Below are 124,398 nucleotides of genomic sequence, written 5' to 3'. Positions count from 1 at the left end.
TTTCGCTCTCTTACATTATTTACCTTCTCAATGTCCATTAAATTTCGCCAATCTTGGATTATCAACTCCTGACTACTTAATCTTACCAATAAAACAAACCGCCTCGTCCAATTATATAGCTTAAACCTATATCAGTTCTTCCCATGCAAATTAACGCGTATAAACACAACTTGCGTATGACAAAAACATTATTCCTTCCCCAAGACAAAATTACCACCTTTCCTTTATTCTTAATAAAGAGTTTTATTTCAAACAATTCTTGAAATGTCGCTTATGGTTCTGCTTTATAGTGTCTGCATATTTGTTCATGTGTCTATTCTTAATACAATAGCCGAGACGTAAAATGGTCTTGTGGTCATGAACTCCGATGGTTGCGGTTTGAAAACTATCCTGCAAAATGCTTCATATTGTTATTGAAACGAAGCCAGATCATCGTCTTTGTAACACATGTTTCCTGTTCTCTTTCCTTTGTCGCACATGTAAATGTTGAACATGCCTATTGTATCCTGTCCAACGTCTCTGCTCCAAATAGTTTATCTCCGCTATACCTTCTACTTGTGAAACACATTTAACATCCATTGTCTTTGTATCCTTGTCCTTAAAGTCTGTTATATAGCATAAGTAATACCAGCTCATGTCATCATCTCTATCTATGCGCGATGCCACAAATATGTCTCGAACTCAATATGACTAAGATTCTGTCTCGGTAAATTTGATCTCTGAACCCTCGTCTACTTGTCCTGTCAACTGTTACAAATAAAGACATGTTTATTTATGTGTACTTCTGTAATTACGATCTTATACATTTTCATTTCTTCTTGAATAGATTTTTTTCGGCTTTCATTTATTTTTAAACATATAATAAAACTATTATATATATATATAATTTCTGCCATCCTTGTTCTCACCTAAATAACCTTTCTGTTCTGCTCTTGCCCTCGCCTCTGTTAGGTATCCTCTACACTAGCTGTGGACTTCACATAATTAACCCCTTTTTTTAAAATACTATATAGTTAGCCTTCGAAGTTCACTGATGAACAAAAGCACGTGATTTGAGGATTTTGAGATAATACACTAGTTCGGTCATGACGTCCATCACAAACTGTGTTTATTGTATCACGCTTCAGACAAAACCCCTTTTGATGAAGTTACTTTGATATACATAATCTCCAAATTCATGGCTTTCACAATAACTTCGGATGGGTGTGCCTTTCAGTGCATGTGTTATAACTTGATTTTGATTATGTTCATCTTTATGTCATAAAATGATACGTTTTCGGCTCGAGTTGATTTTACAAACCCTTACAGGTCTACACTAAATAAAATAAATTCATTTGATCTTTACTGCTTTCATGAAGTTACCTTTAAAAGCGATGTTTCGCAAACGTATTACAGTGGAGGTACTCTGGTCTCCAATTATTATTAGTATATATAAAAATATGAATAAAAGAAAGCCAATCCCAGAGAAACCAGATAAAATACATGTATATAATTGTTTTTTCTCAGACATAAATCATTTCAAAAATCACATATAATCGATAATATATTTAAGGGGTATGACAGAATGAATGTAATTAAGGTTATTCACATTCTTTATGACATGGCGCATGATTTTCAAATTCCAGAAACTGAAAGTCACATACAAATTGTCAGGAACGGACAGGCGGACAGGACAGACAGAAGAATACTTGCTTACAAGAACAAAGAAATAAAAGATAATTATTATTTTTATTATAAGAGAGAGAGAGAGAGAGAAAAAGAAGAAAAGAGGAGAGAGGGTTGTTAGATAATATATCTGATGAAGGGGAAGAAAGAAGAGGGAACGTTAGGCTATATTTATAGTAAAGGATTTTATAGATATTTAGCATAAAAATAAGCAATGACAAAGTTTAGTAAGTCATTACTTATTTATGACACATATTCGATGATTTATGGCTGACACGTAGATGACAAGGTGCTGACAAAGAATTACCAAAATTAATGCATCTACGTGACATGATCATGACAGATTGGCTGGGGGAGTTGTAGAATGGTTGACAGGAGGAATAGTAGTGGAGGCGTGATTGGGAGGGGGTGTTTCCACTCTTCTGCGTGAAGAAGGCGGTTGCGATTCTTGAGGAGGAGCAGGACCTTCATGTTCTGTAACAGGTACAGACAAAGATTCAGCTGGAGCTGTAGATGATCCTTGATTTACACCATTAGTATTGTCAACGAACTGTCTGGAATGAGATGAGTAAGTGACTGGTGGCAAAATTGTTGGATATTTTTTTAAAATATCTTCCAGCTTGCTATAAATAACATCTGTTTCAAAACCTGCTTCACCAGTTGATTGACGTCTAGCAAATTCCGCTTTGAAGTCTCTCACCATACGCTTCCACTTGGTTTTTTGTTCATCAGACGTGCGACTTCTCATATTCTGACGAAGAGCCTTTTCATTGTGCTCTAATGACATAGCAAGATACTTCTCTCCTTTCTCTTGGTCAGTTTTAGTTTTTTCAAGAGAACTCAAGTTCTTATCGTAAATTTCGATTAACAGCAACTATTCTGCTGTATTCCAACCTGGACCTCTTGCTCTCTCATTGTCAATAGGAGTACTAGACTCGGGGGCGTTGGGAGTGGAAGCACTTGAGCTTGAAGGTGCGTTGAAATCGATGGTGCCAAACATTGGTTATAAAGGTAATATTTAAATTATTTGCGAATTTTTATTATTAAGAATAAAGAAATGAACAAAAGAAAATGTTCAAAATCGCCATGGTCAAACTGTCAACTAGTGGGGTCATTTTAGTATGTTTTGATTGATGAAATTATTACATCAGAGGGGTTTGCAAATCCATTTTAAGAATTAATCCACCCTCTGAGGTTGGATTAATTATTTAAATGGTTAGTATGAATTTTGAACGGTGTTTGGCTGAGGAATATGAAATTTAAGGTTATAATTTCGTTATGGAGGGGGGTATCAAATTTTTACAAAAAGAGGGGGGTATCAAATTTTTTTGCTTGAGAACAGCCTATAATACACCAGAAGTGCCGGATATGGGTCACCTAACTGCCTTATATTTAGCAATAAGTTATGTTTCTTATGTAGCTGATTTACAAATCTTATTACATCGTTTTAGTGCTTGAGGGTAGACAATCAATTCGATCTGCGCAGGAAAAATCTTCAAGTAATAATTTAATACATAATATCATGATCTTGTCACGTAGATGCATTAATTTTGGTATTTCTTTGTCAGCACCTTATCATCTACGTGTCAGCCATCAATCATCAAATCTGTCCTAAATAAGTAATGAATTACTAAACTTTGTCATTGCTTATTTTTGTACTAAATAACTATACAATCCTTTGCTATAAATACAGCCTAAAGTTTCCTCTTCTTTTATCCCCTTCATCAGATAAATTCTCTGATAAGCCTCTCTTTTCTCTTCTTCTTTCTCTCCCTCTTTCTTTCTCTCTCTATTCTAATAAATAATGATTATCCTTTATTCTTGTAGGCAAATATTCTTCTGTTTGTCCTGTCCGCCTGTCCGCTCCTGACAGGTAAACACCAAATTGTTCAGATGTCGATTTGTTGCTACCTTGGTTGCCAAGATAAAATTCATGCCAATGAAGGTTGGAGCCAAAGTAGGCTGACGTTTACAGGATGAATGGTGAATTTTAACTTCAGTTGAAAATTGCAACTCTGGCTTAACCACACCAATTGGAATATCAATTTCCACGCCTGCGAATCCGAAAACTGTATCTGTTGGTAACACTGATAATTCCTTTCCCAATCGTTTGACCATATACCAATGGACTATTGATACTACAGCACCACCATTGATCAGAAACTTACAATTGCGTTGGTATTCTTCAATGACTAGCATTGATTGCAGACTAGTTCCATCCGGACCCAAACTGGTCGCATCCAAGTTGATCATATTCACCGCTGGTAGCTCATCGTTGTCAATCTTCATAGACTCAGCCATACCTTTGACCACCGATTACGTCCTATTAGTCGAGGTCTGACCATCTAGTATATTAAGGTATTTATATCACAGTTCAGGTGCGAAATATAACAGTTAAGGTAAAGCAACGGGTATTTGCGTATCCCGTAACTGCTTTTTGAGATCCAGGTGTTCCATATGTTTTGCATCGTCCAACATGATAGGGAACTCCCGCTCCAGGTTTCTCGCGATCGACGGTGGGATTTTGTCCCGCTGCTTTGTTTCAACATCAAGGTTTTTTGTATTCTGCCTTGGCCTTTCTTGTTTTCTGTAAGTTCTGTAACCTAATCTCTTTATACTCTTCTGGAGTCTTCTTCGAAGTACCAGTTGCATATACCTTGTGTTCCTCAACTTTGGCTCCGTGTTTGATAACGTGTATCGATGAACTATTTGGTTTAGGACTACTTTACTGGAATGTCCCTCTACTTCTAAGCCTCTAGGGGCTGTTCTTAAAGTCCTTCTGTTGTTGAATGGAATTGTTTGCTTGACCTTCACCACGGTTCTAATGATTACGATTGGGACAGTCAAAAGACGAGTGGTTTGCCTGTTCACAAGTATTAGACACCAAGTTACAATTCCTAGCGAAATGTCCTACACCATCACAATTGAAACTCCTTAATTTATTTCCACCTGTAACATGGTTATTAGTGGGACCTGAATAGGTGGACTGACCCATTTGAGTAGCGTTGTTCTTCTCCATCATGTCAACAAGATCCTTGACCACAGCTAGTTCATTTTCAATAATATCGAGCTTTCAAAACTTGGCTAGTACTAGTGGTTGAAAATCCGTCATATTCGACTTGCTGTTATTGCCTGTACCACTTGAAGGGTCTGTGCGACTCGAATTTCTTTCAATTCAGCGTAAAGTATTTACTTAAGTTCTACCCACGAGACTTTCGTCATATGATGAAACATTTAAAACCTTACGGTTATCGTACAGACAACTCTCTGCACAGCGCAGCAACTTCTCCAAACCATCCAGACCATCTATAGTCTTCTGAGCTTCTTTTCACAAAAATGCGAACTTCAGGTAATAAACCTTTCATGATATCTCTGACGTTTTGCGTTTCAGTACGATCAATAAAATCAGGTCTAGCACGTTGCATATGATAACGTTTTATCTCTATAAATGCCAAATGTGTCGCTTCATTAGATTGAGTACGTTCCACTTAGTGCTTGGTATGTAAGTCATACCATTCCTCCGTCTTGTAATGTTTTTGCACTTGTCCAAGATACAATCCTAGGTACCGTCATCATATAGTAGGCTTTCGAAGGTCTTCCTATCATTCATCAAATGATTTATCGTCCATCTTCCAGCAAGACCAGTCAGACATAAAAGAAAAGTGTCCTTCTTCCTCTCGCCAGTACGCCAGTTGTTCCCTGAAGTAACGATTCAAAAAAAAAGTAATAAAGTCCTGAATCGGGAACTTTAAAAAAATAAGTATGCTGCTTGTGAGGGCCCTTAAAATCGCACTACTGTTCCTTGTCCGAGTCGTCATTCGAGAGATGAGCAAGAAGCTCATTGAAGCGATCTCAATCTTTAGCATGAAATGACTTCATTTGAAAGTCTCGTTTTAAAACAAATACCAAATACCCAATCAAACAAAAAACACCTGTAGTAATTGATCCCAGTAAATTAAGCTTTTATAAAAAAAAATTTATTTTCTGCCGCGAAATAGAGATTTTTTTTCCTTCTTTTCTTCTTCCTTCTTTAATTCCTCTTCTTCTACAAAATAACAATAGTTAATCAATCAAACTTTTTCAAGAAGTTTAGAAATAAAAATAGCTTACCTTCCTTTTCGGCGGCGTCGAAGAGGTCCCTCAAACTCTGTCTCTCCCTGGCTTTTTCATAATGTGCCACGTAAGGCATGGCAATAGGTCGCGCAAGGGAAACAGAGATGAAGGAGGCCTCAACGACACCGACCGCAGGAACAGAAGAGACAGAAGAGACAGAAGACACGGAAGAGACAACAGGAGCAGAAGAGACCACAGGAACAGAAGAGACCACAGGAGCAAAAGAGACCACAGGAGCAGAAGCGACCACAGGAGCAGAAGAGACCAAAGAAGCAGAGGACACCACAGGAGCAGAAGAGACCACAGAGGCAGAAGAGACAGTCAAAGACACATTGTCCAAGGAAGGACAACGGGAAACTCGACGACGAGGAGATGATGGTGGGGAGGGAGGAGGTGTTTTTCGTTTGCTTCCAGTGTTTGAATTCTCACAAGGAGAAGGAAGACCGACAGAAGGAAAAACAACCACAGAAGAGGAGGCAGTACCAGCGCCAACAGAACGACAAACACCCACACGACGACCCCAAGAAACAGGACGAGGAACGGCAAGACGGCGCGGAACGGCAACAGGACGAGAGACAGCATCAAGAAGATGGACAGCAGTAGGTCCAGAAACAGCAACAGGTCCAGAAACAGCCACAGGTCCAACATCAACAGCCACTGGCTGGGCCGAAGCCACAGACAAAGCAGCCGGAACAGGAGAAGACTCAACAACAGTCGAAGAAGGGAAAGGCTCGACAAAGGGATTCAAGCTACCAGACACAAGGGGTGATGGCGTGCTACAATCCAACGATGAGACCCCGGAGCAAGAAACAAACGAGGACGACGTGGCAACAGCCGAACAACCAGCAACAGAAGGAGCAGGCAAATCCTCCGAACCAAGACAGGAAGCGTTCTCAGCAAGCCAAGACTGGCTAATGACTTCGCCCACAAAGGCAAAGAGAGGAACGGAAGGATGGTATTGCGGGAGGGGAGGAAAAGAAGGCACCACACCACCACCAACACAAGGCAAGCCACGAGCAAAGGCACAGTCCAGAAAATAACATTTGCTTTCGTCTTTTACGATTGTCGGAGGACGAGACGCAAAGGAAAATTCCAGGCGTGGAACCTCACGAACAGGAGACAAGACAGCGGGGGGAAAGCAAGCAGGAGCGGAAGCAGAAGCACCAACAGACGAACGGGGAGACGCAGCAGGCAAGGGCGAAACAGGCACTCGATCTCGCAAGGAGATGGGGTAAAAACCCCGACCAGTACAAAAGTACAATTCACCAATTGCCTCTGGCGGAGAAGGACGGTTGGGTCGGAGACCAGCTACCACGCGCCAAAGAAAGCCAAAAGACCAATCAATTTTTTTCCACGCGGAAAAAAAACCAAACTTGGCCAAAAACCAAGGGAGAGCCGAAAAGAAAAGGGCAAGATAAGCCAATTCACACATAAGGCTATTGAATGTCAACATTAGGATCAGTTATATATTGAACATGTTAATTGTGAAAATTATACTTACTCGTCGAAAAGAAGGTGTACTAGCATTTTTTTAAGACTGGTATAGGGAAGAAAAGAAAAAGAAAAGAAAACAACACGCCCTTGTCTTAAAAAAAAAAATTTCCTAAGCCACTAAAATTTGGACTTGTTATATTTTACTAGCCAAAAGAGTGTCACCTACGACATGAAAATTCTCATTCCGTCAATTAAATAAAACAAAAAGAGATGACCACCTATTAATCGCCATTGCTCGCAATCAACTGCTCCTCCGCAACGCTCAACATTATGGGGTGATGTTTTTACTATTACGTAGGAAAGCCAAATGATCTCATTATAACCAGAGAGACAATTAACACAGGCGCGGACTCGGTAGTGTAATTCTGCGATATGTTGCGGAAGGACGCAGCTTGGTGGATAAAATACACGACCACCGGAATATAATTTCTTTTATTTTTTTTTCCTTTCCTTTTTTTTTTTTTTTATTTTACAAGCATTGCCAAATGACACATTGCCAATTAACACAACAGATTGAATGAAATAGTGATCACTCCATTAGATGAATTGTTGACAAGAGTTTAATTACAATTAAACTTGTCTACGCACAACAGAGAAAGATACGACCAACTTACAAATCAGCTAAAGAACCAGCAGGAAAATGATTAACCTTGTCAGTATATTTAATGGACGGCCAAACAACCTTGAAAAAGTTAGCGGAATCGGAATACCGTACAAGACCAACCACTTGGAGAATGTCTGTAATGGAAATAACAGCGTACGTCTTGTATCTGTCACCCCTGGAATTCCGAGCAACTGTCACAACATTGTGATCGTCGAGTTGCTGCTGCTTCAATACTTCAACGACAGCCAAAAAAATGTTCTTCGTATTCTTGCTTGTGTGTAAAGCAGCAGTGAACCACACCGACAAAACAAATGGAAATAGATCTAATTCTTATGCTGTAAGTACCAATAAAGTTTGTCAATTGTCTCTTGCTTACCTGTGACCAGTACTTTTGGGAGCCTTAAACAGGACAATATTATTTGCTCTTGTCTTTAAGTTTTTCAAGGCTATGTCCATAATCGAAGAAAATACCAAGCCATCGTTCCAAGCAGGACTTGCAATCACAATGGATGACGAGGTCAATTGCTCGATTTCATTCTCAACCTTTTGATCATAACATGATATCAATGCATCAATCACCTTCGATCTCGGGACACCGAAGCATATATCTTCCGAATCCGATCCAAGCAATGACTGAGGTACAAACGAACACCAGACTTGAGCACCAGAGGAATGCGAACAGTAGGTGTCTGGACGATCCGTAGATTCTGGGAATCGAATAGACTGCAGACATCTAACCGCCATCTTGTTATAATTAGCCTGGTGACGAAGGACGTTCGAAGCATTTGCCCCTATAAGATGCGTGGACTTGATCACATTGGTGAGCTTCTTAATTGTCCGCTCCATTGGTCGGCAAGAGTAGCATTTTAATGGCCCCATCTGTTCAACCAAATACGGCAGATGTATCAAATAATGGTTATTTGCTGTGAACTCTCGCGCATTGATACGACTTGCAACAATCTCTCGATTCAAAAACGTATGCCAACTACTAAAACATCTAAATGTTTGCGTTAATGTCTAATTTTTAAAAGCTAGTCTCTGATTGTCATGTTACCCTTTCATTTTTGCAATGTCCCTACGAGAAAGAAGCCACTGCAAAGCAGTGGAACATTCCTCCACCAATTCCATCAACGCACATTTTGTTTTACTGTTCTGGACCAATGGAAGTACAATGGTCGGAACAATGTACAAGAGAAAGTCTAAATAATCGACAGTTCTTCCGATACCTACACCGCCATCTCAAGTTCCCTCAAAAGCTGATGGTATGTAAACCCTGCTCTGCTTCACCTTTTCGTCAATCTTTTTGATGATAGTGTCATCACGTGAGTTCTAACCAAAGGTATATTGTGCATCTTGAGTGATGAATTCACGGAACGTTTTGTTTTTCTTGGGATCCAAAAGAGTATACACCCAAGCACCAAGCCCTCTACCAATTAAATGCATCTCGTCACCAAGAAAAAAAGATGTACCAGTGAAGGTGGAAAGAGAGATAATAACAGGATCAACACCAAGCATATCGAATCGCTAATTCATACTGCGTTTAGTATCTTAAAAATATTGGTACACACTTTGAACAATTTACCGCATCGCCATTGACTAATTCGTCTTTGGTTCTCATGTCTCTTGCATCCAAGAAGTACATACCGTAAAGGCAACCTTCAGGATGTCTGCCAGCAATTTTGCAAATTCTGCAGCCATATTTGCTCATGTGTCCACGATGATTCATAAAGTCAGCAATTCCTGGAATATCACCAGTCATTCCGAGCAAGATTACTTTACTTTCGTGGACGATTTCATTGGTTTTTTCAACGACGAATCCTCTTGCACACAACGAATTAATTTCCTCGATGATTGGCGTCAAAAAACTCATCAAATACTTGGGCTTTTTTGGGCCAGGTAAAATAGCCAGTGGAATCATCATCGACTCCTTTGCTCTAACAACGAAAAGGTAAGTTCGATTAAGACAACATATACAAGTAAATTTAAGTTCTATACCATTTAGAAGCAGGAATGTTCATCACCATGCAATTGATTAACGTTTGAGAGTTTCCGGGTTTGGATTGGTTGGGAAACCCATCAACGTAAAGAACAAGGCAGATGTCTTTGCGTGTGAGCAAATTTTGACGAAGAAATTCTTTGTACACCGAACCGGAAAACATGTCAATGTAGACGCCATCTTCATCATACTCGCTGAATTGGCTTGCGTACTTGAAGTCTTCACGGATTTCGTCGTCGACCAGTAGTTCCGCAAGTGAAGCCCCGACAGAAGACATAGCCATGGTTTGAAAGGCTTTTGGAGGTGAAATGTCGCCCGCACGGATTGATTCCTCAGCTTCATTTTGGTTTTTGTATCGCCACCACAAGCAGGGTTGATACAATGTGATTGCTGCACGTTATCATCAAAAAGAAAACATCCTTCGCGACACACATCATACATTTTCACAGAATCAATGCTGCCTTTATCAAGTAATCTATGAATAGCCTCTGGAGAAGAAAGTAACCCGCCCAAGTCTAAATTGAAATTAGTATGAAAGGAAGTCTGTGAGTCAATATTTAATTTACCTGAGACAGCAACAGGATCAATGTAGGAAAGAAGGTTTCCATTGACATGCTTTACGACATCACGCTGGACCTGTCTTGAAACACCGTTATGGTCAAGAAGCTTGATTAAGCCTATGCGAAACTTTTGGATTATGTTCCAGTTGTAATCGTCGTCAAAGTGCTTGTATCTGATCGCATCTTCGACCATGAAAGGGTCATCGCGTGCTAGTTATTGTAGCAATACATTGTAAGTTAGAAATTTGTTACCATAATTTTTATTATTATTACCTGCAGCTTCTTCCATTACAGTATCATCGTCCGCATAATGCTCATCAAGATTTTGGACGGAAGTAAGCTCTTCTTCAGCATCATCTTGTGTATTGGTATTGATATTGTTCATTCCAATTCTTACTGCAAATAAATGGCATTTTACTCTTCGTTGATGCTCGACCATTCGAGCATGGTTTTCAAAAAGACTGTCGCAATAGCTGCAAGTAAAATTACGTGATGAAATCATGGAATTAAATCGAGGGAAGTGTTAAAGAAAGATGCCGTAATCTAATCCGAACATAAAGTATTTAACGCAGTTGCATTAACCACTAGATCCAATTTTGGATCCCAGACAGCTGTCATTACGTATTGCAACGAGTGCTAATATTTTTTATATAGTACCATGGATTATATCATGGATATGATGTAAAAACCATGACGTACACGAATATGGAGAATATATATATAGCGCGTTTTTTTCTGACAAAGCGGTTTTTATCAATCTACATCATAAAATAATTTGAAAATGCCCGCATATAACACAAATGACATGGTTCGTACCATCATCGAACTTCAAAAGCTAGTATTTTATTTGCAAACCGAAATCCGATCCAACCACTCCCAGGTAAGCGATCGTCTTGACGCCATGGAGGAACGGTTGATTGGAGGGAGCGTGACTCACTTGACACCGAGAAGAGGTAATCATAACATGGCATTGGTATACTTTGACATACAACTAACACGTTTTTATAACAGTCGATCAGATGACCGATCAATCGGCTGTCATAAGTATCGCTCGTTTTCCTGGAGGTAAAAAGCCTGACACTGGTATTGTAACCGAAAAGAGTAAACCTGGTAGTATTAGTGACAGAGAGGCGCTCTGGGAGTTCTTGTTGTGTGTTCGACCTGATTTATGTTATACACCTGAGCAAAGTCAAGAAGAAATTGAAATGAAGAACGTGGAATTGAAATCCTTGTATGGTGTATTGAGAGATTATGCTAAATTATGCATCACACAATTGAAGGCAGAGGTCCATTCAGACCCAGGTCTTAGTATAAAGACATGGAGTATGCATTCCCGTGAGCTCAAGATGAAGTATATCCTTGCTTTGGAAGCGCTGGCCAGAAGAGGTAAGATAGGATTGGATCAATGCTTGGATCACTGGGAGCTGAAAGACTGCTGGCTAGTGTTGCTCACAACACATTGGGAGATAAGGTACGTACATTATAAAAAAGGAAGTTCGGTTATTTGTTAAGCAACTAATGTAATTTTTGTTTTGCAGAGAGTGTCGAAAAAGAAGTCAAGCTCTTTGTCCGATGATAAAGAGATCATCCCTCCTGGTCTCGGACTAGAGCAACCAGAGAGTTTCTCTATACCCAATGAAGAGCAGTCTGGTAGAGAAAATGATGATGTGTCTTTGGAAAAAGATACTCCATTAGCCAGACGTGGTCGCAGAAGAAGGACTATCAATAATTAAAGAATCTTTTAGGCTAATTCGCATATTTAATAATTCCATATAAATTAAAAAACTTGCGGATGACATTTTTCTGCCTTTCTTTCCTGTTTGTAGCAGTTTGACCATACAAAAACTCGCTTGGAATTGCAGGCCATGTAAGATTACAGGTAAAAGAAGTAAAAAATCATGGTTTCCAAAACTTCTAATATTACTAGTGGCATCTTGATACAACTGGGACATATGTTGTGGGCCACCAATGAAGGAGCTTCGAAGAATACGTTTTCAACCATTAGAGCTCCTATCATTGACATCAGGTGCAACAGCATCTTTTATAACACGGCAAAGTTCGGTTCGAAGACTGGCCTGGTTATTTCTTATAACGCTTAAACGAAACTGGTCAATCTTAGCGTACATATCCACATTACACTGATAAAATAGTTTTCCATAAAGACGGAAATCATGCCCCTAGTTTCTAAACCGGAGACGGAAACTATAAAATTGCATTGTAGTGACTTTTAAACCGTTATCAGATACACATTCTTTATGCCATCCCGATTGATCTGTTGGGAATATCAAAGCGTAAGATATTGGATCGTATGTCTGGTGTAACTCGTTGATACTCTTACGTTGACCATGAGTTTGGGGCCTAATAATAATTTCTCTAACCTTAATCTAATCCCCTTCCGGTCTATTGTCACTGCCCAAAATTAATATCCCAACTTCAATCCAACTAGTTGGTGAATCATGTCTTCGTGCATCTGGGAATTCTTTTGCCTGGAATACCAGTGCCACATCTGCAACGTAATCTGAATTCTCAATTAAATATTGGCTCATCGTCTTAAAGTGTCTGACTATAGGATTGATATCATGCATTAGAATTTGTAAGTCTCCTAACGTGTTGATGTCGACATGGCTTGTAATACGGTCTCAATTTTCAATCCCATGTTAAGCATCAAAGACATAAATTTGAGCAAATGATGGTGCAACATTGTTGGATTGGAGCAACAATCCAATTTGGTCATAAATGCTGCTATGAATTCGAAAAGAATACGCCCCGCCGCGAGAGTTCCGAACAGATTCGTCCCAATTGATACCCATGGAAGTAAAGCCTAAGGCATTGTGGTTAGACCGCATGTGTTTTTTAAACTCCTTGTTTCTTTGATCATTTTCGCGTAATAAGTTGGATATAAGTCCAGGTGTAGAGTGAAATGGTGTCTCTTTTTATTATCCAATCCACTACAGAGTTGAAAACTGCCATTATGAAGACTGCTTTCTGACCTTTCTACGACGCACATGAATGCATTGCAGTTAGAACACATACTGGTCATCCTTCCCAAACAATGTCTACTGGGCAGTATTTGAGTTTGCTTTGCTTGATTTATAGTCTGGTGTGCACGATTACTATTCTAGCGGTACAAAAGGCTAGTTCTCCTTAAATGCCCAGGTTGTTGACATGTTGAACAGCGGACTATTCTTTCTTGGACTGGCTCATGAGTTGAAATGAACTCAGGTTCGTCTACCTCCATGTCCAATTTGGAATCAATCTTAGTTAAAATGCTTACAAAAAAATTTCTTTTTGCTGTACCACAAGAACTGAGGTTTGGTTATTTAGTGCATTGTCATGGTTATTCAATGATGTCACCTATAAAAACGTCAGTAATTTCAAATAAAAAAAAAAAAAAAAAAAAAAAAAAAAAAAGGAAGAGATGACTACATTCGTATTTAGGTTTACTGGATTTAAAGGAACATCTAGGTGGGATCCACGACTATGACCTTTTTGACTACAGGACGCATAATTTGCACTATTATTTGACAAGTTTTAGAAAAAAATAAAGGGACAACGTTGATACTATGAGCTGTATTCTTGGGCGGAAGGATTCACCCCGCACCCCCAATTTTTTTATCACTCCTTAAAAATTGCGCTGTTTAAAAAAAACAAGCCTACTGAAGATATTAGCGCTTTCAAGCTTAATACTATTAGCCGTATTCTTGGCCCGTCTATATGGGACGAAAATTTGAGGAAAATTGAGCCAAAATGGTTTTCAGGTGTGACTGGGTTTTTCTAGAGCTAGATAATAACTGGGGTATTTGTTGACTTAATTTTTCTCTCGAACTTTCTTTCAATTATAACAATTACTCATTCTGAATTCTTCTTCATTCTAGGGATCACTCCTACGCTTATTGATTAAGGTGCTGTTGCCATCGGGGAATGCGTAATCTGGTAAGACTTGTATGGGCTGAAGGATGCGCTGACGAACGGTTATACTTTGAAAACTCTCTCCAAGTCGACTTTGGTCCGTTGAGAATTAATAGACTGTAGTACTTAGTAATGCGAAGCTGGTTACAAGCACTTTAAGCAAATAATGCCTTTTTTGCCATCCTACAGTGCATCTATTTTACAATGAACAATTTTCGTTAAAACGGACATTTTCAGAACTTAAAAGTCGGATTTTTAGACTGGTGATTTTCATATTTTTTGACAGAGAAATCTAATTTATCGCGGGAAAATGTTTAACCGGGATATATCTGTTGGATTTTTATGAATTTTTGCACTGTAAAACACCTCCTGGACATCTTTGGGTCTCCCCACTGTAAATGGCCAATTTTGTTTTGCCATCTGTAAAAAATTTTGTGTGAAAAAAAAAATTCCGGCTCTATTAGTTTGTGGAGAACTCTCTAATAAAGAATGTAATAGAGCCGGATTTTGGATACCTGTTGAATTCATCGAGGAGATAGAGTTTTTATTTTTTTTTGAAAAATCGGAGCCAAAAATTGTTCATTGTAAAATAGATGCACTGTATGTATTAGCTACTTAATTTGCTGAATAGTTCAAACGCTCTCTTCAAGTAGATTTTAGGTCCGTTGAGAGTTTATAGGCTTTTTTTTTTTTCGGTAGTCCTATGTTTGCTATCAGTATTTTAAGCGACTAACGCGTTTCGGTTTTCTCCTCTATATTGATTGCTTCACCAGGTGCTCCCGCTTTTGTTAAGTACTCTGCATAATATATTAATCATTACAAACGAGTAACTTTTTGGTTCTAATTGTTAGGTACAAAATAAGATTGAAATCCTGAGAACGGCCTTATACCCTGTAAAAAAAACCAAAGCGATATATCTTGTATTCCCCAAAACGTCTTGTAGCGCTTGGAACAAACATTACATAGGTAAATACCTCCCTCTTTAAAAAACATATACAACATTGAACTAAATTATAAGTCAGTATCCCATATCAGCTTCAAAGGATCTTGTCAAAGGCATCGTTCACGTTAATTTTGGTGTGGCTTTTCGCTCTCTCAAATTATTGACCTTCTCAATGTCCATTAAATTTCGCCAATCTTGGATTATCAACTCCTGACTACTTAATCTTACCAATAAAACAAACCGCCTCGTCCAATTATGTAGCTTAACCTATATTAGTTCTTCCCATGCAAATTAACGCGTATAAACAGAACTTGCTTATGACAAAAACATTGTTTCTTCCCCAAAACAAAAATACCACCTTTCCTTTATTCTTAATAAAGAGTTTTACTTCAAACAATTCTTGAAATGTCGCTTATCGTTCTGCTTTATAGTGTCTGCATATTTGTTCATGTGTCCATTCTTAATACAATAGCCGAGACGTAAAATAGTCTTGTGGTCATGAACTCCGATGGTTGCGGTTTGAAAACTATCCTACAAAATGCTTCATATTGTTATTGAAACAAAGCCAGACCATCGTTTTTGTAACACATGTTTCCTGTTCTCTTTCTTTTGTCGCACATGTAAACGTTGAACATGACTATTGCATCTTGTCCAGCGTCTCTGCTCCAAATAGTTTATCTCCGTTCTACCTTCTACTTGTGAAACACATTTAACATCCATTGTCTTTGTATCCTTGTCCTTAAAGTCCGTTATATAACATAAGTAGTACCAGCTCATGTCATCATCTCTATCTATGCCCGATGCCACAAATACGTCTCGAACTCAATATGACTAAGATTCTTTCTCGGTAAATTTGATCTCTGAACCATCGTCTACTAGTCCTGTCAACTGTTACAAATAAAGGCATGTTTATTTATGTGTACTTCTGTAATTAAGATCTTATACATTTTCATTTCTTCTTGGATATATTTTTTTCGGCTTTCATTTATTTTTAAACATATAATAAAACCATTATATGTATATATAATTTTTGTTATCCTTGTTCTCACCTAAATAACCTTTCTGTTCTGCTCTTGCCCTCGCTTCTGTTAGGTATCCTCTACACTAGCTGTGAACTCCACATAATTAGCCCCCTTTTTTGAAAATACTCTATAGTTAGCCTTCGAAGTTTACTGACGAACAAAAGCACGTGATTTGAGGATTTTGAGATAATACACTAGTTCAGTCATGACGTCCATAACAAACTCTGTTTATTGTATCACGCTTCAGACAAAACCCCTTTTGATGAAGTTACTTTGATATACATAATCTCCAAATTCATGGCTTTCACAATAACTACGGATGGGTGTGTCTTTCCGTGCATGTGTTATAACTTGATTTTGAGTATGTTCATCTTTATGTCATAAAATGATGAGTTTTTGGCTCCAGTTGATTTTACAAACCCTTACAGGTCTACACTAAATAAAATAAATTCATTTTATCGTTACCAATGTCATGAAGATAACTTTAAAAGCGATGTTTTTGATCGGCAGCAGCAGGAGGAGCTTGCTCGGTAGCAGGAAAACGGCCAGCAGAAGAAACGTGTTCGGAAGATGATTGCAATTACAGAAGAAGGGGTAGGTACAGGTCGATAGGATGCCACAGGTACACGTACGCCAGCTTAATCTGTGCAGCAGACGGAGGGTTTACGCAGGGTTGGCCTCTTACCACAGGAGGGTGTGGGCGTTGGCCATTGATGAAGTCAGCACTTGAATAATTTTGGAAACTCTTATCTGTAAAATAAAATGGAGATGGTAAAAAGAAAGTAAAATCGATAAAAATAAAATGTTCTTATTGGAAAATAAATCGGATTTGGACATTAAACAATCTGATAGAAGGTTTTTGGGCATACAGATTTTACTTCTTCATTTGCACAATTCTGATTTTCTGCCGCTGAAGATATGCAATCGTTCATATTTATTATTAAAATTTTAACAGATTCTGTTTATAAAAAAATGTAACCTTTGACAAATAAAAATCGAATGTCCTTAATCGGAATCTTTGAAAAATAGTTTGCTGTGCTTGCGAGGGACCAAAGAATTGCAGTTCCAGTAGGGCAACGTGTTTGTCGTACTTATTGCAGTGATTTAATTTATTATTTTGATCTTAAAAATATTCAATTTAAGTAGTTGAAGAAAAGTAATTGGACTAAGCAATAAATGCTAAAGCAATTGTTGTATATACAAAAATAGCTGGATTTGCTTTGTGATGGCTCGTCATCAGACAATGAAACTTTGGACATCCCAAATAGTAAATCAAAAATGTAAAAAAAAAAAAAAAAAAAAAAAAAAAAAAAAAAAAAAAAAAATCAAATACGAAAATGGAGGTTCGCTATGTACAATTAAGCTTAAGCTTTGAAACCCGAATTTGTATGTGATTTTCAGTTTCTGGAATTTGAAAATCATGCGCCATGTCATAAAGAATGTGAATAACCTTAATTACATTCATTCTGTCATACCCCTTAAATATATTATCCATTATATGTGATTTTTGAAATAATTTATGTCTGAGAAAAACCAATTACATACATGTATTTTATCTGGTTTCTCTGGGATTGGCTCTCTTTTATTCATATTTTTATATATTGTTACTGGCTTGTTTAAGTGTAAAAGCGGTAACGTGAAATAAAGAAAAAAGAGTAGAGATTAGTGTTCGGAATGAAGATCGAAACTCTCGAGCGAGCTTCGATCGTGTTCCAGTCGAAGCTCGCTCAAATGCGTTTTTTTGCAGCTCGAGCTCGCTCGAAGTTTCTTAAGCTCGGCTCGATTGCAAATAAGATAGCTCGAACTCGCTCGTCCTTTTTATTACACAAAGTGCACGCCAAAGTGATGTTAATTGCAGAAAGTTAAGATAATAAAATTGTTATTTATTGAAATAGAAGTTGGAAAAAGAAAAAGAAAAACGTTTTTTAAAAAAACTCATTGTGGAAGTCCCACAATGTTTCGACACCGAAAGCGAGAACTAAAGGCAACCGTTGACTTTCGAATAAGTTACGCAGGTTTAAACCTGCAACAAAAGCTCCATAGTCCGAAAGGACTGCCGCTCTTGCCCGTTGTAGTTTCGACGGAGGGAACAGGTCGACCAACAACAAAGCAGTAAGACCTGCGTCTTCCACAATTGGAGCAAGAAAGGCTCCAAGTTTTAATGCCAGTCGAATGGATTCCAGCTCAGAGCGAGTTGGGTCGGGTGAGTGCAGCACTACATTTTTGTTTGATAAAGATAGATAAGTTAAGGTGATTTTGAAAACATCTTTAAACAACTTACAAGCAAGTTGGCGCACGGTTAGCACCCCATCATTCATCAGAAAAAGGATCAAAGCCAGCAGAAGGTTTCTAACCTGTGAGGCGGCCATGTTTCCTTGCACAAATATATACTCCCTTACTACTGTGTTTAACTTCAACTGCCCTCTAGCAACCCGAGCAAAGGGCAAGCGAATGGAATTCGTGGTGGTGGTGATTGCGTGAACAATTTCACCAGGAAAACGTCGAAAACGGTCACCAACTAGAGAGAGAGACAACATGAGATGCAGGTTACTTTTATCGAAAAACCATTACCATGGTGACAAACTTACCTTCATACTGACGGGCGAAAAAGTCAGGGTGGGGAGGGTTGGGCGGTGGTGATAGCAGAGCCACGTGGAAGGGGAGCAGAGGGGGGGGGGACAGGCAGAACCTCAGCCACAGGGGGAAAGCCACGAAAGGAGCTGCAGGATGAGGGGGAGACACCAAAAGTTTGTCCTCCTCATCGTCAACGACGTTCACTAAATCACCTCTCATGTTAGTATTGATACCAGATGTTTTATATGGATTTTTTTTTGCTGTTATTCCTACCAAATCGGACCGGCAGAGGTACTTGGCTCATGCGAACTCTGTACTGGTTATAGGTCAAACAAAGATAGCCTTCGTTCACCGGTAATGGCTCCAGGCCAGAAAAAAAAAGTCGTTATCAATTAACATTGTGGTAATTGTAGAAGGAGCATGATGGGCAAAATCTACAGCCATCCCCAAAAAATAAATTGTCAGTATTCCCCCATACTCACACATCCTTTTTGTCGATTCACACCCCCATCCCAACTAAACTTTTTTACCTTCACAAAACGAAGTGAAAAGATTGTATAGTTCATTTCTGCGTTCTTCGAAATGGTGTTCCATAGTTTGTTTGTGTCTGTGTGTATGTGTATGTGTGTGTGTGTGTTTTTGCCTAAATTGAGGTAAAGATAAAAAAACGAAAACGAAAAAACACATCGCTTATTATAGGATGACCCTCTTTGATTAACAAGCGTTTCGATCACCACTTTGATTAATCATCACTCTGATCAACAAGCGTTCCCATCACTACTTTGATTAACAAGCGTTCCCATCACCACTATAATTAACAAGCGTTTCAGGAACGTGGCTAGGATTATATAATAGCAATAATATCAGAAGATACCTACCAGTTATACAAAGACAAAAGGAGAACGGTTTACAAAGTATTTAATAATAAAAAGGGGGAGTATCTATATCTTTTCAGATAACATGGGTTTGCATTTAAGAATGTCTTGGCTTACTTAATTAGTCTTAGTGTTAGTTTCAGCTTACGTGGCCGAAACCCATGAGTCTGTGGAAATCGGTGTAGATTTATAAATAAAAACAAGAAAATTATCAAAATTGCAAAAATTAACTTAGGCTTTATTAAACAAATAAAAGGGGGTCTTTATATACACATTATTTCAGACATTGATCACAGATGTACTGATGACGGTCGTGGGTAGATTCATCCAGATAATACTCCAATGTAATGATCCCATATAGAAAGGCCATAATGAGATGTCCATAACAATAACAATAGCATTCATTCTTAAACTGTGAATGTCTTGTAGCACAATATTCAGGGGAAAATGTAGTTCTTAATTCAGATAGCTGTGGCACCTCAATGTGGCTGATGTAACCTTCATATGTTTTCATATCAATGTCATAATTTAAATGTATGTCTTATACTTGTATGAAGGATGATATGAGATCAAGCCTGTACATAAAGTAAATTATCAGTATTTAATATAACAGTATCAATAAGAATTATATTTAGGATTATTAAATGGAAGATTTAGTAGACAGAGTCATATATTAAGTATTATAAACACCAAATTCGGATAATTAAATCAAACTATTACTGCATCCATAATTATAATACATTTGGATTTTTGAACATGAAAGTTTAAATTAATTCTGCTACGTCATGTTATTATGGTTGCTGTAAAAAATTGGCTTAGTTGGGTATAGTGTGCAACACTGTTTTATTTTCTATGGTAAATGTGTTTGTTGGTTGTACAATTAAATAAAAGTCCAAAGCATTTTAATTGGAATTATTAGAGCATAAATAAAAAAAAATGGTAAAGGGAAGAAAAGATTAAAATCAAGGGAAAATGCCATCTGTAGTCTTTCAAGGACCTAAACTTTAAAGTGACTACTATCGACATTTTAGCCGAGCGAGCTTTGAGCGAGCATCGATCGAAGCTCGCTCGAACCCAAAAAAAGTGGCGCAAGCTCGAGTACAAAAACTCGGTTCGAGCTTCGTTCGAACTAGCGCAAGATCGGTGCAAGCTCGAAAAGTTCGAACACTAGTAGAGATTAAGATAAAAGTTCTTAAAACGTGAGCACCAGACTGTAAGTTGTCAACTAAGATAAAATAAAATATAAAGATATAAAAGGGAAATGCTACGACGAATCAGTTATCTGTGTCTTCGAAGGAGTATAGTAAAATACAACTGTTAAGACTATTCAGTGCTGATTTATAAGAAGGGCTTTCGTACAATTATAGTAGTTGTGGTGACCTAGCAAGGCTATAGCCATATTAGAGCTAACAAAGGTTTATCCATGCTGATACCATTTGTGATATAAGCTTAACAATAAATGTCATAGTAAGAACTATAAGGATATTACATCACAAGTCTAATTTAGTACGTCTGAGAAATACTTAAAATTTAGTTTAAAGCAAAGAGAGTTAAGAAGACTTAACATTTATTAGAACAAGACTAAATTAGTGACTATGTAATAATCGTATACATTTTTGGTTAATCAATGATAACTTCAAGATAGCACTAGAGATATGAACACAGCAGACAGTCTTTTATATAAATATTCGTACATTTCATTTATTAATAAAGGACAATCTTATAAACAGTCTCAAACTACTCCCATAGTCTTTTTATAATTTAAAACCTTACCTTAAAACACAACATTTTTTAGTTTGAATTCTACTATGTCTGCTCAACAATCTCCTATCCAATCTCCTGCTGCTCATGAACAACAAAACGATGTTCATCGTAATCAAGTCCCTACTGTTGCTCGTGACGAAGACACTGTGATGTCTGAAAATGATTCTGATCATTCCTCTTCTGCTCTCTCCGCTGCTGGTAGTTCGGATGGTCCCAGAATTAACATCAATACTGAGTACACTGCCGGTATGCTCCTCGAGTCTGCTCAAGAAGACTTTGAAAAAAAGAAAAATAGTTATTATATCTGTCTTGGTAACTATTTGGCTCTGTCCAAGGTGGATGCTCGTTCTGATGCAAGCAAGAATGCATCATTGCTGTCAAAGGAGGCCTTAGCTCTTTACAAGGATGCGGAAGAGACCTTGAAAAACCTTCGTGAAGAAAATTCGCCTTCTGTCCCGGTACAAGATGAACGAAGCCGTTTCGTGCCCAACAACCTTCCTTTCCTGCAGCTGAAGTCAGACTTGTATTTGGAAAAGCCCTCTCGTGAACTCTTCGATTCTGTGTATGATTTTTGCCAGGAGTTCGTAACTGTTTTGGAAGCCCACGCGTTGGTTTTGGATGACTCTTGGGAACGTCTCCTTCCTTCGTGCCTAACCAAGGAAACAAGAGTATGGTTCGATGACAACCTCAAGGGCAAGTCCATGAGTTGGAAATTAGCAGAAAGTCAACTCTTGGACTACTGTGACACTCCTTTTCGAAAGTTCGTTAACATGGGTCGTGTTTGGTCAATGAAGCAAGGACCAAAGGAGTCAGTTCGCGCGTTTGGAGCTAAATTTCAGAAATTTAGACGCCAAGCCTCTTTGGAAGATGGTATCCAATTGGTTCTCTGTTTTTGGTGGAATCTGCGTCCGGAAGTCCGACAAGCTTGTATGATCCCGCTCTCATCCAATTATGGAACCAAGATGCCATCGAAGGTCGAGGAAATCATTTCGTTGGTAAGTACCACGACTTTTGACACCTCTTCTTTGTTGAAGAACGACGCTGAGACCAGTCCTGTTTCCGAGTGGAAATCTTTCGCCGAAAGAAATGGTGCTTCTTCTTCTTCTGGTGCTGGTAAGGGTAAGAAAAGATCTTCCTCTTCTGGCGATGCTGGTAAGAGATCCAAGAAGACTTGGAATTTCAAAGCTGCATTGAAAGATAACATTTGCTTTTCGTGTAAGTCTCCTTGGGAGAAAGGACACTCCTGTCCCGAAAGGGAACGATATCTTGAGACCAGGGTATCACGAATGGCAACTCGTTCTGGTGGGTCACCAAGCTCTTCTTCTGGTTCTGTGGCTGGACCTTCTTCTTCTTCTTCTCGCTCGTTGGAGGACAATACTAGTGCTTTGTCTATGATGGCTCTTGATTAACCATCTCGTTGTTGGACTGTGGTGCCACGTTTAGTTCTGTGGATGTGAATTTTTGTACGAAGAATAGTATAGCTATTAGTTATGTAACACAAGTTAATAAAAAATTTGTAAACAAAGATAATGTGCATAAATATTTTATACGTTTAGCTGATAGTAACACTTACGTGAAAAGAATCGGTACTTGTGTAATGAATGTTTCTTGTAATGGTAAGACCATTCGACGTGAGTTCGAAGTGATGAACTTGACTAATAGTAACGAGTATGATTTCAGTATTGGTACTGATTATATGTTTTCTCTTGGAATTGGTATTTATGGTTTACCTTTAGTCTATGATGATAAAGATTCAACCGAAGAAAGACTTGAAGCTGATAGGCGCTTTAACAATAAGAGTGATCTTCTTGAATCCATTGAAAGAGAAAATGAGTTAAAGGAAAATAATCCCGCTGTTGGTCCCAAAGAGTTTGAGGAAGCTATGGATTATATTCAAAGATATGTTAAGAACAATCAAGCTATTCCTAAAGGATCGTTTTGTACCATACCTGAAAGTGTTGTTTGCTTGGATACTCCGGAAAATGCTACTGCCTTCAGAAGTCCTTATCCTATTCCTATTTCGATGCAAGGTGTCGTTGATGAACAGGTGAAAGAATGGATTGAGAATGGTATCATTGAAAGAGCTCCTGCAAACACGGAATGGAATACACCTTTGACTGTAGTCAAGAAGACAAATGGTAAAGGTGAAGTGACTGGTTATCGTGTATGCCATGATCCCAGATTAGTGAATACTCTATTGAAGTCAATTGATCGTATGCCTCTGCCTCTTATTGGTGAACTCTTTGAAGATTTGAAAGGTGCTAATATCTATTCAACTCTTGACTTGAAGTCTGCATTCAACTCTTTGCGTTTGAACCCAAAGGATGCACATAAGCTCAGTTTCACATGGCGTGGTGTACAGTATAAGCCTATCGGAACAGTATTTGGTATCAAGCATGTTAGTTCACAGTTTCAAAGAACTATGAGTATAGCTTTGGAAGGTTTACCTTTTGTAAGATTTTTTGTGGATGACATTGTTTGTGCTAGTAAGACGTTTGAGGAACATAAAGAACACTTGAAGCAAGTTATTGAGAGATTAACAAGGGTCAATTTGAAATTAAATCCTAAGAAATGCCATTTCTTTCAAAAGATTTATTTACTTGGTTTTCACATTTCTCCAAAAGGGATTACCATGGACCGTAGAAAGCTTGTTAATGTATTAGAATTTCCTCAACCTAAAACGGGTAAAGATATCCAAAGTTATTGTGGTTTGATCAACTACTTCAGAACGTTGATTCCAAATGTATCATCCATCATGTCGCCATTGGATTCATTAAGAAATGAAAAGTCTATTACACATTTATGGACCGCTAGACAGCAAACTGCATTTGATAACTTGAAAAAAGCACTTTTGAGTGATCTGGTTTTGTCGTATCCAGATATGAATTCTCGTTTTTGTATTAGTTGTGATGCATCTCTTAGTGGTATTGGAGCTGTATTATATCAAGTCATAGCTGGTAAGACCAAATATATTTCTTTTGTAGCTAAGAGCTTATCCAAGAGTGAAAGAAAATATTCCGCTACAAAAAGAGAATTACTAGCATTAGTATTTGCACTCAAGCGTTTTCATAAGTATGTCTATGGATCCACTTTTACCTTATATACGGATCATAAAGCTTTGACGTATCTGCACACCCAACGTGTCGCAAATCTGATGATGATTGCATGGATGGACACAATTTTGCAGTATGACTTTAAGATCGTTCATTTACCTGGTGTTGCTAATGTCTTGCCTGATGCGTTGTCGCGTTTGTCTGAGGAGACTGAACCATTGTTAAATGAACTGGGTGGGGATAATGAGGTTAAATCCATAATGAGAAATAGTGCTGTCACTAAAGAACCTCTGCCAGATATCCTGAGTGGTGAATACTTTACTCCTCCTACAGAGAATGAGAGAAATAAGTTGGTAGTCGAAGAACATTTGAAAGGTCATTTTGGTATAGAAGCAATAGTACATGCCTTAAAGAGAAAAGGTATCTATTGGACCAAGTTGAAGGAACAAGCAAATGAGCTTATTCAGTCATGTATTCAATGTCAGCGCCATAACATTACAAGAAAGGGGTACAACCCTTTAAGACCTGTCAGTGCCACACTTCCTGGGGATAGTTGGGGTATCGACTTAGCTGGTCCATTCACAATGTCAACTAAAGGTAATGAGTACTTGTTAGTAATGATCGACATTGCAAGTAAGTTTTATGTGTTACGTGCCATACCAGATAAAAGCATGGCCACGGTTGCGTTACAAGTGTTAGACATAATTGGTACATGGGGTCCAATGCGTAAGTTGCAAAGTGATGGAGGTCGTGAGTTCGTGAACTCTCTAATGAAGTGCATAAAAGAGAACGTTGGTTTTGAACACGCGTTAATTTCTCAGTATCACCCTAGAGCTAATGGTGCAAGTGAAAGAGCTGTACAGTCTGCAGTAAACACCATTAAGAAGCAAATAGTTGGTAACGTTGCTGACTGGGATTTAAAGGTGCCTTCTGCTCAATTGTTTTTGAATAGCAAGTATAACGCTAGAACTAAGAGTACTCCATTTTCGTTAATGTTTGGTAGGAATCCAAATGATTTTGTTGACTTTAGTCAAGAGAAGGATTATGAAACAGCTGAAAATACACGTAAAGAGTTACAGGAAAAGATAAAAGAATGACTGAGATAGTCTACCCTGCAGTGTATGATAACGTAAAACAAGTCACTGAAAAGCAAAAGCAAAAGTTTGATACAAGTCACAAAATGCTAGACCTGAAGCCTGGATCGACAGTGATGATTTTGATTACAGAGAAACAGAATAAATTAGATCCAAAGTATAAGGGATTTTATACTGTTGTTAGAAAAACTGCTGCTAATACGTATGTTCTTAAGAATGAAAAAGGTTTCTTAGAACCTAGAAATTATCCTCCTTCCTTACTAAAGAAAGTTTCTGATAAGATCTCAGAGCATCAAGATGAGTTTCTTGAAGTTGAAGCAATCATTGGTCATAAGAAAGATGACAATAACAAGTATTTGTATAGATGCAAATGGTTTGACTTTGATGAATCTTATGATTCTTGGGAACCAGAAGAAAACTTTACAGATCCAAAGTTTATCAAAGAATACTGGCAAAGAATTGGTGAAGTACCAGAAAGCATCAAAGAAATCAATAAGGCCAATAAAAGATTATTGAAGGATATAAATGTTGCGAACCAACCAAGTTCAGGTACAAAGAGAAAAAGAACGACAAGATCAGTTAGTCAAAACAAGAAGAAATATTGATTCTGAATAAGTAGTATTCATGAATCTAAGATTAGTATTTCTAAGGAGATAAGTAGTATCTATTTGTTTAAGTAAACAAAGACCAAGCTGATGTCAAATAAATAAAAAAAAAAAAAAAAAAAAAAAAAAAAAAAAAAAAAAAAAAAAAAAAAAAAAAAAGAAGTACTTGAACGGTATTAGTTAATACCTGGGTGGGGATAATGTGGTGACCTAGCAAGGCTATAGCCATATTAGAGCTAACAAAGGTTTATCCATGCTGATACCATTTGTGATATAAGCTTAACAATAAATGTCATAGTAAGAACTATAAGGATATTACATCACAAGTCTAATTTAGTACGTCTGAGAAATACTTAAAATTTAGTTTAAAGCAAAGAGAGTTAAGAAGACTTAACATTTATTAGAACAAGACTAAATTAGTGACTATGTAATAATCGTATACATTTTTGGTTAATCAATGATAACTTCAAGATAGCACTAGAGATATGAACACAGCAGACAGTCTTTTATATAAATATTCGTACATTTCATTTATTAATAAAAGACAATCTTATAAACAGTCTCAAACTACTCCCATAGTCTTTTTATAATTTAAAACCTTACCTTAAAACACAACAGTAGTTATATATATTTATAATGAAACCAGGCTTATGTGAATAAGACTAAATCAGATTATAGTAAAGAACAAACTAAAGATTTTATTAAATAATTTTATGGTCCTTTTATAAGAAAAGGACCAAAAAGCAGTCAAAAATATAGGGATCTGAAGTCTAAAGGACCAACAGAAGAAGAAAAAGGTGGTGTAACAACATCCCACCCTTTTTTTTTCTCTCCCTTTTGCTGTTTGTACCACAGTAGTAGTAGATAATCCCCCCATATACTTTTTATAATCACCTGGGACTTTATATTAAAAAAAAATTCTCTACTATTGAACAATGTGATGTTGACCCGAAATTGACAGCCTTTGATAGTGATGTGTTCATGGGAGATTATTTGCTCTTTTTTTTTTCTTGCAAGTTGTACCACAGTATTAGTAGATAATTCCCCATTTACTCTTTCTAATCACCTGGGATTCTGTATTAAAAAATTCTCTACTATTGAACAAGGTGAAATTGACAGCTTGTTGTGTATGGTCCCTAATCGATCTCTTTTTCTCTTTCAAAAATCTCAAGTTTAGTTAAAACCATCTTTTCATCATTTGTAGAACTCACAATCCCAATCAGTTATAGAAATCACACTCTCAAACATTTATAAAAGTTACACTCCCATTCCTTTATTATTTGCTTTAGTTTTTTTCTTCATCAAAATATCCACCCTATTCTTGGGATAATTAACTTTAGGCATAACTCTTCTCTGCTATTTTCAAGTTGTAAGCAATTTGACACTTCTATTTCCAACAAAAAGACATAGATTTCATCCGTTAACAACAAATACGTTCACAATTCTCTTTTCTCTGAGGGATTCCTTACCTACCTATAGTCTTAGTCTGTCTGACTTGTCATTAGCTACGTTACTGCAGTCGGGCCTAGCTTCAATTGTTATTCCAGCTTCCAACACTCCTGTTATTCTGGCCTCTGAGTCAATTATTTCTGTGGTTTTCCCTCACCACAGCGTCCGTATGTCTAAGATCTTGGTACGCGATTTTCTTCATCGTGGGTCCCAATACACATATTCTTCAACAACAATCTGATCGTGAAACTATATTCCCCTAAGCTAATTCGTAAATTTGGGGTCGCAATAGCCGATGCGTATATGCAACCTACTGGTAACTGTCGTCGTCTCCTGGGTCCCAATATATAGTCTACTGGGTCTATCTATTTTTGTCCTCTTCTTGAGTCCTAAATGTCCACATGTATTCACGCATTAGATCAACCAAAACAATTGGGAGCTATATTGCGTGATTCCTTGCTCCGTCCAAAGCCCGCGACCACCTTTTACGGACGTGCTAATTCAACCTGGTAGAATACTGGCTATACTCGTTTCGCTTGATTCAAATGAATTACAAAAACAAAAAAAATCTACTGTCGCCACTTCTTTATCATTCGTTTTCATTGTTGCTTGTATTTTACTTGGGATGTGGAGATCTAAATGGAGACAAGTTTTTGACAATCAACCTTTCACATTCACAACGGTGCTTCCATTCTGCAATCCAATCGTATGACAACTATACTTTCAAACGCTGGCCGTTTAAAAACAGTGTGCTTTCTTTCATAAAAAATACTTCTTTCGACTTGTTGTCCCAATGACTCTTTCACATTGCTCTTGGTCACTCGTAAAACAAAAGACACAAAAAAGCAAATAATCACCCCTCAGTAACAATAAATAAATTTTGAAAGACAGCGCTGTCTTTTGGGACAGCCAAAGTGCACGTAGTGGCAACATAAGATCTGTAATTTCGATGTTCTCTAGACCTGGGAACAAGGATATACAATCAAAAAACAATGTAAAAATTACGCATAAATGTTTATTAAACGATTTATACTTATTTTGACATCTGTCATCACTCATTCGCCTTTGAGCTCGTTTGATCTTAAGCTTATGCCGAAATACTAAACCAGAAGCTGAAGGTAAGCTGTAAAACACATATACTGGTTTAAACTATGTTGTTTGTACTAAATGTGTATATATTTTAAGCTGTTAATTTATATTGACCTCTTGATGTCTGTTAAGGATATCATGGATATAATAACAAAGTTATTTTTTTTTTTATTTTTTTTTTTACCTTTTACGTCTTTTTTTAACCTTTTATGCTTATCTCATTATAAATGTCTCGTATTGTGCATGGATTTTTGCCAGTATATTGATCATACCCACCTATGATGCTGTGTATCTTTGCGTAGGTACAATTTTTGATACCATGTATTAGCTAAAGCTTGCTGATAATCACACAATTTAAGCTGGGCAGTTGAAAATTAATAATCCTTAATAGTTTCTCTCATATAAGTGCTTCCAGTGGCATTTCTAGAACAAACATAATCCAGAGTGGCGAGCTACTTCTGGGTTTATTCACCATAAAGGTATTATAATCATGTGACAAAATTTACTCTTGAAACTGATTTTTCCGTCAACCACTGTCTAAGGCTCCCCATTCTCCTGAGATTGGCGTACAGCGTCTTCGGAAGCAGGTCCGCCCATCGAATCAGAATTGAGGTGCCTTCTTTTTTTTATTTTTTTTTCGTTTTTAAATTCCGCGCCTTTAAGATCGTACTGACATTCCCAAACTTCTGGTTCCAAATACGCGTACAATGTTGGAATTTCATCTCTTTTTGAAAGCTAATTTTTTTCGGCTATGTATGGATGAAAAGCAGTGATTTATTCATAAGGCATTACTTAGTCTCCTACACATATAGCAATTGATGTGATGAATTTTATAAAAAAAAAAAAAAAAAAAAAAAAAAAAAAACGAACATCGATGTTTGGTAATGTCAGGAACGAGGGAGGAACGAGACAGGCAGGACAGAACAGAGAATGAATAGCTTCTTGGAGCAGGTTATTTATTTAAGAATAAAAGGGAGAAAAGAAAAGAGAAGATGATTATGAAATATATCTGAGAAAGAAAACTGGGAGAAGTGAAATTAATCAGCTATATTTATAGAGAAAGATAAACAAGAAATTAAATAAAAGAATAAGTAATGACAAAAGTTAGTCCTAGCTTATGTGGATCATGACAAAGAATTTAAAGAGCTGACAGATCAATGATAAATATTGAGTCTGAAAGCTGGTTACTCATAAAGCATATTTGTGGCATAAGATCTAACAGGATCATGACAGGTAAATCAATGACAGCGTCAAGATTGGAAAAGAATACCAAGAAACTGCCCATAAACCAATATTGACACCATATATTATCTGGAGCCTGCTGATAATTACACAATTTAAGCTGGACAGTTGAAAAGTAATAATCCCTAATAGATTCTCATATAAGTGCTTCAAGTGGCAAATATACCAACAGATCATCGGGTGTTGCACAGGATTGAATCATGCATAAAAATAATAAGAGCTATCATATAATTATTACCAAGTAATATCCCCTCTTTTCGTCGCTGTCTGTTAGCTTTTGTATTTATCTTTTCGCAACATTTTGTAAAAGCTCATTAAAAAAACGATTTAGCTTTTTACATCTAAAAGCACTATATTATTTACTCGTTCATGGTATACTACTGGATTTGTATCTCCTTTAAGATCACTCTCAAAACACTTTTTTTTTCTTTTTCTTTCTTTTATAAACAATAGTCAGCTTATGCTGAATAATTGAAGTCTGGTACTCACTATCACATTTGTAAATTAATAACAACTGTCGCTTTTCTACATCTAAATCCGGACTAGCGCTATATCACTACCACAAAGAAAATTTAACGCAGGGAAAAACTGCATCCTTTCTAAGCCTATGGTTACAAGCTATAGCAACGAAGAAATATCCAAGCGGTGACATGAGTGTATCTTTAGTAGACATTGCTGAAAAATCTGGCTACAGACAAAAAAGGTCAATCGTTTTTTAAAGGGCATTGCCTATGGTTGACGGCTAGTCAGGCCAATGCTTCCTAAATCAGGTAGTGCAATTTGTACACATTTGGATCATACGAGAGTTTGATGATCTTTTGCTTTATCATTAGGAGTTGAATTTACATCACCGTCACCATGGTTTTAATGGATGCGGTTGATACGCTGAAGTTGACCTTCCCGGACGTAATTCTTCTCTTTCATCATTCAAGCCAAAGTATCCATCTCTTTTGTTTTATATGGCACCTGTTAATGCATTCATCCATCCATGCATGAAAAAAAAAAAAAAAAAAAAATAAAAAAAAAAAAAAAAATTGAACTGAGCTGGATGGATGGATGGATCGAACGCTCTACCATCTTTAAATGCTACCAACAAAAGCAGCTCTTTAAATATACATATTAAAAAAGCTCACTGCTTTTGGCACCGTCGCTACGGGAAAATATCATCACTGAATCCTTATAAATAATGTTACATCGCGCCCTTTTTTTCTCTCCCTTTGGCAGCTTGTACCACAGTAGTAGTAGATAAGGAGAGTTATCTATCGGTTTGGCAGTGCGACTCAGTCTCACGACACACGCTATTTTAAATCCCAGGTGAAATAATTTTTTTTTAAAAAATAAAAAAATCTTATTTGTTATTTTCAATAACAAAATGCACTTTATACTTCCTTTGGCATCTGTAAATTATACGCAATATTATTCTGTTAGATAAAAAAAGATTGAGTACATTCGGGTGATGTACAGTGCATCTATTTTACAATGAACAATTTTCGTTAAAACGGACATTTTCAGAACTTAAAAGTCGGATTTTTAGACTGATAATTTTCATATTTTTTGACAGAGAAATCTAATTTATTGCGGGAAAATGTTTAAACGGGATATATCCGTTGGATTTTTATGAATTTTTGCACTGTAAAACACCTCCCGGACATCTTTGGGTCTCCCCACTGTAAATGGCCAATTTTGTTTTGCCATCTGTAAAAAATCTTGTGTGAATAAAAAAAATTCCGGCTCTATTAGTTTGTGGAGAACTCTCTAATAAAGAATGTAATAGAGCCGGATTTTGGATACCTGTTGAATTCATCGAGGAGATAGAGTTTTTATTTTTTTTGAAAAATCGGAGCCAAAAATTGTTCATTGTAAAATAGATGCACTGTATTGCAGCCAATAATAACTTGGCTTGTTGTTAAACCAGATGGAGTTTTTCATGCAAAAAAGTACCTTTTCATTGATACTTAGTTGTATTCTTTAGGCTTAATTGTGTTGTTGTTTGTAGCTCTTTTTGTAGTTTACAATAGCAGTAACTTCTGGAAGTAAGCTGGTGAAAAACTATTTATCTTTTTTAATTTAAGAAATATATCCTTATTTCCCTGTATGTTGATTGATTTGTATCAATTGTCATCTTTAATACTGTATCGTCGAATATCTCTCTTTAATAGATTATAAAACTAGGCTGACTACCCTAAGTCTGGTGCTTAACATCACAATTGTTATACAATAATAATTGTGCCTTTTCTATATCTAAATCTGTATTATCTGGTGATATATCATCATGTTGCTGTACAATGCTTTAAGAGCGGGTGTAATCCAAGTTTTGTGAACTAGTGCACAGTGTAAAAGGTCTGAGCATTATAAATTTCTGTGGGTATTTTATTTATTCCTTTGCATCTTTTAATGGCGATAGAAAAGTTAACGTATTCTCGCTAAATTAACGCCACCCTTCCATGTAAGTGTTTGTTAGAAGTGACTGGATTACACTATAATATGGCATATTAAGTGTTGATTTACTTAGTTAGGTCTGTATCCGATGTAACTTAAAGGAGAAGATTGACAAAAAAACCTGATCGGGTATGAACCATATTAAAAACGACATTTTATTTTTGGATTTATTACACTAAAAATGTCAGGAGACTAGTCAGTTTATTGTAGACAAAAAATAAATAAAAGCAATCATTGTTTAAAATTTCGAAGAAAATAAGCATTAACTTTGCATCCATGCTTTCTGTCAAGCTAAACATAAATGTTTGTACTTGACAGTACGTTCTATAGGCGTGTATGATAAGGTCTCATGCAGGCTGAGGATTCGAGGTTACTAAATGTGTATTTGATTCTAGAGGAAACATCATTTGGATATGATATGAAGTTCAAATGAAATGCACGTTTATTGATTGTTTTTTTTTAGAAGTAGAAGGGTAAAATTGAGAAATAAGACGCTATTATTCCTCATCCAATTCGATAAACTCTATATCATGAGGTACACCTGTTTCATCGGTATTACCACTGACAAGTCGGCTTGATTCACCATTAGCAGCGACTGGTTGACCATCGACAAAGACTTTATTGATTTTTGAAGAGGAGGATTCCTTTTTGAGAACATAGGTTTCTAAGAAATCACGAATGGCATTGAAATAACCCGGTTGCATACAGGTATCATTATGCATACCATTAGGAAATGCGACCCAAGTTTTTTGACCTCGGGTTTCACTTAATTCGTTCAAGGTAACCATGTGGGAAGGTGGGACTAATTCGTCCTTTGCACCTGCCAAGAATAAAATGGGTATGTTGACAATATGTCGAATGCTTTTTTCACTTGGCCACTGCTGATGACATAAAAATGTGAAATGCTTCAAAAATGGCATCACACTTGGAATCAATTTCGGCTACATAGGGAAGGGTTGTACACAACATGCGTTAATATAAGCTTTCTTTTTGTTTGTTTGTTCTTTTACCAGACTTAAAAACGTATTTTCAACCATTAAACCAGAGAAGGAATCTTCATTACGAGAAACAAGATCGATGGCAACGGCACCACCAATAGACTGTCCATAAGCAACAAGTGGAGTGTCTTTTAAAATCTCGTGTTCTCTTACGAAATCTAGTAATGTCTGTGAATCGATTCTAAAACCCTTTTCGTTGGGCGAGCCCTCACTTTTACCGTAGCCTCTGTAAGACAACATGACCACATTACAGTTGAAACGGTCGTATAATACTTTAGCAATAGGCAAACGATGACCCTAAAGTGTTTAAATAAAAGTGTAAGTCATCTTATAATAGCCCCTTTGACATCTTTCTCCTATTGTCTCCTTTTACCATGTTTCCGGCATTAGCCTTTTTTAATAAAAAAATGTTAATAACCTCTCGGTAGACATGCAATAAAAAAAAAGATATCCCTTACATGAAAATAAAGAATGGTAGGTGATTTTTTAGCTACTTCCAAATCAGTCTGAAGTATAACATAACTCTTGATGTTGACTTTATCCTTGGTCATTAAATCTTTCTCGATATATTTCATGCCAAACTCTGTAGGTTTTGCTACCTTTGTAAAATAATCACTTAAGTTCCATGTTTGTTAAATTGCCAACAACAACAAAAAAAAAAATAGTACCTCTTGACGTGAACCTTCGGGAAAGGAAGCTGGGTAGATTAGTTTACATTGGTACATGTATAAGAGAACAACTCCTGTTAATCCAGTAATGCCTGTGAATGTCATTATATACTGTAGCCAATTTGGCACATTTTGTTTGATAAAGGATTCAGGCATCATTGGACAAAGAATAAAAAGAATCAAAAAAAGAGGGGCGAGTTGGACCCGAGAAACAGCAAAGAAGGGAGTACAGTTTTCTTCACTTTTTAAATTCAGACCCTATTTGACGAATCAAACAAGCATTCTGGGCACTTACCTTTTTGGATAAACAAAAAGCTATTTTGGACACAACCTCAGGCGAAGTAAGTCAACTCTAATCTCACCCATAGATCATGCCTTACTTATCCAGTGGTAATGGTTATTGTTATCATAGAAAAATCTACAGTGCATAGTATGGATTGGCATGCTATAGTTGTATGGGTGAAGGTCGTTTCAAGGTCTTAAAAAATCTAGGAGGACATCTGTGGATATTTATCATACTTTTGATATTTGGTATTATTGTTGCAATTGGAACTCCAAACATTACTGATTCTTACATATTTCTGGATAAAGCACATATATTTATTATAAAAGGGAATAAAGGAATTAAGAGAAACTACAAAAAATGGCGTTCAAGTCAAGATAATACTATCTTCTGGGATAGCTTTAGGCTGCGAAAGAAGATCCGGTGGAGGAATAGCGGGCGCCACCATAGGTGGTTGCATCCGTAATTGATGGCGCATAGAGTCAGGATACATTTGAATCTCTGGTCTTAATAAGATGAAATTTCTCGATACCCTGATGATAAACGAAACCCAATAAGCCTATCAACATAATTTAGTCGACCATGATTTTTCTTTTATAACAAAAAAAGCAACTTACGTAAACAATCAGCATGAGTACCATGCAGGCAAATGAAAATTCGGCTTCCACCCTAAATAACTTGGAGCAATTAAACATGGCGGAGGAAGACGATTGATTTAAAACGTCAGTGTTCTGAAATTGCAGATTTAAATGGTCTTTGGCTTGCGTATGACACCAGAATTCAAATTCGTCCTTTTGAATACAGAACAAGATAAAATTGGCAAGCATGTCCAATATCAGTATAGCTACACAACATGCTAGTAATTTAGCGTATTGTCGGTATCTATGCACAGATCGTTTAATCTGTGCCACATAATTCATTTTAGCTTTTGTACATAAACATTGAGAACTTTTTTTTTTGTTTACCAAATGAAGACTGTATCCGAAACAACAAACAACTACAAATATCAGGTTTAATACACCAAATACAATTATGGCAGACTTGTGAAGATGTGAATAAAATGCTATATTGAATGTTAAAAGTCTATAATAGATAATGTTATGATAATATACATACGACTTTTGCCCATGAATGAAAGGACAGCAAAGTAGACACTAATTCCCTTTATAAAAACAATTAGACGATTACTCCAGAGCAATTAAGGGTTCGATCATGTTTTTTTTACCTACAATCCAACTAGTTAAAACGAGTGGTACACCAATACCATACGGTATGCCCATACAACACGATACGACTCGACGATGTGGATGATTACTTTGATTGAACATGGGAATACCAGATTGTTGTCCAAATGGATTCATAGGTATTTATTATTTTATTTTTTTAGTAAAGAAAGAGAGAAAACGACTAACAAACAGAAAAAAAAAAGGTGTATTCCTGTTTCCTTATTTTTTTTAAAAACAATGGCCTAAATAAGGGGAGGGGTTGTGTGACTTTAATCAAGTGATACCATTTGAGTTTGTTTTTGGGTTGGATCCAGTTCAGCGTGATTGTTCAGTCGATCAATCTTGTCAAGTATTTCTTCTCCTAATCCCATTTTACGTTCTTCCAGATCTTGAGCCTATTTTTAACATCCATGTTAGAACACAATTACATGACCAGTCTTTTATATCCAAAAACTCACCTCCATATGCATCCAAGGCATACCCAAAGCATCATCTGCAGAAGCTCTTTCATTCGGATCGACTGTAAGCAGGGCTGACACTAATTCCTTGGCTAATCCTTAAAATATAAGTATACACAGATCTTTGCTAGAATAAAACCAGCATTACCTTCATCAGAAATCTTATCCCAATAAGGAGAAGGGAATTCAAACTTTCCCATCTTGATTTGAGCTTCCATCGAGGGTGGTGCGTATTCATCTGAAAAAGGGGCGAATCCACACAAACATACATACAACATAACGCCAATACTCCACATGTCACATTTTAGGGTATATGCCCTCACTCCTCTTGGGTCCAGTACTTCGGGCGCGACTATACATTTTAAATCAGCATACACGCATTTGTAAAATTCATAGGTTGTGTTTTTTTTTACCATAGTTGACGGTACCACATTGTGTGCCAAATAATTCTTGGTTTTGCTTCTTGGCTAGTCCAAAGTCAGAGACTTTGATATGCAAGTTGTCCTTATTGTAAATTAAGACTAAGCAAAGATGTTTGTTAGGGATATTTGTTAATACCATCCGTTTTTGTTTAGAATACCATTTTCGGGTTTTATATCACGATGTGCAACATCCAAACGATGTAAATACTAAACAAAAGATTCAGTTAGATCGTCACTTTATTCTTGTCAGTCATAAATCAAGACTTACTCTGATAGCGTTAAGTAATTGCCAAAAAACAAATCGTGCTTCGTTTTCCGTCAGCATATTCATGTCTTTAATACAGTTGAATAATTCTCCATCAGGAATACTATTTATAAAAAGTTAAAAAAAAGTCATTTTTGCTGGAATTAAAGATACTTTACTATTCTATAACCAAGAAAATTCGACGCTTTTCATTAAATACTTCCTTCATCTCAACTAAGAAAGGCTAGAAAGATAAAGAGAATGATTAAAACCATATCATTAAGCAGATATGATGATGATTGGAAATAAAAGAAAAAAGAGGCTTACATGTTTGGCCATTTGCATCATAATACTCATTTCTTGGACAATGGGTTTTAATAAGTTGGGCTTGGAATCGAAGTATGCTTTGGAAATGACCTTGATGGCCACAGACTGATTCGTACTTCTTGAATACGCATGATATACTACAGCAAAATTACCTTTGCCTAATTCTTTAGTAAATTGGTATTCATGCTCACAAGCCTAGGATGGGGGAGTTGGCGTTAGTAAATCACGTGTGCCAGTTTGAATGGTTCAATTTTTCTTTGTTTGTTTGTTTATTTACATTGGCTTCAAACGCAGGTGGGAATCGTACGGTGAAGACTAAAGGCAGATGTCAGTTATTTGATTTCGTGACAAAACTCCATGTGCACTTACAAGTAACGGGTTCTTGATTTCGTTTGTAAAGGCTGATCTTGTTTCCACCTTTAAGCATGATACGTTCTCCCACTTTCACAAACTGCTTGTCGATCCAGACGCCCGAATTACTAATGAGTCATATGTTATGACGCCATCGCACAATTTGACATATCTCTCCGTCTTACCTTAAGCATTCTAGGTAAATACGAATACCTTTGTTGACGCCGTTGGATCCCGTTTCCTAATAATGATATTAATATAAGAAAGAGAATTAAAATCTATCCACCTTTCATTACCATGTAAATCAAGCAATGCTCTCTGCTGACGCTTATATCTTCGACGCTAAAAAATAATAAATTAATTACTGTAGTATGCAAACAATTATCTGTATACTTTACACGACATCGCACTTCTCTTCATGACGGCCAATAACATAACCAGCTCGGCTCTCGTCAGAGTCCTTATTTTTGGACAAGTATTTACTTTGACCATGTTGATATGCACCTTGCAAATAAGCAAAGCAACCTGGATTTGATTCCCAGTCAGGTTCAGCGCCCATCTGTGGTATCAACTCTGCAAACGAACGTTTGTGACTTGACGTCAAGTCAGTGGCTGATTGAGAATAAGGTCTCTTCTGACCCAAATTGGTAGTAGGGGTGATACTATGTGAAGTACTAGAGGAATCCTCTTGAGATACGTGGGGTGTAAAGTAAAACGTTCTATTTTCGGAAGCCACTTCTGTTTTTTGTAAAGATACTTCTTTACGACAAGCTACATGATCGCGGCTGCTGATATTCGATACTGAACGGTTGACCGTTAAAGGCGTAGGTCGATTGTGAATAGTCATGGCAATGAGTTTCTTTTTTTTTTTTTTCTTTTTTTTTGGCAAGTATTGAAAAGAGAAATTAAAAAAGAAAAAAAAAGGAGGGGATGAGTGCGTAGTTGTACAGTCACACCAAGGCATTGTTTCACATATCGCTTGTTAAAGTGACAATGATAAATTCACACTGTGCTCTCAATCTACCGAATATTTGAGAACTCCGCATACTTGTGCTACAAACCTATCACCAAGTTTTTTTGATTCGAGCCTTACTTATGGTTTAGTAATAAGTTGATATATGGGTAGCTCTCATGTTATTTGGATTGTATCCGGAATTGAGACGGAACTTTCATGACAGCAACTTCATTATTTAGTAAGTGTCACAAACACATTTAACACAAAGATAACACACCTCAACCGATTTGTATCTTGACAACCTAATAATGCGTCTATTCTTATCAGCCGCAATTATTTCATGTGTAAATAAGAATTAGAGGTGCTACAACCAAACGTTTTGCAGTGATTTTACATTCGAATTTTTTGTTTTTTGTTTTAATTAAATATATGTTGATGTGCGCTGCCTCTGTCTTTGAGGCATACTCCATCATGCTTAACAAGGTTGGTTTGATATCATAAGAGAGGGAAACATTGCGTGGAACTTGACTATCCATAGATAGGAACGAGCAAAAGTACTGGAGCTGGTTATTTTTTTGCCTCCTTGTTGCATGACTGCAGATATGGAATATACAACCTAAAATGTGGCTGAAACCATTGGACTTAATTAAGCTGGACAAGAGTATTTATCGGCTACATCATAAGAAACGTTATGCGTTCAATTTTTATACGGTTGAATAATGAATGACCACCATTCCAAGTGAGCATACCTGATCTTTTCACGAACAGCGTTAGTGCACGTTTACAGCTCTTGTCTCAACGATAGACAGTCAAGTGTCTTAACGAGACAAAGTGATTGTGCATCAGTCATCTTATATGTATGTGACTTGACTAAAAACAGCACCTCTTTTGTCCTTTTCTTTTTTTTAAAAAAAAAATCAATTGGTTTGGTACTTTTAAGGGAGCAGATATTCCAGCATCAGGTTTGTGGGATTAGCAAAAATATGTTGACGCAAACAACCAGGAGAATGTACCGTCGATGGATTTATAAATAATTTTAGTGCTGAAATTACGAATCAACAATCGTTAGAATCAACGGCTGAAAGCAGCAGTAGCACCTCTTTAACCTCTTTTGAGTCTGAATATAATACAAAAATAGGACGATGATTACCGTACAGTCAGTAGGAGCCTTCAAAGAGTAATCCATAAAGAATTTGATTACAATATAATTTTACAAAGCATGGAGGCTTTAAAAAACGAATACACTTCAAGTATACATGGAATGTCTCAAGCAATAGGCTTATTAAGTGAATCTATTATTTCTGGCGCTATTTTTTCTTCGAAGCCTAAATTCTACTTTGACTATAGTTGAATCGGACTTAATGATTTAGAAGCAGAACTAAGAAAAACACCTATTGCAATCCTAGGTCCAACTGATGCTATCAGTTATGAATAGCATCAAAGGTGATCTATCTGATCGATGGTTTTTATTTTTTTACGATACTCATTGTAAATAAAATATTCCATTGCTCAGTTTTTTTTTAATAAAATCACTACCACTTAAATCAAAACTATTGTATATTTCCTTCATGCAAAAAAGAAGTGTCTGCTGTAACACTTGCGGGGGAACAGACTCATTCAACGTTGATCAGGGACATTTAAATGGAACACCTAGTTTGTAGTGATTACAGCTAGAACAAAGAAGAGATTCTAAAATTCACCTTCAATTAACAGGATAAACTTTCCCAACAGGTAATTTCAATGATTACTTTTATCTCTTTTTTAAAAATAAACACCTTCCCTTTACTACAAAAGAAGTACTCAAAGTTTAGCAGAACAATTGAGAAAGGAAAGACCAACAGATAATTATAAACACATGGATCTTTTGGAGGAGTACTTGGAAGGCTTTGAGGGTGCTGGCTGGGGAGAGTTTGGCCGAAATCAATATGACGATGATTATGATTCTCCTGCCAATTCTACTCCTTCTACTACTGGTCACACAACTTCTTCCGCTGCTACTAACACATATGCTTTTTCTAATATATGAAAAAGACAAATAAAAATCTTTTAAGAAAGAAATTTTATTTCACAATACTGACGGTTAGTTCACTTTCATTATCATCGGAACTTGTTAAGCCCTCTAATTTTTGATAGACAAATTGTAATACGGCTTGTTCGTCTGCTTCGGGTCTAACTCGAATCTCTATTGTGCCTACACATTTGCCATAGGTCGTTTGCCAAAAATGAACCCGATCTACATGAATGATGTTTGCATCCTGCTGGATCTAACGTTGGGGTTATATCTGTGAGCTTTCTCTCTTACAATTGTACTTGATTTTTTTTTTTACCTCGCGAAGTCTGTTTTCAACACCGTTTTGAACTGTGTTGGGTGTGGTTTGTAATAGTACCTTAGCAAGAGATTTAGCTGTAGGATAGCCTAAATAAAACATGACAACAGACTCAGATAATGCCAAAAGCTTATCTACAAAAGGAGTAGCGATCCCACACATGTAAGCCACAAGAATGACAGATCCACACAAGACAATTGATAATGAATATACATTAGACAGCAATGCATGGAATGGGTTTCCTCTAGCTCTATTAATCACGTTGTACGAAAATCCATGCACGGTGGTGGGTCGTCTTCTTAAATCTAATGATACGGATGTCAAAAATAAAATAAAAATAAAAATAAAAAAAGATAGGAAGAAAGAAGAAGACAGACACTTACAGCGAACAAAATTATCGTGGTTTCGCAAGGTGATACTGGAGAGACAGGTAGCAGTCAGTGCAGCACCCACTAAAAGAAACATACCCAAACTAATCTTTAAATGGTGGCTATAAATAAAGACAGATCAATATAAATTTAGAAACCCAACACTCTTTTTTCTTACTCTTCCTTGTCGTGAGCTTCTGCTTTATGGTGGTCTTGTAATAAGAAATGCTCTAATGATTCTTTTGTATTGTGCATGGTAGCAAACATTAAATAGATGGTGGTACCCAAAGCAAACACAATTTCATATCGATGTGCACTAAAATATAATGGATCATGTTTTTAGTGTGAGCTAAAAAAAACTTTATAGATTCCTTTTTCTCACCCAAATGGTCGCTTTGTATTTGAAGTGCCGAATGCTGGGTTTGTTCTTAAAACGCTGGAAATAAATGAATTAAGTACGCCCAATGCATCAAATATCATTAGATAAGAGAACCCGACCAATGCTAATAGAACAATGTAAGCTTTCTTTTATCCCCAACATCCTCTGTTTCTTCCTTCTTACATAAACTTTCTCTGTTTGTGCCCATACAGTATAGCCAAATACCAATACCAGCATGTATTAAAAACCAAGTAAAAATCGTCTTCTGTGCAGGTGCCAGGTGAGAGAATATATGGATCCAGGAAGGCAAAGGACGTGTAAATACGGGCGAGTAACTGTGTTGATGTCCGTGGTCGTGATGAGCGTGGTCATGGCTATGGTTGTGGTGAGCATGATCGTGAGCATGACCATGGTGAACATGGACTTTTTCATGGCTATGATCGTGATGGACGTGCTCAGGGGCATGATCGTGGTGGTCGTGGCTGTGATCGTGATGGGCATCGTCGTGGCCATGATCGTGTTGAGCATGGTCATGGTGAATGTGAGGCTCAGTGTGTGGGTGATCGTGATGTTCATGGTTATTTGCTGGCACGTTCACAGGTGGTGCGTATACGTTGGTGAAGGCGTTGCTAGGAACCTGTGGTTGTTATTAGGATTGAAAAGCAATAAAGAATGAAAAAGAAAGATTTACCTTTTCTTCAGAGAGATGCTCTTGTTGTTTTTGAGCATACAATGGAGCAGAAGACTGTATCGCAATACCACCAGGTTTTTCGTGAGTCATTGGTGGATTAGAATGCATAACAGAAGCACAGTTTTGCTCCTCCCATTTTTTGTTGTAAGTGACGTATAACGGAGTCTTAAAAATCGAAACTGAGAGGAGATTGTTATTTTTAAACCTCCTAGAGGTAGAAAAAGGAATTATTTTTATTTTTTAGTTTTTTATTCCTCTCTTTCTTTCAAAGGCAGGAAAAACAAAAATATATTCAAGGCAGTAACTCTTTTTTTGTCCAACTTTTTGTTTTAGTTGTTGTTTGTTGTGTTTTATTTGTACATTAGAAAAGAAGCCCTTTTTTATTTTTTTTAAAAAAAAATATATATATATACCAGCAACAAATTGCTTTTGTGAAGAATGTCAAAGTTCTCTTCGTACGACGATCTTCCACTCGATGTAGCATATGAGCTCGAACGACTTGAACATGAGTTAGAAGAAGGGGATATTACTCAAAAAGGCTACGATAAAAAGAAGAGTCAAATTTTGGCTCCTTATCAAGACGTATTAGCGAAAGCCAAAGCACCTATAATAGCAGAACCTTCAATAGTGCCTCCAGAAATAATAGATATGGGTCCTGAACCAAGTGCTGCTGATGTTGTGGATTTTTTGGATTTCTTGCCTTCTCCCACTCATTCGCCCAGTGATAAAAAAGGCTCACAACTTATGGAGCAGCATATTCAACACGCTCGTTCTCCTTCGTTACCACCTCGGCAACCACCGCCACAACAGCAACAACAGCAGCAACCACCGCAACAACAACAACAGCAGCAGCAGCAGCAACAACAGCAGCAACAACAGTTTCGCCCACCCCCTCTACCTTCGCGGCAACTACCACCGCAACAACAACAGCCGTATGGTCGACCATTTGATCCTCGTTTGGGGTCTCCTAGACCCGTGCATAATTACCCTATGCGTCCTCCTCCCCCCATGAACGGATTCAGACCACCACCACCACTACCTCCTTCTTCTTCCGCACCTAATTATCGACCTTATCCATTCCGACCTTCTATGAATGGCTCTCATCATACCAGGTCTACCTCGATTGAATCGGGCACCGGTAGTCAATTCGGCGTTCGACAGAGTATGGACTCAGATTGGGGTAATAGGACCTAAAAGATTAAACTGGTGTGACATTGCTAACTCTCTTCATTATTTGTTTTGCAGAAAATAGATCTACCATTGGTAGAGAAGCCTCTGTCATGTCTGCACCTAGTAGAATACGCCACTCGAATTCAACCAGTAGTAACCTATCTAGCTTGGATATGCCTATACGACGAACACAATCAAGCCAACATGGACGTAGTCGTTACCGAGATAGTTACATGGCCACTACCTTTAAAGCCATTGAACCCGCGCCTCAACCTAAACTGGATCCAATGAATCAAATGTTTATAGCGGATTTAGCAGGACGACAAATGTCTCCCTTGAAAGGACGCGATATTCCATTCCCTTTATTGGATACGGATGGCACCACTGTCTTGACCGATTTCTCCAGTCTTGCCAAGATCTTACGTTTTCGCGGCACGGGCAAGGACAAGTTGAACGAAGCCTTTTCGATGGTCGATGCACGGGGTAAAGAAACTGTCAACCTTTCCTGGGAAAAGCTACTGGCACGCGCCGAGAAAATTGCTCAATCGATAAGAGAAAAAGGAAAAATACAGCATGGAGATCGTATTGCTTTAATCTATCGTAAATCAGAAGTACTCGAATTTATCCCCGCTTTCTTTGCTTGTTTTTTAGCAGGTGTAACAGCTGTCCCGATTAACGCTGCAGAAGATCTGTCTGAACTCTCCTTTATCTTGACCTTGACCAATATCTATCTTGTCTTGACCACAGATCATAATCAACGCGCCTTTCAAAAGGACATGCAGGCAAAATCCATCGAGTTTCCTCCATCCATTCGATGGTGGAAGACCAACGAATTAGGCACTTGGTTTCCCAAAAAAAATAGCGATTATCCAGTCATCAAAGTTCCTGAGATTGCTTATATCGAATATGCAAAAGCAAGCAATGGTGAATTAAAAGGTGTCTCAGTAACGCACGAATCCATCATGGAACAATGCGCTGCCTTTGAAGCTGCGACCACAGAAACCATCGTCACAGTCGATGACGGTATTGTCAATGTAAAGCCAAAGACATTAGGTCACCCTTCACATACAGTCGTCAGTTACTTTGAACCAAGACAGCAAATTGGTTTAATTCTGTCTGTCTTACATTCTGTTTATGCAGGAAACAAGACGATTTTTGCAAGTGGATCCATTATAGACACACCTGCCATTTGGATCTATGTCCTTTCCAAGTACAAAGGTAATGCAAATTAAAAAACAAAAAATATCTTTTTCTTTCTTGACCTCTTAACATACATACACTTATATTTTTTTTTTTAGCAACGATGGCTTTGGCAGATTATGCAGCAATGAAATTGGTTACTGATTTTTATCAATTGAAACCCAAAGAAGTCAATGCGGTCAGTAAAAAAGTGACACCAGACCTATCGACGCTACGCAACCTTCTAATCGATACGAATACAGTCCAAACCGAACTAAATCAATACATTGCAGATAAATTACTTCGACCTCTTTGTAACACAGACGCTCCTTTAGAAGTGGTCTGTCCTTTACTTTCTCTACCGGAACATGGTGGAAAGATCATCAGTATGCGAGATAATTTGGGCCCCGCTTTTACTCAGGCCTGCCTTCAAGATAGCAGAGTGACATCGCAATCCGAGCTAGCACCCGGTGGTTCTCGCGATGTATTTACATGCTTATTTGATGCACAATCCTTACGTTTGAATCAAGTGACAGTTCTTGCTGTTGGGGCAGAGGCTTCCAAATCAATAGCTGAACCAGGTACGATTCTAGTGGAATCCTTTGGATTTTGTATGCCGAATACCACCGTTGCCATTGTGAACCCAGAGACCGCGACATTATGTACACCGAATATGTTGGGAGAGGTATGGATTGATTCAGCGTGTATTGCTGGTGGATTTTATGCATTACCGAAACATACAGAGTCTATTTATCATGCCAGACCCTTGATCGTGCCCTCTTCTGAAAACCCATACCCACAAGTATATGGCGAGGACTTTTTAAGAACTGGATTATGTGGCACATTAATTGGAGGCCGATTATTTGTTCTGGGGCCTTACGAAGAGCGTATTAGGCAACAACGCTACGGTGCTGATTTTGGACAAGAGGATGTCTATTTTGCATCGGATTTATTAAACACCGTGACCAAGCGAGGTCGTATTGATCAATGGTAAAAAAAAAAAAAAAAAAAAAAAAAAAAAAAAAATGAAGAAAATAGACAGATGGAAAGAGTATGCTAAACTTTATTATTATTACTATTTTTTTAGCACGGTGTTTGAGATTTTTGTAAAGAGTCAACACCTTCCGATTATTGCATGTGAATCCTCAGCACCTAGAGCTGATCTTGCACGTATCGCTACGGAAATCGATGAAGCCTTAATTGAGTTTCATGGACTTCGAGCATATGCTATTCTTTTTGTAGCAGCCAATGGATTACCACGACATTTGGTACATGGTCGACGTACTGTCCATCCTCTCCTCACCAAACGTTTCTTTTTACAAGGTCAACTCTCCATCCGAACGATTAAGATCGATGTCGATCGCACTATATTTAACCTGCCTCAAAACGAAGATTTATGGCTATCAAGGTCCAGTTATGAAAAGGCCGTTCGATCTGGCGCTATTTTCCCACATCCACAACCACAGCATACAGGCATGGAAAAGGTGTCCAATGTGCTGGATGAACGCACGGATTATGACCTCTCGCGATTTACGAATATGGTGGATGTATTGCAATGGCGCACCACTTTATACCCTGAAGAAACTGCTTATACCGTATCAACCCAATCGGGGAACACCATCAATACCAAGTCCTACAGTTGGAGAAAGGTGAGCTATAAATCGGCGGCTATAGCTGGATATCTACACAAGAAGGGATTTAAACGAAACAGCAAAGTGCTGGTGGCTATGCCGTTTGGTATTGAATATGTCTTTTGTATCTATGCCTGTCTATCGATGGGAATTATACCTGTGCCAGTCGAATTGGCAGATCCCCAGAATCAACCACAGCGTATAAACGAGTTTTGTGCACAGATGGTGCAAGTGGCACATGAGCTGGGTGTGAGCGCTATTCTGACAAATACAGCAGGTGACGATGTGATGCGACATAACACGGTGAAAGCTGCCATGAAACTTGCGATGCCAGCCAAATACAAACTTCCAGAAATTGTCAATATCTCCAAAGCGCCCAAGAGTCACAAGACGCTGGGTAAAGAAAGTGGGTTTATGGTCAGGCCCGATTGGATTTCACCTCAACGTAACGTATGTGCTGTTATTTTGGTCCAACCTTCCTCAGACGGACGTCGCTTTTATGCTTACTTGGGTCATGATACCATTCTCAACCAATGTCGAACACAAAAGATGACCTGTCAAATGCGATCACAACGTGGTATTGTCACCACAGGATTGGGTACGTATGACGGTTTAGGGTTCTTGCATGCCGTATTTTGTGGTGTCTATGTAGGTTGTGGCACGGTCTTGATTCCTTCCTCTGATTTCTACTTGAACCCTGCTAGTTTCTTTGAACTGTTCCAAACCTACAAGACCAAGGATGCGTTTTTGACCAATGCGTTGGTGCAGTTCTCGATGAACAGGATCAATCTGAACGAAACAAGACATATTCAACTCAAAGGTGTGCAAAATTTAATGTTGGCCAATGACAATCGACCCAAACCACTACTGTATCAACACATGGCGAGGTATTTCATGCGGTTACGATTAGAAAAGGAAGCCATCAATTATGTATATAGTCATGCTGCCAATCCCATGATCACCACGCGGTCCTACATGTTGATGGAACCATTACCGTTAGCGATCGACCCCTATTATTTACGTCAAGGTATTGTACGTCCCTTGGGTGCCGAAGAAGAGTATAGAGCTATCGTGTTGCATGATTCAGGTATCGTGCCTAGTAATACCATGGTCGCTATTGTCAACCCAGAGACCCACATGATCTGCCCAAGTAATGCAGTGGGTGAGATCTGGGTATGTTCAGATAGCAATGCCAAGACGTATCATGGGTTAGATGAGGGCAGTCATGCACAACGTTTTGAGGCATCCATTGTGGGCCACGATCCTAATGTCAAGTACATGCGCACTGGTGATTTTGGTTTCATGTGGAGTGTGAGAAGAAGAGTGGTGGATAACAGGATGCCGCCCATGTTAGAAGAAGGACAATGTTTGTATGTGTTGGGGCCCGTCAGTGAGACCATGGTACGTAATGGGTTGATGCATTTCCCCGTGGATGTTGAACTATCCATGGAACGCTGTCATCCTGCTATTCCGCCTAATGGCACGTAAGTATTTTTGAGTGTATTAAGCATATATATATATATAAAAAAAAATAAGAACTGACTTTTTTTTTTTATTGGGTTTTGTAGTATCGTGTTTCAATTTAAGGATGAGCTGGTGGCTGTTGTGTCGGTGAAGGCAAGTGAGCATGCGTTACCTATAGTTCCACTGATTGTCAATACAGTTCTTGATCATCACTTGTTTTTGATTGATACGGTTGTGATTGTGCATGCAAGTAACTTTCCTCGCTCTCGATTCGGGGATAAAATGCGACGCAAGGCGCTATCTTTATACGTGGAAAAGAAGCTGTAAGTGATATAAGAGATATATAAAAAAGAGAGACTTTTTTTTTTTTTTAACGCTTGCATATAATTTCACAGGACTGCAATTTATGTGAAGCGTATCACGAATCAACACCAGAGTTTAACGTTACCACAATGGAGCCAATCGCAAGTTTCGATATCGGACGATACCATGGGAAGTCGAGCACACTCCATATCCGATTTTGATTTTGATAAACGGTCGTTGGTGCGACAAGATACGGAAATCAGTCGTCATTCTTCGAACTATGAATAAATAAATAGAAGTTAATTTAAGCGTTACTTTTTTTTTTTTCAGGAAAGAAAAAAATGACAACATCAAGGGGGTGGTTCCATACAAATATGCAAACACACAAGCGATTTCGACATTTTCATTTGTCATGATTGGATCTGCGTTTTAAAAAAAAAAGACTTGTGCGGTATGCCTTTTCTTTTTTTTTCACTCACTCACTCGGCATATCACATGAAAGTGAGTGAGGGAGAATTAGATAGAAAATAACTCTTTTTTTTTTTTTTTCTCTCTCTCTTTCTTTTTCTTTTTTCCTTCCATCTCTCACTCACTCAAAAAAAGAAAACATGCCAACATTGACAGACAGTTTAATCGTGGTACCACTTGAAAACAAGGTGTTATTACCTTCTGTGGTGTTAAAGATCAACATGAGAGGTAGAGATGCTGTTGCATTAACTCGTAAGCATTTACGGTTCAGTGAACAACGTAAACCCACCTATATTGCTTGTATCCCTCTTACCGGTGAAAGTACCGCTGTAGTAGAAGAAGATGCGGTTGCATTAAAAGACGAAGGATTTATCAAGGCCGAAGATAAAGACCGATTATTTGCCTATGGCTGTACAGCCCGCATTGTTAGAGTGCAGCGATCGGGTCTAGGCGCTTTTACGATGTTTGTGGAAGGTATTTCTCGATTTATGGTAGATGACTATTTTACGCATGAGAATGCCTTGCATGTCAAGGTCAAGTATTTCGATGAAGAACTAGACGAGAATGAAACGAGCGATGAAATGATTCGATTTAAAGCTCTTGTACGTGAATTTTTGGCCAAAATGAAGGATTTGAATATGCCAGAGAATTTGATTGGACAATTGACCAAATTGATTGATTCTGTGTCGCCTCCTGTCTTGGCAGATCTGTTAGTGTCTGTGATCGAGACGTCGTTTGATGAGAAATTAACCATGTTGGCTACCATCAGTTTAAAGGAACGAGTGGAAAAGGCATCAGAATGGATGACACGTCAACTTCATGTAAGTACAATGAACAACCTCAGGATTCCCCGTTAGTATTTTATTCATTTTCTCTATTTAAAAAGGTGTTGAAAATATCTGAGCAAGTGCATTCAAGTGTTGAAGGAAAATTAACCAAGAAACAACGCGAGTTCTATCTCCGTCAACAGGTACAATAGAGAAAAGTGCGCGGGTGTAATTTTTTTTTTTTTTTTTTTTTGTGCAGTGTGGCTAATAATTGCGTAGTTGGAGGCGATTAAAAAAGAGCTTGGAGAAACAGAGGGTGGTAGTGGAGCCAAGGAAGAAGACGAACTTGACCAGCTAGGAGCTAAAATCGAAGAAGCTGAATTACCCGAGGAGGCTTCCACTGTGGCTCAACGCGAACTGAAACGGCTCAAAAAGTTACAACCTGCCTCCAGTGAATATGCCGTTGCTCGCAACTATTTGGAACTGTTGGCAGATTTACCATGGAGCAAAAAAACAGACGATGTATTGGATATCGCACAAGCCAAACAGAAATTGGAAGACGATCATTTTGGATTGGATCATGTGAAGAAGCGTATTATTGAATATTTATCCGTCATCAAGATCAAAGGAGATTTAAAAGCTCCCATCATTTGCTTTGTTGGTCCTGTAAGTTTCTACACCATAACTTTTACATAGTACTTACATAATTTGTCAATTAATAGCCGGGCGTGGGAAAGACTTCCTTGGGTAAATCCATCGCTAGTTCTCTCGGCCGTGAATTTCATCGTATTTCATTGGGCGGTGTCCGAGACGAAGCAGAAATGCGGTAATTTATAAGACCTTTTTTTTTAAAAAAAAAAACATTGTTCATGACTAATCGTTATCATAAAAAAGAGGTCATCGTCGTACATATGTAGGTGCTATGCCGGGATTGATTATTCAGGGTTTGAGAAAATGCAAAGTCAACAATCCTCTGTTTCTATTGGACGAGATTGACAAACTAGTGCAATCCTCGCATTACGGTGATCCATCCGCTGCCCTTTTAGAAGTCCTGGATCCGGAACAAAACAATAGCTTTTCCGATCATTATCTGAATGTGCCCTTTGATTTATCCAATGTACTCTTTATTGCTACTGCTAATAGTTTGGACACCATTCCAGAGCCTTTGTTGGATCGTATGGAACTTATCAGTCTGAACGGTTACACTTTCGAGGAAAAATTATACATTGCTAAAGCACATTTACTGCCAAAGCAGCTGTTGGCTCATGGCCTTGTAAAGGGACAGGTATGTATGAAGGACGAAGTCTTTTTGAAAGTAGCAGAGAATTATACCCGAGAAAGTGGCGTACGTAGCTTGGAAAGAACTATTGCATCCGTGGTACGTGCGAAATGTGTTCAATTAGCCGATTTACGTGAACAAGACAAGGAAGAAGAATACGACCCCAATGTTTCTTTAGAAGCCATTGAAGAGATCCTTGGTGTAAGTATGAGTAACGTGGAAAGAAGAAAAAAAAAAACTAATTTAAATGGATATGGATAGATGGCTTATTATGAAAAGGAGATTGCAGAAAGAGATCCAGTTCCGGGTGTTGTCACGGGTTTGGCTTACTCTGGTAGTGGTAACGGTGGTATTTTGTTTGTAGAAGCCACCAAGATGCCTGGTGATGGTAATCTCGAGTTAACCGGCTCCCTTGGTAACGTGATTCAAGAGTCTGCCAAATTAGCCTTGTCTTGGGTCAAGTCTCATGCGTTTGCACTTCAATTAACAACGAGTCCCACAGGGAAAATGATTGAGCATGATGATATTCATATTCATTTCCCTGCTGGTTCAATTAGTAAAGATGGACCTTCCGCTGGTAAGTGAAAAACAAAACAAACAAAAAGTGACTCGCTCTGTTTGTTTAATTTATACATGTAAAAAAAAAAATAGGTGTTACGCTGGTATCAGCCATTGTATCACTTTATTCGGGTTACCATGTACCACCCACGACGGCCATGACAGGTGAGATCTCGTTACGGGGACAAGTTTTACCTGTAGGAGGAATTAAAGAAAAAGTGGTGTCTGCTCACCGTGCTGGTATTCGTAAAATTATTTTGCCCTATCGTAACCGTAAAGATGTTGAACAAGATGTTCCTGAGAAGGTCAAGGAGGATATTCAATTTGTTTATGCCAAGAACATATGGGATGTGTTAGAAGCGGCTCTCGTCATGAATGAAACCGACAAATGGATCACACCCCGTGTATATGAAAGTCACTTATAAATTTTTGTCGTATTATTAGTAAACATTATATTTAATGAGGGGATCGTTCAATTGACGACTTTTTTAATGGCGTTTTTAAAGGAGTGTTTAAAATAACAATGTGATGTTGGGATCATTGTTTCTTAACTGCAATACTCCGACTCTTTTTATTGGCTGGCAACTCTAGGTGCTTTTATTTTTTACCCTTTTTTTTTTTGTCTTACCTTTTTTTTTTTTTTATCTCTCTTTTCTTTTTCTTTTTTTTTTATACAAATATAATTATCAAATGGACGGTATATTGGATCGTTTTGGAAAGAAAAAATACGTTCGTCCTAATGGAACGATCCCACCAGCAAAAGCACCAGAACGTCGTTATTCAGTCAGACGAATACTGAGTATCAAGCCAAGGAGTCGTACATGTAACGTTAAGAAAAGCCAAAAAAAAAAAAAAATAAAAAAAAAAAAATTAATCATTTAACGTAATGCATATGTTACACAGTAACGGGTGCGGCTGCTTTACGTCAACAATCGATCATACCCAATAGTTCATCTTTTGAAGCAGGCTCGGCCGAACACTTGTTTGCACGCGAACAACACATTCCTCCCGATCAACATGTGAATGCTTTATTCGACAACATGCTTGTAAACTAAAACAAGTTATTATATACATTTATAAAAAAAAAAAATGCAGCCTCATGTCCCCATTAACACTTGTTATAGGAACGACGTGGTATCCACGATGAAAAGGTGAAACAAAGCATGGAGCATTGGGAAAAAGAAAAGAAATGGCTCATGATTCATCAAGATCATCAAGCCGAATTATTAGCATCGGGTGTACCGCAAAACCAATTAGAATATGCGGCTCATAAAAGAACGAGTATGGAAGTCGATCGGTTACCGACTGGAAACGGTCCTTTACTAGAAAAATCCACTTCTACACCCATTCATCCATTAAATTCATCCTCATCCATACATAAACAACCCACCAAATTCATCAGAAAATCTCGTAGTATCGCTAGTTTGGCTTCTCCCAACAAGAAAGAACACGAGGATCTCAATTCACCCGAATATTTCGTACGCAAGTTCTTAGATCCCAATTTACGATCCGTCACGCCTAAAATAGCCGCTAGTCTCGAGGTGAGTTTACGAACAAGATCAATAGAGTAAGTTATAAAAAAAAAGTCATGCCAAAAAAAATGTCATTTTTTTGTTTTATTTAAACTCCCGAATATATATGATGATTTTTAGCTGGGTTGTCAATTTCATACGCCTAAAAGGATTTCACGTATTGTCGCACGCACTCGATTACCTTAACCACAACATCAACCGCAGAGACACCGCGATAGAACTCGAAGTGGAAATTGTGAAATGTATCAAAGCCATTGTAAATACAAAAGTGGGAGGAAGAGAAGCTATGGATCACCCCGAGTACATACACACTGTGGTTTTCTCCATCCATTGTCCCCATTGGCAAACACGTAAAATGGTGTGCGAATTATTAGCATTTTTATGTTACCTCGATGGATACGAACACGTGGTGATGGGCTTTGAACAGCTAAAGATATTCAAAAAATCCTTGGCCTTGTTTGATACATGGATGCGAGAGTTTTTAGGGACGGTGATGGGCGCACAGAAATTACCAGAGAGTAATTTAATGGATTATGCCTTGTCCAACATGATCTTGGTCAATGCACTAACAAAAATACCCCCCGACGTCAATTACCGTATTTATATGAGAAACCAATTCAATGCTGCTGGATTACAATCAACGATCTTACCCAAATTAGAGGAACTGGATTTCAATTTGTTAAATATCCAAATTAACTCATTCAAGCAAGCAGCGGAGAATGACATGGACGATGCCTTTGGTGACGATATGCTTATGGATTACTCTGCTCCGCCTACAGAATTAGTCAACCGTGCACTTGAAAACATTGGGGATTCAGAACGTGGTAAAGAGGAATTTATATCGATATTAAAGCATTTTTTGTGGATTAAGGGAGATGCAGAAACAAAAGCCCAGTATTACCACATGATTAATATCATTGTTCAACAAATCGTGATGGATCGTCGTCCACATGCCAAATCAGAAGACTTCAGTTCTACCTTTGGTATGGCTGTTTCTACCGTCTTTCAAAACTTTCATGATGTGGATAGACTAAGAAGTATCGAACGTGAGTTTAAGGACTTGCGAGATCGATACGACACATTATTAGCAGAAAAAAACTGTCTAGAAGCCGAAGTTCAAAAATTACGTATCCTACCTACACAAATCGAAATCGAATCCCAACATCAACGCAATCTGAATCTCAAGAACGAAAATGATTCATTACGTGATGTGTTGAAAACCTCAAAGGATACCATCGCCATGTTGCAAGAACGATTAGCGGAAGCAGAAGGTCAGGTCAAAGAGAGAAGAAGAAGTGAGATCTTGGTTTTGAAAGATGATTGGAAAGTGTCACAACGAAGGGCGGGTATGTCGATGGATGAGCTGCGATTGCCTTCAAAAACTACACCCCCATGGGCTTCAGCCGATACTGAGCGAGTCAACTGTACAAATTCTTTTGGATTTGGAAGCTTTCATTTCCCTTTCTTTGGAAAAAAGAGTCGAAAGAAGAGACACATGAGAAGTACTTCTTCGAGTAGTGGTACATGTAAGTCTATAGCCTTAATATCTTTATTTGTGTATTTAAAAATATGATTTCTATAGTGAGCAAGCAAATGGATTCTTCGTCTTCAACTTATAGTGAAAGCAGTCAGCCTCGTCGATCGACATCTATATCTTTCAGTCCAACTGTATCTATGGCTTCACCTCCACCTCCACCTCCGCCCCCTCCACCACCACCTCCACCACCACCACCAATACCCGGTAAATATTGTGTCCATGATTATTTTGTTACTTTTAACTTACATATTTAAACAGGATCTCATATGAATGCAAACGCATCTTCAGGTAAGCCATCATCCAAAATTTCAGAAAAGTAAAATATTAAACTCCTCTCTCTTTTAGGACCACCACCGCCGCCACCACCACCACCGCCACCACAAGGTAATTATAAATATATACATATAAAAGCAAAATGTTTCACCGAACTCTTTTTTCATTAATTTTTTTTTTCTTCTTCTTCTTCTTTTTAATTAGGTTGTATGCCACCTACGACTATTGAAGGTACAATAAAGATAAACCTCCCCTCTTATTTCCAGTTCTGCATAAACTCATCAAAAAAAAAATTAATGTAGGAATCCCCCCTGCACCAGCTGTCAATATACCCGCGCCACCCGGAGCTCTATACCCATTACGCAAGGAAATCCAACACTATCCACAAGTCAAACTAAAAAACTTTCAATGGAAAAAATTGGATGCTGGTGCAGCCAAAAACACGATCTGGAACATGGATGAAGATGATGGCTTGATGCAAGAAGCCTTGAAAGAAGAAGGCGCATTTGATAAAATCGAGACGTTATTTCCTGCTAAAGTCAATACGTTTTTGGAAAGAAGATTGGCTGCACAGATGGCTGGTCAAAAGTCGGTGGTACAAAGCGAAACAATCAAGTTTTTATCCAAGGATAAGAACCGAAACATAAGTAAGTGATGACACTCTATGTGTGTAAGAAAAAAAAAAAAAAAAAAAACTCAATCCCTTTCATAAATAGATATTGTGATCTTTCCAAAAATTAAACAGTTTAGCTCGTACAGGGAAGTGAAGGATCATATACTGGCCATGGATGATAAACTATGTACAGAGACTTTCTTGATTAATTTAATCACTTATTGTCCCAACCGTGATGATGATCTTGGTGTTATGAAGTCCTTCTTGAACGGTCCCGAACAAGAATGTCAAAAGCTTGACCCACCTGAATATTTCACCACCGAGGTAAAACAAAATACAATACTTTAATAAACCTATCAAGGTACACTAACCATATGTTAAAAATTTAAGATGATGAGAATATATAGGTATGAAACGCGCATAAAATTCATGCTATTCCGTTTACAATACTGGGAGAAATTTGAGCAATTAAGAAAGAGTCTAAGCGTGGTGTTAGAAGCGACCAATGCTTTACGTCACTCAAAAGCCCTCAAACAACTACTTCAGCTAATCCTTGTCTTGGGTAATTACATGAACAGTACGGGACAACAAGGGGGTGCCTTTGGTATGAAAATTGACAGTATCAATAAATTGACCGATACAAAGGCCTCTAACGAATCACAAATGACCTTGCTCCATTGTCTGGTCAACATCGTAAGAAGACATTTTCCTTGGATCTTGGTCTTTTTAGATGATTTAAAAGATGTCAACCAAGCCGCTCACGGTAAAAAAAAAAAGAAAAAAAAATCAGATTTACTCATTTTTTAGAATCTGTAACTCATAATATATCTAAATAGTCATGGTTAGCATCACGGATATTGTCCAGCAGTACACAGAAATGCGCCAAGGTCTTAAACAACTTAAATTAGAGTTGGAACTCTATTGGCCGAACCCTGAAGAAGTACGAGAAACAGCTATAGTGGAAAAGAAGGACCTTAACAAGATTTCTGAGCTGGATGAAGAGGAATCGCAAAGTGTGAAGAGTAGCTCCATATCCAACACAAGTAGAGACCATAGTTGTAGTAGCAGTTCTCAAAGTATCAGTGAATATGAACAGGAAGATCTAGATATTCGAAGCATCTACTCAAATAGTCAGAATACGAGCGAAAATACAAAGGACACGAGTATCCAACAAGACGCAGAGGATGGTTTTGAAAGAGATGAGACACCCGAAAGTATACTTGATGATACAGTCAAAGTGGAATCACCCAAGGAGCTGGACGATGTATCGAGCACTCAATCGACCAAATCTAACCAAGAATTCGACAAGCAACATGATACCCCAGTCCATCATGATCGATTTATGCAAGTGATGCAAGAATTTTGCCAATCTGCCAATGAACGATTTGAAGAACTTGAAGCGCTCTATGTGAATGTAGATTTTAAATGGAAGGATATTATGCAGTATTACGGCGAGAATCCAAAATCCATGAAACCCGATGAATTCTTTCAGATTTTTGCAAGGTTTATCAAGAGTTGGAAAATTGCCGCAGTGGAGGAACAAAGGTATTCGGAAGGTATTGAGCGTGAAGAACGTCGAAAACTGGAATCGGAAGAGAAGAGAAGAGCGGTTTCTGCAGTGACATCTGTAGGAGAAATATCGGATAGTGATAGCCAGACCAGTGAGAATAACGACCGACGTATCATGGATAATTTAATGGAGGAGTTGAGGTCCGGTAAAGGAGAGAACAAGATGAGACAACGAAGAGTTCGTGAGAGGCTGAGAAGGATCAAGCATGAGGAAGATAGACTAAAACAAGAAGAGGAAAAAATAAAACCCATTGTCGAGAGAAGGAGAGCTGCTCCTCTTTCTGTTATCATCAGTCGAAGAGATAGCGCGTCTTCTTTAGACACTACTTCAGATCAAATGCCGGCCATTTCCGCAGAGGAACTACTTCGCAGATTACAGCAGGAAAATGACGAAACACAACAATAAAAATAATTGTATTTTTGTTTTTCATGTCTTACTTTTCTATTATGTATACGATTGATGAGTTTTTTTTTTTTTCGGGTAGACTTTAACGGCTTTCAGACAAATTAAATGTCGGCTCAGGCAAGGATGTAGAAGGCTATTAGGACAAGTGGTGTCTACCATAATTGCGCATAAAGCGGGATAGGTGTAAATGTGTTTGGGACGGAATAAGAATCAAGACTCTTTATTCCTTTGTTATAAATTAGAGAGTCTTTCATAAATAAAATCAAGAGGTTCTGTTATATACGAATGATAAATTCTGATTAAGGTTTGCCTCAAGATGGTAATACCATGAGTCGAAATACAAATCAGATAACGTAAAATAGAGTGTATACTTTTCATTTTATGTTTGGAACCTTCATATATATGTAACAGCATATAGTCCCTTAAGGATTAGAATTCCTGATCAAAGCCTATGTATTGTGAGATCCCACAGCTACACAACTAATTCGATCAAGTTTAAGGTATAATCACACCAAGTGAATGTTGTGGCATAATGGTGTGATTTTATTAGAGATTAAAATCCTCATTATAACATAGAACATGCTGTAAGCTGAATTTTAATTATGTTCGGTTTAATAGGAGTAAACACGTTACAGTAAATAGTAATCATAGCATGTGAAGACAATGGTATCTGCTTACAAATGATAGATAGGGGAAAGAGAAGAGGATTTGCCGTGACACAAAGATTCAAGTGATAGTGATATTAGTTAAAAAAAAACTAAGCAATGGAATGGTTTATTTAATTTTTACAGTGAGTATCGTAAAAAGCTTTAAACTATCTGAATGTGTCTTGATCATTCAGATCGCCCTTGATTGAGGTCATCACCGAGGACATCATTTGAAGACCCTCAGTGGATTATTTTTGCTGTATTGTAATTGGACACGATGATCTATGTACTGATACGGACCAAAAAGGGGATTTTTGGTCCTTAGGTCCAGGGAAGACAATTTCACAGTTTTTGATGACATATCTAAACCTATTTTTATAACAAAGGGCTGTCAATTCCGCAGTTGTAGTCCAAACTTTGGCCATTACAGTTAGCGCGCTTCAATCGATTCTCCATGTATTTTCATCTTTTCTACGATCATGTCATAAGTGATAGCTGGAGGTCGATCGTGCTGTGGGATTTTTCCCGTTCACTGTCATGAGTAAAAGTGTGCTCGATCATCATCTTTGTCGAACATCTTCCTTAAGTCTAAAATCAATGATTAGTGGACCTTCTTTTTCTTTTTTAGTCTTTGAAACTTGCCTATAACAACCTAAACAGAGACCATTTCTGCCCTCTTGGGCCAGCTAGTTAGAATTGTGGAGATTTAGCAATTATTGTGACCTTGCAATCTTTACATCTTAAGAAACAGCCCTTGAAAAAAATAGGGTAACGTCAGCATATGAGACAAGAAAAAACAAATAGGATAAGCTTACTTGGGTGTGTTTGACTTTTCCAAAAAAAAAAAAAAAAAAAAATGCTTGGAAAAGTCAAACACCACACGAGCTTAAGGAAAACCCGACAAAAAAAGTCATCCGAGGGAGCTTCGATGTTCGTTCCGAACACCAGGTACATCCCTTAGTCTAAATCAATGATTAGTGGGCCTTCTTCCTCTATTTTAGTATAAAATTACCTTATAGAAAGACATGTATAATGTAGCTGCAGTCATTTACAGTCTGATCACATTCATTTACAATTTTCCAATCCAACGAGAGGGTAGAACCCTAGAACCCAGCCTAGGGGGTTACCATCCTATAGTAACGTTTGGCCATAGCCGTAATATCACAATGTATCTGATTTTTTTAAAAAAGAAAAAGAACAAATAATCTTAGTGTCTCTTAAAAAAGAACAAAAATCATTATAAACCAATCTTTTTTATATCAATTACTTACATCTGAAATAGAAAAAAGAAAATGTTTAAAGGAAAAAGGAAAAACAAAGTGTGTGAACAAGCCCTATTATAAGGTTATTAATAATAAAAAAAGTGTGGGTGAACAAATAATTGCATCATTCTCATATGATGTCTTGCTTATCAGTTGACCAAAGTGTTTGGGCCTTTACTTAAAATAGAAACATTTGCAAGTTTTATTTTTGAAAAAAAAAAAAAAAAAAAAGGCGCCCACACCCTATTTAATGCCTCGCTATTTTGTTTTCACTCTTCTTCTTTTATACATCTTTTTTTCAGAAATCAGCATGGGTAAGTTTTGCTTCTTTAATCCGAAAGTTGTTTCGTTCTTAATTATTATATTTTAGACAATAACATAAAATTAACGTACATACTACCAAGCCTTATTATACACCATGGGAGAAACGAACTAAAGTGGTCATTCCAAAAAACGCGTATTGATGTTTGCTGATTTTTATGGTGTTTTACCTGTCGCGATCGCTGATGAAGAAGATGAAAAGTTAGACCTAATTTTATCCCCAAGTCATATAGAAAGCCAACACCACTCACTGTAACGCGTCCAGTTCAAGAGGAATCACCCCAAACTATGTTTCGAGCTTGCGATATAATCAATAGCATCGGTGAATTTGGAGCATATTCCCCATATATAAGCAAACGCCACTACACTGGATTAACCAATAATATGATCGAACTGACCAATCAAGACTGGGAGATCAAGCCAAGCCAACGGTTCATCGTAGCAAGAGCATTAATAGGATCGGTAATCATCGATACCGAAAACCATTGTCGTCTCCTAATTTTAGCTTTAGAGGTATATGGTCGTGACCCTGATATTAATAGCCTCGCTGAACTAAGCAGCTCTACTGGTTCAACACGGCAAACGACATCTGTACCGTCTGTAAGCCATAATGATTTCGAGATATGTACTGTGCGCCGAACCGAAGGGAGCAACATTTCAATTAAACATATACTTGGTACCACTGTTTCGACGCCCTGATTACTGCTAGTACACGAATCGACAACTTGGTTGATCAGCCGGAATGCGGACCGTGAAAGCACTGTGCCGTCTGCTGCGCAAGTTTTTTTTTTTTTATTTATTATTATTATTATTATTATTCCCCAAAGAAAAAAAAAAAAAAAAAAAAAAAAAAAAGACTCCCATTCCTCGCCCCCGCCATACTTAATGCCTCGCTCTCTTCTTCTTTTATACATCTTTTTTTGAAAAATTATCATGGGTAAGTTTTGCTTTTTTTACTTCGAATGTTGTATCGTTCTTAATTATTACATTTTAGACAGTAACCCATGTCAACGTACATACATTTAGGCCTTCTTGTATGCAATAGGAGAAACCAACAAAAACGGTCAATCCAAGAAACGCGCACTGATGTTTGCTGATTTTTATGATGTTGTACCTGTTGAAGTAACCGATGAAGATGGTAATGAGTTAGACGTAATCTTGTCCTCAAGTCACATAAAACAATTCCAAACCATGCTTGCAAAACCTACAAAACCCACTCTAAGGCATCCAACTCAAGATGTATCTCCCAAAATCACGTTTGGGACTTGTGATACTGTCAACAGCATCGTTGAAATCGAAGCCTATTCCCCATATCTAATCAAACGCCAATACACTGAATTGACCAAAGATAGGATCGAACTACTCAACCAAAACTGTGAAATCAAGCCAAGCCAACGTTTTACTGCGGCAAAAGCGCTAAGCGGGTCTGTAATCATCGATACTGAAAATAATTACGGTCTCCTTATTTTGGCATTGGAAGTATATGGTCGTGACCCTGACATCGATTGCCACGCTGAACAACGTAGCTCAACTGGTTTAACAAGGCTAACGACATCTGTACCGTCTGTAGGCCATAATGATTTCGAGATATGTACTGTGCGCCAAACCGAAGGGAGCAACATTTCAATTAAACTTATACTTGGTACCCACTCTTTCAACGCCCTTGTGATTGCTAGTACACGTATTGACAACTTGGTTGATCATCCGGAATGCGGACGTGAAAGCAGTGTAACGTCTGCTGCGCAAGTTTTTTTTTCTCATATTACATAAAAAAACAAAGACGCCTGCTCCTCACCCACGCCCTATTTAATGCCTCGCTATTTTGATTGCTCTCTTCTTCTTTTATTTATACCTCTTTTTTTAAGAAATTGACATGGGTAAGTTTTGCTTTTTTACTTTGAATGTTGTATCGTTCTTAATAATTAGATTTTAGACCATAACCCATCTCAACATACCTATGACCAAGCCTTTTCATATGACATGGGAGAAACCCACAGAAACGGTCATCCAAAAAAACTCGCACTGATGTTCACTGATTTTTACAATGTTGAACCTGTTGCAGTCATCGATGAAGATGGTAATGAGGTAGACGTGATTTTCCACCCAGCCATATCGTAGCAAAACCTACACAACTCACAGTAAGGCATCCAGTTCAAGAGGCATCTCCCCAAACCATGTCTAGAATTTCTGATACTGTCAACAGCATAGGTGAATTTGGAGCATATTCCTCATATTTAAGCAAACGTTATTACATCGATTTGACCAAGGACATAATCGAACTGCTTAACCAAGACTGGGAGATCAATCCAAGCCAACGGTTTATTTCAGCAACAGCATTAATCGGATCAGTAATAATTGATACTGAAAACCATCGTGGTCTCTTAATCTTAGCTTTAGAAGTATATGGTCGTGACCCTGACATTGATAGCCACGCTGAACAACGCAGCTCCACTGGTTCCACTCTCCAATCAACACCTGTACCGTCTGTAGGCCATAATGATTTCGAAATATGTACCATGCGCCAAACCGAAGGCAGCAATGTTTCCATCAAACTTATATTTGGTATCCACTCTTTCAACGCCTTAATTACTGCTAGTGCACGCATTGACAGCGTGGTTCATCAGCCGGAATGCGGACCCAATACTGTCCATTTGGGTGTGTCTCCTAACTCCCAGTTGAAATATAATTTGTATCTTGATTCCGAATCATGGTCTGATTTTTTAGCGCTTGACAAAAAGACTGACTTGCAGTCAATAGACCATGGTCAAAACGGCCTCAAGCCTACCATCAAGCTTATGAAAGCAGTCCATTTATACTCATTCCAGGCTCATGCAACTTCGCCAGCTCAGAACTCGCTTCCATAAACTTGACACGTATTCTGCTTCGCGATCCGCATTATTTCATGGTTATTTACAGCAACCCATGACTGTATTTGCATATGGCAAGAATACAACATCCATCAATTCAGGGTCACTATCATCAAGGTTCTTAACTATGTTAGCTACGTCTGTTATGAGGGATGGTCAGAATGCTCATCTTGGAAAAGTCAATGTCGAAAACTTGCTTACAGAATTTAATAAGGAAACGAAGGCTAAGCGTGTCATTCAACGGGTACTTGAACTTTTTGGAGACAGTGGATGACTTCCAGAATCGCTTGGGGAGTTTTTGCAAGTATTTCTATTTTAAGTAAAGGCCCAGACATTATGAAAGATGAAACAAGCAATTAAATCACTCTGACATAAGCTCTTGTTTATCAGCCTACAAACAAAGCCGGTTCCCACACTTTATTCTTTTCTTTTTTTTCCACTTAACACATGTATTCTATCGTTTATAAAAGTTATTGATAGCGTACAAAGGTAAGTAAGTAATCACTCTTGTTTCTTTCAAAAGACGCTAAATCAAAAAAGAAATATTGAAAAATTGCAGCTGCGGCTAGTCTTTGCCATAGGTGGGCGAACTCCTTAGTAGGGCGCTTGAGTTTTTCTGGAACTCACGGGATGTGAATTACGGTGTTTTTACTGTGAATTACAGTGTTTTCACATCGAATAGTATTGGTCTTATTGGCCTGCTTTTCTGGACCAGAATCGATGTAAGTGGTGTATATATATATATATAAACATACAGAGACCTAGACATTTCCCTCTAAAACTTAGTTTTCTTAACAGGATTCTGGTATTTTTTAAGACGGCAGGCTAGTTTTATTAGACCGACACTAGTCCAACGTCTTGACGTGATTTTTATAAGTTGACATGGGTAATTTTTGCTTTTTTTTACTTCGATTGTCGTTTCGTTCTTAATTATTATATTTTAGACAATAACAAAACTCAACGTGGCTACCTCTTATTTTGGCATTGGAAGTTTATGATCATGTTCATGATATCGATAGCCACGCAAAACAACGTAGCTCCACTGGTTCCACTCCCCAATCCACATCTGTCCCGTCTTTAGGTCATAATGATTCTGTAATATGTTCCATGCGCCAAATCGAAGGAAGTAATGTTTCCATCAAGCTTACACTTGGTACCCACTCTTTCAACGCCCTTGGGGCTGCTAATACACGTATTGACAAATTGGTTGATCATCCGGAATGCGGACCGTGAAAGCACTGTACCGTCTGCTGCGCAAAGTTTTTTTTTCTCATATTACGTAAAAAACAAAGACGCCTGCTCCTCACCCACGCCCTATTTAATGCCTCGCTATTTTGTCTGCTCTCTTCTGCTTTTATCCATCTTTTTTTTAACAAATTGACATGGGTAAGTTTTGCTTTTTTAATCCGAAAGTTGTATCGTTCTTAATTATCATATTTTAGACCATAACAAATCCCAACGTACATACGACCAAGCCTTTTTGTTTGCCATCGGAGAAACAAACCGAACAAGTAATTCCAAAAAACGGGCACTAATGTTTGCTGATTTTTACGATGTTGTACCTGTCGCAGTCAACGATGAAGATGGTAATGAGTTAGACGTCAATTTATCCTCAAGCCATATAGAACAGTTCCAGACCATGCTTTCAAAACCAACACCACCCACTCTAAGGCATCCAACTCAATATTTATCTCCCAAACCACGTTTCGGACTTGTGATACTGTCAACAGCATCGATGAAATCGGAGCTATTCACCATATTTAAGTAAACGCCAATACCAAGGATATGATCGAACTACTCAACCAAAACTGGGAAATCAAGCCAAGCCAACATTTTACTGCGACAAAAGTGCTAATCGGGTCTGTAATCATCGATACTGAAAATAATTACGGTCTCCTTATTTTGATATTCGGAGTATATGGTCGTGACCCTGACATCGATAGCCACGCTGAACAACGTAGCTCTACTGGTTCAACAAGGCAAACGACATCTGTACCGTCTGTAGGCCAGAATGATTTTGAGATTTTTACCATGCGCCAAACCGAAGGCAGCAATATATCTATCAAGCTTATACTGGGTACCCACTCTTTCAACGCCCTTGTGATTGCTAGTACACGTATTGACAACTTGGTTGATCATCCGGAATGCGGACCGTGAAAGCACTGTACCGTCTGCTGCGCAAAGTTTTTTTTTCTCATATTACGTAAAAAAACAAAGACGCCTGTCCCCTCGCCCCCTCCCTATTTAATGCCTCGCTATTTTGTCTGCTCTCTTCTTCTCTTATCCATCTTTTTTTAAGAAATTGACATGGGTAAGTTTTGTTTTTTTACTTTGAATGTTGTATCGTTCTTAATCACTAGATTTTAGACCACAAGCCATCTCAACATACATACAATTAGGCCTTCTGGTAAGCAATAGGAGAAACCAACACCACTCACTGTAAGTCGTGCTGTTCAAGAGGTATCTCCTCAAACAATGTTTCCAACTCGCGATACAGTCAACAGCATTGGTGAATTTGGAGCATATTCCCGATACTTAACCAAACGCCACTGCACTGAATTGACTAAGGAAATGATCGAACTACTCAACCATGACATCAAGCCAAGCCAACGTTTCATCACAGCAAGAGCACTAATCGGATCAGTAATAATTGAGAAGTATATGGCCATGACCCTGACATTGAAAGCCACGCAGAAAAACGCAGCTCCACTGGTTCCACTTTCCAATCGACATCCGTACCGTCTGTAGGCCAGAATGATTTTGAAATTTTCACCATGCGCCAAACCGAAGGCAGCAATATTTCCATCAAGCTTATACTGGGTACCCACTCGTTCAACGCCCTTGTCACTGCTAGTACACGGATCGACAACTTGGTAGATCAGCCTGAATGCGGGCCCAATACTGTCAATTTCGGTGTGTCGCCTCAATCCCATTTGAAGTACAAGTTATATCGACTCCGAATCATGGTTCGACTCTCTGGCACTTGAAAAAAAGACTAATTTGCAGTCTATTTACACGCATTCCCGGCTCATGTAACTTCGCCAGCTAAGAACTCGCTTCCATAAACTTGACACGTATTCTGCTTCGCGATCCGCATTATTTCATGGTTACTTACAGTAACCCATGACTGTATTTATATATGGCAAGAGCACGACATCTATCCATTCCGGGGTACTATCATCAAGGTTGTTAGCTATGTTAGCTACGTCAGTTATGAAGGATGGTGAAAATACTCGTCTAGGAAAAACCAACGTCGAAAACTTGCTATCAGAATTTAACATGGAAATGAATGCTAATCATGTTATTATATGGGTACTTGAACTTTTTAGAGACAGTGGATGACTCCCAGAATCGCTTGGGGAGTTTTTGCAAGTATTTCTATTTTAAGTAAAGGCCCAGACATTATGAAAGATGAAACAAGCAATTAAATCACTCTGACATAAGCTCTTGTTTATCAGCCTACAAACAAAGCTGGTTCCCACACTTTATTCTTTTCTTTTTTTCCACTTAACACATGTATTCTATCGTTTATGAAAGTTATTGATAACGTACAAAGGTTAGTAAGTAATCGCTCTTGTTTCTTTCAAAAGACGCTAAATCAAAAAAGAAATATTGAAAAATTGCAGCTGCGGCTAGTCTTTGCCATAGGTGGGCGAACTCCTTAGTAGGGCGCTTGAGTTTTTCTGGAACTCACGGGATGTGAATTACGGTGTTTTTACTGTGAATTACAGTGTTTTCACATCGAATAGTATTGGTCTTATTGGCCTGCTTTTCTGGACCAGAATCGATGTAAGTGGTGTATATATATATATATAAACATACAGAGACCTAGACATTTCCCTCTAAAACTTAGTTTTCTTAACAGGATTCTGGTATTTTTTAAGACGGCAGGCTAGTTTTATTAGACCGACACTAGTCCAACGTCTTGACGTGATTTTTATAAGTTGACATGGGTAATTTTTGCTTTTTTTTACTTCGATTGTCGTTTCGTTCTTAATTATTATATTTTAGACAATAACAAAACTCAACGTGGCTACCTCTTATTTTGGCATTGGAAGTTTATGATCATGTTCATGATATCGATAGCCACGCAAAACAACGTAGCTCCACTGGTTCCACTCCCCAATCCACATCTGTCCCGTCTTTAGGTCATAATGATTCTGTAATATGTTCCATGCGCCAAATCGAAGGAAGTAATGTTTCCATCAAGCTTACACTTGGTACCCACTCTTTCAACGCCCTTGGGGCTGCTAGTACACGTATTGACAACTTGGTTGATCATCCGGAATGCGGACCGTGAAAGCACTGTACCGTCTGCTGCGCAAAATTTTTTTCTCATATTACGTTAAAAAAACAAAGACGCCTATCCTCTCGCCCCGCCCTATTTAATGCCTCGCTATTTTGTCTGCTCTCTTCTGCTTTTATCCATCTTTTTTTAACAAATTGACATGGGTAAGTTTTGCTTTTTTAATCCGAAAGTTGTATCGTTCTTAATTATCATATTTTAGACCATAACAAATCCCAACGTACATACGACCAAGCCTTTTTGTTTGCCATCGGAGAAACAAACCGAACAAGTAATTCCAAAAAACGGGCACTAATGTTTGCTGATTTTTACGATGTTGTACCTGTCGCAGTCAACGATGAAGATGGTAATGAGTTAGACGTCAATTTATCCTCAAGCCATATAGAACAGTTCCAGACCATGCTTTCAAAACCAACACCACTCACTGTAAGGCGTCCAATTCAAGATGTATCTCCCAAAACCATTTTTCGAACTTGTAATACTGTCAACAGCATCGGTAAATTCGGAGCCTATTCCCAATACTTAAGCAAACGCCACTACACTGAATTGGCCAAGGACATGATCGAACTACTCAACCAAGACATCAAGCCAAGCCAACGGTTTATTACAGCAAGAGCACTCATCGGATCAGTTATAATTGATTCTGAAAACAATCGTGGTCTCCTTATTTTAGCTTTGGAAGTATATGGTCGTGACCCTGACATTGACAGCCACTCTGAACAACGTAGCTCTACTGGTTTAACAAGGCTAACGACATCTGTACCGTCTGTAGGCCAAAATGATTTTGAGATTTTTACCATGCGCCAAACCGAAGGCAGCAATATATCTATCAAGCTTATACTGGGTACCCACTCGTTTAACGCCCTTGGGACTGCTAGTACACGTATTGACAACTTGGTTGATCATCCGGAATGCGGACCGTGAAAGCACTGTATTGTCTGCTGCGCAAATTTTTTTTCTCATATTACGTAAAAAAACAAAGACGCCTGTCCTCTCGCCCGCCCTATTTAATGCCTCTCTATTTTGTCTGCTCTCTTCTGCTTTTATCCATCTTTTTTTAAGAAATTGACATGGGTAAGTTTTGCTTTTTTAATCCGAAAGTTGTATCGTTCTTAATTATCATATTTTAGACCATAACAAATCACAACGCACATACGATCAAGCCTTTTTGTTTGCCATGGGCGAAACAAATCGTACAAGTAACTCAAAAAAACGGGCATTAATGTTTGCAGATTTTTACGATGTTGTTCCTGTTGCAGTAAATGATGAAGATGGTAATGAGGTAGACGTGATTTTATCCCCAAGCCACGTCGAAAAGTTCCAGAACATGCTTGCTAAACCAACCTCACTCACTGTAAGTCGTCCTGTCCAAGAAGCATCTCCTCAAACAATGTTTCCAACTCGCGATACAGTCAACAGCATTGGTGAATTTGGAGCATACTCCCGATATTTAACCAAACGCCACTGCACTGAATTGACTAAGGAAATGATCGAACTACTCAACCATGACATCAAGCCAAGCCAACGTTTCATCACAGCAAGAGCACTAATCGGATCAGTAATAATTGAGAAGTATATGGCCGTGACCCTGACATTGAAAGCCACGCTGAATAACGTAGCTCCACTGGTTCCACTTTCCAATCGACATCCGTACCGTCTGTAGGCCAGAATGACTCCGAAATTTTCACCATGCGCCAAATTGAAGGCAGCAATATTTCCATCAAGCTTATACTGGGTACCCACTCGTTCAGCGCCCTTGTCACTGCTGGTACACGGATCGACAACTTGGTGGATCAACCTGAATGCGGGCCAAACACTGTCAATTTCGGTGTGTCTCCTAACTCCCACTTAAAGTACAAGTTGTATCTTGGTTCGGAATCATGGTCTGACTCTCTAGCGCTTGATGAAAAGACTAACTTGCAGTCCATTTATATTTATACTCATTCCCAAATCATGCAACTTCGCCAGCATAAACTCGGTTCCATAAAATAGATACTTACTCTGCATTACGATCCTCATTGTTCCATGGCTACTTACAACAACCCATGACAGTATTTACATATGGTAAAAGCACGACATCTATCAATTCCGGGGCTCTATCATCAAGGTTCTTAGCTATGTTAGCTACGTCAGTTATGAAGGATGGTGAAAATGCTCATCCAAGTGGTAAATAAATAAATAAAAAATATGGAGGCCTGGACATTTCCGTCTAAAACTTAGTTTTCTTTACAGAATTCTGGGGTTTTATAAAACGGCTTTAGTCTAACGTCTTGTGAGTTTTGTTCAAATTGACATGGGTAATTTTTGCTTTTTTTTTTTTTTTTTACTTTGATTGTCGTTTCGTTCTTAATTATTATATTTTAGACAATAACAAAACTCAACGTACCTACGTCTTATTATAGCATGGGAAGTTTATGGTCATGTTCATGATATCGATAGCCACGCAAAACAACGTAGCTCCACTGGTTCCACTCGCCAATCCACATCTGTCCCGTCTTTAGGTCATAATGATTCTGAAATATGTACCATGCGCCAAACCGAAGGAAGTAATGTTTACATCAAACTTATACTTGGTACCCACTCTTTGAACGCCGTCATTTATTTGAGAAGACTGAATTTTTTGGATGCGTTTGTCAAACCATTAAAATTAGAAACTAAAAAGCAAAAAAGAACAGTGAAATGGAGAGTATTATTAATAGAAAGCGTTATTGTTCGTCTTTTTTGCAGCCTTAAATTAGAAGCGGATGCACGCTCGAAGATCGATTGAATCCAAAAAAGGTGTGGCTGCTAGTACAAGTATTGACAACTATGACAACTGTGACGACTTGCGAATCACGGTTTTATAATTTCATCATCTTACATATTTCTGTTTATGAACCTTGAATAAACATCATCTTTTAACAGCTTAACAACTTTAGTCATAATAACATAACACAACTTGGTTGATCAGCCGGTATGCGGACCTGACATTGTAAAATTTCGCCATATTTAATTTTTTTTTTAAAAAAACATGTCCAAAAATGGCAGTGAAATCAATGTACTATCTGCAAGCACAAGTTTTTTTCATATTCCGTAAAAAAAGACTCCTGTTCCCCCGCCCCCGCCCTATTTAATGCCTCGCTATTTTGTTTGCTCTCTTCTTCTTTTATACATCTTTTAAAAAAAAAATTATGGAAAAATTCAAGGAGGTAAGCTTTGAAAAAAAAAAAAAAGAATTAGAGAGGAGGAAGGAAGGGAGGTATTGATCAAAAAAGTATGCGTTTTTTTTTTCTTTTTTATAGAAAATTGCATTACTTCGTGCTGATACAGAAACCGCAACTGCTCGTGCTGATGAACTCGAGGCTCATATTAAACAGTTGGAGACAGAACATATTTCCAAAGATCATGAACTCGTCTCTCTTCAAAATCAAGTCAAGAATTTAGAGTCTAAGCTTGATGATGCTGAAGCCAAACTCAAGACTAGCACTGAAAAGTATGTAGTAAAAAAAAAAAAAAAAAAAAGTGGGCATGACGCGTCCTCCGTCAGATAGGGTCACTGATACGTTATTTATAGCTTTACAGAAGCTGATTTAAAAGCAGAAGAGGCTGAACGTAAAATCGCCACCCTTGAAAAAGAGTTAAACGAACAAGAGGAAAAGTATGAAGATCTCGTGGAAAAGCATAAGGCAGCAAAGGCTGAAATGGATGAGTTGGCTCGTCAATTTGATGATTTTTAATAAAATAGTAGTAGTAGTAGTAAATACCCCACACATCCTCCTAAGCCGACATGATTTATTATCTCCCATTTTAATTAAATTATTTCTCTACGTTCTTTAACATTTCAGAATGAATCTAAGATATAAGGGTAATTTCAATATGAAAGCAGCTTGGCACCCTTTTTTTTTTTTTTTTTTTTTTTTTTTTTTTTTTTTTTTTTTTTTACCTTAAACATGCGCATGACTCTAGGCGACTTTTTAACTCTGCCCCTTTGAAAATGTGGCATGGATTCCTGTATCAGGTTATCTTCTTGTTTGACTATCTTTTGAGTCAATCCCAATGCTTGCTTTCGATATGGCTCATACGCAAACAGGTTGGATTTGATTGTACTACGACCTTTTAATCTAGCCTCTCCCTTCTACACTCATTGATAAACTTTATTAATTTACCTATATATACATTTTTTTCTCTTTTATAAAAGTTTTTTACCTTGACTTTTTCAACCTTGTCCACATACAAACTCATACCATCATGTTTACCCCATTCTCTTGATTTTAATCGGTATCGAATACAACTTGCATAATTTTTTAAAGTGGGTAATACACGTACTGTCACTTTCAAGTCATGATCGGGTATTAAATTATCATGACGCACCCATTTTTTACCTGAAAGTGCCAACCGTTTGGCCGCTTCCGTCGATTCTCTCTGTTTACCAGCGACAGCCAATGCAAATGGATCATCCGCTCCAATATCAGGTTCGATAAATTGTGGTTGATATTTACCCGAATGAATCGCCACTATGAATTAAGGTTAAACATGAGGTTTTTTCTTTTTTTTCTTAAGAAAACGTGTGGGGAGGTGGATAAAAAAAAAAAAGTTATTTACTTGCTACAATGTCCGAATCATCCGTATAAATATCGGTTCCCCATAAAGCACGTTTTTTCACTCGCATGTTCTCAAACGTTAAATACCTTGCTGGCACGCGAATTTCCATCACACCATTCAGACATCGTTCTAAATGTGGTAATATCAATTGGGGTGTATACACTTGAAATCCAAGACTCCGCTCATGAACCCCTTGCAGGCTTTTCCATACTTGTTCGTTCTTAATGATCAGTTTCGGTTTAGGTATTGCAGGCTTTCGTCCCATCATTTCAATCATGTTGGAAAATGCATTACCTACCACCGCCATCGAGCTCTTTCTTCTTTGTGTTTGAACCTGTTGTTGTTGTTGATGTTGTTGATGACCACTACTTCCATTTCGTGCTACTGCCACTGCCGCCGCTAATTTCTGTGTATCTTCCTGACTAAACGAATTTCGATGAAATCCACCAGAATGTAATAAATTACTAATATTAGCCGTGATGGCTGCTAAACTACCAATCGCTGCTGTGGTAGCATGATTGCTACTCGTATTGGAAACGGGAGAAGGTTTTGGCGAGGATCTAGAGGCAGCAGCAGCATTGGCTGCTACAGCCGCTAATGCATTTCCCAACATTTCGGATGGTGATACGTCAGTGGCCATCGAGGCTCTTCGTTCATTATTATTATTATTGTTGTTATTGGGATTCAGGTGGCCAATATGTGGTAAACGTGGCGAGGAAGAGAGTTGCTCAATGACAGAGGCGGGGACACTATGGCTGCTCAGTCGTCGCAAAGCGGCACTAATGTCTGGTAAATTAGTCATGGAGTTGGTTGGTATCGAATTAGTTGTTGTAGTGGTGGTGGCTGCTGCTGCTGTTGCTGCTGTTGTTGTTGTTGTTGTTGTTGATGATGATGCTGCTGCTGATGGTGGCGGGGTAGATTTATTAGGTGTGATACCCAAGCCTGTGGTGGGTGAGAGTGTAGGAGGTACAGGAGGTGGTGGAATCTCCATATCTAATACCATGGGCACTTTTTTTTCTACTGCAGTAGCTACTGCTGTTGGTGCTGTTGCTGCTGGTGCTGGTGGTGCTGCTGCTTTGACGGATTTATCCGCTTGCATTGATGTATCGGCATTTAAACTTGCAAGAGGTTTTGTACCTGAACTCTCTTCTTCGGTCGGTGGAATGGATGTAAGCGCAAATAATAACTGTTCACTGGTTATATTTAAATCATCAGTCGCTGTTGCTGGTACTGTTACGGATTTGTCCTTTTCCACGGGTGCTGTTGCTGCTGCTGCTGTTGCTGTTGCTATGTTTATTATGATCAACAAAATAAAACATGCCTTTTTTTTTTAAAAAATTTACCCGTGACTGGTTTCTCGATATCTGCTGACACAATTTCTGGTTCCATAGCACTTTTATTGGTGTCCTCTGTTACTATGGTGAATAAAAAAAGAAGAGAAAGGTGGTCAGTTTTCAACCCCCCTTTGTGCTTTGCTTTTGTTTTTGAAATGAGAGTTTTCTCTTTTGCTTCCTCGTAGTGAAAATACTTTACATTTTGGATCCGCCTTCTCTGCAGTTTCTAATTATTTCATTATAGGTTGTAAAAAAAAAAGGATGAGTCATAATGAAGACAAAAAAAAAAAAAAAAAAAAAGAACGTGGCAAAATAAACAAAAATGACTACCGTTGACTAGACTACTTTGAACAAGTTGGTTAATGGTGTCTTCTTGAGTTTTATCCAAGACTAAAGCGTTGGATAAAATCGGTAGTGTCATTTCATCGTCCAGTTTTTGCTTTTTGAAAAGTCCGCTTTCTGCGTCTGTCAAGGAACGTTTTTCTCTGTTCTCGTCCTCACTCATAAAAAAAAAAAGGTAACCAAACGGGGGAAGAAGAAAAAGATATATATGAAATGGATTTCGTACCATAACAAAAAACTTGGTTTTGGGGAAAACCGCTGATGTGACTATGATTTTTCGCGTCCCCCTCCTCCCCCCCCCCTTTTTTTTTTCTGAGTGCATCCCCCCCCCTTTTTTTTTTTTTTTTTTTGAACAACGTGTCTCTGATTTTAAAAAAGAAGCAATTCATGAAGGTTTAAAAAATAAAATACAAAAAATAATAATAATAATAGATCCCTATTTATGAATTTATATAAAGATGTAAGCTGTCAGTACTCTTGTAAATAGCACTCGCTTGTAAATAAAATTACAACAGCCGAAAATAAAAACACCACCGTAGATTTTTAGGGCCTAAAATTAGAATAGGCATTTTTCTGTGTTGTTGATTGGCTCAAATAAAAATACTTTGTGTAATTAGTGTTTTTTCAAAATAGACCTTCCTTTGAAGGCTTAGGGTCCTATAACGAGGTTTTTTTTGGGATTTTTGTGTAATTGAAAAAAAAATAGACATAAACATATTTATTAAAAGGGAAAACTTTGTTATACAAAATTCTTTGAATTTTTTTTTTAATTACTGCATGTTTTTGATTGGCCAGTAAGAACCAAATTTGTAAATATTGATGATAAATGTACCATCACCTTGCTTATAAACATTTAACACACCCTCCACCTCGAGTTCAGCTTGGGATATTACCGTCTTGGTGTTGTCAACTTGCACCAGCAGGTAGCCTCTTTCTGGAGTTCGCTCATTTAGCTCTACAGGCAACACATTGGGCCCTTGAACGATACCCACAAATGATTTCGCATGGCCTGGGTTATGTACATCAGTACTATTGGGATTACTTTTAAAAACAGCGAAGCTGCCTTCTGATATTTTTTTGTAATTTGGGTCAGTATTGTCAATAAATTCCCTTGATCCACCCAAAAGATTGAGATAAAACATTGACTCGTTAGTTTTAATAAAAGACATCACATCTTCTGTTGTTTTTTCCCGGATGCCATCTTCATTCAGCCACGAACCGCCTTCAAGTACATGCCGCATCATAGATTGTTTAGCAAATTTTAGCCCAACGTCTCTGGAAGGATTCAGCTTATTGGTGTAGGTGATATGCTCCCTAATGTGCTTGTTAAACTGTTCTCCTTTTTCGGTCTCATAATGCAACACTGTTCCAAATCGACGTATGTCTTCCGGAATGTGTGTCAATAAATGAACTTTGACTTTTCCTACGTATGCATTATGACCAGGAATATTACAATTCAGATCATAGTGGTGAAGTGCATTGATAAAATCCTTGATAGCCAATTCGACAGATGTTATATATTCGTTCAGATCTGCCTTCATCTCCCTTACAAAAAGTAATGAGCATAGCTTTCCGAGATAAACAAACAAAGTTGTAATATCCCTCAAAACTGCCTCGTCAGAAAAATACTTCGTAAGCACAATAGGAAGAATTTGGACTAGTACTTTGAAGTCTCTACCCAAAAAGGAGCCACAATGTCTCAACTGTCTTGTGAATTTTCTTGATAAGCCCATGCTACCTTCTTGAAACTGATCAATGGTTTCTGAAAGTCTGTTTAATAGTACGGCTTGATTTTTTAATACTGTCTTCACTAGATCAACGACTAAATATTTACTGATTCCAAGCAAAATCGCGTGAAGAACCTCCACCGGAGTGTCTTTTGCCGGATCGTATGCTTGCAATTCTAATAATTTGTCAGTCTTTCTGTCCTTAAAACATAGATCTTTAGCAGAAAGACTTTCTCCGGTTTTGGGTGCATTATGTATAATCGTAGCTCGTCGGGAATCCGAGGCCGCATTCCAATATTGATTCCTGGTTCGTTCAGTATGCGTTGAAGTGAAGTAATCAGAAGGTTTGGAATTGGCAATCCGCTTTCGAAGTAAAACGTAGCACTTTCTACAAGGATATAAGCAAGTAGGAGAAAGCAATCCGCATAGCTCTGAATGACATGGAGTATCAGCTTCAATCCATAAAACAGGTGCTACAACTAAAACGTCTTGATCTTCTTCGGCCGAATAGGCTATAATTCCACTTTCTAATGTTTTCAAATCGTCGACAATAGCAGGCAGGAGAGATATACCACTTCCACCATTTTTTTTTGGTATAGCAGAAATGAAGTGCACGTTTTTGATTGACGATCTTTGATCAAAATTCAATCCAGCAAACTTCATCGACCAGCTCTCATAACCATTGAACTGTTTAGAAATATTACCAGAGGTGTCGTCCGTAAATAAAATTATTGGGGCAATTTTAACTTTATAATATTCCTCTGTTCTTTGGTCTTTGAGCTTTCTCCAACGATGTGAACCACGTAACAAAGCAGCATGACTATCTGTCAGTGGAGATACCTCAGTGGGACTAATGCTGAAGCATACACCAGGGTTTAAATAACCAATCTTACACATCAAAGCTTGTGCCAGAACATCAGTCTCTTTTAATTCAATACCAATCTGGTTGCTATTGCGAGCTTGGTAAGTCAAATGTCCCCTTGCATACATATCTTTGTTGCAACTGTGGAAAGATTTAACCAAGAAATTCATATTTGGAGGGGTATTTGACAGTCGCACCCAGTCTCCATTCCAATAGTCAATGCTGTTGACTGTCCACATGGGCTGCTGAAAGTATTCATGCGACCTCCATTTTTCCCCTTGCTCTAATCTGTCAAACATGTTGCTGCTACGATCAGGTACAGAACAAATCAAAGCAGATTGGTTAGGGTTGGCCACGGAAAGTCTTACGTGATCCGATGGTAGATTCAAACATGCAGTAATTGTACTATTGTCGGTCAGCGAAACATCTACTAGCTTTGATGGAAAGATAGGCATGTTGTTTCCTTGTCTTTTCTGGTAATTTATAATATTATCTAGCCTTGGTAATACGAAACTTACACCTTCATTATCAGCTTTTTCTTTGACTTTCATAAGAAGCGATATGACAAACAAAATCTTCTTCATTATTCTGCGAGATATCATGTCATTGTCACCATCCACAAGGGCATGTAGAATCATAGTCTGCATATTTGCAAAAGGATGCGTATCGGAGACATTGCTATTCCAAATTGTGCTCTGCGTAAAAGAGCTAACATCAGCTTCAACATCGGATGTCGGATTATCCATTGAATACGACATTTGCCGACGCAAAGTTTGAAACATTTCATCCATTGGATTTTCATTGCCAATTGATTCGTCTTCATCATCAAAATCATTGTCAGCAATATCATTGTCTTGATATTCATCAAGCTCATATTCTTCCTCAACGTCTGAGTCCGTATCTGTATCGAGAGAGCCCTCAGGATAATAATCTGCAATCAATTGCTTGAATCCATCGGTCGTGATATGATGTCGCGTAATCAAATGCCTTTTAAGGTTCCTTATTGTGTCAAACGAACTATTTTCACAGAGCGAGCATTTAGGTCTTTCAATATCAGTCTCAAGCCGAAAGTTGATCTGACTACTGTTTTTCGCGACCGGAACGGGAGTTTTTCGTTTTTTATAGCTTCTTTTATCACGCTGCATTATAATATCTACTTGGTAAAGAAAATCTTTAAATAGAGGGAGAAAAACAGTATTTCGATTATTAGATGAGTCAAATCACATAGTTAAAAGATTAATTTCGTGCAGTCAATTATGTCTCAGTTTTGGTATCGGTTGGGTCAATACCAACCAAACAATTGACATTAATCCGACAAAGTGATTTCTGTCGGGTGGAACAATACCATGCAAAGATTGACAATCGAATTTGCTTAACTTGAATATAGTGGGGGGATGGGTTGACTTTAAATCTTGTAGTAACACATTTTGTGATGTAAGCTGCAAGCAACTATTTAAAGTTATGCAAACATCACGTTCTCCGATGACAATTGTTATTTTTTTTTGTGGAACTTCAAACTTTGTACATTATGCAATTCATCAAATAAACAAACGATGCAAATCGTGGCTAAACAAATAACTTAATTACTGAATGATCTCATGTATCTGAAACTAAAAGCTTAATCTATTATTACTTTTGAGGTCTTTATAAACATTTGTATTTAACGCTTCGGGAATTGTCAGGGTTGATCCTACACTACTCGCACAAAAACACACAAAAACACACACATACACACACATATACACACATATACACACATACACAAAAGGGTAAGGTTTCATAAACGTTACTCGTTGCATATAGCAAATTATTCGATGTATAAGGGAATATTATGAGGAAAGTATATTCTATTTTATTTTATTTTATTATAGAAATAGTAGAAAAACAGCGCTATGTATCTTTTTGTCTAAGTATTTCCCGTATCAGACCTCACAGTAGAGTAAACCAGCGCAATTCGCTACGGCCAAGCATTAGAATTAATTACGCAGAGCAGTCGCGTTGTTCCTGTATTTTTACAGCTTGCATAACCTTTTGAAAAAAATTAGATACGGGTATGCTTAATAAGATATTGTTTTTGTGTACCTACTGTTAAACTGACTTAATGGTCCGGGAATAGAGGTGGTTAAGCTGATATAAAAAACATTTAAAGTGCACCTAAGAAATACGTCCAAATGATAGCCTATAATAGATATGCATGTTTGGATTTCAAAGAACTAAAATAAAGCAATATATGGTTAAAAAATTTGGCATGACAAGTATGGGAGTAAAGCATTACATTTTAGAAAGTTTGAACAAAAAGAAAGAAAAGATATTAAAAAAGCCGAAATAATTGTTTCCTTCTTTTATATTTTCTTCTACACCGGAGGCAACTGATGCTTCGTAATATGCATGAGTGGAATAATACTTAAAAGACTTGATAGTATGTTTGTCAATAAAAATCACGTTAAACCCTAAAAATTGAAAGTCCATTTATACTAGTCAGGTACCAAAGGTCATACACAGTTTCGGTCCCAATTGGAATATCACAAAAAAACATAATATTGAATGAGAGCTCATCTGTGTATATATGATTATTTCACGTTTTTCATCCAGAAATTACTTATTCTAAATATGACTAGACCTACCAACCCCTCTTCAAGATATTCTTCTTTGCCTAACAGAGCAACTAGAAGTCGTAGTAGCTCCGTCTCGTCGGTGACAGACAATATTCAACAAGAAGATATGGTATCTATTGCTCCCATGAATACGTCGCAATTAAGCAGCAGAGATGATTCAGCAACTGTTGGTGCCTTTGTAAAATGTTTTCAGATAACAGGAATTAAAAATGATCTGAACAGTATAAAAAATGAGGTCAAGGAAGCCATCGTTACCGGAGAAATTTTGAGGGCACGACTTGACATGGTGGAAGATAAAATTGACAAAATATTGTCTATTCTTTCCGGTGAAGCTGCTGTTTCTTCAGCTACCCCCGCATTGACTAATGGAAATGTACCTCCTTTCCAAATAGGGGGTGCACTTTACAATAGTTTGTCGGTATGTCACCAAGAATAGAGAACCGTTCATATATCTAATCTACCTTGTAATTATAGGCCTGGATTAAAACGTCCATTGCTAACCAGAAGGTTGGTAATCTGGAGTGGAACCTATCTAAGGCATTTATGACGGTAGAGAACACCCGTATAACTAAAAATATTATCGATTTTGTTGGTGCTCAAATCACATTGTCAACCAAAAAGAACTGGACGGAATCCATTACCTACAACGATCTTCAAAACAAGATCAGAAATGTCTTTCGCCGTAAGCAGGATAACGAAAAGCAATCTCCCGCAGCAAAGCTTTTAAAAAATAAGAAAAGTACAAGAAAGGGAAGAAGAATTTCTGTAAGTTACGAATATGCAAGGCGTTTCCAAGGTTAATATTTAATATAATTGTAGAAATGCAAGCACAGAAAAAACGTGATGGTCAACGAGGAGTATGGCAAAAAAATGAGAGATGCTTATGGTGATGACATAGAGAAGCTCTTGATAGAGCAACTCCAAAGTGACGAGGAAAGCACGGATTCGGAAATAGGGATGACCGAAAAAAACTCACGCTTGCGGGTTATGGTGCCCCATTGGCGCACAAATGAGGTATACAATATGAGTGTATTCCTATTAATAGAATACATACTAAATCAATTCGTCTTTAGGCTCGTCGCGCCTTTCAACATTTCGATGAGTATGATCTCATTTTGAGAAAAAACGCCCAAAAAGAAAAGGAGACAAAGGATACGGGACGTTTCAAGCATGTGGTGATCAAGCCCGAATTTCTAAATCAGGCACCCGACTGGGCCCGAGTTCCTGAATTGTAAATAAACAATTTTTTTCTTCTTTTTTAATCTGCTCCCCCTTTTCCAACAACAATTTTTTACATATTCATAGTGGTTTATTGAAATTAAAAAAGGGCATAGGTGAATTAGCTTAAACATATATTTTTTTTTCTTGAGGAATTATTACAATGCAGCCGTTTTGAATTCGTGGATTACTAGAATTGTCAGAACTACATGCAACCGTGATTGCGTTGTGTATTCTATGTACAGGTAAAATCGAATGAACATTTGTATTTTCATAGCCTTTGCATATTTCCATAGTTTCATTTTCTAAAATGTTGTTACCAGGGTTGACGGGGATAAACCACCGTACGAAAGCGAATGTGTGGGGGGTAACACTGCCGTTAACATTTACGACGTGTTGAAAGAAATATTGTATCTCGCCGTAAAAGCAGGCAACGGACTCCGACGAATGATTGTTTTTAAAGAATGTTTGAATATACGCACCTTTCATCGATCTTGCCATACGGCTTTTGTACATAATATCAGATTGAAATTGTTTGGATATTCTGGCGTCGGCACCAACATAAATTGAAGGAATGTTATTGGAAAGTGAATTACCATGGTTGTTGCATAGATTTGTCGTGGTTAAATGAAAGAGATTGGTGAATGAACGATTTGGGTAGCATAGAGTGTAATATTCAATAAGAAGCATATGGTGTGAAGGATCGAGCGGAGTGGATTTAATTTCATCAAAGTTAGTAGGGATAATATTCGGATGAGAGTATAGCATTTCTGATCCGGTCACCACACCTCCCGAATTGGTATATTCATAGGAAGACAATTTGTAAAAATTAATGCGATCTTGAGGACTGGAGCTTGTGTATAAGGATTGGTTGATAGCGCTGGTGTTGTGGAGAATGTGGGCTTGATCTTTAGAAATGATATTGGTGCTTGTTAATTGTTTAATGAGAGACGAGATATGAATGCTTTCCAAAAAATTTGTCATGTACGAAGTTTGAATTGATCGAAGGTTTCTATTCTCTGTCGACTGCTTTAGGACACCATTCATTCTTTCGAGAGAGAAACAAGAAGTGTTGAATGTACTGCCATAGTATTCAATATTTTCTGACAGGTGGAGGACGTAATGATAGTTAGGTTTGATTGCCTCAGGGCCGAAAAGTACCACATAGTCTTTGCAAAAACAGCGGAAGAGTTCTCGTGCTTCGAATGCCTGGGCTGTAGTAATCGCGGGTTGTACAACAATTCTACAAGCTTGCACAAATTGTAACCAGTTTGCATAATGCTTTTTATGAAATCCATCAACTAATCTATCAGAAACAATCATGTACTTTAAGACATATTCGGAATAGTGCAAGGTCCAGATTTCGAATTCGATGCCCTTCATATAAGAAAAACCTCCTTTTATTTTGGCATGTATAGAGCTGCAACCGTTGGGCGTGATGATACTTGAAGCGAGTGCGGCCATACTGGAACATTTTTACACAAGGTTAGTAATGACATTTGCGTATATATAGTGTCATAAATTTATAATACCTCTGATAGTGTTGTGGTTTAAAAAATCCAAATTCTTCATACTTTGACATAATTGATTTTGCAAGACCCAGCCAAATGCAATGTAAATGATCCTGGGTGGTAGCTTTTACAAGATCAAGGTACCTCAAACTCCTTAAAACGCTATATCTCATACCGTGGGCCCTGTCTTGGCGATGTCTTTCGGCGTTATTATGGCTATTTAACCACTTGTCGGATTGAATGTCATTCAGCTTCTTATTGGCGTTTGCAGGATAATGCACAGCATCAAAGCCGGAATAATCCAAATTAGATGTGTCAGGAAAAACTTTAAACGATCTATCACATCGGAAACATGATCGCGTAGAAGAAAATCCAGTAAATCCGCTCAATTTTCGTTGCATGGGTAAATCGCACAAGATTTGATACAAACAGGCTCTGACAGTAGCACCGTAATCTTGGCCATGTTTTCCAGAGTTGAATGTAGACATTTGAACACCAAAATACAAGGAGCGAAGTTGGTTTGTAACAATGGATAATAGGCGTTGTGTTTGACAAGTGTTGGGTTCATGCGGTCCTTCGATTAATGCAAGCAGTATCGTGTTTTCTTTCTTTATGCGTTCCTCGACTGGTAAATTATTTACTTGCAGATAAAAAGCGACGCAAGAAGCGGAGGTAGTATCATATGGTTGGAATCCATCTATGTTTAACTGGGTTGTAAGTATATCTCGTCTTTACCTTTTTTTTTTTTTTTTTTTTTTTTTTTTTTTTGTATTCTAACCTGCATTCAATGTCAAACATAAAGATCTACTGCTGTTTACAAAAGGGTCGCCACTGGGAGAAAGAATGCTTCTCCACATTTTTCCCTGGGAGCAATGGTACATCATATCAGTTGGGTTTACAGCCTCTTCAAAACTACGCCATTCTTCACACTTCTCCTCGAATCCTTCTCTCAGATACAACTTTTGGATCGAACTTATAAGACAATGGTATACAAACTTTTTGATTGGAGTATCGGAACCGTTTTGAAATAATGGGGTTTGACAAGGTACTTTTTTGAGGATATTGATAAATGTACATATTTGTGGAGGCCCAGGCTGTGTTAACCCGTTGCTTGTAGCATAAAGATAAACTGAATAGCATTTAGGACAAGTTGCGTAGACAGTCATATCTTTGGTAAGATCGATAAATCCAGTTTGAAGCTTGATCGTGGGTAACGATTTTGGAAACTCAAAATTGCTGAATAGCATACGGAACAGATCAAGTAATTTGTGTGTAGCGATGATAGTCAAGAAGTCCATTTGGAATATAAGTACAAAACAACAAATAAACAAGTAAGTGGGATCTTGTGGTATTCTGGGATGATTATTTTGTTGGACTACGATTGTTTCAATAAAGTTGCAAATATTTATTCCGAAATTCAAGCCTACCTTTTTTTATGATAAATTTTTCACCTTGATCATCCAAATCATCTAGCATTTTGAGAACTTCATCGGTCCAATATATCTCACTGCTGCTTTCGACAATAACCTGATTTTCATTATCATCATTTGCATCAATGCTATAGGATTGATCAAAGATAAAGCCTTCTTCATAATCGCGCTCATCATCTTGAAACATTACTCAGCATCATGTTATAAATCATTTTTTTGTATGCATACCTGAAGAGCATTCATCCTGAAAATGGTTATCAACTTGAGTCGAACTGATATTAACATGTGCAAACTCTGCTTCAATAACAGATACGTTCAAACGTGAAAATTCTAAGCTGGTGTCTACTACGGCGTCATCTATTAAAATTTCTGTTAGTATAGATTACAGTTTGTTGTAGGTAAATATCTGATGAGGGTTACACACTTTCTTCTAGTTCATCCAAACTTCTTTTGGAAGCTGCCGCCTTTTGGCATGACTCCTCGTACATTTTTTTTTCGGCATGTCGTGTAGCAGTATTGATTGGAACTGAGCAACCGCCACACTTGTTGCAATGGCAAATCTTGGTCCTTTTTTTTGTAGAAGACATTATGATAGATGATGGAATTTGTACCCGGTTTTTTTACTTTATATACAGGGCAACAAAGACGTGCCCAATATACCAATAGAAAATTTACTGACACATGGTCACACTAAGTCGGATTAGTTGTCAATGCAACTGTTTGAAAGGCTGAGAGTGGTACACAACTCCCATCGCACCTCTTTTTTTTTCATGTATGATGAAACGACAGAAGAAATAATGTCACACGACATTTTTGATGCATCATAACGACGTTTTCGCTTTAAAAATTACTTTCTATGTCCAATCGTATTAGGCATTATTTGTACATTTTATTTAGCTCAAGCAGATATGCTTTATTGTGCAACCTGAAAAATAATCATAGGATACTATTACATATAACATATTCTTTTTATGCTTTAATGCTAATCTTGAAGCAATAAAAACTACTTTTACAGATAAAAAAATGGAGTGTAAATGTATGCTCTATAAAATACACAATATCCATCAGGTATAAAATAATTCAACCAAAGTTTTTTTGTTTGTATTTTTTGTGAGAAACTTTATCTTGGTTTTTTTTTATTATTGCACGTTCTACTTATTGTTCTGTGAGTATATCAAGCTCTGATGAATTGAGCAATGTTCAGATTTTATCTTTAATGATAACTGATATCAAAAATCTTTGGAACATTTCATAAATATTCAACAATGTCGCATCTTTTGGGAAACACATGACATACATTGCTGCATTAATTACGTACTCAAGCAACATAAACCCACCATTTGTTTTTCAGGAGCTGATATAATTGGCTTTGGACGGTGAGTCAAATAAACTTGTCGGTATTGTTCTTTTTAAACAAAAACGATGCTATTCCGGCATATTGGTTATATCACGAATTTGCGTTTTTAACACTGTGAATATATTTCAATTACATAATGCATTGTTTACTATTCGCATCTTGTGGCGTAGATAAGAATTTTTTTTTTATTTTCATCTTCTTTTTATTCTTTTTTTGTTCCATTACAAGACTAAAAATCTCAAAATTCTAAAGAAGTAATGTCTTATATTAGTCTCTTTTATTAAAAATTAAGTGTAGGTGTCTGTGAAGCGTCGCAACTTTTTAATATCGGGTCATGGACGCGTGTCATTACAGAGTTTTGCTATGTATATAAAATGTTGGTATAAATATAAAAGGCTATTCGTAACTATCCAGTCTTCTTACCTCTAGTTTCTATAGATCAAGCAAAAGACTTATGCGATTCATCGAGTACGGTAACTATGCAATATAATTTTCGTTAGTAAACAGCTATTAATTTCATTTCAAAGTAGATAATGGGATTCTTATGTGCTCCATCAAATAGGGTAACTATGCGATAAAAGATTTTATTGGTAACAACCTATTAACTTTATGACAGAATAGTTAATGCCGTTGCAAGAGACATATTAAACATTAAATCCAGGTAATAATGGTTTACATTCAGACTAAAATTTATACTAAGAACCATCATCTTCTTGATCATAGCTACATCACCTTGATTTTCCTGTAGGCTGGAAAATACGTCCTCTTCCTTTGGCCAATGTAATCCCATGAACGGTGGATTCCGTGATATGCACAATAGCTTTATGAAAACTCCTGAAGTAGAATACCATCTCTAGCCAGACTGGGCTTCTATTTAAACTAAATACGATATGCTGTCGACAACTGATAAAGGATTATGTAGTATATATTATATTTTAAAAATAAAACCACTGTTATTTTAATCCTGAAACAAGTTTATAAAAAAAAATACTTAAAATACGACTTCCATAAAAGTCAACCGAAATGGTCCTTACACAAAGGCCATTTTTATTTTTAGAAATAAACAAAAAAATCTTTGGTGGTGAACAAATGGACGGTGGATTAAAAAAAAAGTCATGCATAAATCAAAATGCATTTTTTTTATTTGTGGTTTTTTTTTTTTTCATGAATACAAATTTTATACTTTTTCAATCCTCGGGCCACCCACCATTCACACACACCTAATATATTTTTGTGTAGCCCATTGTTTTATCTGTCGCAATGATGGAGAAATCCCAGTTCTCTATGAGTTATCATGCCAACCGGAGTCTAAATAAGCACAGACACATACAAAATCAAGTCTTTTGGTGGCTTTGTTTCAATCGAACGAAAAAGCGTCACTTTTTTTCCTTACAGTCGCAAAAAAAAAAAAAAAAGTGCCAGCCAAAAAAAAGGCTCAAATTTTAGAAAAAAAAAAGCACTTTCCCTTCTTTTTTTTTTTTACCTAAATTAAGTAGATCATGCAGTCGGACGAAGTCATTTGGCAGGTTATTAACCAGCAGTTTTGTTCCTACAAAGTCAAGTAGGTTACCCATAACATTCGAGATCTCTCTCTTTTTTTTTTAAAACAGAAAAAAAAGCTAACCTTTAAAAAAAACCCCTCCTTTCAGAACTGCCACTGGTACTTTCTGTCGTAACCAATACAATGTTACTGGTCTCTGTAATCGTCAGTCTTGTCCTTTAGCCAACAGTCGATATGCCACCATTAGAGAAGAAAAAGGTACCCGCCTTTATTATTCAAACACTGCATCGTTCCTTTTGATTGACACCCTTATTTCTACCTAGGTATCGTTTACTTGTACATGAAGACACCTGAACGTGCGCATTCACCTGCAAAGATGTGGGAAAGAAAGAAGCTTTCCAAAAATTATGCACAAGCTTTGGCACAGGTAAGAAGAGGATATGGGGGACGTTGGGAGAAATGCGTATATTGACCCATGTGTGTGTGTGTGTTGTTTCTTTGTAGATTGACAAGGAGTTGCAATACTGGCCCAACTTTTTGTCTCACAAGTGTAAACAACGTCTTACCAAAATTACTCAATACCTTATCCGTATGCGTAAATTGAAGCTCAAGGAAAAGTAAGTTTTTAATTGGGGAATAAGAAAGAAGAAATAGATGATTGACGCAATTCCTTTTAATAAATAGTGATAGACCACAATTAATTGGTATCAAAAAGAAGTTGGAAAGACGTGAAACAAATCGTGAACGTAAGGCAGAGGCAGCTGCACGAATAGAGAAATCGATTGAAAAGGAATTGATTGACAGATTGAAGAGTAAGGCCTATGGTGATGCACCATTAAATGTCAATGAAGAAATTTGGCAAAAGATTTTGGACGAAGAACTCGAAGATGCTGAAGAAGATGAATCTGATGAAGATGATGAAAACGCACCTGAAGATGAATCTGAAGAAGAGGATGAGGTAAAACATCAAACTTTCTCTCTTTCTTTCTATATGTTGTAAACTAAATATTGTCTTTGTTTAGGATGTCGAGTTTGTTTCTGATCTCGAAGATGAATCTGATATTGAAGATATGGAAGATGCTTTCGAATGGGAAGAAGAAAAGGAAGGAAACGTTGCATTGACAAACTAAAAAAAAAAACCTTTTCCTTTTTATATATATATCTTTTTTTTTTTTTTCTGAATCTTCTTGTTTTTTTATAACTATTCTTTTCTCTTACCTCTCCCCAAGCCAAAACACTGTATGATCCCCCCCTTCTACACAACTCCCTATTCTCTTTTTCTTTCTAAAAAAAACCCTTACTTAAAATAAATAAAAAATACTATTAGACATTAAACCGCCTTCTACCTGTCAAAAATTCATGATTTTCTCGGGTTACCAGGACATTTGTGCAACATTTGCCCTCATGACCAATATATATGCGTTTTTCTTTCCGACCAATGAAATCTTTTGCCTTGGTTTCTCATGCATTTCATTGACAGCCTTCACCCCTTTTTTATACAAAAATCATTGCACATTTTTTTTTTCATTCATTCATTCTTCTGCATGATCTTGTTTTTTTTTTAAAGAAACGCACATCCTTACTTTCGAATCTAAAATTGCCTTTTCATGACGTTATTACTAATACAAAATGCAAGATACCTTTTCCCCAAAAACCTTAAGGACAACTGCAGTGTCATAAACGATGTACTGCAATATAGGAACGTAGCTCTTATTAGCACTAGACCAGTCGGAATCTCTCTTTTCACACTTGACCTCTTTTTCGTATTCTCATTTACATTATTACATTGTATAATAAGTGTTATATTAGGTCCTATATAGGTACTCACAAAGCTGAGTTCATGCCCCATCTCACATCTTCTTACAATTAGCCTGTCAATGATTTTTAAATATTCTCAAGTCATTCTTTTTTTGAAAAAAAAATGATATATTGAGAGTGCTTGGGATAGATTAGATGAGCGAGAATGCCCTATTTAGATCTTACACAAAAACAAAGTATATATGTCATCAAGTCTAGGATTTCAAGCTAAATACTGTAACGGGCGATTCTCTCACATATTGTATATGTACTCAGTGTAAACTTGAATTTGTAAGGGGGTCCCATCATCATGGAGTTAATCTTTATCAGAAGTCTTTTTAATTTTTTTTTTTTGTTCATGTAATTTACATATACATAAAAATGTACATGGACTGCTCTTATGGGATTAGTCAGACTTTGTGAAAAATAAATGTCGTTGAGCCAAAAAAAACAAATACCACTTATCAATTTGGGTAAATAGGGTTGTCAAATTAAAAAAAAAGACACACACACAAGGACATTACAGCTTTTTATTTAAAATGATTATAACTCGGCTGAATCAATAACAAATTGGGCGCCAAGAAAGCATATCTGGCAGAAGGTCAGCAAAAAGATTTGAGACCTCTGGAATTTTGTGGCATAGGTAATTCCATGTGTCTTTTTTTTTACATAGAATCGATTGTTGGATTGTCGAGTATTCAAAGAAAGTATTGTTATCTTAATCTACAGTAGCCGCTCGATTTAAGAGTGTTCGATTTAAGGGGTGTTTTCTATTTAAGGGTCACCCTTACATCGAACGACTACTGTATTTGCGGTTTTTTAGTTGGGTTTTATTAGCCTGGTATTTTTTACTTACTGAAATACAAGAACCCGAAAACAAAATATCTTTTTTAACTAAAAAAAAACTTTTTAATTGCATTTTTGTAAAATTTAATACAATTACTTTTTCCGTGTGGGTGTTAGAGCCTCATGCAAATTCTATAATAGGAACCATTGACATGTTTATTCTTAAACAATTACTAATCCATCACTCTTGGTGTTGTCTAAATCCGAATGAAGAACTTCAGTCCCATGTATTAATATGAGTCAGATAACAGGAAAAAAAAAGAGCTGATAATGACCATTTAAATTCGACTATGTCTTGTAAACCCCCCCCCCCGAATTAGTTATTGAAAAAGTCCAAGTAGCAACGCTGAGGTTCTTTCAAGGTTTGAAAAATAGGGTTCAATGAACTTTCACATGATTTTAAGCTGCTAGAAGAATGGATAATCAAAACGGATTAGTATCAAGTATTAAAGGTGAGCAACTATATAATAAAACTTACAAATGAAATACGGTGTCATGAACGAATGCATTTAATTATTGTGAAGGTAAGGGTCAAAAAGACATTATTGTTCTTAAACTCTATATAATCCATAACCAATTTGGGAAAGAGTGGGTGCACAGTCAGCTATCCTCTTTATTTAGATTTTGACATTTCCTTGATAAGGAGGATAAGCCTTGAGGGGCACAATCGTTCTTAAATTTTATCGTAAAGTGTCTTTGTTGAGGGCTTGCTCCATTTAACACATTTACAGTCATATAGTATTCTTCATTCTTGATTTAGATTTTTTTTTTTTTAGCAGTGTTTTGAGTTTAGTATCTTTTTGTATTCTGAAGCAAAGCCAGAATTCTTTTTTCTTTTTCTCGTTCCTATAAATACCGGTGTGAATTACATGTCAAATTTTTAAAATGACTTGCAACAACTAACATCAAAAAAAGCTCTTTGTCCTTGTCGCAATCTTATTCGCTGCTTTTTGATTACCGTGATTTATGATTCTTTCAAGTATGATTGAATATGTAAGGTTGGTCTTTGCCTTATTTTTGTCTTTTTTTTTTTTTTTTTTTTTTTTTTTTTTTTTTTTTTTGCAAAGATGAAACAATCTAGAGAAGGACTTCTTCCAAGCTCCTGGACAGCGGGCAGAGTTCAGCGATTTCTTTTTTGAGAGTTTACCGTTGGAATTTTTTTTCCCATTGGTTCTCCTTAATATAATCTGACAGAAAGAATTAACTGTATGTTTCGTAAATGCTCATTAAACCTTTTATCTCCAATTGAAAGAGTAAGGCGTTGTATTTGATGCAGCCAAGACAATCTCGCCCACTGACTGGGTAAAGTAGTGCTACTTCATCCCCAACTCTTCTCTTTTTCTCTCTCTCTCTTTCTACTACGTAATATTTTAACGTTTTCATAAATAAACAAAAGCTGTAATAAACTAACCTTTTCACAATATTTATACCTTCTCTTTAGAAAAGATAGTGTAGTACAGGATAAATACATTTTTTTTTTAAAAAAAAAAAAAAATGAAGAGAAGGGTTTTATTTGTAGACGGATAAAAAAAAGGCGTTCGTATACGTCAGGACGATTCAATTGTTTATTTAACTAGAAAACCCATGTGAACGAGTTTTTATTTATAAAACTGATAAACAAGAACTGGCTTATGTCAGGATGATTTAATTGTCTGTTTGATTTCATCCATATGTTTCATCCTTTACATGTCATAGACGAGAGGTTGCATATCCCACTCATAGCTTAAATAAAAAGCAATTCAAAACTTGTTCATTGTCTATCAAATATTTCAGTAACATCATGTATCAATTGTGAAGCATGATGTAGATGTCAATCAAAGTAAATGTTTTTAGAAAAACACGTGATTAAAAAGTACGTAAAAGTAGAAAAGAAAAAAGACATTCTCATTTTTGTCTCTCTCATAAAATGATGTGTATTCACTTGCTGGTTCTTCATCAACGTTACTTTAAGTTGTAAAGGTAATTTATACTAATTTAAACGATAACATGATCTAATATATGTTTAATGATACAGCCGTGATGCTATATGGATAAATTGTGAGGACGAAATGCGGGAACTAGGACCTGTAGCTCCAACAGCTACAGGCTTTTATGCATTTTAGGCCCTGTCTTTTAACTTCCCTTTTTGTGCTGCTTTCAAGAGTGGCTACTATCATGTAGTAATGAGGGTAAGGACAAGGACGTTTGTCCAAAGTAACTATGATAAATTCAAAATGGACCGAAGGGTGGACGGTCATCGATCTTGTGCACGTAGTTTGTATCCATACTGCTTATTAAAATTCCCAAACCCAAACAAGCATCGAAGAAAATAAGTTTATTATTTACAAATTATGTAAAGCTTTTTGACTGATTAATATTTTAATTATAGTTATCAAGTAGAGTCTTACATTGTGGTACTTTTCAATAAAATATATCATTATATCTAGCAAGATATCGGTTACTGTCTTTATCTGTCTGTGTTTATTACTGACCTTTAATGGTTTGGCCAGACCACAACGCACAGGTTTAGTATTCGCTATACTTAAAAAAAAAACCCCAAGTCTAAACTGAACATAGCACTGTCGAATCAAATCATAATGATACATATTCTTCAAATCGATAGTATGGCTTTTGTAATCATCTCAAGCGGTAAAAATAATGAAATCCTAAAACCTACATCTTTGTATGTTTACTCAAATAGTAAAGTTCCATTTTATAACTAATATACTGCTATAAAAATCGCTGTTCATTTTTAATAAGAGCCTAACATGTTAACTATACAAGATAAAACAAGTGAAGAATCGAGACTCTCTCTATATATATATATTTACATTATATGTGACAGTGAGAATATGAGGCCCTTTTCTTAATCTTGAGAATCGAGAAATAGCCAAAAGCTCGTTTATAAGCTTGCAGACATGATGTTTACTGCGATTTTTTCAACTGTATAGTAAACTCCACTCGGACCTTCATTTTATATATTTTTGACGTATCGCGTCGGAGGATGTTGCATATATTTTCTTTGTTTTTAAAAAGCTTTTAACAAAAGTGTCATTGCAACAGAATATCGGTTGCCAAGAATAACGTTGTCAACAAGCATTTTGAGAGCCGCGTGTTTGAATAGGGCAAAAAATTGCCAATGTTCTTTTCTTCCTTGTAAGCTTCTCTACAGTCTAAAAAAAAAAAAGGGGGGGAGGAGACGGCTGGTTTAGAAAAAAAGAAAGTCAGGAGGAGTCTCTCTTTTTCTTCAAACTGTGCAATGATCAAAGTCTATATTAGGATAAGGGTCTTAATATAGATTAACATTTATCCTTTTTGTCTTATTTATGTTTGTTGGTCTTTGATAACAAATCACATCGCCTTCCTAACATGTGTCACGGAACGGCTTTTTTCACATCTGACTCTATACAGTAAACACCGCACACACACACAAGTAGAAGTAGACCAATCATATTCATTTGAGTTTACATGAACAGCAGTTATCTTTTCCCATTGTTTTTTTTCTTTCTTTTCTCCGTTACTAACATACCCTTCTCTCTAAAATAAAAAGTAATATTCTCTCATTGTGCATAAGCGATGGTAATAGAATGTGTCAAAAAAATGATAAAAGTCTGATGACATGATTTAGCCCAGTTATAGAGTGAAGCTATTCATCATCTGATGAACTTTAAAGACGCCCTAAAAAAACAAAAAAATCACCGTTTCACAAAATAAAAAGCCAGGCAGGGTTGCTCTTAAAAAAGCATCATTGTTATTCGTAAATTCAAGAATCATGACAATGAACCAGCTCCTTTTCTTTTTTGTTAGCGGTTGTATATGCGTCATTATAAAATTGGCCACATGACATCATGTTTTTTCCTTGCGTAACCATAAAAAAAAATGATAGAAGAATGGGTGGCGGTGGATGGGTGAGGAATGCTTCAGATCGAGAAATAAATACGTTGTTTAAATGTGTATCATTTTGTTAATTCAAAATAGACGATCTTTGTTGTCTAGCGGAAAGAAAAAAAATAATAGTTTTTTGATTACAAAAATAGACAATTGCATTAGTTTAGAAAAAAAAAGTTTTTTTTTTTTTTGTTGCTAAGCCCGGTTTTGGTTTCTTGAAGTCTTTTGAGGAAGGGAGGGAATTTGATGATATTCTAGGTAGTAACATTATCATCCCTTTTGAAACAATTATATAACATGACTAATTATTTTTTTTTCTTTTTTTTGCACCAAGATTTATTTATAAAACTTACAACAAACAAAAAGATATTTGCTAATCCAAATGACACATCCACAAAAAAAAAAAAAAAATATTAGAAGAGTAGTATTTAATAAAGTGTAAAATGTATTTAATAGTGTGATAAGAATATAAAATGAATGAAGAAAGAAACAAGATAAAATGAAATGGCGGGTGGGGGGATAATATATATATATACAACTACACATTCAAAGATATGATTTTTTTTTTTGAAGTTTCTGTTTTGTTCATTTTTTTTTTTTTTTTTTTTTTTTTGTGTGTTTTACTTTGATACAAAAATATAGAATGAGATTCTTATTTTTTTTTTTTTTTTTTTGACAAGCACGTCATTTATGCTGTAGGTTTTTCTTCCTTGATTTCAGATGATGGAGCTACTTTACTATTATAGCTTGGTGGTGTTGTGAGCGAAGGCCATTTATTAGTGTCATTGTTATGTGTAGGCGCAGGAAGCGAAGGTTGGTCAGACTGCAGAAAGTTTTTTTTTTTTTTTTACAAATATATACACATTAAAAAAAAAAACAAGATTGAATCATGAATTATATTTAGGACGTTACCTTTTCCTCTAAATGAGTTTCATTATTTGGTGAGATATGGATAAAATGAGTTCCTTGTCCCTTGGGCACACGTTGGGCAACACCATCAGCATCTAAAGTAACTTCATGTACAGTACCCTAAAATTAAATTTAATACAGTGTTTGAATTGAGACCACAATTGTTCTTTTTTTTTTTTACCTTTTCAAAGTAAGAATGTGAAATACAACAACCCATATTATGTATATTTTTTTATTTGTATATATATATAAAAAAAAAAAAGTTTGTGAGAAAGAGGGGGAAGAAAAAGAGGCAAAATAGTTTTTTTTTTTTGGCATACAAGTATTTATATACAACTGCATTGATTCGTTTCATAAATCGGCCCCGGATCCTAAAGTTTAAACCATGGTTACACAATTACACAAAGAGTGTATGTCGGCGCGATTGTGGGCCGCAAAGACTATAAAGACCTAACGTTACCCCTTGTATTTCCTTATGGGATCAGTTTGAAAACAAGCTATTTTTATTTATTATTATTATTATTTTTATTTTTACAAAAAAGAAAGTTACAGCGAAAAAATTTAAATTGTCCCTTCATCGTCTTCACTGGCACTCCATGCATCCAATTCTGCCTAATATATATTATTGGTTTTAATGCATGTATTCTATACATAAAAAAATATGTAATACCTCATCGGTAGTATTAGCCAACACTTTATCATCTTGCATCGGGGGTTCCCATATCAGTATATCACTTTCACTGGAACCACTGTAGTATTCTTCATATGATTCTCTTTTCTCGATGCAGTTAACTCTGCCGTAATGACCCTTAAGTCTGCGGATCAAAACGCCATCAAATAAGCCGTAAACCAAGATTTCCCGATCATCGCTTGGAATGTATAATAGTGGCGGCCAAACGTCTGGACCGGATAGAGTGGGTTCTATTGACAGTTTGAATTTGTTTCTCCAATTGGATCCATAATTGATAAATGTATTACGTCCCGTCTGTGTATCCCATAACCGGATCTTTTCATCAAGTCCGAGTGACACCAAATATCGACCATCTTTTGTCACCGACAGACCATTCACGCCTTTTCCATGTGCTTTATTTGTATCGGCTAGAGGATCTATATCAACTATACATTTTTAAGGGCGTTTTTTTTTAGGAATTAATAAAAAGAAATACAGGAGCAAAAATAATAAAAAACCTTACTGGCATTATCCTGGTCAAGGGACATCAGACAAGACGATGCTCTCCGAATATCCCAAATTCGAACTGTGCCATCATCACTACCAAATTATTCAATTAAATCGGATCAATAATAATTAAAACAAAGTCAATCTATTACCCTCCAGAGTACAAGATATATTCTTGATTAAAAGACCATGTACACGATAAAACTGAGCCTGAGTGACCCATCAATGAATGAGTAAAGGCACCACTGTTCAAGTCACACAATCTTATCCTGGGTTCTGAAGCCGCACCTTTTTTTTTTTTTAATTAATTATCCTATTTTACTCTGCTCCAAACTTACTGGCAACCAGACAATGCGAGGCAATTGAAGACATAGACTGAGCATTTACTCTATGCTCTAAATTGAACTCTTCAGCAGGCTTATTATAAATGTAGTGTCAGTTTTAATGAGCATAATCTTTTAAAAATCAAAATTACCATCATTGTACTTCTGTCCCATACTTTAATTGTTGTGTCATAACTCGATGTCACAAACATGCCGGTATCAAAGGGGTACCAGCATACAGAGGTGACGGCATATTTATGTCGATCGGTTCTATGAACTCTTTTTTTTTAATTATCTTTGATCGATTTCATTGGTCTTTTTTTCGTTTATTACTTTGACGCAATTGCAATTGGGCTTTTTCTTACTTGCTCCGAATCAAGATCAAATACTTGCACGTTCCCATTACCATCACCACTTAATAAACTAACAATTATATTTTCAGCTTGGTCCTCCTCTTCTCTCCCCCCCCCAACCCGCCACCACCACTTTTTTTTTAATCTGCTTACTATCTTTGCTCAATGTTTTCAATTTTTAAAGAATTAACACCACCTATAATCTTTTTAAACTAATGCTACTAAAGATTGACTTTTATTATTATTTACCACGATGAGACCGAGCTATTTCTTTTGTCCTGCTTAACTGCAAGGTGTAAGCTCGTTTAGTTGTTTCAGCCCTCACTAATTTCAGAGGATTTATTTGTCCGTATTCTCTCTTTCTTATAAAACTGTGCATAATAGATATAAAAAAAGAGAGGGAAAAATATAAGCGAAAAACTCCGGGGCTCCAGACTCTCTCTTTTTTTTTTTCTTTCGGAAAAACATTTATCAGATTTTTTTTTTTTTTTTTTTATGCACCCTCATCATTTTTATTTTACTGCGCTTTTACACAAAAATCAATCGCATATGTCAAAAAGTAGATGGGATACATGTGTACTTTTTGGGACACGTTTCTTTTTATTGTAAGCACTAAAATGGTCTTTTATAACTTTAACCAAAAATACCCAATCATACACATGAAACGATTTTTGACTCTTCAATCATTGCTCTTTCGTCTATTCTTTACTTTAGCAGAGACGTTGAAATTAATTTATATACAAAAGAAAAAAAAATTGCAGACGTACTTACCATAGGTTTATGGATGTTGGATTTAGTAAAAGGCGATAAACTATATTTTATTAAAAAAAAAAAAAAAAGCAGATGCTTATTGTTTTGTATTGTACCTAATTCAATTCATTTTCAACAATATGAAAACAAGCAGACGTATACGGGTTGAAACAGAGGCGAACAACTCACTATTTTTCTAATTGAAGAATGGGGGACTGCCTTTGTTTTGTCCTATTTAAAGTTTCATTTTGAACCTTGGTTTTCTTTTCTTTTTTAAAAGTTTCCACATTCTAAAAAAAAAAAAAAAAAAAAACTCCCTTTCGACCAATGTGGGAAATGAATCGAATGGACAGCGACACCGAAACGGATGAAGGACAACTAGGTGTCAATGAAGAATACGGAGGCTCACCTTCCAGCATGTCTTCTCCAGCGTACAGACCATCCCAAACTACAATTCAACGACCGTTCAAGGACTCTTCAAGAATATCAGACTACGAATTTCTGGGTAAGATTGGTCAAGGTACTTTTGGGTAAGTTTATTTGTATTCTTTATCCATTCGATGAAGACTGAACCCCCTTTACATTACAGACAAGTTTATAAAGCCAGAGATAAACTACACAATGACTTGGTAGCCCTGAAGAGAATTTTAACGGACAATGAAAAGGAAGGGGTAAGTATGAGGAACTTTTGGAAGCTATATTAGAGTTGGTCTCACTTTGATTAGGTACCCATCACGGTTATACGTGAAATTAAGATATTGAAACAACTGAACCATAGAAATATTGTTCCATTACGTGACGTTATAGTCGAAAGAGGTACTTTTTAACTTTTTTACTTTCATGTCTTGAATAGCCCATCTTAAAAAACTCGTCTCTCTCTTTTTTTTGTGTGTGTGTAGAGAAGAGAGTTATATATATGGTGTTCCCTTATATGGATCATGATTTGTCAAATTTATTGCACAACTCAAACGTTCAATTGACCCCACCACAAATCAAGACATATATGAAGCAACTATTGGAAGGAACAGCATATTTGCATCATGTACAGTATATAGAAACCCCGTGAAACATCATTTTACTGACACTGTCTTTTTTTTTTGTATGAAAGAACAACATTCTTCATCGAGACATGAAAGGTAAAGCCTATAAACAAAAGACATAGCACTTGAGGGGACAAAGTTTTGCTGATTTTGACCACCTTTTTTTTTTTTTTTAAGCTGCCAACCTTTTAATCAACAATGATGGTGTTTTAAAGATTGCAGATTTCGGTCTTGCACGGGGTATAGAAGACGATGATATGGAATATACTAAATCAGTTGTTACTATTTGGTATAGACCACCCGAGTTACTTCTTGGCGAAAGACGATATACCAGTGCAATTGACATGTGGGGTGTTGGATGTGTATTTGGCGAGCTTATCAAATCAAAGGCAATCTTACAAGGTCAAGACGACCTTGATCAATTGAAAAAGATATTTAGCTTATGCGGCTCACCCAATCAGAACACCATGCCTAATTGGGATCGGTTACCAGATGCTGACAAGGTCAAGTTTGAAACAAGTACACGACATGTTCTCGATGATTTCATTAGCTTTGATCCTTTCGCTGCTGACCTCATCGACAAGTTGCTGGTGCTTGACCCCGAAAAACGCTTGACAGCTTTAAAAGCGCTTGAACACGATTATTTCTATTATGCTTAGTCCCCTCCCTTTTTTTTTTAAGACTGTCTCTATAGCAATCGCCTTTTTTTTATTGACATTCTAAATTATTTAGGCTACCCCCCTCCCCAAATATGAAGTAACCCACACGAAAATATGATCATCATGGCATAATTATTAGGTATTTGATTATCATTAAATTCTTCAAGGTGTGAAAAAAATCAACAATGTGTTTATGGGCTTTTCTATATTGCGATGTGTGTGTGTGTTTATATATAATTTAAAATTGTAACTGAAATATGATCTGGGTTTACGGGAAATGTTAATGTAGCTGAGGATCAACATGGGAACAGTTTTAATATTTTAACGTCCAAGAATGGAACAAAGAGCACAAGCATAAAAAGTTCACCGTCTGTCATCTTGCTTCAATATATATCAAATGATGCGAAGTCTTAAAGTAAATATTTGCATGTGTAAAGAGATGAATATTTTTTATTTTAAAAACAAATAAAAAATACAATTGTCAATTATCAGCTTACTATACCTTCATATCAGTAAAACTCATAACTTGTACCTCGTTCTAACAAATTCATACCTTACATATCCATCATCTCCCGAAAACTTCATTATTAATTCACACTACAAACCTACTAATTCCACTATTATAAAACGGAACCCTTTTTTTTTTTTGGAATCGCGTGATGGTTTTGCCCATAAGTCTAAGAATAATGTATACATCGATTAGCATTTGCCATATCATGTTAACTTTATAGGATGATCGATTTCATTAAAAATGCTTTAAAAATTAATTGGACGAGAAGTTCATTTTTACATGAAGTTGATAAATAGACCTGACATATTTTATTTTTTCAACCAATAGTTTTTAATGATAAACAACGATAATAAAAGGTATTGCATGATGAGGGGGAAGAGGGAGTACAATAGGTATACATTTAATAAGATGAATGAGTTACTAAAATCAATATGATTTTAAATGATCGGCCAGAGAAAGAATAACACTTTTTTTGTTGGTGTTTGATAAGTAGGATGCCAACAAGTTAGACAATTTCCTCAGCAATATAATCCAGGCCAGTATTACTAATGATAGGAATAGTATCACTGTCTCCAAAAAGTTGCAGTACCCGTTGAATGACACGCTTAGCCTTCGTTTCCTTGTTAAGTTCTGAAAGTAAGTTTTCGACATTGGCTTTTCCAAGATGAGCATTTTGACCATCGCTCGTAACTGACGTAGCTAATAACCTTGAAGATAAAGCCTAGAAATTGATAGATGTAGTGCTTTTACCATACGTAAATACTGTCATAGGTTGTTGTAAGTAGCTATGGATTAATGAGGAACGTGATGAAGAGTAAGTATCTACTTTGTGGAACCGAGTTTATGCTGGCGAAATTGCATGATTTGGGAATGAGTATAGATATAAATGGACTGCAAGTTAGTCTTTTCATCAAGCGCTAGAGAGTCAGACCATGATTCCGAGTCAAGATACAACTTGTACTTTAAGTGGGAGTTAGGAGACACACCGAAATTGACAGTGTTTGGCCCGCATTCAGGTTGATCCACCAAGTTGTCGATCCGTGTACTAGCAGTGACAAGGGCGTTGAACGAGTGGGTACCCAGTATAAGCTTGATGGAAATATTGCTGCCTTCGGTTTGGCGCATGGTGAAAATTTCGAAGTCATTCTGGCCTACAGACGGTACGGATGTCGATTGGAAAGTTGAACCAGTGGAGCTGCGTTTTTCTGCGTGGCTTTCAATGTCCGGGTCACGACCATATACTTCTAAAGCCAAGATTAAAAGACCACAATTGTTTTCAGAATCAATTATTACGGATCCGATGAGTGCTCTTGCTGAAATAAACCGTTGGCTTGGCTTGATCTCCCAGTCTTGGTTAAGCATTTCGATCATTTCCTTATTTAATTCAGTGTAATGGCGTTTCGTTAAGTAACCGGAATATGCTCCAAATTCACCAATTGCTGTTGACTGTATCGAGAGTTGGAAACATGGTTTGAGGAGATGCTTCTTGGACAGGACGACTTACAGTGAGTGGGGTTGGTTTGGCAAGCATGGTCTGGAACTTTTCGACATGCCTTGGGGATAAGATCACGTCTACTTCATTACCATCTTCATCGGTCACTGCAACAGGTACAACATCGTAAAAATCTGCAAACATTAAGGCCCGTTTTTTTGATTTACTTGTACGATTTGTTTCGCCCATGGCAAACAAAAAGGCTTGATCGTATGTGCGTAGTGATTTGTTATGGTCTAAAATATAATAATTAAGAACGATACAACTTTCGGATTAAAAAAGCAAAACTTACCCATGTCAATTTCTTAAAAAAAGATGGATAAAAGCAGAAGAGAGCAGACAAAATAGCGAGGCATTAAATAGGGCGTGGGTGAGGAGCAGGCGTCTTTGTTTTTTACGTAATATGAGAAAAAAAAACTTTGCGCAGCAGACGGTACAGTGCTTTCACGGTCCGCATTCCGGATGATCAACCAAGTTGTCAATACGTGTATTAGCAGTCCCAAGGGCGTTAAACGAGTGGGTACCCAGTATAAGCTTGATGGAAATATTGCTGCCTTCGGTTTGGCGCATGGTGAAAATTTCGAAGTCATTCTGGCCTACAGACGGTACGGATGTCGATTGCCTAGTGGAACCAGTGGAGCTGCGTTTTTCTGCGTGGCTTTCAATGTCCGGGTCACGACCATATACTTCTAAAGCCAAGATTAAAAGACCACAATTGTTTTCAGAATCAATTATTACGGATCCGATGAGTGCTCTTGCTGAAATAAACCGTTGGCTTGGCTTGATCTCCCAGTCTTGGTTAAGCATTTCGATCATTTCCTTATTTAATTCAGTGTAATGGCGTTTCGTTAAGTAACCGGAATATGCTCCAAATTCACCAATTGCTGTTGACTGTATCGAGAGTTGGAAACATGGTTTGAGGAGATGCTTCTTGGACAGGACGACTTACAGTGAGTGAGGTTGGTTTAGCAAGCATGTTCTGGAACTTTTCGACGTGGCTTGGGGATAAAATCACGTCTACCTCATTACCATCTTCATCATTTACTGCAACAGGAACAACATCGTAAAAATATGCAAACATTAATGCCCGTTTTTTTGATTTACTTGTACGATTTGTTTCGCCCATGGCAAACAAAAAGGCTTGATCGTATGTGCGTTGGGATTTGTTATGGTCTAAAATATGATAATTAAGAACGATACAACTTTCGGATTAAAAAAGCAAAACTTACCCATGTCAATTTCTTAAAAAAAGATGGATAAAAGCAGAAGAGAGCAGACAAAATAGCGAGGCATTAAATAGGGCGGGGCGAGAGGACAGGCGTCTTTGTTTTTTTACGTAATATGAGAAAAAAAATTTGCGCAGCAGACGGTACAGTGCTTTCACGGTCCGCATTCCGGATGATCAACCAAGTTGTCAATACGTGTACTAGCAGTCCCAAGGGCGTTAAACGAGTGGGTACCCAGTATAAGCTTGATAGATATATTGCTGCCTTCGGTTTGGCGCATGGTAAAAATCTCAAAATCATTTTGGCCTACAGACGGTACAGATGTCGTTAGCCTTGTTAAACCAGTAGAGCTACGTTGTTCAGAGTGGCTGTCAATGTCAGGGTCACGACCATATACTTCCAAAGCTAAAATAAGGAGACCACGATTGTTTTCAGAATCAATTATAACTGATCCGATGAGTGCTCTTGCTGTAATAAACCGTTGGCTTGGCTTGATGTCTTGGTTGAGTAGTTCGATCATGTCCTTGGCCAATTCAGTGTAGTGGCGTTTGCTTAAGTATTGGGAATAGGCTCCGAATTTACCGATGCTGTTGACAGTATTACAAGTTCGAAAAATGGTTTTGGGAGATACATCTTGAATTGGACGCCTTACAGTGAGTGGTGTTGGTTTTGAAAGCATGGTCTGGAACTGTTCTATATGGCTTGAGGATAAATTGACGTCTAACTCATTACCATCTTCATCGTTGACTGCGACAGGTACAACATCGTAAAAATCAGCAAACATTAGTGCCCGTTTTTTGGAATTACTTGTTCGGTTTGTTTCTCCGATGGCAAACAAAAAGGCTTGGTCGTATGTACGTTGGGATTTGTTATGGTCTAAAATATGATAATTAAGAACGATACAACTTTCGGATTAAAAAAGCAAAACTTACCCATGTCAATTTGTTAAAAAAAGATGGATAAAAGCAGAAGAGAGCAGACAAAATAGCGAGGCATTAAATAGGGCGGGGCGAGAGGATAGGCGTCTTTGTTTTTTTAACGTAATATGAGAAAAAAATTTTGCGCAGCAGACGGTACAGTGCTTTCACGGTCCGCATTCCGGATGATCAACCAAGTTGTCAATACGTGTACTAGCAGCCCCAAGGGCGTTGAAAGAGTGGGTACCAAGTGTAAGCTTGATGGAAACATTACTTCCTTCGATTTGGCGCATGGAACATATTACAGAATCATTATGACCTAAAGACGGGACAGATGTGGATTGGGGAGTGGAACCAGTGGAGCTACGTTGTTTTGCGTGGCTATCGATATCATGAACATGATCATAAACTTCCAATGCCAAAATAAGAGGTAGCCACGTTGAGTTTTGTTATTGTCTAAAATATAATAATTAAGAACGAAACGACAATCGAAGTAAAAAAAAGCAAAAATTACCCATGTCAACTTATAAAAATCACGTCAAGACGTTGGACTAGTGTCGGTCTAATAAAACTAGCCTGCCGTCTTAAAAAATACCAGAATCCTGTTAAGAAAACTAAGTTTTAGAGGGAAATGTCTAGGTCTCTGTATGTTTATATATATATATACACCACTTACATCGATTCTGGTCCAGAAAAGCAGGCCAATAAGACCAATACTATTCGATGTGAAAACACTGTAATTCACAGTAAAAACACCGTAATTCACATCCCGTGAGTTCCAGAAAAACTCAAGCGCCCTACTAAGGAGTTCGCCCACCTATGGCAAAGACTAGCCGCAGCTGCAATTTTTCAATATTTCTTTTTTGATTTAGCGTCTTTTGAAAGAAACAAGAGCGATTACTTACTAACCTTTGTACGTTATCAATAACTTTCATAAACGATAGAATACATGTGTTAAGTGGAAAAAAAGAAAAGAATAAAGTGTGGGAACCAGCTTTGTTTGTAGGCTGATAAACAAGAGCTTATGTCAGAGTGATTTAATTGCTTGTTTCATCTTTCATAATGTCTGGGCCTTTACTTAAAATAGAAATACTTGCAAAAACTCCCCAAGCGATTCTGGGAGTCATCCACTGTCTCTAAAAAGTTCAAGTACCCATATAATAACACGATTAGCATTCATTTCCATGTTAAATTCTGATAGCAAGTTTTCGACGTTGGTTTTTCCTAGACGAGTATTTTCACCATCCTTCATAACTGACGTAGCTAACATAGCTAACAACCTTGATGATAGTACCCCGGAATGGATAGATGTCGTGCTCTTGCCATATATAAATACAGTCATGGGTTACTGTAAGTAACCATGAAATAATGCGGATCGCGAAGCAGAATACGTGTCAAGTTTATGGAAGCGAGTTCTTAGCTGGCGAAGTTACATGAGCCGGGAATGCGTGTAAATAGACTGCAAATTAGTCTTTTTTTCAAGTGCCAGAGAGTCGAACCATGATTCGGAGTCGATATAACTTGTACTTCAAATGGGATTGAGGCGACACACCGAAATTGACAGTATTGGGCCCGCATTCAGGCTGATCTACCAAGTTGTCGATCCGTGTACTAGCAGTGACAAGGGCGTTGAACGAGTGGGTACCCAGTATAAGCTTGATGGAAATATTGCTGCCTTCGGTTTGGCGCATGGTGAAAATTTCAAAATCATTCTGGCCTACAGACGGTACGGATGTCGATTGGAAAGTGGAACCAGTGGAGCTGCGTTTTTCTGCGTGGCTTTCAATGTCAGGGTCATGGCCATATACTTCTCAATTATTACTGATCCGATTAGTGCTCTTGCTGTGATGAAACGTTGGCTTGGCTTGATGTCATGGTTGAGTAGTTCGATCATTTCCTTAGTCAATTCAGTGCAGTGGCGTTTGGTTAAGTATCGGGAATATGCTCCAAATTCACCAATGCTGTTGACTGTATCGCGAGTTGGAAACATTGTTTGAGGAGATGCCTCTTGAACAGCACGACTTACAGTGAGTGGTGTTGGTTTCTCCTATTGCTTACCAGAAGGCCTAATTGTATGTATGTTGAGATGGCTTGTGGTCTAAAATCTAGTGATTAAGAACGATACAACATTCAAAGTAAAAAAACAAAACTTACCCATGTCAATTTCTTAAAAAAAGATGGATAAGAGAAGAAGAGAGCAGACAAAATAGCGAGGCATTAAATAGGGAGGGGGCGAGAGGACAGGCGTCTTTGTTTTTTTACGTAATATGAGAAAAAAAAACTTTGCGCAGCAGACGGTACAGTGCTTTCACGGTCCGCATTCCGGATGATCAACCAAGTTGTCAATACGTGTACTAGCAATCACAAGGGCGTTGAAAGAGTGGGTACCAAGTATAAGTTCAATTGAAATGTTGCTGCCTTCGGTTTGGCGCATGGTAAAAATCTCAAAATCATTCTGGCCTACAGACGGTACAGATGTCGTTTGCCTTGTTGAACCAGTAGAGCTACGTTGTTCAGCGTGGCTATCGATGTCAGGGTCACGACCATATACTCCGAATATCAAAATAAGGAGACCGTAATTATTTTCAGTATCGATGATTACAGACCCGATTAGCACTTTTGTCGCAGTAAAATGTTGGCTTGGCTTGATTTCCCAGTTTTGGTTGAGTAGTTCGATCATATCCTTGGTATTGGCGTTTACTTAAATATGGTGAATAGCTCCGATTTCATCGATGCTGTTGACAGTATCACAAGTCCGAAACGTGGTTTGGGAGATAAATATTGAGTTGGATGCCTTAGAGTGGGTGGTGTTGGTTTTGAAAGCATGGTCTGGAACTGTTCTATATGGCTTGAGGATAAATTGATGTCTATCTCATTACCATCTTCATCGGTTACTGCAACAGGTACAAAATCTTAAAAATCAGCAAACATCAGTGCGCGTTTCTTTGATTGACCGTTTTTGTTGATTTCTCCTATTGTATACAAGAAGGCCTAATGGTATGTATGTTGAGATGGGTTGTGGTCTAAAATCTAATAATTAAGAACGATACAACATTCAAAGTAAAAAAGCAAAACTTACCCATGTCAATTTCTTATAAAAAGATGGATAAAAGAAGAAGAGAGCAGACAAAATAACGAGGCATTAAATAGGGCGTGGGTGAGGAGCAGGCGTCTTTGTTTTTTTACGTAATATGAGAAAAAAAAACTTTGCGCAGCAGACGGTACAGTGCTTTCACGGTCCGCATTCCGGATGATCAACCAATTTGTCAATGCGTGTACTAGCAGTAATCAGGGCGTTGAAAGAGTGGGTACCAAGTATAAGTTTAATTGAAATATTGCTGCCTTCGGTTTGGCGCATGGTACATATCTCGAAATCATTATGGCCTACAGACGGTACAGGTGTCGATTGGAGAGCGGAACCAGTAGAGCTGCGTTGTTCTGCGTGGCTGTCAATGTCAGGGTCACGACCATATACTTCCAAAGCTAAAATTAAGAGACCACAATGGTTTTCAGAATCGATGATTACCGATCCTATCAATGCTCTTGCTGCGATAAATCGTTGGCTTGGCTTGAACTCTCAGTCTTGATTAAGCAGTTCGATCATGTCCTTGGTCAATTCAGTGTAGTGGCGTTTGATTAAGTATTGGGAATAGGCTTCAAATTCACCGATGCTGTTGACAGTATCACAAGTTCGAAACATGGTTTGGGGAGATGACTCTTGAACTCGACGCCTTACTGTGAGTGGTGTTGGTTTCGAAAGCATGGCCTAGAAATTTTCTACATGGCTCGGGGATAAAATGAAGTCTAACTCATTTCCTTCTTCATCGGTCACTGCAACAGGTACAACATCTAAAAAAACGCCAAACATCAATGCGTGTTTCTTTGATTGACCACTTCAGTTCGTTTTTCCCATGGCATATAAAAAGTCTTGGTCGTAGATATGTTGAGAAGGGTTGTGGTCTAAAGTATAATAATTAAGAACGAAACAACTTTCGGATTAAAGAAGCAAAACTTACCCATGTCAATTTCTTAAAAAAAGATGGTTAAAAGAAGAAGAGAGCAAACAAAATAGCGAGGGCGTGGGCATCTTTTTTTTTTTTCACGGAATATGAAAAGAACTTGCGCTACTGATAAATTAATAGGACGAGATATTTATTTTTTCATGTAGTTAATATATAGGCCTGGCATATTTTATTTTTGTACTAATGGTTTTTAATGATGAACAATGAGAATAAAAGGTACTGCATGATATGTAGAGGAAGAGCGAGACAATAGGTATAAATTTATTAAAATTAGTATGTTATTAAAATCAATAGGATTTTAAGTGGTCGGATAGGGAAGGAATAACACTTTTTTTGTTTGTGTTTGATAAATAAGATGCCAACAAGTTGGCTAATTCCTCAGCAATATAATTCAAGTCGGTATTTCCAATGATAGGGATAGTATCATTGTCTCCAAATAGTTGCAGTACTTGTTGAATAACACGTTTGGCCTTGGTTTCCTTATTAAATTCCGTAATCAAGTTTTCGACATTGGTCTTTCCAAGATAAGCATTCTGACCATCCCTCATTACAGACGTAGCTAGCATAGCTAAGAACCTTGATGATAATGTGCCTGAATTGATGGACGTCGTATTCTTGCCATATGTAAAAACAGTCATTGGTTGCTGCAGATAACCATGGAACAATGCGGATCGGGAAGCAGAGTACGTGTCAAGTTTGTCAAAGCGAGTTCGGAGCTGGCGAAGTTGCATAAGCCGGGAATGAGTATAGATAGACTGCAAATTAGTCTTTTTTTCCAGCGCCACAGAGTCAGACCATGATTCCGAGTCAACATGCAACTTGTACTTTGTGTGGGAGTTGGGAGGCACACCGAAATTGACAGTATTTGGACCGCATTCAGGTTGATCTACCAAGTTGTCGATCCGTGTACTGGCAGTGACAAGGGCGTTGAACGAGTGGGTACCCAGTATAAGCTTGATCGATATGTTGTTGCCTTCGGTTTGGCGCATGGTGATGATCTCGAAATCATTGTGGCCTACAGACGGTACAGATGTCGATTGCCTAGTGGAACCAGTGGAGCTGCGTTGTTCTGCATGGCTGTCAATATCAGGATCACGACCATAAACTTCCAAAGCTAAGATAAGGAGACCACGATTATTTTCAGAATCAATGATAACTGATCCAATGAGTGCTCTTGCTACGATGAACCGTTGGCTTGGCTTGATCTCCCAGTCTTGGTTAAGAATTTCGATCATTTCCTTACTTAGTTCAGTGTAGTGGCGTTTCGTCAAGTAGCCGGAATATGCTCCAAATTCACCAATGCTGTTGACTGTGTCGCGAGTTGGGAACATGGCTTGGGGAGATGCTTCTTGGACAGGACGACTTACAGTGAGTGGGGTTGGTTTGGCAAGCATGGTCTGGAACTTTTCGACGTGGCTTGGGGATAAGATCACGTCTACTTCATTACCATCTTCATCGGTCACTGCAACAGGTACAACATCGTAGAAATCTGCAAACATCAAGGCCCGTTTTTTTGATTTACTTGTACGATCTGTTTCGCCCATGGCAAACAAAAAGGCTTGATCGTATGTACGTAGTGAATTGTTATGGTCTAAAATATAAAAATTAAGAACGAAACAACTTTCGAATTGAAGAAGCAAAACTTACCCATGGTGATTTGCGTTAAGATACTAAACTGGAGCCGTTTGAAAAAGACTGTTTTCCCGTTTTAAAAACACTGATTGCCCGTTTTAAAATTACTGATTGCCCGTTTTAAATATACTAGCAACCCGTTGAAAAAATTAAGTTCTAGACTGGTGTGACTTGTAATGTTTTTTTCACACCACATGTCTCTCCCTTTTCTCACGATTGACTTCATAAACTCCATTCTGTAATTCTTCCTTTTGGTCCTTTTTATAAAGTATAGTTCTCTTTATTTTTTTTTCTTCTTTTTTTTTTTTCGTTATTCCATTAATTCGATTAATTAACAATACACTTTTGGTAGGTTTTATTTTAATTTATTGCTCATTATATTTCTTAACAAATAATTGTAGTTGGTTTTGTTTATTGTTTCATATGAAGTCACATTTCAGACCATGCGTAAGCCAAAACGGGTGCTTAATCATCTTACAACGGGATCACGCTTATGTAAAAACGGAGCTTACAATATTTTATTTGTTTTAAAACGGGGTCACGCTTACAGTGGGTCCACCCTCAATTGGTCATTTTTTTGAACTTCATTTGGCCACTATTCTGAAAATCAGTTTGTCAATTTTAAGATAGCTACTGAATGTTGAATAAAGGCTCGGAGATGCTCAATGGGTACGGCTTAACTACACCATTTGTTGCTTTATTATTCATGGAGCCATATTAGGATAGAGTCGTAAATAACAGGGTTTTTTTTTTTAGGTAACACTTTCTCATTTGACCGGATACAATGCGAAAAATTAGGTCTAGACGACCAAGCTATTCGAGAACACGATTGGATCACAAAAAGATTCTTTACTCATCCGCGGAAAAAAAGAAGACCTAAAACGCGAAAACAACTTGATCTTGTGTCACAATGTGTTCATTTTGAAGGCCATCACATGCTACGTTTATCCATCAAGGTCGTCATTTCACAATTCCCTGCTCCTTATTACTTCAGATGGAAATGTCTAGACCTCCGTATTTGTTTTTTAGTAAAGTCTACACATACGCCCAAAAAAAAAGGTTAAAAAAAAATGATTAATTACGTCAATTTGACATGCCATTTCATCCTAACTATTTTTTTTTCTAAACTTCGTAATAGGATGCTGGATTTTGGTGTATCATAAAATATGCTTCACTACCAGTACATCCTATTACTGAAACGCTCATAGACAGCTGCTTGTTTCGGGTGTTTGCAAATAAATTTTATTTCAAGTAAATAATAATTCCCCGAACCATTAAGGGTATTCAATTGCCGTATTTTCGAATAAATCGTATTTTGACGAATAAAAAATTCAGCCAATCATATTTTTTTTTAATTATTTGACCAAGTTTTTTCACGAACATTCTACAATAAAAATTTATGATTGGCTGATTTTTTTTTTTATTCCTCAAAATACGATTTATTCGAAAATACCCCTTATTATGGATGATTAGATAATTCTTGGCGCACCTTCTAGGGTTGTTGTGAGGTGTTTCTGACGGATATTGAAAGTGCGAGGCAAATAATACGCCACAGTACCAGTGACGGCTATTGGTAAGATAAATACCTCTTGAAACGCAGCGAGATAGCATTAGAAAAACATCGTATATTAATAAAATTAATCCTTTACACCCCAATTATATTCTAAGAAAGATAGCATCCTTAAAGGTTAAGATTTTGTTATTATAGTCAAAAAGTTATTCAAGTATGGTACAGTTATCTAAGTCAGTAGGTAATTTGAATCCCTATGTAACAGCCCACCGAAATCAGGCTTTAATATATATTTCTTACGTAATATATATTCATTTTGGGGTATTCTAGGCGCACCTGCTGGCGCACCGATATCGGGCTTTAAAGTATGTTTCTTACGTAATATATTCATTTTTGGTGCGCGTCAAGCGAATGCATGAGCTATGGCGGATCGTATTTTATATCTTACTTAAATACAACAAGGCCTTCTTAAATGAAAATCACAGGTATCGCCTTTAAATTCATTTGCATTCTTATAATTTAAGATAAGATTGACACGTATAATCAGTTTCACATAAATAAGGCTATTCCTTCATGGCATGCTTATGATTTAAAGATTAACAAATGGCAATACACACTTTACTGTTCGGCTACTTTGTTTTTACCAAACTACTTTTAAGCTAAGAAGATTTCATTTCTCTTTAGTTCTGAATCAACAGTAACGAATATCATGTTGTGCTTTCTTCCATACTCATCGGCATTGGAATGCGAATGCACTATAACAGCAAAAGGACTTACGATTCCGATGGTTTCGATCGTTCGCGATTACCTTATTCTGTAACTTCAAAAATGTTCATTTTTTTAATAGGTAAAAGTAGGACTAAAATTTAACGAAGGGAACTTTTGAGCAAAGTACTGTTGCTTATAAAATATAATACAAATACGTTGTTCCTATCTTGACACACCCTTTCCGCGCACCCAAAATGAAAATATTATGTCATAGCTCGTTGCACTACTTTCGCGTACCAAAAATGAATATATCACGTAAAAAATGTATTTTAAAGCCCGATATCGGTGCGTCAGCAGGTGCGCCTTAGATAAACGATTAAATCATTCTAACATAAGCTCTTGTTTTATCACACGCACTTTTTTTTCCCCCTTTTCTCTTTTCTCTTAACATACTTTTCTTCTTTGGAATTAATATTGTAAAAAAAAAAAGGTTGGTTTATAATGACTTTTGTTTCTTCAAGAAATATTAAATCATCACCTCTTTCTTTTTAAAAATGAAAAAAGATATATTGCCATTCTTGCTACGGTTAGTCTTTGATATGTAATGGTGATCCTCCCATGTTGGTTTCTTGGACAGACTCACTGGATGTGGAGACCGTAAATGGCTGTGACTGGACTATAAATGAGTGCAATCAGACTGGCTTGCTGGTCTTTGTCCAGGAGAGCTGTAAGTGATCTTTAAAAAAAATTACGTTTGAAAAAAAAAATACAGAGGAGCTAACCATTTCCGTATCAGAACCTATTTCTCTTGGACTGCGAGTTCAAGATCTCTTGAACAACTCGCTAATAAAGAGCAAGGGCTATACATAAACGTTCGCAGAAGCCGGATCAAAAGAGTAGAACGAGGTAAGATTTAGTGTTAATTGCATTAGATTCACAATTTCTCAAACTATCTTTGTAAACTTTAGGCGATCAGAAGACGCGTAAGTCGTGGTAGACTTACAGTGCTTACTGTAGCAGAGTACAGTAAGCACCGTGGCATCCTTATGGCATCGTGGCATCCTTATGGCATCCTTATGGCATCCTTATGGCATCCTTATGGCATCCTTATGGCATCCTTATGGCATCCTTATGGCATCCTTATGGCATCCTTATGGCATCCTTATGGCATCCTTATGGCATCGTGGCATCCTTATGGCATCGTGGCATCGTGGCATCCTTATGGCATCCTTATGGCATCGTGGCATCGTGGCATCCTTATGGCATCCTTATGGCATCGTGGCATCCTTATGGCATCCTTATGGCATCCTTATGGCATCCTTATGGCATCCTTATGGCATCCTTATGGCATCCTTATGGCATCGTGGCATCGTGGCATCCTTATGGCATCGTGGCATCCTTATGGCATCGTGGCATCCTTATGGCACCTGCTGTAGGCGATTACAGCAAGTACCGGTCCAACAAGAATAAAAAAGATTCGAAAAAATTCGAATATTTCAAATGGTAATAAGTAGTTCTGCTAAAACTCGCTGGCTAAATATATGCTCCCCAGGATCACAAAAAATAATGTTTATGACCGTTATAATAATAGTGAAGGATCATACTTTGAAAACCTCGTAAATGATATCAAAGTCGAGCTGGAAGAACACCAGAAGACTTTTACCATCAAGGATGTCATCTCTAGGAAGTTCAGTCCGATCATGAACAAATCCATCGGGTTAAAAGCAAAATTTGCTGAAATCGATAAGGTTAAGGTTGTGAATAATACCGAGCGTGCTCAGAAGGAAGTTTTTCGATTATGTAAGCTTTTTTTTTTTTTTTTTTTTTTTTTGGATATCTAATTATCTACTATATAGCTTTTTCGTTTCATTCTTTTTAAGCTTAAATCAACACACCAACAAGCCAGGCATGTTTTCAAGTGCCAATATTAAGTCTTACTCCGAAGAAGACTTTAAGCTTAAATCTTGGTCATTTATACTGGAGGAAATCTTTGGATATGGAAACATAAACTTGAAATGGTAAAGAAAATGAATTCCGCTTTTGAATCCTAGTTCTTCAGTGGATTGAAACTAAAAAAATGTCATTGTAATTATGATTACTAACCTAAATACTTAATAGGGGAGATACGATACCTGGCTTCTTAAGCAAATCAAGTATCACATCTAAATTAGATCTTCGTGTGAGTGCTCCTTCAGTCTCTTCAGATCTTTCAGATCTCTCATTGACGGAATTCGCTAAGAAATGCACCTCCAGTAAGTACTATTTGGATAAGCTCAAGCTGGTATTGTTGTCTAAACTCCACTTGAATTCCCTCCTACAAGAAGACATCATGTAACCCATCGGATGCATATATGCCTCTCATGCAAATTATGGGATTTGACGGCCATCTTCTTCATCTCGTCTTATTAAAGCCCAAGCAGTATATGTTGGTTAATGTTGCCACGTTCTCATACCCTGCCACTAAAAGCCAAGTCAAGGAAGGAGGAATCGAGAAGCTTTTGAATACCCTGTCCTATATAAAGGTAATGTGTCCTTGCAATCACTCACAGTACAGTTAGCTCAATTAGCCGTAAATTGTTGTAGAGCTCTGCCTTAGATATGAAGAATAAAATAAATGATGCAAGGATTCAAAAGCACATTAATAAGATTAATGACCTCGTGGGAACAAGGACTGTGACGGATATCAAAGACTGGCAAACGAAGTTGCTCTGGCCGGAACATGTCTGTTCTGGAGGACGGCTGCGACTGGGATGAAACTAGTGAGGTTATAGAGGAGACCGTCGAGAAGGACTATGAGGAAGACGAGGAGGAGGAGCTTAAGGAAGATGAAGAGGATCATGAGAGTGAAGGGGGATGCTTTGTAGATAAAATGATATATACTCACATTGTATATCATCTACTCGGTATTTAATGGCCACCCAGCACTGAAAAATTAACCATTTATTGATCGACATTATTAATGTCTGTATTTCTAATTCATACTCCCTGGTTAACCATCTATTTCAATCCTTTCTTATAAAAAAAATTGAAACCCGTTTTTTCCATTTAATCAATAAAAATTCTTCAATATTTTAACCTTCTGTTTCTTGGAATAGTTCAAAAACTTGCTATCAATTAGCTTTGGCTACAAAGTTTGAATCAAAGGATAGTATTTGGTATACATATAAAGAATATTCCATTGTTACAATGGCTTCAGGTTTTTGACCAAAGAGTGTTGTATAAAATCCAACTCGTTGTCTAGTCAACGGACAGGTTTATCTTAACCGTGTTTCTTGCACAGATTAATCTTGGCGTACTCGCTACTGACTTTGAGAGATAACACTTTATAAAGGCTGTTGAATACATGTACACAAAGAGTGACTATTAGTTTAGAATAGACGATGACTAAAACTGGGTTGATAATTACAGCCAAACCAAAACATATTCGTCTTTGAATGGTATCTTTCACCTGCTAAAAAAAAAATCTATCAGGGTGAATTTGGGAAATTATGGGATTCGAAAAAAAAAAAAAAATCAAACAGGCGCGTGAGCACTGTATAAAATAGAAAAAATTGAATCTGACGACAGGGTAACACAGACAAATAAAGCAATCCTTTGTGTTGCGTGGGCGCAAAATTCTGCGAATTTTTTTTTTTTTCGGGACAAACACAATCGTATGGGGCGAAAAACTGCCTTTATATCAACTTGGTACTGAAAAAATAGGATTGACTCTTAGAAAAAAAAGGTAAAATTCTATATACGCCCAACATGCAAAAAATAAAAAATCAAATGACACTATGTGTTATGGGGGGGGGGAGAATAACGGCTCTTTTTTGTTACGCCCGCCACGCCGCATTGACGATCACAGATATAAGAACTCGAAACGAAAATAAACAAATCCGTCTCATGGTGTGTTACACTTTACAAAAAAAAAACCTAAAAAAAATGCTTCATCACCGATCCAGACCTTTTGTTTACATTTGAGGTAAGATTTGATTTTGTTAAACCTCATCATGCACGCGGTCTAGTTCTTCTTGTAAAACCGCCTTTTTTTTTTTAGGATCTAGAAATACATTTATTTTTTTAGGAATAAATTCTCATTCCACATTTATATCAACTTTTTTTAAATTAAAAAATTTACTACATTTGAGGGTGTCTATTATTTGAGTGCATAAAATCTAAAAGGTAAAGATCTGTACCGAGATAGGATAGAATAACGACGACTAAAGAAAAAGAAACTCTTTTTTTTTTTTGCTAGTTTATACAATGACCGCATTATTTCTTTTTCTCCTGAGGCCCCCCAAATTCAATATAGCGAGATCAACTGCATTTCATTGGTTTAAATATCTTGTTAGATGGCCGTGCATGACATTTATGATATGATAGTAAAACATGGAACGCCTCATACACCTAAACAGAAATTCTGTATTTGGTAATTGTACTTTACGGGCAAAAACAAAACTCTTTGTAGAATCAAGGGAAAAAAAGAAAATCCTACGAAAATGACGATTTTATGTACGGGGGAAAGAGAGAGATATAATTTTTTTTTTTTTTGAAATCTGTTTGTAAATGCAATGAGAAATAAACCAATGTGTGCGCATAAAAGTGTTTGGATGATGCATTATCATCTATATTACCTCTTCAGAAAAAAAAAAATAATTTATTTTAAATAAAGTAAAAGGGTAAAATAAACAACACTCTCTAAAGGCCCTTTTTTCAACTTTATCCCATCTCCTGTCATGCATGCGGAAAAGAAGAAAATTTAGGAGAGCTATAAACGAAGAAAGTGCACAAACTAGGCCCTATTCCCCTACTTTTTCTCTTAACCCCTTCTTATTTCCCCTCCATCACTCCTTAATAAGTAAGCAGATGTATTGTAACTTGATATGTTTCTTTCGACCGAGCTTACATGTTTCTCTTGGCAAATGCAATCGTGCATTTTTGGGTGGCAAAAAAAAAAAAAAAAAAAAAAAATGAATTTTTTTTTTATTATTATTATTATTATAATTATGTGTAACAGTATACAATAGTAAGATAACCTTATCTTATCGCTTATTTTCTTTTTTTGCGATAAAAAAAAAATTATTTAGTGTACATCTTCGTAAAGCGGGGGAGGAGCGGTCATTAAGAGCATTAAATTATTGTTTGTGCCATGATATGCTTTATCATCCAATATTCGATTACTGGTATTTTTAATAGGGTATAGCTTTTTCAGCCATAGGTTAGGTCTCATAGAGGAAGCTAATGATGATGCTATAGATGTAGAGGATAATGCATGCGATACAGTAGGATTTGTGGTTGTTAGGTTGGAAGGAGTACTGTCAGCTGCTGCTGATGCTGCTGATGCTGATGCTGCTGATGTTTCTTCTTTTTGATTGTATACGGGTAAGGTTAAATAATCGTCCATGGATGATAGTAAAACGGAAATAGGTGCATCCATCTGCAGATCCTTAATTGAACCATCCTTTAAACGTAACCTGGTGTAGATTTGTATCCAATGGCGCACGCGAATGTTGGGATGAGATGTGGAGGGTCTTACTTTGAGTGTATGTTTATCTGGTACCACATAAACAATGCGTATCTCACTGCTTGTGTCATTTGCCAATTCCGTTAATGACAAGTTGGTGTTATTTGGAGGTGATAAGGCAATCTCGTGGTGTAAGATACGGGTAGTTTGCATCGATGGTGCCTTGTATTTTTGACGTTCGATTAATTTAACGGATAATTGGTCAATGGCTTTGACAGCACATTTACCATTAAAATGAAAAGTGATGGGTAAGAAGATGCCAGGTATAAGTTGACCTCGTTCAATGTTGAGTGTGAGTTGACCACCCGTGTCATTAATCACATGTGTTTGTGTGATACATTGTTGTTGCTGTATTTCTTGACTAGGTAGACGGATGAGAACCACCTGTTTTTGAGAACGTAGGATAGATTTGATGAGGAGGAATCTTGGTTTCACATGCACCTGACAGAGGAGTTTATAACGGATATGTCCAAGTCCGCATTCGATAGATTCTGAGAGCGCATTGGACAACAAAATCTCAAATGGGAAGGCGTGTGTACCTTTTTTGAGTAACAGTGAATTTTTAGAAATGGGAATAGTGGAATCTACCAAAATATGCTTATCCCAATGCTGGGAAGCTTTTTAATGTTTATCCTTTTTTTAATATGCTGTTTTTTTTTCTTTTTTTTTTTTCTCTGTTGTATTTTTTTAGGGTTGAGTATACCTTCGGGCCAGAGTGTCTTGGATGTACCAATAAATTGAACAGTGATGCTGTGTACAATGGATGAATGAGACAATCCTAGTCTGATTGCACCACGCAGTATATTTATAGTCTGTTTATCTTTAGGCTGTCCTCGTAAACAAACCACTGGTTCCACCAAATCAATCGAGACAGATTTACGAAACATTGACGGGAGTTTTTTTTTTTTTTATAAGAAGGGAGATAAATAAAAAAAAAAGAAAAAAGAAAAAGAAAAAAAAAAAGGAAAATGTAAAGCTACCAAAGGAAAAAAAAAAAGAGAGAAGGAAATTATAACACTTATTGATGTAATTTGTTTGCAGAGCCCCCTTTTTTCATTTCTTATGTTTCCAATTGGCCACTAATAAACTCCGTCATTACCACCATACGACATTTTTTTTTTTTTTTTTTTTTTTTTTTTTTTAAAAAAAAGAAAATACTCGGGACCAAAAGGGTCAGAAAATATATATTTGGATCCAATGGGTTTGATTTTCTTTATTTCCTTCTCTCTCTTTTTTTTTTTCTTCTTCTTCTTTTTCATCTCTCTTTTCTTAAATATAAATCATATACAATGCTTCACCTTGTGAATCAACGATATGATATTATTACTACACCGGATAGGTCAGTACCTTCTAGCCCATCACTGTCTCCAGCAGTGGTGACTCATACAGTTGCAACAAGTAGCAAACCTCATCGAAAGTCATGGGATGCTACAGCAGTGGATTTAACAGAGCTATCCAAACTATTAGCCAACAACAACAATAATAATAATAGTGGTGGTGGTGGTGCTGTGAAAGCCAAAAATAATAACAATCATGCTAGGCCCCGTTCACAATTATTTCAATCTTCTAAACCACCTTCTCCAACACTTTCTACGTCATCTGCAGAACCCACTTTTTGTACAAATTCCAATGCAGCAGCCGCACCTATTCTTCTTACCACCTCTCAACAACAACCCCGACCCATTTTATCACACCGACCTGCTAGTACTTGTTCCACACCCTCACAATTTGTCTTTAAAAAACCAGAATATGATGAAAGATACCACCAAACCCATTTTCATCGTCAATCTTCTTCCTCCTCTTTACACAATAATAATACCTCAGACCGTAAGGATCTATTTTTGGCTTGGTCTGATTTACGTAGATTCTTTGTAAATACTCAACAACAACAACAACAACAACAGTGTCTTGTGTCACCAACGTCACCTACCACTTCATCATCACATTCTCATGAAGATAATACCATCATCACTACTTCTGCAACAAAACCTGGTACATTTGCCAACCAATTTCGACAGGATATTGGTGGTAAATATGGAACATGGGGTAAATAAAAAAAGATATATAGAATAATCTTTAAAACGAGAGCTAACACAAACACACACCCCTCCAGGAAGATATATTGGAAAAGGAGCTGGAGGTTCGGTCAGGCTGATAAGACGTTCGGCGGACCAAAAGACATTTGCGGTTAAACAATTTAGAAAGCGATTAGTGCAAGAAAGTGAAAAAGAGTATATTAAAAAGGTAACAGCCGAATTCTGTATTGGGTCTACACTACATCATCCCAATATCATTGAAACACTCGATATCATTCAAGAGGGTAGTAGTTACTTTGAAATTATGGAGTATGCTCCTAACGATCTTTTCAATGTCGTCATGAGTGGCATGATGTCTCGTGAAGAAGTTGCTTGTTGTTGGCGTCAGTTGTTAAATGGGCTTGAATATCTTCAATCGATGGGTATAGCGCATCGCGATATCAAATTAGATAATTTGGTTTTGGATCATTATGGAATATTAAAGATCATTGACTTTGGATGCTCTACTGTATATAAATATCCATTTGAAAATAATATTACACAAACTAAAGGTAAAAAAAGAAATGACCATCATCCATTCCTTTGAACTAATCATACCCTATATACACTTTATTTTAATTTTTTGCAGGCATCTATGGCTCGGATCCTTATATTGCTCCTGAACAATACACTCAGCCTACCTATGATCCTCGTCTTTCCGATGTCTGGTCCTGTGGTATTGTATTCCTCTGTATGACAATCAGACGTTTCCCTTGGAGAATACCCCGTCAAAGTGATCCTTCTTTCCGAGCATTTGCCACCAACCAAAACCAACAACAGTTTCGATTACTCAAGTTATTACCACGTGAAGCTAGACCCGTCATGGCAGGTATCTTGGACATTGACCCCGCTAGAAGATCTACCTTGGCTACCGTCTTGGCTGATAAATGGGTGCAACAAATCGATGTCTGTCATATCCATGAACCAGGTACCAGGCATGTCCATCATGTCTTGACCGCACCTCCTTCCACAGGTGGTCGTGATAACCTTGTTGTCGTCACCCCAGAACCTCCTGGTGTCGTGGCCGAAAAAGAAAAGAGAAAGCGTCTGAGTAGACCTGCTTCTCCCTCCATTATACCTGCTGCTGCTGCTGCTGCTGCTGCTGGAAAGAATCCTTCCGCCTAAAATAGAGTCCCCCTACAAAAAAAAAAAAAAAAAAAAAAAAAAAAAAAAAGCGTGATTTTTTTTTTTATTTTTTTTTACATTATGTTTCTTTCTGCTTATAACTCTTATTCTTACACCAAAAAAAAAAAAGCTTTGTTTTATATATATTTAAAAAAAACTGTTTATCCCCTCCCCCTTTTTTTTTCCTATTAAAAAGTATTGTTACCTTCTTTATTTAGTAATTGTCAAAATAGAAAACCCGCGCTTTGCTTTATAACATCATTTTGTTTTTGATACGTTGTACGACTCGAAATACTAAAAAAACAAAAAGATTCATTATATCGTGTAGATATACAGTGATATAGCTTCCAACTGCCATTTATTGAACGGAATTTTAAAAATCCATAGGGACGTTTTTAGCTTCCAATTGGTCTTTTTTGAAGTTCGAAACTTATACAAAATCAAGATCGTGGCCAATATTGTAGTAACAACACTAATTGGTAAGTAATTCTTCGTCGAATTTATTTTGGGTGCAATGCAGTTTAGTAATCGTAACTCTGTCTTAGACGATTAAAGATGGAAGCCAATATGTTAAAAAGAGGGAAGTGGGCAGGTACTTTTTTTTTTTTGAAAAAAGGAATTTATAAATCACGCTATTTTATAAAAGTAGGTCAACGCAAATAGAAGCCAAGCAAGCTCTCTCACTGATTTTTCTCAAATATGAATAAGGCTCTCCACTGTAACAGTCTTTTAGAAATCAGTGTTATTTTGCTTAAGCCTTTATTGCATGCTTTAAAACGGTATTTATGAATATTCTCTCTTTTTTCCAACCAATTGATATACATTAAGATGCCTCACCCTTCACGGCTCCAAATATCAATGGCATCCGCCGCAACAACAGCTTTTTTAATAGAAGCAATAGTAACAGGACACCAGCAATAAGCAGCCCCTCAGCGTCAGCACTACCAAAAAAAAAAAAAAAAAAAAAAAGCAGAAGCACCATCAAGAAATCAAATAAGGATAACTGAATTTTAATAAGTGTAATCTTTGCATTAAAAGTCGTTGTTAAGCCCAACTCTTTTTACCAGAAATCAATGATAGAAACTCTTGATGCTCGCGTTGGAATGGGGGTTAAGAAATAGAATTGTATATGTTGACAGTTGTGATTGTTGATGGTATCGACATACCGTCGTCACTGAGGATGGTGATCCTGAGGATCAGCTGTACAATGTACCTAAAAGGTTACTAGGGACAGGTAAATACTATCTTCATTTTATGAGTGATACCATATGAATAGAATGGATAAATTTTTTCAAGAGATAATAAAGGGTACTTTATCATGATATGGATAATGCTCCCTGAAATAATTGATCCATTAATTATGCAACAAGGTTCTACCCTTACAGTGTACACTCGTCCAGAATTAAAATCTCAATCGAACAATCCTTGTCCATCATCATTTAATAAGAAGGCAAAAAAGTGAAAGTGGGCGGGTAAACTAAGTAACGTAAAGACCCCCCCCCTGATTTACTAGAATCATTAAGGTTAACCAAGCTGTACGGATGAATTCATCTTTTTATTTCAGTATTTAGTTAAAAATCAATTTGAAAAATTCTCAAGAAAATAAAATGGCACTGGGTCTACAGTAATACAGGCTTTAAATTCGACCAACCATAAATTCTTTATTATGCTCGAACATTTAATAACAAAAGATGTGTGGTACATTTATAAGAAGTAGTAGTAGCTGGGTATGGTGCATCCCAGCTATAACCAAAACAATTTACGACCATTTTCAAAATAACTATATCTCCTCCCTCAGTTTTTTTTTTTTTTTTTTTTTTTTGCACTTCTGTCCTAAAATTATGAATTTACAAATGATTAAAAATGATGTTTTTACAACAGAATATCGATATCTTTGTTATTGATTGAGGATATACATTTTGAAGTTGACAATTTTATAAAAAAAAAAATTGTAAGTTCAAACCCTGGAGAGGGTTAATTGAAAAAATAGTACGGAATAACATTTTGCCCTTTTTATATTTTGCATGATTTCTTACTTCAGAATAAATTCAGCAAAAATGAGTTCATGTTTTGTAGTGTCATTGCATAGCTCATTTCTAACCGCGGTCCTCAATTACACTTGGATGCAGTCCGAAAATATTTTTGAATGTTAAATGATGATCGCGATCAGTACAATTTCGAAATTTGGAATAAAGTTTTGGTTATCGCTGAGATGCGCCATATGTCAAATGTTTGCAAGGGAATTAGAGGCATATATTACACGCAAAAATAAATAACAAATGAGGAGCACAATATTCTGATTTTTTTTTTTTTTTTTTTTTTTTTTTTGTTAAGGGTATGATTTAATACAAATTTTTAAGTCACACATCACGGAGTGGTGGGACTTGATGAAACGTTCGTGGATGTAACATAGACAAGATAAATAATCTAGGTTTGATACAGGGTGGATAATCTTATTAATTTGTTGATGCAAATTTGGGTAGTTTACTCTCCAGCGATTTTCGTTGTTGAGCTGAGTATGGCAGATAAAAACCAAGATATCTTAGTATCGAAAGTGAAGATTCGTGATAGTAGGTCAAATGGCTCTAGAAGTTAGGAACGTTTCCCAATTGCTATCATGTTTACCATTGAGTGAGAAAGCTTCGGATTTGTCTTCGTTGAATTTGGCATTAGACACCCTAGCGTACTTATCCATACGGTACTCAAGGCCTTCTAGTTCGAGAGCGTCTTTTACAATCACACAAACGTCATCTGCATATGCTAAACATTTGATAGGAGTACTGACAGTATTAATAGTTGAAGGCAGGTGAAAGCCTGTAATACTATCATCTTGTAATATAGACAGGATGAACGGTCCAAGAGCTAAATTAAATAGTAAAGGTGATAACGGGTCGCCTTGTCGTAAACCACGCTTTTTGTGATACTGCGTCAGTGAAATATCCATTGATGTTGACATATATAGTATTATCAAAAAACAGTCGGCGAATGCATGTAATGAATGACCTGGGGAATCCAAAGCATTTAAGAACTCGACACAGGTATAAAGGGTGAACCCGATCATAGGCTTTTTCCTGATCAAGTAAGATCCCAACACCAGGGCAGTCGAATCCACATGCTTGATCTAGGATCATGGACAGTGCTAGACCATTATCACCAATAAATCCTCCGGGTATAAAACCCGTTTGATAGGGATTGATAAACTTGTTCATCATACAACCTAACCTTTGAGCGAGTAGTCGTGTAAAAATTTTGGCGTCACAATTGATTAATGAGATTGGTCGCCAGTTCTTTAGTAGACACAGATCCCCTTTTTTTGGTAACAGTCGCACTCGAATATCTTGCCAAGATGTTGGGAATACACCCTCCAAGGCTTGATTATATAAATCTGTGATTAGTCTTTCTAAAATGGGAATTTGAAATAGTACCGCAAGATAAGGATAACTAAGTCCATCTGCACCAGGACTACTTTGCTTTGTCAAACGTGAAGCTTGTTCTATTAAATCATCAATAGTAAACGGTTTCATAAGTTTTACAGCATCATTGGGGTCCAGCGTCGTTGAAAACTGAATATCGTCCAAATAATCTTGTATGGCGTCGTCACTGACTGGTTAGGCATCGTAGAGATGTTGATAGAACTGTCGGGCTGACGTTTTCATGTGGTCCGTATTGTTTGACACTGTTGGAGGGCTATCTGAACTAGACGTAGGAACTTGTATCCCAGACATATATTGTTGGGCGGTTCGAGTTTTATGTATAGCTTTCAAATATTTGGCAGATTTTTCACCTTTCTCCCGCCAAACCACACCAGCTTTTAATGCAGAGATGTCGACTAACTCTTGTTGTAGAGTTTCAATCATCTGATCAATTTTTGGTAGTAGTAACAGGAGCGTGGCTAGCGGTGGTTTAGATCTCAGTAGCCTATTTCGTTTACGCTCGAGAAGTTTCAATGATGATGCTCGCCAGGAGACATGTTTAATACCAAAAGATTTAATACATTGTTCCGTGACATCTTTGATTTTTTCCCACAAAAGTTGTGCATTATTCGTATTAGTGTCAGTTAATGTTTGCTCGATTTTGGTTGAAAGTAGAGCTTGGAACTTCGGGTTGGTTGCATAGGCTGGGTTACGACGCCATAAGCCAGGGCCCATTTTTGAGGTACCTACATTTAGTTGAAGCTGTAGAAGCGCATGATCTGACCATTTACTTTGAATATACTGAATAGACGCATCTTTGATGTTATTCTTCAGTGTTAGGCCTAAGTATATAGTCAATAGTCGACGTTGTACCGATTTGGCGTTGGAAAGTAGGTAGGGTATGCATACTGTTATGAATCATACTGTTGTAGAACAGAGAATCGAGGTATGTAAGCCATTGTGCGGAGGTTTTAAACAATCCCTTTCGACTAGTTATATCGCGTGAAACATCATAATTAAAATCACCTGAAATAATCAGCTGATTGATATTAATAGTGTCCGTTAGAATATATAGCATGTCACAGACTGATTCAAAAAAACTTCGGCGAGCCGGGTTTGAATCCGCTGGTGCGTAAATGTTGAGAATGTAAAAAGGATCGTAGAAGTTGTGGGGGTGATGCACTTTGCACAAAATAAAACGATCCGACGAGAATATATGATCAGTGGAAATCTGAGTCAAAATAAAATCAGGAGAGAATGATATAATACCACAGTGGTGAGTCCAAAAGGTTTGTTGGGCTTGGAACTGGATATCAAGGGAAGGAATAGTAGAAGGAGAGGCATGGGTTTCTTGTAAAGATAGAATATCAAGTTGTTGAAGACGAAGATAACGGATATAAGACGACTGTACTGTTGAAGATTGTGTCTTCACTAAACTGTTACAGTTTAGTGTTGCATAATTAAAATTGATTTTTTTCCCCATTAAAGATTATTATTATCTTTAGGAGAAGGCTCTGACTCTACTTGGATATTGGAGACAGAACCCACAAATGTCTTAAACGTTTTAAAAGTTCCCTGAGTAGCGTTCTGAGACTTGCTACTTATGTCTGAGTGGATCGTATGCATACTGGTGTCCGTCCCATACTCATCCTCATCATCCTCGATACTCGATTGTGTATCCTTAATTTCGTCATTAGGGTTAAAGTCGAAGTCATCCATGTCACTATCGCTACATAGTTGTTCGTCTAAGATGGTCCTTATTTCCATTTCGAAATTTTCACCTAATGTCAAATCGATCTGCTCTACAGGTACGTGCTTCTTGTGATGACAGGTCTTACTAATTGTCGTCTCTATTGAGGGTGCCCATTTGGATTTCATTAATTCCTCAGAAGCATCCGGTTTAGCATCTTCGTTTTAAGATTGGTCTTTGTAGGTCTTTCTAGGTTTCTTAAACTGATTGGGTCTCTTTTTTTAGACTTAGGGTCAGGACAGTCAGCTGCACGGTGGCCATATTTATCACAAGAGTAGCACAAAATACCAGCGGACGCTTTTTGACATTCGTACTTGGTATGGCCTTCAGAATGACAGTATCGGCGCCAAGTAGGCATATCCGGGAAGGTCGCATAACAGTATTCCTCTTCATTCCAATAAATTGTATGTTAAAGAGTGGCTTACGATTGTCCTGTAAGTTACTGAATAATCGCATACCCGGTACCCAAAAATCATCCTTCAGTGGATGAATATCGGAGGCCAATATCAATGACCGTGCCAAATGATGCTAAAGCTTTACGTAAACCTTCCAGTATTAGAGGGGTAGATCTCCATATATCGCTCAGAGCTTTTGCCTAAAAATTTGATCCCATAAAAATTGATAGACCCAGAGTACTGGTGGGCAATGGTAGTGAGATGTTCAACGTCTGAGATCATTGGAAATTTTGAAATGTCGAGTAAAAACCTTGGCGAGATCTCGCATGTCGCCAGATGCTTCTTCTAATAATTTTATCAGTGTCAACCGTTCCTGTCGAGTCGTTAGTAGCAGTATGTCGTTGTCGATAAGGGATCTTTTGGTGGTGGGGAGGCGTTTCATTACTGCGTCCCTGTAGGATACTCCATTTTGGGGTCCCGGCAAAGGTTGTTTCTGTTTTTAAGCAGAAAGAGCCATGCTAATCTTTTATTATGATCTGACCCAATAACGTGCAACGGCAAGTCCAGATCATCAGTTTTGATTTCAAATCCAGATTGAATATCTAGCCGGAAGTATAATTACGTATTTGTTATGGGCAGTACCAAGCAAGTATATAACAGCTACCCTTAAAACATAATGGTGCTTAATGACATAATTTTTTTCTTACCACGGGACCAAGCTTCAGCCGTCACGGTGCTTAAAGCCTTATTTTTTTTTTACAACGGGATCACGCTTAATTCACAACGGGGCTTAAGGCCATTTTTTTTTTTACAACGGGATCACGCTTAATTCACAACGGGGCTTAAGGCCATATTTTTTTTTTACAACGGGACACCGCTTAATTCACAACGGGGCTTAAGGCCATATTTTTTTTTACAACGGGACACCACTTAATTCACAACGGGGCTTAAGGCCATATTTTTTTTTTTACAACGGGACACCGCTTAATTCACAACGTGGCTTAATGTCATATTTTATTTTTTTACAACGGGATCACGCTTAATTCACAACGGGGCTTAAGGCCATTTTTTTTTACAACGGGATCACGCTTAATTCACAACGGGGCTTAATGTCATATTTTTTTTTTTTTACAACGGGACACGGCTTAATTCATAACGGGGCTTAAGGCATTTTTTTTACAACGGGACACAGCTTAATTCATAACGGGGCTTAATGTCATATTTTTTTTTTTTACAACGGGACACGGCTTAATTCATAACGGGGCTTAAGGCCATTTTTTTTTACAACGGGATCACGCTTAATCCACAACGGGGCTTAAGGCCATATTTTTTTTTTTACAACGGGACACCGCTTAATTCACAACGGGGCTTAAGGCCATATTTTTTGTTTACAACGGGACACCGCTTAATTCACAACGGGGCTTAAGGTCATTTTTTTTTACAACGGGATCACGCTTAATTCACAACGGGGCTTAATGTCATATTTTTTTTTACAACGGGATCGCGCTAAATTCACAACGGGCTTACGCGATCCTACGCTAAAGTCATAACGGAGCTTAAAACCCAATTTATTTTTTA

At 37.3% G+C, this 124,398-nt stretch overlaps 37 protein-coding genes across 37 annotated transcripts; 16 read left to right on the top strand and 21 right to left on the bottom strand.

The window, feature by feature from the left end:
- Positions 1 to 243: 243 nt before the first annotated feature.
- EV154DRAFT_478171 (uncharacterized protein) lies at positions 244 to 636 on the bottom strand (the record flags this gene model as incomplete). The annotated part of the gene is made up of 2 exons (XM_051598177.1): positions 244 to 390; positions 478 to 636. 2 exons carry the CDS (start codon positions 634 to 636, stop codon positions 244 to 246), a joined length of 306 nt encoding a protein of 101 aa, XP_051461191.1.
- A 5,006-nt stretch (positions 637 to 5,642) lies between these two features.
- Positions 5,643 to 8,722, bottom strand: EV154DRAFT_577624 (uncharacterized protein; the record flags this gene model as incomplete). Its single annotated transcript, XM_051606528.1, has 4 exons — positions 5,643 to 5,710; positions 5,776 to 7,214; positions 7,887 to 8,147; positions 8,253 to 8,722. The coding sequence occupies 4 exons, from the start codon at positions 8,720 to 8,722 to the stop codon at positions 5,643 to 5,645; spliced, it is 2,238 nt and encodes a 745-aa protein (XP_051461190.1).
- Positions 8,723 to 16,886: 8,164 nt separating this feature from the next.
- Positions 16,887 to 17,801, bottom strand: EV154DRAFT_478168 (uncharacterized protein; the record flags this gene model as incomplete). Its single annotated transcript, XM_051598176.1, has 3 exons — positions 16,887 to 17,056; positions 17,286 to 17,396; positions 17,663 to 17,801. The coding sequence occupies 3 exons, from the start codon at positions 17,799 to 17,801 to the stop codon at positions 16,887 to 16,889; spliced, it is 420 nt and encodes a 139-aa protein (XP_051461189.1).
- A 9,443-nt stretch (positions 17,802 to 27,244) lies between these two features.
- Positions 27,245 to 28,590, top strand: EV154DRAFT_548915 (uncharacterized protein; the record flags this gene model as incomplete). The annotated part of the gene is made up of 3 exons (XM_051604839.1): positions 27,245 to 27,377; positions 27,612 to 27,904; positions 28,013 to 28,590. The coding sequence occupies 3 exons, from the start codon at positions 27,245 to 27,247 to the stop codon at positions 28,136 to 28,138; spliced, it is 552 nt and encodes a 183-aa protein (XP_051461188.1). The 3' UTR covers positions 28,139 to 28,590.
- EV154DRAFT_478166 (uncharacterized protein) lies at positions 28,395 to 29,406 on the bottom strand (the record flags this gene model as incomplete). Its single annotated transcript, XM_051598175.1, has 5 exons — positions 28,395 to 28,540; positions 28,578 to 28,682; positions 28,764 to 28,869; positions 29,082 to 29,168; positions 29,380 to 29,406. The coding sequence occupies 5 exons, from the start codon at positions 29,404 to 29,406 to the stop codon at positions 28,395 to 28,397; spliced, it is 471 nt and encodes a 156-aa protein (XP_051461187.1).
- Positions 29,407 to 29,947: 541 nt separating this feature from the next.
- EV154DRAFT_478165 (uncharacterized protein) lies at positions 29,948 to 31,557 on the bottom strand (the record flags this gene model as incomplete). The annotated part of the gene is made up of 4 exons (XM_051598174.1): positions 29,948 to 30,151; positions 30,415 to 30,488; positions 31,185 to 31,349; positions 31,530 to 31,557. The coding sequence occupies 4 exons, from the start codon at positions 31,555 to 31,557 to the stop codon at positions 29,948 to 29,950; spliced, it is 471 nt and encodes a 156-aa protein (XP_051461186.1).
- Positions 31,558 to 32,773: 1,216 nt separating this feature from the next.
- EV154DRAFT_497964 (Alpha/Beta hydrolase protein) lies at positions 32,774 to 34,374 on the bottom strand. Its single transcript, XM_051600302.1, has 5 exons — positions 34,157 to 34,374; positions 33,947 to 34,087; positions 33,862 to 33,879; positions 33,501 to 33,785; positions 32,774 to 33,431 (listed from the first exon to the last, which is right to left on the bottom strand). The coding sequence occupies exons 1-5, from the start codon at positions 34,313 to 34,315 to the stop codon at positions 32,988 to 32,990; spliced, it is 1,047 nt and encodes a 348-aa protein (XP_051461185.1). The 5' UTR covers positions 34,316 to 34,374; the 3' UTR covers positions 32,774 to 32,987.
- Positions 34,375 to 34,734: 360 nt separating this feature from the next.
- On the bottom strand, positions 34,735 to 35,868 carry EV154DRAFT_497962 (uncharacterized protein). Its single transcript, XM_051600301.1, has 5 exons — positions 35,669 to 35,868; positions 35,556 to 35,601; positions 35,405 to 35,502; positions 35,057 to 35,341; positions 34,735 to 34,998 (listed from the first exon to the last, which is right to left on the bottom strand). The coding sequence occupies exons 1-5, from the start codon at positions 35,798 to 35,800 to the stop codon at positions 34,807 to 34,809; spliced, it is 753 nt and encodes a 250-aa protein (XP_051461184.1). The 5' UTR covers positions 35,801 to 35,868; the 3' UTR covers positions 34,735 to 34,806.
- On the bottom strand, positions 35,869 to 38,351 carry EV154DRAFT_459024 (kinase-like domain-containing protein). Its single transcript, XM_051597466.1, has 13 exons — positions 37,866 to 38,351; positions 37,764 to 37,809; positions 37,653 to 37,708; positions 37,486 to 37,595; positions 37,394 to 37,431; positions 37,117 to 37,311; positions 36,969 to 37,033; positions 36,814 to 36,913; positions 36,704 to 36,752; positions 36,537 to 36,644; positions 36,272 to 36,475; positions 36,124 to 36,215; positions 35,869 to 36,060 (listed from the first exon to the last, which is right to left on the bottom strand). Exons 1-13 carry the CDS (start codon positions 38,312 to 38,314, stop codon positions 35,935 to 35,937), a joined length of 1,638 nt encoding a protein of 545 aa, XP_051461183.1. The 5' UTR covers positions 38,315 to 38,351; the 3' UTR covers positions 35,869 to 35,934.
- Positions 38,352 to 40,461: 2,110 nt separating this feature from the next.
- On the bottom strand, positions 40,462 to 42,372 carry EV154DRAFT_497960 (cation efflux family-domain-containing protein). Its single transcript, XM_051600300.1, has 7 exons — positions 42,188 to 42,372; positions 41,680 to 42,133; positions 41,500 to 41,620; positions 41,296 to 41,433; positions 41,133 to 41,239; positions 40,750 to 41,054; positions 40,462 to 40,686 (listed from the first exon to the last, which is right to left on the bottom strand). The coding sequence occupies exons 1-7, from the start codon at positions 42,293 to 42,295 to the stop codon at positions 40,483 to 40,485; spliced, it is 1,437 nt and encodes a 478-aa protein (XP_051461182.1). The 5' UTR covers positions 42,296 to 42,372; the 3' UTR covers positions 40,462 to 40,482.
- Positions 42,373 to 43,590: 1,218 nt separating this feature from the next.
- Positions 43,591 to 48,222, top strand: EV154DRAFT_536494 (uncharacterized protein; the record flags this gene model as incomplete). The annotated part of the gene is made up of 5 exons (XM_051604143.1): positions 43,591 to 44,575; positions 44,656 to 45,526; positions 45,624 to 47,651; positions 47,736 to 47,954; positions 48,027 to 48,222. The coding sequence occupies 5 exons, from the start codon at positions 43,591 to 43,593 to the stop codon at positions 48,220 to 48,222; spliced, it is 4,299 nt and encodes a 1,432-aa protein (XP_051461181.1).
- A 39-nt stretch (positions 48,223 to 48,261) lies between these two features.
- EV154DRAFT_599840 (ATP-dependent protease La) lies at positions 48,262 to 51,627 on the top strand. Its single transcript, XM_051607136.1, has 7 exons — positions 48,262 to 49,223; positions 49,289 to 49,372; positions 49,449 to 49,835; positions 49,892 to 49,995; positions 50,064 to 50,649; positions 50,710 to 51,025; positions 51,100 to 51,627. Exons 1-7 carry the CDS (start codon positions 48,543 to 48,545, stop codon positions 51,429 to 51,431), a joined length of 2,490 nt encoding a protein of 829 aa, XP_051461180.1. The 5' UTR covers positions 48,262 to 48,542; the 3' UTR covers positions 51,432 to 51,627.
- Positions 51,628 to 51,935: 308 nt separating this feature from the next.
- EV154DRAFT_414607 (uncharacterized protein) lies at positions 51,936 to 56,936 on the top strand (the record flags this gene model as incomplete). Its single annotated transcript, XM_051595618.1, has 10 exons — positions 51,936 to 52,052; positions 52,131 to 52,573; positions 52,659 to 53,865; positions 53,953 to 54,016; positions 54,121 to 54,279; positions 54,651 to 54,995; positions 55,155 to 55,285; positions 55,352 to 55,724; positions 55,798 to 55,901; positions 56,271 to 56,936. Coding segments are annotated over 10 exons (3,609 nt in total), but the record flags the coding sequence as incomplete, so codon positions are not given.
- Positions 56,937 to 60,030: 3,094 nt separating this feature from the next.
- EV154DRAFT_73593 (uncharacterized protein) lies at positions 60,031 to 61,167 on the top strand. The gene is made up of 3 exons (XM_051607752.1): positions 60,031 to 60,103; positions 60,161 to 61,043; positions 61,093 to 61,167. The coding sequence occupies exon 2, from the start codon at positions 60,253 to 60,255 to the stop codon at positions 60,934 to 60,936; it is 684 nt and encodes a 227-aa protein (XP_051461178.1). The 5' UTR covers positions 60,031 to 60,103; positions 60,161 to 60,252; the 3' UTR covers positions 60,937 to 61,043; positions 61,093 to 61,167.
- A 173-nt stretch (positions 61,168 to 61,340) lies between these two features.
- Positions 61,341 to 62,307, top strand: EV154DRAFT_414677 (uncharacterized protein; the record flags this gene model as incomplete). The annotated part of the gene is made up of 2 exons (XM_051595621.1): positions 61,341 to 61,915; positions 61,992 to 62,307. 2 exons carry the CDS (start codon positions 61,341 to 61,343, stop codon positions 62,305 to 62,307), a joined length of 891 nt encoding a protein of 296 aa, XP_051461177.1.
- Positions 62,308 to 63,415: 1,108 nt separating this feature from the next.
- EV154DRAFT_478156 (uncharacterized protein) lies at positions 63,416 to 64,190 on the top strand (the record flags this gene model as incomplete). Its single annotated transcript, XM_051598173.1, has 3 exons — positions 63,416 to 63,419; positions 63,476 to 63,619; positions 63,799 to 64,190. The coding sequence occupies 3 exons, from the start codon at positions 63,416 to 63,418 to the stop codon at positions 64,188 to 64,190; spliced, it is 540 nt and encodes a 179-aa protein (XP_051461176.1).
- Positions 64,191 to 64,501: 311 nt separating this feature from the next.
- On the bottom strand, positions 64,502 to 64,966 carry EV154DRAFT_478155 (uncharacterized protein; the record flags this gene model as incomplete). Its single annotated transcript, XM_051598172.1, has 1 exon — positions 64,502 to 64,966. One exon carries the CDS (start codon positions 64,964 to 64,966, stop codon positions 64,502 to 64,504), a length of 465 nt encoding a protein of 154 aa, XP_051461175.1.
- A 262-nt stretch (positions 64,967 to 65,228) lies between these two features.
- EV154DRAFT_478154 (uncharacterized protein) lies at positions 65,229 to 66,333 on the top strand (the record flags this gene model as incomplete). Its single annotated transcript, XM_051598171.1, has 6 exons — positions 65,229 to 65,333; positions 65,363 to 65,420; positions 65,571 to 65,593; positions 65,682 to 65,822; positions 65,899 to 65,905; positions 66,092 to 66,333. The coding sequence occupies 6 exons, from the start codon at positions 65,229 to 65,231 to the stop codon at positions 66,331 to 66,333; spliced, it is 576 nt and encodes a 191-aa protein (XP_051461174.1).
- Positions 66,334 to 66,481: 148 nt separating this feature from the next.
- On the top strand, positions 66,482 to 67,263 carry EV154DRAFT_478153 (uncharacterized protein; the record flags this gene model as incomplete). The annotated part of the gene is made up of 2 exons (XM_051598170.1): positions 66,482 to 66,485; positions 66,542 to 67,263. The coding sequence occupies 2 exons, from the start codon at positions 66,482 to 66,484 to the stop codon at positions 67,261 to 67,263; spliced, it is 726 nt and encodes a 241-aa protein (XP_051461173.1).
- A 146-nt stretch (positions 67,264 to 67,409) lies between these two features.
- Positions 67,410 to 68,331, top strand: EV154DRAFT_478152 (uncharacterized protein; the record flags this gene model as incomplete). Its single annotated transcript, XM_051598169.1, has 3 exons — positions 67,410 to 67,413; positions 67,470 to 67,911; positions 67,959 to 68,331. The coding sequence occupies 3 exons, from the start codon at positions 67,410 to 67,412 to the stop codon at positions 68,329 to 68,331; spliced, it is 819 nt and encodes a 272-aa protein (XP_051461172.1).
- Positions 68,332 to 69,509: 1,178 nt separating this feature from the next.
- Positions 69,510 to 70,055, top strand: EV154DRAFT_478151 (uncharacterized protein; the record flags this gene model as incomplete). Its single annotated transcript, XM_051598168.1, has 3 exons — positions 69,510 to 69,527; positions 69,621 to 69,811; positions 69,893 to 70,055. The coding sequence occupies 3 exons, from the start codon at positions 69,510 to 69,512 to the stop codon at positions 70,053 to 70,055; spliced, it is 372 nt and encodes a 123-aa protein (XP_051461171.1).
- Positions 70,056 to 70,189: 134 nt separating this feature from the next.
- On the bottom strand, positions 70,190 to 72,759 carry EV154DRAFT_478150 (histone deacetylation protein Rxt3-domain-containing protein; the record flags this gene model as incomplete). Its single annotated transcript, XM_051598167.1, has 8 exons — positions 70,190 to 70,213; positions 70,262 to 70,453; positions 70,525 to 70,832; positions 70,921 to 71,706; positions 72,058 to 72,207; positions 72,264 to 72,335; positions 72,454 to 72,480; positions 72,585 to 72,759. 8 exons carry the CDS (start codon positions 72,757 to 72,759, stop codon positions 70,190 to 70,192), a joined length of 1,734 nt encoding a protein of 577 aa, XP_051461170.1.
- A 607-nt stretch (positions 72,760 to 73,366) lies between these two features.
- EV154DRAFT_577582 (uncharacterized protein) lies at positions 73,367 to 76,330 on the bottom strand (the record flags this gene model as incomplete). The annotated part of the gene is made up of 2 exons (XM_051606527.1): positions 73,367 to 75,658; positions 75,704 to 76,330. 2 exons carry the CDS (start codon positions 76,328 to 76,330, stop codon positions 73,367 to 73,369), a joined length of 2,919 nt encoding a protein of 972 aa, XP_051461169.1.
- Positions 76,331 to 84,781: 8,451 nt separating this feature from the next.
- Positions 84,782 to 86,146, top strand: EV154DRAFT_542311 (ribosomal L28e protein family-domain-containing protein). The gene is made up of 6 exons (XM_051604513.1): positions 84,782 to 84,877; positions 84,966 to 85,075; positions 85,141 to 85,244; positions 85,322 to 85,434; positions 85,502 to 85,775; positions 85,840 to 86,146. Exons 1-6 carry the CDS (start codon positions 84,816 to 84,818, stop codon positions 85,945 to 85,947), a joined length of 771 nt encoding a protein of 256 aa, XP_051461168.1. The 5' UTR covers positions 84,782 to 84,815; the 3' UTR covers positions 85,948 to 86,146.
- Positions 86,147 to 91,940: 5,794 nt separating this feature from the next.
- On the bottom strand, positions 91,941 to 92,534 carry EV154DRAFT_497864 (uncharacterized protein). Its single transcript, XM_051600299.1, has 3 exons — positions 92,418 to 92,534; positions 92,240 to 92,356; positions 91,941 to 92,150 (listed from the first exon to the last, which is right to left on the bottom strand). Exons 1-3 carry the CDS (start codon positions 92,451 to 92,453, stop codon positions 92,016 to 92,018), a joined length of 288 nt encoding a protein of 95 aa, XP_051461167.1. The 5' UTR covers positions 92,454 to 92,534; the 3' UTR covers positions 91,941 to 92,015.
- Positions 92,535 to 92,686: 152 nt separating this feature from the next.
- Positions 92,687 to 94,484, bottom strand: EV154DRAFT_497860 (DNA excision repair protein ERCC-8). Its single transcript, XM_051600298.1, has 9 exons — positions 94,339 to 94,484; positions 94,243 to 94,285; positions 94,070 to 94,159; positions 93,889 to 94,006; positions 93,752 to 93,830; positions 93,566 to 93,701; positions 93,430 to 93,506; positions 92,907 to 93,352; positions 92,687 to 92,848 (listed from the first exon to the last, which is right to left on the bottom strand). The coding sequence occupies exons 1-9, from the start codon at positions 94,466 to 94,468 to the stop codon at positions 92,798 to 92,800; spliced, it is 1,170 nt and encodes a 389-aa protein (XP_051461166.1). The 5' UTR covers positions 94,469 to 94,484; the 3' UTR covers positions 92,687 to 92,797.
- A 697-nt stretch (positions 94,485 to 95,181) lies between these two features.
- Positions 95,182 to 96,721, top strand: EV154DRAFT_497842 (kinase-like domain-containing protein; the record flags this gene model as incomplete). The annotated part of the gene is made up of 6 exons (XM_051600297.1): positions 95,182 to 95,369; positions 95,429 to 95,510; positions 95,565 to 95,655; positions 95,739 to 95,881; positions 95,948 to 95,975; positions 96,057 to 96,721. 6 exons carry the CDS (start codon positions 95,185 to 95,187, stop codon positions 96,536 to 96,538), a joined length of 1,011 nt encoding a protein of 336 aa, XP_051461165.1. The 3' UTR covers positions 96,539 to 96,721.
- A 612-nt stretch (positions 96,722 to 97,333) lies between these two features.
- On the bottom strand, positions 97,334 to 98,949 carry EV154DRAFT_548895 (uncharacterized protein). The gene is made up of 5 exons (XM_051604838.1): positions 98,834 to 98,949; positions 98,554 to 98,777; positions 97,876 to 98,495; positions 97,800 to 97,834; positions 97,334 to 97,748 (listed from the first exon to the last, which is right to left on the bottom strand). Exons 1-5 carry the CDS (start codon positions 98,835 to 98,837, stop codon positions 97,555 to 97,557), a joined length of 1,077 nt encoding a protein of 358 aa, XP_051461164.1. The 5' UTR covers positions 98,838 to 98,949; the 3' UTR covers positions 97,334 to 97,554.
- Positions 98,950 to 98,985: 36 nt separating this feature from the next.
- EV154DRAFT_478144 (uncharacterized protein) lies at positions 98,986 to 99,774 on the bottom strand (the record flags this gene model as incomplete). Its single annotated transcript, XM_051598166.1, has 3 exons — positions 98,986 to 99,432; positions 99,491 to 99,714; positions 99,771 to 99,774. 3 exons carry the CDS (start codon positions 99,772 to 99,774, stop codon positions 98,986 to 98,988), a joined length of 675 nt encoding a protein of 224 aa, XP_051461163.1.
- A 147-nt stretch (positions 99,775 to 99,921) lies between these two features.
- EV154DRAFT_548893 (uncharacterized protein) lies at positions 99,922 to 100,864 on the bottom strand (the record flags this gene model as incomplete). Its single annotated transcript, XM_051604837.1, has 2 exons — positions 100,700 to 100,864; positions 99,922 to 100,643 (listed from the first exon to the last, which is right to left on the bottom strand). The coding sequence occupies exons 1-2, from the start codon at positions 100,701 to 100,703 to the stop codon at positions 99,922 to 99,924; spliced, it is 726 nt and encodes a 241-aa protein (XP_051461162.1). The 5' UTR covers positions 100,704 to 100,864.
- EV154DRAFT_478142 (uncharacterized protein) lies at positions 100,852 to 101,954 on the bottom strand (the record flags this gene model as incomplete). Its single annotated transcript, XM_051598165.1, has 4 exons — positions 100,852 to 101,065; positions 101,361 to 101,418; positions 101,594 to 101,612; positions 101,838 to 101,954. The coding sequence occupies 4 exons, from the start codon at positions 101,952 to 101,954 to the stop codon at positions 100,852 to 100,854; spliced, it is 408 nt and encodes a 135-aa protein (XP_051461161.1).
- Positions 101,955 to 102,121: 167 nt separating this feature from the next.
- EV154DRAFT_72898 (uncharacterized protein) lies at positions 102,122 to 102,812 on the top strand. Its single transcript, XM_051607751.1, has one exon. The coding sequence runs from the start codon at positions 102,217 to 102,219 to the stop codon at positions 102,679 to 102,681; it is 465 nt and encodes a 154-aa protein (XP_051461160.1). The 5' UTR covers positions 102,122 to 102,216; the 3' UTR covers positions 102,682 to 102,812.
- A 144-nt stretch (positions 102,813 to 102,956) lies between these two features.
- Positions 102,957 to 103,929, bottom strand: EV154DRAFT_548890 (uncharacterized protein). Its single transcript, XM_051604836.1, has 3 exons — positions 103,764 to 103,929; positions 103,564 to 103,596; positions 102,957 to 103,384 (listed from the first exon to the last, which is right to left on the bottom strand). The coding sequence occupies exons 1-3, from the start codon at positions 103,765 to 103,767 to the stop codon at positions 102,993 to 102,995; spliced, it is 429 nt and encodes a 142-aa protein (XP_051461159.1). The 5' UTR covers positions 103,768 to 103,929; the 3' UTR covers positions 102,957 to 102,992.
- A 1,008-nt stretch (positions 103,930 to 104,937) lies between these two features.
- EV154DRAFT_548888 (uncharacterized protein) lies at positions 104,938 to 106,357 on the bottom strand (the record flags this gene model as incomplete). Its single annotated transcript, XM_051604835.1, has 2 exons — positions 104,938 to 106,297; positions 106,354 to 106,357. 2 exons carry the CDS (start codon positions 106,355 to 106,357, stop codon positions 104,994 to 104,996), a joined length of 1,308 nt encoding a protein of 435 aa, XP_051461158.1. The 3' UTR covers positions 104,938 to 104,993.
- Positions 106,358 to 110,236: 3,879 nt separating this feature from the next.
- Positions 110,237 to 111,034, top strand: EV154DRAFT_72844 (uncharacterized protein). The gene is made up of 3 exons (XM_051607750.1): positions 110,237 to 110,356; positions 110,413 to 110,574; positions 110,675 to 111,034. Exons 2-3 carry the CDS (start codon positions 110,465 to 110,467, stop codon positions 110,889 to 110,891), a joined length of 327 nt encoding a protein of 108 aa, XP_051461157.1. The 5' UTR covers positions 110,237 to 110,356; positions 110,413 to 110,464; the 3' UTR covers positions 110,892 to 111,034.
- Positions 111,035 to 113,548: 2,514 nt separating this feature from the next.
- On the bottom strand, positions 113,549 to 115,024 carry EV154DRAFT_548886 (uncharacterized protein). The gene is made up of 2 exons (XM_051604834.1): positions 114,766 to 115,024; positions 113,549 to 114,679 (listed from the first exon to the last, which is right to left on the bottom strand). Exons 1-2 carry the CDS (start codon positions 114,947 to 114,949, stop codon positions 113,622 to 113,624), a joined length of 1,242 nt encoding a protein of 413 aa, XP_051461156.1. The 5' UTR covers positions 114,950 to 115,024; the 3' UTR covers positions 113,549 to 113,621.
- Positions 115,025 to 115,289: 265 nt separating this feature from the next.
- On the top strand, positions 115,290 to 117,302 carry EV154DRAFT_497804 (kinase-like domain-containing protein). The gene is made up of 3 exons (XM_051600296.1): positions 115,290 to 116,108; positions 116,176 to 116,649; positions 116,727 to 117,302. The coding sequence occupies exons 1-3, from the start codon at positions 115,352 to 115,354 to the stop codon at positions 117,260 to 117,262; spliced, it is 1,767 nt and encodes a 588-aa protein (XP_051461155.1). The 5' UTR covers positions 115,290 to 115,351; the 3' UTR covers positions 117,263 to 117,302.
- The last annotated feature ends 7,096 nt before the right edge of the window (positions 117,303 to 124,398 follow it).

Source organism: Mucor mucedo, assembly GCF_025094135.1.
Source record: "Mucor mucedo strain NRRL 3635 chromosome Unknown EV154scaffold_15, whole genome shotgun sequence".
NCBI classification, from domain to species: Eukaryota; Fungi; Mucoromycota; class Mucoromycetes; order Mucorales; family Mucoraceae; genus Mucor; species Mucor mucedo.
Note: the sequence above shows the minus strand (reverse complement) of the source record. Positions and strands in the feature narration are given on the sequence as shown.

Coding starts and splice junctions, on each gene's coding strand:
- EV154DRAFT_497964 (XM_051600302.1), bottom strand. CDS start 34,315: ATGATGCCTGAATCCTTTATCAAACAAAATGTGCCAAATTGGCTACAG. Junction 34,088..34,156: donor CCGAAGGTTCACGTCAAGAG/GTACTATTTTTT, acceptor TATTTTACAAAG/GTAGCAAAACCTACAGAGTT. Junction 33,432..33,500: donor AAAATACGTTTTTAAGTCTG/GTAAAAGAACAA, acceptor TTCCCTATGTAG/CCGAAATTGATTCCAAGTGT.
- EV154DRAFT_72844 (XM_051607750.1), top strand. CDS start 110,465: ATGTTTTCAAGTGCCAATATTAAGTCTTACTCCGAAGAAGACTTTAAG. Junction 110,575..110,674: donor GGAAACATAAACTTGAAATG/GTAAAGAAAATG, acceptor AATACTTAATAG/GGGAGATACGATACCTGGCT.
- EV154DRAFT_459024 (XM_051597466.1), bottom strand. CDS start 38,314: ATGACTATTCACAATCGACCTACGCCTTTAACGGTCAACCGTTCAGTA. Junction 36,914..36,968: donor ATTTTCTTGGTTATAGAATA/GTAAAGTATCTT, acceptor TTTTATAAATAG/TATTCCTGATGGAGAATTAT. Junction 36,476..36,536: donor ATGTGGTACCGTCAACTATG/GTAAAAAAAAAC, acceptor TAAAATGTATAG/TCGCGCCCGAAGTACTGGAC.
- EV154DRAFT_548886 (XM_051604834.1), bottom strand. CDS start 114,949: ATGTTTCGTAAATCTGTCTCGATTGATTTGGTGGAACCAGTGGTTTGT. Junction 114,680..114,765: donor CAAGACACTCTGGCCCGAAG/GTATACTCAACC, acceptor AACATTAAAAAG/CTTCCCAGCATTGGGATAAG.
- EV154DRAFT_548890 (XM_051604836.1), bottom strand. Junction 103,385..103,563: donor TGCAGTAACCGATGAAGATG/GTAATGAGATAG, acceptor ACCATATTTAAG/TAAACGCCAATACCAAGGAT.
- EV154DRAFT_72898 (XM_051607751.1), top strand. CDS start 102,217: ATGGGATTGAGGCGACACACCGAAATTGACAGTATTGGGCCCGCATTC.
- EV154DRAFT_497860 (XM_051600298.1), bottom strand. CDS start 94,468: ATGCACAGTTTTATAAGAAAGAGAGAATACGGACAAATAAATCCTCTG. Junction 94,286..94,338: donor AATAGCTCGGTCTCATCGTG/GTAAATAATAAT, acceptor AAAAGATTATAG/GTGGTGTTAATTCTTTAAAA. Junction 94,007..94,069: donor CCAATTGCAATTGCGTCAAA/GTAATAAACGAA, acceptor AAGAGTTCATAG/AACCGATCGACATAAATATG.
- EV154DRAFT_599840 (XM_051607136.1), top strand. CDS start 48,543: ATGCCAACATTGACAGACAGTTTAATCGTGGTACCACTTGAAAACAAG. Junction 49,224..49,288: donor GGATGACACGTCAACTTCAT/GTAAGTACAATG, acceptor CTATTTAAAAAG/GTGTTGAAAATATCTGAGCA. Junction 49,996..50,063: donor CGAGACGAAGCAGAAATGCG/GTAATTTATAAG, acceptor ATCATAAAAAAG/AGGTCATCGTCGTACATATG.
- EV154DRAFT_497960 (XM_051600300.1), bottom strand. CDS start 42,295: ATGCATTCTAATCCACCAATGACTCACGAAAAACCTGGTGGTATTGCG. Junction 42,134..42,187: donor AGCATCTCTCTGAAGAAAAG/GTAAATCTTTCT, acceptor TAACAACCACAG/GTTCCTAGCAACGCCTTCAC. Junction 41,240..41,295: donor GAAGCTCACGACAAGGAAGA/GTAAGAAAAAAG, acceptor CTTTATTTATAG/CCACCATTTAAAGATTAGTT.
- EV154DRAFT_542311 (XM_051604513.1), top strand. CDS start 84,816: ATGCAGTCGGACGAAGTCATTTGGCAGGTTATTAACCAGCAGTTTTGT. Junction 85,076..85,140: donor CACCATTAGAGAAGAAAAAG/GTACCCGCCTTT, acceptor ATTTCTACCTAG/GTATCGTTTACTTGTACATG. Junction 85,776..85,839: donor AATCTGAAGAAGAGGATGAG/GTAAAACATCAA, acceptor GTCTTTGTTTAG/GATGTCGAGTTTGTTTCTGA.
- EV154DRAFT_497962 (XM_051600301.1), bottom strand. CDS start 35,800: ATGAATCCATTTGGACAACAATCTGGTATTCCCATGTTCAATCAAAGT. Junction 35,503..35,555: donor TTCATTCATGGGCAAAAGTC/GTATGTATATTA, acceptor CATTCAATATAG/CATTTTATTCACATCTTCAC. Junction 34,999..35,056: donor TACTCATGCTGATTGTTTAC/GTAAGTTGCTTT, acceptor TTATGTTGATAG/GCTTATTGGGTTTCGTTTAT.
- EV154DRAFT_548895 (XM_051604838.1), bottom strand. Junction 97,835..97,875: donor CATAAACTCGGTTCCACAAA/GTAGATACTTAC, acceptor ATTAATCCATAG/CTACTTACAACAACCTATGA. Junction 97,749..97,799: donor TATGACAGTATTTACGTATG/GTAAAAGCACTA, acceptor CAAGGTTATTAG/CTACGTCAGTTACGAGCGAT.
- EV154DRAFT_497864 (XM_051600299.1), bottom strand. CDS start 92,453: ATGGGTTGTTGTATTTCACATTCTTACTTTGAAAAG. Junction 92,357..92,417: donor CACATTCTTACTTTGAAAAG/GTAAAAAAAAAA, acceptor ATTTAATTTTAG/GGTACTGTACATGAAGTTAC. Junction 92,151..92,239: donor AAACTCATTTAGAGGAAAAG/GTAACGTCCTAA, acceptor AACTTTCTGCAG/TCTGACCAACCTTCGCTTCC.
- EV154DRAFT_73593 (XM_051607752.1), top strand. CDS start 60,253: ATGTTTGCTGATTTTTATGATGTTGTACCTGTTGAAGTAACCGATGAA.
- EV154DRAFT_497804 (XM_051600296.1), top strand. CDS start 115,352: ATGCTTCACCTTGTGAATCAACGATATGATATTATTACTACACCGGAT. Junction 116,109..116,175: donor TGGTAAATATGGAACATGGG/GTAAATAAAAAA, acceptor ACACCCCTCCAG/GAAGATATATTGGAAAAGGA. Junction 116,650..116,726: donor TAATATTACACAAACTAAAG/GTAAAAAAAGAA, acceptor AATTTTTTGCAG/GCATCTATGGCTCGGATCCT.